General features: G+C 47.9%; 5 protein-coding genes across 7 annotated transcripts in view; 2 read left to right on the forward strand and 3 right to left on the reverse strand.

Annotated features, from left to right (window-relative positions):
* Nucleotides 1–26,879: 26,879 nt before the first annotated feature.
* On the reverse strand, nt 26,880–75,754 carry CFAP44 (cilia and flagella associated protein 44; the record flags this gene model as incomplete). Its single annotated transcript, XM_040421720.1, has 33 exons — nt 26,880–27,068; nt 31,412–31,546; nt 33,134–33,294; nt 33,385–33,586; nt 35,609–35,725; nt 35,964–36,094; nt 36,340–36,450; nt 49,310–49,505; nt 49,595–49,798; nt 51,176–51,667; nt 51,897–52,074; nt 56,599–56,761; nt 58,204–58,397; nt 58,778–58,908; nt 61,649–61,811; nt 62,179–62,234; nt 62,416–62,695; nt 62,830–62,978; nt 63,082–63,303; nt 64,274–64,426; nt 65,048–65,158; nt 66,678–66,887; nt 67,113–67,207; nt 70,997–71,096; nt 71,241–71,288; nt 72,690–72,845; nt 72,921–73,085; nt 73,164–73,278; nt 73,373–73,589; nt 73,673–73,775; nt 73,992–74,154; nt 75,367–75,496; nt 75,673–75,754. Coding segments are annotated over 33 exons (5,322 nt in total), but the record flags the coding sequence as incomplete, so codon positions are not given.
* A 1,520-nt stretch (nt 75,755–77,274) lies between these two features.
* Nucleotides 77,275–83,184, reverse strand: LOC120993154 (uncharacterized protein DDB_G0290685-like). The gene is made up of 5 exons (XM_040421721.1): nt 83,179–83,184; nt 82,978–83,122; nt 81,313–81,426; nt 77,360–79,788; nt 77,275–77,289 (listed from the first exon to the last, which is right to left on the reverse strand). Exons 1-5 carry the CDS (start codon nt 83,182–83,184, stop codon nt 77,275–77,277), a joined length of 2,709 nt encoding a protein of 902 aa, XP_040277655.1.
* An 85-nt stretch (nt 83,185–83,269) lies between these two features.
* Nucleotides 83,270–86,756, forward strand: LOC120994369 (cytochrome c oxidase copper chaperone). 2 transcript variants are annotated; one of them, XM_040422861.1, is made up of 4 exons: nt 83,270–83,336; nt 85,459–85,597; nt 86,266–86,377; nt 86,580–86,756. In XM_040422861.1, the coding sequence occupies exons 2-3, from the start codon at nt 85,479–85,481 to the stop codon at nt 86,348–86,350; spliced, it is 204 nt and encodes a 67-aa protein (XP_040278795.1). In that variant the 5' UTR covers nt 83,270–83,336; nt 85,459–85,478; the 3' UTR covers nt 86,351–86,377; nt 86,580–86,756. The 2 variants fall into 2 exon arrangements, with proteins under 2 accessions (XP_040278795.1, XP_040278796.1); XM_040422862.1 differs by lacking the exon at nt 83,270–83,336 and adding an exon at nt 85,259–85,283.
* Nucleotides 86,757–92,604: 5,848 nt separating this feature from the next.
* SPICE1 (spindle and centriole associated protein 1) lies at nt 92,605–112,656 on the reverse strand. 2 transcript variants are annotated; one of them, XM_040422865.1, is made up of 18 exons: nt 112,420–112,656; nt 110,904–110,999; nt 110,625–110,672; nt 109,934–110,068; nt 109,732–109,834; nt 109,491–109,612; nt 108,260–108,360; nt 107,424–107,554; nt 106,171–106,308; nt 105,796–106,043; nt 103,907–104,065; nt 103,373–103,508; nt 103,124–103,291; nt 99,402–99,733; nt 96,199–96,370; nt 95,900–95,993; nt 95,626–95,686; nt 92,605–92,704 (listed from the first exon to the last, which is right to left on the reverse strand). In XM_040422865.1, exons 2-18 carry the CDS (start codon nt 110,997–110,999, stop codon nt 92,651–92,653), a joined length of 2,298 nt encoding a protein of 765 aa, XP_040278799.1. In that variant the 5' UTR covers nt 112,420–112,656; the 3' UTR covers nt 92,605–92,650. The 2 variants fall into 2 exon arrangements, with proteins under 2 accessions (XP_040278799.1, XP_040278797.1); XM_040422863.1 differs by having other exon boundaries at nt 92,613–92,704; nt 95,593–95,686; nt 103,934–104,065.
* Nucleotides 112,657–136,244: 23,588 nt separating this feature from the next.
* The window catches only part of SIDT1 (SID1 transmembrane family member 1), an 86,784-nt gene continuing 78,849 nt past the window's right edge, over nt 136,245–144,179 (forward strand). Inside the window, exons 1-2 of the mRNA XM_040422866.1 lie at nt 136,245–136,354; nt 139,949–140,261. Of these exons, the coding sequence (XP_040278800.1) occupies nt 140,070–140,261 (192 nt within the window). The 5' untranslated portion in view covers nt 136,245–136,354; nt 139,949–140,069. The remainder of the gene's footprint in view (nt 136,355–139,948; nt 140,262–144,179) is intronic.

Here is a 144,179-nt window from a genome sequence, read left to right on the forward strand (position 1 = left end):
CTGAGATGCGGATCCCCAGAAACGTTATATCATGGGAGGCCCAGGTAAAAGAGGTGGTGAGCTTGAGGTTCTTGACTACAGAGGATTTGCAAGATACATTTAGAGCAAGAGACTTACTATAATTGATCTTGAAGTTAGAGACCCATCCAAACTCTTCAAATAGTGAATGGAGCCGTGGGAATGAAATCATAGGGTTAGTGCCATTAGATATAGCAAAAGCGGGTGAAAGAGTGCCGTTGACCTTGACTCTGGCAGAGGGGGACGAGTACAATTAAAAAAATGTCCGCGATAAACTGGTCAGGGAAGCCAAATTTCGACAGGGCCGCAGACATATAATGCCAGCTGACCCTGTCGAAGGCCTTCTCCGCATCGGTGCTGAGCAAATCTAGCGGAGTAGATGTGCTCCGTGCCCAATTCATAAGATGAAGAAGGCGGACGGTATTTTCGTTCCCCTGTCTGCCAGAGACAAACCCAACCTGCTCCCTATGGATGATGTCAGGGAGAATCCGCGGGATCCGCTGAGCTAAGATCTTAGCCCACCATTTTACATCCGTGTTGAGAAGGGATTTTGGGCGGTAACTGCCACAATTTAGGGGGTCCTTGTTCTCTTTATGAATTATAGTAATATGGGCCGAGAGCGATTGGTGAGGGAATTGGCCTCCGCTGAGAAGGTAGTTACACAGGGAGCGGAAGTTTGGCACTAGAATATCTTAAAAGGTTTTATAATAGTGTCACCGCCAGTTCTGTGAGAAGGTCTGTTAGACGTTCTTCTCTACCTCTTGCATGAGGTTCTTTGTTTTGGTTTTACTTTGTCATCTCCTTTCCTTCTCCCAGCTGTCACCTATTTACACTAATTGTCTCCCTTTATATTCCCTCCCATACTGCCTCACATTGCGGTTTATACTTCTTCCTGGATGAGTTGGTCACTGCTACTGCTGATTCCTCAGATAAGTCCTTTTCCTTTATTTGTGTTTCCTTGCTGGTTTGATTCTAGGTGACCCTGACTCCGTCCGTATTAAGTGCAGGGAGCCGGTGGTCGTGTCCCCTCACTATTATAGGGTTTTCAGGTGTCACACAGTATAAGGTACGTGGGCATGCAATCGTCTACCATAAAGACCTTTGCATGGGCATAGCAGTCAGGGAGAGCTCTAGGGGTTTTATAGGGCTCACCCATATGCTCCTTAGTTTGTGATCAAGCCAGTCGGATGTTTATTTATAAGTTCCAGCTTTCTGCAACACCATCCGTGACATTATAAACCACCATAACCGTCTTAAGCATGGATCCGGTTTCAGCCCTGATTGACCGCATGCAAGGTCTTTCGCTGGAGGTAGCAGATCTCCGTAAAACTGTGTCTCAGTTTCAGGTGACCGTTTCTGCTGGCGTTCATGGAGTTTGTTCCGAGCCTAAGATCTCGCTTCCGGATACGTTTTCCGGGGGTAGTGAGAATTTTGTTTGCTTTAGAGAGGCTTGCAAACTCCATTTTCGCCTACTTCCCCATTCCTCTGGTGATGAGGAGCAGAGGGTGGGGATCATCATCTCGCTGCTCAGGGATAACGCTTAGTCTTGGGCCTTTTCGCTGCCGGTGGGGGTACGGCCCCTCCGATCGGTGGATGAATTTTTTGTAGCCCTGGGGCAGATATATGATGCCCTGGATCGTATTGCTCTCGCTGAATCTAAACTGCGTCTTTTATGCCAGGGTAAACAGTCCGCAGAGATATATTGTTCAGAATTTCAGAGATGAGCAGCTGATACTGGTTGGAATGATGCTGCACTCCGAAGTCAATTTTGCCATGGTCTTTCGGAAGGATTGAAAGATGCATTTGCTTTTCATGAGAGACCAGCCTCGTTAGAATCTGCCATGTCTCTAGCTGTTCGTATTGACAGGCGTCTTAGAGAGAGAGAGGAGACTACTCCTTACTGTCATATTCAGTCCAAGGACAGTGGGGCTGTCTCATTCAGTGCGCAGGGGCCTCAGTCTCTCTCAATCTCCTCTGAGGAGGAGGCCATGCAGCTGGGTTTGCTTGCTTCTGATAGTAGAGGATTTAGCTCTCAGAGGAGGGTTTGTTTCTGTTGTGGGGATATAAATAATTTGGCTAATGTTTGCCCCTCTAGGAGATTCAGGGAGTTTTCTGAGGGTAATAAAGAAACAAAAAGAAAAAAAACCTCTAAAAACTTTTCATCTGTTACTATTGGCAAGGTTGATGCGGAAATTGAAGGTTTGCCGTTTACTTGTAGTTCCCGTTTTCTCCTACCTGCCAGGGTGGCGCTAGACAGCAAGAACATTGTTTGTGAGATTTTTGTAGATAGTGGAGCAGCTGCCAATCTCATTGATAAACAGTTTCCAGGTATGCACTTTGGAAAAGGATATACCTGTTTTTGCTATCGATTCCGCTCCACTTTCTCAAAGATCGTTAAAGGGCATAGTTCACAATATCCGTTTGACTGTGGGGGACGCTCATGTTGAGGATATGTCATGTTTCGTCCTAAGCGGATTACCTACTCCTCTAGTGTTGTGGCTACCCTGGCTCACTAAACATAACCCCACCATTGATTGGCAAGCAAGGCAAATAAATGGTTGGAGTGAGTTTTGCAGAGAGAATTGCCTCACGGTGTCTCTTTCAGAGGTTTCTACCAAGACTGTGCCATCTTTTCTCTCTGAATTTTTGGATGTGTTTTTCGAGAGTGGTGTCCAGGAGTTGCCCCCGCAACGGGAGTACGACTGCCCTATTAATCTCATCCCAGGCGCCAAACTGCCAAAATCACGTTTATACAATCTCTCCCAACCTGAAAGAGTCGCTATGCGTACTTATATCTCTGAGAGCCTGAGAAAGGGACACATCCGACCCTCGAAGTCACCTGTTGCCGCAGTTTTTTTTTTTGTTAAGAAAAAAGATGCTTCTTTAAGACCTTGTCTGGATTTCAGGGAGCTGAACCGTATCATGATTCGTGACCCTTATCCGCTTCCTCTGATCCCGGACCTGTTTAACCAAATTGTTGGGGCTAAGGTTTTTTCTAAGTTGGATTTAAGAGGGGCATACAACCTGGTCAGGGTCAGAGAAGGAGACGAATGGAAGACGGCCTTCAATACCCCTGAGGGTCATTTCGAGAATTTGGTTATGCCCTTTGGTTTGATGAATGCTCCGGCCGTCTTCCAACATTTTGTGAACAGCATTTTTTATCATTTAATGGGGAAATTTGTACTGTTGTATCTAGATGACTTTTAGATTTTTTCTCCTGATTTCAAGACTCATCGAGACCACCTACGTCAGGTCTTGCTGATTCTGCGGGAGAATAAATTGTACGCTAAACTGGAAAAATGTGTGTTTGCGGTTCCAGAGATTCAATTTCTTGGTTTTCTTCTCTCCGCTTCTGGTTTTTGCATGGACCCTGAGAAGGTCAGCGATGAGCGTCCTGAGAATCAGAAGGCGCTGATGCGGTTTTTGGGTTTTGACAATTATTACAGAAAGTTCATTTTGAATTATTCCTTTGTTGTTTAGCCACTCACTGATATGACTAAAAAGGGGGTAGATTTTTCTTCGTGGTCGGTAGATGCGCTTAAAGCATTTTCTACTATCAAAGAGAGTTTTGCTTCCGCTCCCATTTTGGTACAACCTGATGTCTCTCTACCGTTTATTGTTGAGGTGGACGCTTCTGAGGTGGGTGTGGGTGCGGTCTTGTCTCAGGGTCCCTCTCCTGCCAAATGGCGACCGTGTTCTCAAGGAAACTCTCCTCTGCAGAGAGAAATTACGATGTGGGAGATAGGGAGTTGTTGGCCATCAAATTAGCTTTTTAGGAATGGCGCCATTGGTTAGAGGGAGCCAGACACCCTATTACCGTGTTTACCGACCATAAGAATCGGCCAAGCGTCTGAACCCGAGACAGGCCAGATGGTCTTTGTTCTTTTCTAGGTTTAATTTTGTTGTTACGTTCCGCCCTGGGGTTAAAAATGTGAAGGCGGATGCCCTGTCACGTTGTTTTCCGAGAGGGGGGAACTTTGAAGACCCGGGTCCCATTTTGGCTGAAGGGGTGGTCGTCTCTGCTCTTTACCCTGATTTGGAGGCAGAGGTGCAGGCAGCCCAGGCAGAGGCTCCTGATCTTTGTCCTCCTGGGAGGTTGTTTGTGCCTCTCGCTTTACGACACAAAGTTTTTAAGGAGCACCACGATACTGTCCTTGCTGGGCACCCGGGGAGTAGAGCCACAGTGGATCTCATTGCTCGGAGATTCTGGTGGCCGGCTCTTCGTAAGACGGTTGAGGGTTTTGTGGCAGCCTGCGAGACCTGCGCTCGTGCCAAGATCCCTCATTCACGGCCATCGGGTTCTCTCCTCCCGTTACCCATTCCTTCCCGTCCTTGGACGCATCTGTCCATGGACTTCATTACGGACCTGCCTCGTTCCTCGGGGAAGACTGTGATTCTGGTAGTAGTGGACCATTTTAGCAAAATGGCGCATTTTATTCCCTTTCCTGGGTTACCCAATGCTAAGACGCTGGTGCAAGCGTTTGTTGATCACATTGTTAAATTGCATGGCATTCCTTCAGACATCGTTTCTGATAGGGGCACGCAATTTGTTTCCAGGAGGCCTTCTGTTCTCGCTTGGGGGTTCGGTTGTCGTTCTCTTCTGCTTTTCACCCGCAGTCGAATGGTCAGACCTAACGCGTCAATCAGAATCTGGAGACATATCTGCGCTGTTTAGTGGCGGAGAATCAGAAGGATTGGTGTTCTTTTTTGTCCCTTGCTGAGTTTGCTTTAAGCCCTTAAGGACCGGGCTCATTTTCACCTTAAGGACCAGGCCATTTTTTGCAAATCTGACCAGTGTCACTTTAAGTGCTCATAACTTTAAAACGCTTTGACTTACCCAGGCCGTTCTGAGATTGTTTTTTTGTCACATATTTTACTTCATGACACTGCTAAAATTGGGTCAAAAAAGTTAATTTTTTTGCATAAAAAAATACAATTTTTACCGTAAATTTTGAAAAATTAGCAAATTTCTAATTTTCAGTTTCTCTACCTCTGTAATACATAGTAATACCCCCAAAAATTGTGATGACTTTACATTCCCCATATGTCTACTTCATGTTTGTAGCATTTTGGGATTGATATTTTATTTTTTGGGGATGTTACAAGGCTTAGAAGTTTAGAAGCAAATTTTGAAATTTTCAGAAATCTTCAAAATCCCACTTTTTATGGACCAGTTCAGGTTTGAAGTCATATTGTGAGGCTTAGATAATAGAAACCTCCCAAAAATGACCCCATTCTAGAAACTACACCCCTCAAGGTATTCAAAACTGTTTTTTCAAACTTTATTAACCCTTTAGGTCTTCCACAAGAGTTAATGGCAGATGGAGAAACAATTTTGAAATTTATATTTTTTGGAAAATTTTTCAATATAATCAATTTTTTCCAGGAGCAAAACAAAGGTTAACTGCCAAACAACACTCAAAATGGGTTGCCCTGATTCTGTAGTTTGCAAAAACACCCCATATGTGGTCGTAAACTACTGTTTGGCCGAACGGTAGCACATAGAAGGAGGGGAACACCATATGGGTTTTGGAAGGCAGATTTGGCAGGACTGGTTTTGTTTATACCATGTCCCATTTGAAGCCCCCTGTTGCACCCCTAGAATAGAAATTTCAAAAAAGTGACTCCATCTAAGAAAGTACACCCCTCAAGGTATTCAAAACTGGGTTTACAAACTTTGTTAACCCTTTAGGTGTTCCACAAGAGTTAATGGCAGATGGAGAAACAATTTTGAAATTTCTATTTTTTGGAAAATTTTCCAATATAATCAATTTTTTCCAGGAGTAAAACAAGGGTTAACTGCCAAACAACACTCAAAATGGGTTGCCCTGATTCTGTAGCAAAAACACCCCATATGTGGTCGTAAACTACTATTTGGCTAAACGGCAGGACATAGAAGAAGGGGAACGTCATATGGTTTTTGGAAGGCAGATTTTGCTGGACTGGTTTATTGACACCATGTACCCTTTCAAGCCCCCTGATGCACCCCTAGAGTAGAAACTCCATAAAAGTGACCCCATCTAGGAAACTACGGGATAAGGTGGTTGTTGTTTTGGGACTATTTTTGGGGTAAATTTGATTTTTGGTTGCTCTATATTACTCTTTTTTGAGGCAATGTAACAAAAAATATTTATTCATAAATTGTTTCTACATTCACTAGTTGGTTTTGTGGAACACCTAAAGGGTTAACATAGTTTGTAAAGTAACTTTTGAATACCTTGAGGGGTGTAGTTTCTTAGATGGGGTCACTTTTTTGGAGTTTCTAGTCTAGGCTACATCAGGGGGGGCTTCTAATTGGACATGGTGTCAAAAAAAAAAACTGTCCATCAAAATCTGCCTTCCAGAAACCATATGGAGTTCCCTTCGTTCTATGCCCTGCCGTGCGGCTATATAGCCATTTACGACCACATATGGGGTGTTTCTGCAAACTACAGAATCAGGGCCATAAATATTTAGTTTTGTTTGGCTGTTAACCCTTGCTTTATCACCGGCAAAATGGATTCAAATTGAAATTTTGCCCAAAAATGGGTGTTTTGGCACAGTTTTTATTTTATATTTTTAACACCGTTCATCCGAGGCGTTTGGTCAAAACTTATTTTTATAGCGACGACTTTTACGCACGCGACGATGCCAAATATGTATGGCTCTCAGTCTTTGGAGACACTAAGCAGGCATCCTAAAACTGCGGCCCTCCAGATATTGTAAAACTACAATTCCCACCATGCCCTGCTGATGGCTGTAGGTTGTCTGGGCATGCTGGGAGTTATAGTTCTACAACATCTGGAGGGCCGCAGTTTGAGGATGCCTGCTCTAAAACTAATATTTTTTGGGGAAAGAAAAATTTTTCCGTGTCTCCAAAGTCTGAGAGCCATAGTGTTTTATGTTCTCTAGTGGACTGTTGAGGATTATAAAAATTTAGTACTCCATGGAAGTGTGATACTCCCTGAAGCAATCGATAATGCAGAGGCCCGGATGATCGGGGCAAGTGTCGCACTGAGTGGTGGTGTCCTTCCGTATCCCCCTCCTGCGACACACTCTGCACCTTTTTTGGGTTCGTCCCTTCATTCCAGTATAGGGGACCACACCTGGAAAGTGTTGGCCAGGGACGATCCAGGCGCCTACAATTCCCGAGGTACTCCGGCCTGCTCTTTCCCAGTCCGAAAAGATCAGGGCCTTGAGGACTGCCTCATAGAACTGGAGGAATGTCCCTGTGCTGCCAGCGCTTCGGGATAGTACAAAAGAGTTGTACATGGCAACCTGTACCAAGTAGACCGCAACTTTTTTGTACCATGCCCGGGTTTTGCGCATGGCGTTATATGGCTTGAGGGCTTGATCAGAGAGATCAACTCCTCCCATATACCGATTGTAGTCGACGATACAATCGGGCTTGAGGACCGTTGCCGCGGTACCTCGCACAGGGACAGGGGTGGTGCCGTTACCGTGGACAGCATAAGGACATCCCTCTTGTCCTTATACCTGACCAGCAACAGGTTTCCACTGGTAAGTGCACGGGTCTCACCCCTGGGGATAGGTACCTGGAGGGGGTAGGCAGGGAGGCCGCATTGATTTTTCCGCACGGTCCCACAAGCGAACGTGGATCTGGCGGCAAGGGACCTGAACAAGGGAATGCTGGTATAAAAGTTATCCACGTACAAGTGGTAACCATTATCCAGCAGTGGGTACATAAGGTCCCACACGAGTTTCCCGCTAACACCCAGAGTGGGGGGACATTCTGGTGGTTGAATCCGGGAATCTCGCCCCTCGTACACACGAAATTTGTAAGTGTACCCTGAGGCACTCTCACAAATTTTGTATAGCTTCACGCCATACCTCGCCCGCTTTGTGGGAATATATTGGCGGAAACTGAGTCTCCCCTTGAACGCAACGAGAGACTCATCAACCGCGACCTCCCTTCCAGGTACGTAGGCCTGCTGAAATGTGGCCCCAAAGTGATCGATGACCGGCCGTATCTTATACAGCCGGTCATAGGCAGGATCACCTCGGGGTGGACATGCTGCATTATCGGAATAATGCAGACATTTCCGGATGGCCTCAAACCGGTGACGTATCATGACCATACTGTACAGTGGGGTCTGGTAGGACGTCCCCACTCCAGTATTGCCTGACACTGGGTTTTTGGACTAGACCCATATGCAGCACGAGGCCCCAAAATGTCCTCATTTCGGCTGCACTGACCGGCGTCCAGCCACCGGGTCTAGCCAAAACTGAGCCTGGGTTTTGAGCGACGAACTGTTGGGCGTACAGATTCGTCTGCTCCACTATCAAATTCACCAGTGAGTTACTGAAAAAAAAACTAAAATAGTCTATTTCAGTAAACCCCACTGTGGGAATCTGGATTCCAGGATTGCCAGCAAAATCCGGAATCTCAGGCTCAAAGTCCACTGGGGGACACCAGCTAAGTTCATCGGCAGGGGGCTCCGGTGGACTTATTTGGTGGGCCGGGAAACCAGTACGAACCCCAGGGCGGCTCGTACTAGGGTGGCCACAGGATCCCTAGCATGTGGGGCCCCTGGCTCCGCCTGGCGGCGTCTCCGCCGCCTTGGTGGCTCATCGTCATCAGATGATGATGAGGAGGATGCGGATGATAAAAGGAATGTGGGGTCATCCTCATCCTCACTGGGGCTCTCAGAGTCGGAGGCAATCTGGGCGTATGCCTCCTCGGCCGAGAACATCCGGCGGGCCATGGGTGTGTGTGCGTGTAGGTGTGCGTGTGTGGCAAACTTTATTATATGTGCGTGTGTGTGGGGGCAACGGGTGTTCGCGTACTAAAAAGTCCAGGCAAAAAAATGGGCAAGTGTTAGGAAAAAAAAAAGTTAAAACTTGCTGATCAGCGGTCGGTGGGGTGGTGGGGTGGTGGGGCGGGCAATGCGCTAACAGTGGACGGACGCTAAAAAGTGCGGGCCAGTCAGCGCACGCAGAAAAAAAAAAGTGGTGGTGAGGGGGGGAGGCTGGTGGGGAGGGGGGGCTGGAGGGGGGGGGGCAAGTGGCAGGGGGGGTCTGGGTTAGGGTTAGATGGAAGTTTGGAATAAAAGTACTTTTTTTTTTTCTAACTCACTTTTCCCTTCTTTCCCTGCCTAACGGTGCCTCTCCCTCACTGACCCTAACCTACCTGGGTGGCGATGGGTGCAGGAGGGTGATGGATTCCGATTAGGGGGACACAGGAGCTGGTGCTGGATGATGCTGCACGGTCAGGGTGCTGGACAGGAAGAGGAGGGGAGAGAGGAGCGCAGGAAGTTTGAATCTCGCGCCTCTCTCCCCTGCACCAATCAGCACCCTGGACAGCGGCATTCAGCACCAGGGCCAGCACCGCCTCTCCAAATCCTCGGACTGCGATAGGTGGTGTATAATTACGCCACCGATCGCAGTCTTTTTCCGGTTCATCGGGTCACAGGACACCCGAATGGACCGGAAACGCAGAAAACCGCAGGTCTGAATTGACCTGCGGTTTTCTGCGATCGCCGATACGGGGGGGTCAAATGACCCCCCCCCTGCATTGTTACGGGATGCCGGCTGAATGATTTCAGCCGAAATCCCGTTCCGAATAACCCCTGCGGCGCCGGAGTTCCGATTTTAAGTCAGGACGTACCGGTACGTCCTCGGTCCTTAAGGACTCGGGAAATAGGGCGTACCGGTATGTCCTAGGTCCTTAATGGGTTAAATAACCGTCGCCAGGAGTCCTCTGATAAGTCACCATTTTTTGGTGCATATGGGTTTCATCTGCAGTTTGGGACATTCTCTGGAGAGGGGTCTTCTGGTTTACCTCATGAAGAGAGATTTTCCTCGTCTTTATCATTTATTTGGCAAAAGATTCAGGGTAATCTGAAGAGGATGAGTGAGAGATATAAGCGTGTGGCAGATAAGAGATGTGTGCCTGGTCCAGACCTGAATGTGGGTGATCTGGTGTGGTTGTCTACAAAGAATATCAAACTGAAGGTTCCCTCCTGGAAGTTGGGTCCTAAGTTTATTGGGCCTTACAAGATCTTGTCCGTCATTAATCCCGTTGCCTTCCGTCTTGATCTTCCTCAGACTTGGAAGATTCATAATGTTTTTCACAGGTCCCTATTAAAACCTTATGTCCAACCCACTGTACCCTCCTATTTGCCTCCTCATCCGATTGTTGTTGATGGTAATCTTGAATTTCAGGTCTCTAGGATTGTGGATTCTCACATTATCCGCGGTTCTCTCTAGTACCTCGTTCATTGGGAGGGTTATGGTCCTGAGGAGAGGATGTGGGTCCCAGTGGCGGACATTAAGGCCACTCGTCTCATCAGGGCTTTCCATAGGTCTCATCCTGAGAAGGTGGGCTCTGAGTGTCCGGAGTCCACCCATAGAGGGAGGGGTACTGTCACCGCCAGTTCTGTGAGAAGGTCTGTTAGACGTTCTTCTCTACCTCTTGCATGAGGTTCTTTGTTTTGGTTTCACTTTGTCATCTCCTTTCCTTCTTCCAGCTGTCACCTATTTACACTAATTGTCTCCCTTTATATTCCCTCCCATACTGCCTCACTTTGCGGTTTATACTTCTTCCTGGATGAGTTGGTCACTGCTTGTCATGGTCTTACCTGCTTGCTGCTCTCCTTCGTTTGACATGTGCTGGCGGCCATCTTGGTTTCTGGGTTTCTTGTAGCCTTCCACCCTGTGGCTCCTCCTTCCCCTGGGAGGAGCTGGATGCCTAGCTCATATATATAGGTCTGTGGCTTCAGTTCCTTGCTTGGTCCTCTTGTGTTCACATGCTTCTAAGACTGCTGCTGCTTCTGGTTCCTGATCCTGGTTTCGTCCGACTACCCTGCTGGTTCCTGATCCTGGTTTCGTCCGACTACCCTGCTGGTTCCTGATCCTGGCTTCGTCTGACTACCCTGCTGGTTCCTGATCCTGGCTTCGTCTGACTACCCTTCTGGTTCCTGACCTCTGGCTTCGCAAAGACTCTGCTTCGGTTTCGCCATCCGTTTGGACTTTTGCTTTACAGCTTTATTTTCAATAAAGCCTTCTTATTTTCACTTATCTCTTGTTGTACGTCTGGTTCATGGTTCCGTGACATTAGGACCAAGCCATGAATTCTGACGGTACAGGGCCATCCTCGCTACCCACGCTGGTTGCCAGACTTGATCAGCAGGATCACCTGTTGGGTCGGTTCGCTGTGGCGTTGCAAACCCTGCTTGAACGCACGGCTCATTTCGCTCCCGTTGCCGATGGGTCGGTTTTCGCTCCTGGGCTCGCTCCTACTGCCGCTCCATTTGTTGCGCCAGAGTCTACCCCGACACCTGTTGTTGCGCCTGCGGTGTTTCGGGGTATGACCGGTTCTGCCCCTCTTCCACAGCGCTTTGGGGGAGAGCCAACTCAGTGCCGAGGTTTCCTTAACCAGGTGGGCATTTATTTCGAGTTGCTGCCACATGCCTTTTCTACTGAGAGATCAAAGGTGGGCTTCTTGATCTCGCTGCTCTCGGACAAGGCCTTGGCCTGGGCCAGCCCTTTATGGGAGAACAACAATCCGGTGGTTGCCGAGTTTTCCGGTTTTGTTGCTTCTCTTCGGAAGGTATTCGATGTGCCGGCTCGTGCTGCCTCTGCTGCGAAGCTCCTTATGTCCATCAGACAGGGTTCACGATCCGTAGCTGAATACGCCATTGAGTTTCGTACCCTGGCAGCAGAGGTGGGCTGGAATAATGAGGCTCTGGTCGCTGCTTTCTCTCATGGTCTCTCGGATGCCTTGAAGGATGAGGTTGCAGCTAAGGACCTACCAGTTGAGCTCGAGTCTCTTATTTCTTTCCTGATTTTGATTGACACCAGACTCAGGGAGAGACCTTCCTTTAAGGAGAACCTGCGGAGGTCTTCTAACAGATTGGTGCCTACGTTTGCTGTCCCACCCGTGCCTCCCTCTCCTCCCACGCCTCCTGGGGATGACTTGTCTGGGGGTGAACCCATGCAGCTGGGGTTTGCTCGCCTGTCCGAGGGGGAGAGGGCACTCCGGAGACGCGAGGGCCGATGCATGTACTGTGGTCTCGGTGGGCATTTTCGGTTGGCATGTCCGAACCGTCCGGGAGACGCTCGTACCCTGAGATCCTGTCGGGGGCAGATCTTGGGTGGAGTCTCCTCGTCCCCGGTTTCCCGTGTTGACAAACCACTGATCACTGTTGTCCTCTCCTGGGTCGGGGGCTCGGTGACGACCCAGGCGTTGGTGGACTCTGGTGCTGGTGGTTTGTTCATTGATAGTGTGTTCGCTGCCGCCAATTCCATTCCTCTGCAGGCTCGAGGTTCCCCACTGGCTCTTGAGGCGATAGACGGCAGACCCCTTCTGCCGCCACACGTGACTCATGAGACCCTTCCAGTGGGGATAGCCATTGGTGCCGTTCACAGAGAGTCGGTCTGCCTCCAGGTTATTTCGTCTCCACACTACTCGGTGGTCTTGGGGTACCCCTGGCTCCAGAAGCATAATCCGACTTTCGATTGGAGATCGGTCGAGATCCTCTCGTGGTCACCGCAGTGTGGGGCTAGTTGCATCCATGGGTCTGTCAAGTTGCTGTGTACTTCCTCGGACTCTCTGTTGCCTCCTGAATACGAGGAGTACCGGGATGTATTCGATAAGGTGCGCGCGGTTGCCCTACCTCCGCACCGCCCATACGATTGTGCCATAGAGTTACAATCTGGTGCCGTTCCTCCTCGTGGCAAAGTCTATCCACTGTCGGTAGCGGAGAATGAGGCCATGGAGGAGTACGTGAGGGAGGCGCTTTCACGCGGACACATTCGCAAATCTTCGTCCCCGGCAGGGGCTGGATTTTTCTTTGTGAAAAAGAAGGGCGGTGAGTTGAGGCCTTGCATCGATTACAGGGGGCTCAATCGCATCACGATCAAGAACGCTTACCCGATACCCTTGATTTCCGAGCTGTTCGATCGCCTTAAAGGGGCCACGGTCTTTACCAAACTCGACCTGAGGGCGGCATATAACCTGGTAAGGATCAAGGCGGGCGATGAGTGGAAGACCGCGTTTAACACCAGGACCGGTCATTACGAATCCTTGGTTATGCCCTTTGGGTTGTGCAATGCGCCCGCAGTCTTTCAGGAATTCATCAACGATGTTTTCCGTGACCTGTTGCAGCAGTGTGTGGTAGTCTATTTGGATGACATCTTGGTATATTCTGAATCCATGGAGGCCCACATTCTGGATGTCAGACGAGTGTTGCAACGGTTACGAGAGAACAAGCTGTTCGGTAAGCTTGAGAAATGCGAATTTCACCGATCCCAGGTAACCTTCTTAGGTTACATCATTTCCGCTGAGGGGTTCTCCATGGATCCTGAGAAGGTTTCGGCTGTCTTACAGTGGCCCCAGCCCAGTGGTCTTCGTTCCCTGCAGCGCTTTTTGGGCTTCGCCAATTATTATCGGAAGTTCATCAGGGACTTTTCCATGCTGGCCAAGCCTCTCACGGATCTGACCAGGAAGGGCAGTAATTCCCAGGTCTGGCCGCTCGAGGCCATCCGAGCTTTTGAGGCCCTAAAGTCCGCCTTTGTGTCGGCTCCGATTCTGTCGCATCCCAACCCTGGGTTGCCCTTTGTCCTCGAGGTGGACGCGTCTGAGACGGGAGTAGGCGCCCTTCTGTCTCAGCGTAGAACACCAGAGGGTCCTCTGCTTCCTTGTGGGTTTTACTCCCGGAAACTGTCTTCCGCGGAGTGCAACTATCAGATTGGTGACAGGGAGTTATTGGCCATCGTGCAGGCCCTTAAAGAATGGAGGCACTTGCTCGAGGGTTCGGTGGTTCCGGTTCTCATCCTGACGGACCACAAGAATCTGACCTACCTTTCTGAGGCCAAGAGATTGACACCACGTCAGGCCAGATGGGCTCTGTTCTTGTCACGTTTTAATTACGTGGTCTCCTACCTACCCGGTTCCAAGAACATCAGGGCGGATGCCTTATCACGGCAGTACTCCGAGCTGTCCAGGGAGGAGTCGATTCCGACTTCGGTCATACCTCCGAATCAGATCCTGGCCGCCATTCGCACCAGCCTGACCTCTCCCCTGGGTGAGCAGATTTTGGCGGCTCAATCTGGTGCTCCCTCTGGGAGACCCAACGGCAGATGTTTTGTGCCTGAGGAGTTGCGCACTCGGTTGTTGCGAACTTACCATAACTCCAAGACCGCGGGGCATCCTGGAAAGAATCAGCTGTCCTGGGCTGTTTCACGTCTGTTCTGGTGGCCTTCCCTACGTTCCGACATCGCCGCATATGTAGCGGCATGCTCCGTTTGTGCCCAGAGTAAGTCCCCTCGGCACCTTCCGTTGGGCTTTCTGCAACCCATAGCCACCGGGGAGCGCCCATGGTCACACCTGGATGGATTTCATTGTGGACCTCCCTGCATCCCGAGGCCATACGGTCATTCTCATGATTGTGGATCGGTTTTCCAAAATGTGCCACTGTGTTCCTCTCAAGAAGTTACCCTCTGCACAAGAGTTGGCCACGATTTTTGCCAGGGAGGTCTTCCGGTTGCACGGTTTGCCTAAGGAGATTGTGTCGGATCGGGGGAGTCAGTTTGTGTCCAGGTTCTGGCGCGCCTTTTGCTCCCAGTTGGGGATTCATTTCTCCTTCTCCTCGGCCTACCACCCTCAGTCCAATGGGGCCGCAGAACGATCCAATCAGGCCTTGGAGCAATTCCTTCGTTGCTATGTCTCCGACCACCAAGACAATTGGGTTGACCTCCTGCCTTGGGCTGAGTTTGCCAGGAACACGGCGGTGAACTCTTGCTCTGGGACGTCTCCCTTCATGGCCAATTATGGGTTCCAACCTGCCGTGTTACCGGAGGTATTCTCTCCCCAGGATATTCCGGCTGTGGAGGATCACCTTTCCGTCCTACGTGCTTCTTGGGTACAGATCCAGAAGTCCCTTGAGGTCTCTGCGCAGCGCCAGAGACTCCAGGCTGATCGCAGACGAGCGCCTGCTCCTTCCTACCAGGTCGGAGACCGTGTATGGTTGTCCACCCGCAACCTCAACCTTCGAGTGCCCACTCCCAAGCTGGCGCCTCGCTTTGTTGGTCCCTTCCGAGTGCTTCGCAGGGTAAACCCGGTAGCCTATGCCCTTGCGCTTCCTCCTGGCATGCGGATCTCCAACGTGTTTCATGTCTCCCTGTTGAAGCCACTGGTGTGTAATCGTTTCACTTCCTCGGTTCCTCGGCCTCGTCCGGTCCAAGTGGGCAATCGTGAGGAATATGAGGTGAGCAATATCCTGGACTCACGCCTGGTCCGCGGTCGGTTGCAGTTTTTGGTCCATTGGCGTGGTTATGGTCCAGAGGAGCGTTCCTGGGTTCCCTCCGCAGATGTCCATGCTCCTGCCTTGCTCCGAGCCTTCCACGCACGCTTCCCTCAGAAACCGTTTTGTGCTCCGCGGAGGAGGGGCCCTTGAGGGGGAGGTACTGTCATGGTCTTACCTGCTTGCTGCTCTCCTTCGTTTGACATGTGCTGGCGGCCATCTTGGTTTCTGGGTTTCTTGTAGCCTTCCACCCTGTGGCTCCTCCTTCCCCTGGGAGGAGCTGGATGCCTAGCTCATATATATAGGAGGTCTGTGGCTTCAGTTCCTTGCTTGGTCCTCTTGTGTTCACATGCTTCTAAGACTGCTGCTGCTTCTGGTTCCTGATCCTGGCTTCGTCTGACTACCCTGCTGGTTCCTGATCCTGGCTTCGTCTGACTACCCTGCTGGTTCCTGATCCTGGCTTCGTCTGACTACCCTGCTGGTTCCTGATCCTGGCTTCGTCTGACTACCCTTCTGGTTCCTGACCTCTGGCTTCGCAAAGACTCTGCTCGGTTTCACCATCCGTTTGGACTTTTGCTTTACAGCTTTATTTTCAATAAAGCCTTCTTATTTTCACTTATCTCTTGTTGTACGTCTGGTTCATGGTTCCGTGACACTGCTACTGCTGATTCCTCAGATAAGTCCGTTTCCTTTATTTGTGTTTCCTTGCTGGTTTGATTCTAGGTGACCCTGACTCCGTCCGTATTAAGTGCAGGGAGCCGGTGGTCGTGTCCCCTCACTATTATAGGGTTTTCAGGTGTCACACAGTATAAGGTACGTGGGCATGCAATCGTCTACCATAAAGACCTTTGCATGGGCATAGCAGTCAGGGAGAGCTCTAGGGGTTTTATAGGACTCACCCATATGCTCCTTAGTTTGTGATCAAGCCAGTCGGATGTTTATTTATAAGTTCCAGCTTTCTGCAACACCATCTGTGACAAATAGGTGATGGAGAAACCGTCAGGTCCTGGGCTCTTCCCTGAGGGGATAGAGGCAAGAACTTTCAAAGCTTCAGAGTCTGTGATTGGGGCTACCAGATGAGTGGATTGAGCCGGGGTGACATCAGGGAGTTGTAGGGAGGAGAGAAATTTTCCCGTGGCTTCCATGAGGGTGTTAATTGACTGACCCGAGGGGGGTGGGAGGTTATAAAGCTCCGTATAGAAGGTGCTAAAGGCCATCGCTATGTCGGGGGTAGACTTGAGGTGAGCTCCTTTAGCATCCTTAATAGCATGGATAAAGGAGTCTGAGTATTGTTTTTTAACTAGTGCCGCCATAAGTTTATTTCCTTTGTCGCCATGTGCGTAGGATCTAAATTTAGAGTGGAGGAGAAGAGGTCACATTAAGTAGATTCTTAAGTTTAGCTCTTGCATCAATAAGTTCAGCTGCCAAATTAAGCGCTTGCGATCGTTTGTGTACAAGTTCAAGCGACTCAATTTGGAATAATAGGGTGGCAATAGCTTGGGAGCGCTGTTTTTTAATATGGGAACCAAGGGCGATAAGTTCACCACAGATTACCGCTTTATGAGTTTCCCAAACGATGGAAGGTGAAGGTGGGGCATGTCCGGCATTGTTCCGCTGGAAAAACTCGGTCAAGGAAGAGGTTAGCTTCTGGGAGTTGGTCTGATCTAAAATAAGGGTAACATTGAGGCGCCAATTCCATTCCCTTTTCGGAAGGGTAGTCAAGGAGATGTGCAGAAAAATTGGAGAGTGGTCCGACAGAGTGATATTACCTATTTTGGCGTGTAAGAGCAGCTGGCCATGGTCTGAGGACAGGAAGAAGTGATCCAATCTATGGTAGGAGGACTTGGCATGGGAGAAGAATGTATAGTCCCTACCTGAAGGGTTTAGAGTGCGCCACGTGTCGAAGACACCTAACTTTCTCAAGGCAAGTTTCAAGCGCCTCAAACGTATATGCGTAATGGCCGATTTCCCAGAGGAGGAGTCAAGACTCCTAATATGACGATACCATCTTTAAAAGAGGAAAGGGACGATAGGGTCTGAATTAGCCATGGGACCTGGCCTCTGTTTGGTGCGTACACATTAGCTAATGTAATTGGTGTGTCAGCAATGGTGCCCTTCACAAACAAATACCGACCCTCAGGGTCCGAAGAAGATGCAGATACTACAAAGGGGAGCTGCTTGTGAATGGCTATGCTGACACCCCTGCTAGCAGAGCTATGTGTACTGTGAAACCATTGCGAGAATTTTTTAGGAGGGAGGTTAGGTATCTTACCCGACCGGAAGTGGGTCTCTTGGAAGAATGCGATGGAGACTTTGTCTTTCTGTAATAGAGATAGGACCTGGGATCTCTTGCATGGCTCATTCAGACCTCTAACGTTGAAGGAAGATACTATAATAGAAGCCATCTTAAAACAGTGGGAAGGGATGGTGCGGGCAGTCGCCATGTAGACCAGTCGAGTGTGGAAGAGGGAGGGAAGGACACACAGAAGGGAAGGGAGTCAAAGACAATAGTAAAAGAATATCTGCAAATAAAGAAACAAAGAGTTAAATGTAGCAGCCAAAACAACAGTCTAGTAAATGGTGGCTCTACAGAGCGCCAGATGTTGAGATGATCCTTTCTCATAACGGCGGTCGACCGGGATCCATCAGGCGGGGGGTCTCGTAGAGCACTCGAGGGCCAGTAGAAGGCCATCAGGAGACAAGGATAGTGAACCTGAGTAGACGCTGGCTAAACCCCAGCTTCTGAGGTGGGGTGGGGTGGGGGGATATTAAACCATGGAACTATTACAATAACAAGGTCCCAAGGAGACCGCAAAAGATAGAGTCTCGCTCGCGCTGTATCGAGGGACGTCATCGGGATGTCATCAGTGGTCACAAGCAGGGTGACCGTGAGGCGACGTGCCCTGGAAGAGGGCTTCAAAGCTCAGAGGAAGTCACGAAAGTACCGTGTGCTCTCAACGATGTGGAGGAAGTCCAGACTTAGCAGAAGGCTGACGGTCCCGGCCGGGTCTGTCCCCTTTACCCGAGGAGACAAGGTTCCACTGATCCACCTTTGGAGGCGAGGGTATAGGATCCCCCTGGTCGGCAGGCATCCAGGACGGAATTTCCAAAGGCAAAATACCCAGGTGGTCCCAGGCAGCATGCAAGTCCTGAGGAGTGCGTATGGTGATTTGTCTCCCATTCTTCATGACAGCCAGGCCAAACAGATAGAGCCATCTGAACTGGGTGGCTGAGGCTTTAAGGGCTTCTAGTAGTGGGCGAAGAATTCTGCGTTTCGCCAACGTGGTAGGAGCTAAGTCCTGGAAGAACAAAATCGGCGTACCTTCAAATTCAAGGCGATCTGCTTCTCTTCCTGCTTTCAGCAGAGCAGCAGTGTCCACGTAGCTAAGAAGGCCACAAATGACATTTCTCGACGGTTCAGAAACTCTAGGCTTGGGTCTCAGAGCTCGATGGATGCGTTTGATTATTATTTTCGCAGCTCTATCAGGACCTAGGAGATTCACGAAAATTTCATTCGCGGTTTTTTCGAGTGCTTCTGATGTGAATGTTTCAGGCAGCCCTCGGATCCGAATATTCCGTCTGCGGCTGCGATTTTCTTGATCTTCGATGCAAAGAAGAGCATCATTGAGCAGATCTTTATGCGAACTGAGAGCCGCACAGGTTTTCTCCTCGTGGCGAATAATCGCGTCTTGCGAATTTTCCAGTGCCGCCACTCGATTACCTATGCTGCGAAGGTCTACCTTGATGTCAGTCAGATCTTGCTTCAAGGGAGCCAGAGCAGAGTCCAGGACTTCTCGAAGAGGCGTTTTTTTCGAAAACAGCATACCCCGTTTACGAGCCTTGTAATCGGAAGTGTCAGACTCGCTTCCCGCTTCCGAATATTCCTCTGCTTCAGAATGCTGAGGTGCCGTCGGCGCCATCTTGGGAGTTTCGGTAGCACGGCCCTTCAGCTGCTTCCTCAAGAATTGCTCCATGTCAGGCTGTTTGGAGCGGAACGGAGTAGGTTCTGCAGGGTCCTTTGTGCGGTCTCTCCCCACTTTGCCCATTTGTGCAGGTGAAAGGGTGCTTTAGATGGGGTTAATCGCCAGTTAGGTGGAGGAGCTCAGTGACAGGCAGCCATTCAGCTAAGCGGCCAAGCTCCGCCCCCCTAGTAGTTATATTCCTGTACATAGGAGCCGTATTATAGTAGTTATATTATTGTACATAGGAGGCAGTATTATAGTAGTTATATTCTTGTACATAGGAGCAGTATTATAGTAGTTATATTCTTGTACATAGGAGCCGTATTATAGTAGTTATATCCCTGTATATAGGAGGCAGTATTATAGTAGTTATATTCTTGTACATAGGAGCAGTATTATAGTAGTTATATTCTTGTACATAGGAGGCAGTATTATAGTAGTTATATTCTTGTACATAGGAGCAGTATTATAGTAGTTATATTCTTGTACATAGGAGCAGCATTATAGTAGTTATATTCTTGTACATAGGAGGCAGTATTATAGTAGTTATATTCTTGTACATAGGAGGCAGTATTATAGTAGTTATATTCTTGTACATAGGAGCAGTATTATAGTAGTTATATTCTTGTACATAGGAGCAGTATTATAGTAGTTATATTCTTGTACATAGGAGCAGTATTATAGTAGTTATATTCTTGTACATAGGAGGCAGTATTATAGTAGTTATATACTTGTACATAGGGGCAGTATTATAGTAGTTATATTCCTGTACATAGGAGCAGTATTATAGTAGTTATATTCTTGTACATAGGAGCAGTATTATAGTAGTTATATTCTTGTACATAGGAGCAGTATTATAGTAGTTATATTCTTGTACATAGGAGGCAGTATTATAGTAGTTATATTCCTGTACATAGGAGCAGTATTATAGTAGTTATATTCCTGTACATAGGAGCAGTATTATAGTAGTTATATTCTTGTACATAGGAGCAGTATTATAGTAGTTATATTCTTGTACATAGGAGGCAGTATTATAGTAGTTATATTCTTGTACATAGGAGCATTATTATAGTAGTTATATTCTTGCACATAGGAGCAGTATTATAGTAGTTATATTCTTGTACATAGGAGCAGTATTATAGTAGTTATATTCTTGTACATAGGAGCAGTATTATAGTAGTTATATTCTTGCACATAGGAGCAGTATTATAGTAGTTATATTCTTGTACATAGGAGCAGTATTATAGTAGTTATATTCTTGTACATAGGAGCAGTATTATAGTAGTTATATTCTTGTACATAGGAGGCAGTATTATAGTAGTTATATTCTTGTACATAGGAGCAGTATTATAGTAGTTATATTCTTGTACATAGGAGCAGCATTATAGTAGTTATATTCTTGTACATAGGAGGCAGTATTATAGTAGTTATATTCTTGTACATAGGAGGCAGTATTATAGTAGTTATATTCTTGTACATAGGAGCAGTATTATAGTAGTTATATTCTTGTACATAGGAGCAGTATTATAGTAGTTATATTCTTGTACATAGGAGCAGTATTATAGTAGTTATATTCTTGTACATAGGAGGCAGTATTATAGTAGTTATATACTTGTACATAGGGGCAGTATTATAGTAGTTATATTCCTGTACATAGGAGCAGTATTATAGTAGTTATATTCTTGTACATAGGAGCAGTATTATAGTAGTTATATTCTTGTACATAGGAGCAGTATTATAGTAGTTATATTCTTGTACATAGGAGGCAGTATTATAGTAGTTATATTCCTGTACATAGGAGCAGTATTATAGTAGTTATATTCCTGTACATAGGAGCAGTATTATAGTAGTTATATTCTTGTACATAGGAGCAGTATTATAGTAGTTATATTCTTGTACATAGGAGGCAGTATTATAGTAGTTATATTCTTGTACATAGGAGCATTATTATAGTAGTTATATTCTTGCACATAGGAGCAGTATTATAGTAGTTATATTCTTGTACATAGGAGCAGTATTATAGTAGTTATATTCTTGTACATAGGAGCAGTATTATAGTAGTTATATTCTTGCACATAGGAGCAGTATTATAGTAGTTATATTCTTGTACATAGGAGCAGTATTATAGTAGTTATATTCTTGTACATAGGAGGCAGTATTATAGTAGTTATATTCTTGTACATAGGAGCAGTATTATAGTAGTTATATTCTTGTACATAGGAGCAGTATTATAGTAGTTATATTCTTGTACATAGGAGCAGTATTATAGTAGTTATATTCTTGTACATAGGAGCAGTATTATAGTAGTTATATTCTTGTACATAGGAGCAGTATTATAGTAGTTATATTCTTGTACATAGGAGGCAGTATTATAGTAGTTATATTCTTGTACATAGGAGGCAGTATTATAGTAGTTATATCCCTGTACATAGGAGCAGTATTATAGTAGTTATATTCTTGTACATAGGAGCAGTATTATAGTAGTTATATTCTTGCACATAGGAGCAGTATTATAGTAGTTATATTCTTGTACATAGGAGCAGTATTATAGTAGTTATATTCTTGTACATAGGAGGCAGTATTATAGTAGTTATAGTCTTGTACATAGGAGCAGTATTATAGTAGTTATATTCTTGTACATAGGAGGCAGTATTATAGTAGTTATATACTTGTACATAGGAGCAGTATTATAGTAGTTATATTCTTGTACATAGGAGCAGTATTATAGTAGTTATATTCTTGTACATAGGAGGCAGTATTATAGTAGTTATATTCTTGTACATAGTAGGCAGTATTATAGTAGTTATATTCTTGTACATAGGAGGCAGTATTATAGTAGTTATATTCCTGTACATAGGAGCAGTATTATAGTAGTTATATTCTTGTACATAGGAGGCAGTATTATAGTAGTTATATTCTTGTACATAGGAGGCAGTATTATAGTAGTTATATTCCTGTACATAGGAGCAGTATTATAGTAGTTATATTCTTGTACATAGGAGCAGTATTATAGTAGTTATATTCTTGTACATAGGAGCAGTATTATAGTAGTTATATTCTTGTATATAGGAGGCAGTATTATAGTAGTTATATTCTTGTACATAGGAGGCAGTATTATAGTAGTTATATTCTTGTACATAGGAGGCAGTATTATAGTAGTTATATTCCTGTACATAGGAGCAGTATTATAGTAGTTATATTCTTGTACATAGGAGCAGTATTATAGTAGGTATATTCTTGTACATAGGAGCAGTATTATAGTAGTTATATTCTTGTACATAGGAGGCAGTATTATAGTAGTTATATTCTTGTACATAGGAGGCAGTATTATAGTAGTTATATTCCTGTACATAGGAGCAGTATTATAGTAGTTATATTCTTGTACATAGGAGGCAGTATTATAGTAGTTATATTCTTGTACATAGGAGGCAGTATTATAGTAGTTATATTCCTGTACATAGGAGCAGTATTATAGTAGTTATATTCTTGTACATAGGAGCAGTATTATAGTAGTTATATTCTTGTACATAGGAGCAGTATTATAGTAGTTATATTCTTGTACATAGGAGCAGTATTATAGTAGTTATATTCTTGTACATAGGAGGCGGTATTATAGTAGTTATATTCCTGTACATAGGAGCAGTATTATAGTAGTTATATTCTTGTACATAGGAGCAGTATTATAGTAGTTATATTCTTGTACATAGGAGCAGTATTATAGTAGTTATATTCTTGTACATAGGAGGCAGTATTATAGTAGTTATATTCTTGTACATAGGAGCAGTATTATAGTAGTTATATTCTTGTACATAGGAGGCAGTATTATAGTAGATATATTCTTGTACATAGGAGCAGTATTATAGTAGTTATATTTTTGTACATAGGAGCAGTATTATAGTAGTTATATTCCTGTACATAGGAGCAGTATTATAGTAGTTATATTCTTGTACATAGGAGGCAGTATTATAGTAGTTATATTCTTGTACATAGGAGGCAGTATTATAGTAGTTATATTCTTGTACATAGGAGCAGTATTATAGTAGTTATATTGTAGTACAGTATTATATGTTGATATGATATGAGACTTCTTTCCTCTGGGATGGTGACTATCGCTGATGTTGCAGGAACATGGCATCTTGTGTTTTTATATTGATGGATGTTGAGCGCTGGGCCATTATACGGGGTAAGAGATGTGATTATATGGAAACATTTTTGTTGGCTGAGGACGATCCCTGAAGAGTCTTGGGGGGGGGGGGGGCTCCACTTGAGTCGGTGTTTGCTCAGAGTATATTGAATCCAGCTTAGAGATGTAGTTAAGCAAACAGCTCTCCTGTAAAGGATCACTAATGTCCTGGAGGTCTCAGGATGGGGCCCCTCCTCACTCACTCCAATTGCAGGATGGGAGGGGGGGGGGTCACTGTGTGCAACAAAAGGGAACCACATGGGGCTTATTGTTATACCAAATACTCGACTTAACTCCTTCTACAGCTGGGGCAGGAGCGGAACCGCTGCACATATCAACATATGGAAACTATTCACATCACTTATTACACCACTGACCTCTGAGATCTGCAGAACATTGCTTCATGCCCTCTATCCCAACAGATCCATTGTGGTATATCCTGCAGATTATTACACCACTGACCTCTCTAGAGAACTGCAGAACATCGCCCTGTTCTCTCTACCTCCTGACAGATACATAGTGATAGATCCTGCAGATTATTACACCAATGACTTCTCTAGAGATCTGCAGAACATTTCTCCGTCCTCCCTATGTCCTTACACATACATAGTTATATATCCTGCAGATTATTACACCACTGACCTCTCTAGAGATCTGCAGAACATTGCTCTGTCTTCTCTACCTCCTGACAGATACATAGTGATAGATCCTGCAGATTATTACACCACTGACCTCTCTAGAGAACTGCAGAACATTTCTCCGTCCTCCCTATGTCCTTACACATACATAGTTATATATCCTGCAGATTATTACACCACTGACCTCTCTAGAGATCTGCAGAACATTGCTCTGTCTTCTCTACCTCCTGACAGATACATAGTGATATATCCTACAGATTATTACACCTCTGACCTCTCTAGAGATGTGCAGAACATTGCTCTGTCCTCTCCACCTCCTGACAGATACATAGTGATAGATCCTGCAGATTATTACACCTCTGACCTCTCTAGAGATCTGCAGAACATCGCTCTGTCCTCTCTACCTCCTGACAGATACATAGTGATATATCCTGCAGATTATTACACCTCTGACCTCTCTAGAGATCTGCAGAACATCGCTCTGTCCTCTCTACCTCCTGACAGATACATAGTGATATATCCTGCAGATTATTACACCTCTGACCTCTCTAGAGATCTGTAGAACATTGCTCTGTCCTCTCTGCCTCCTGACAGATACATAGTGATAGATCCTGCAGATTATTACACCTCTGACCTTTCTAGAGATCTGCAGAACATTGCTCTGTCCTCTCTACCTCCTGACAGATACATAGTGATATATCCTGCAGATTATTACACCACTGACCTCTCTAGAGATCTGCAGAACATTGCTCTGTCCTCTCTACCTCTTGACAGATAAATAGTGATATATCCTGCAGATTATTACTTGGTTGGTTATCTGCAGAACATTGCTCTGTCCTCTCTACCTCCTGACATACATAGTGATATATCCTGCAGATTATTACACCTCTGACCTCTCTAGAGATCTGCAGAACATTGCTATGTCCTCTCTACCTCCTTACAGATACATAGTGATATATCCTGCAGATTATTACACCTCTGACCTCTCTAGAGATCTGCAGAACATTGCTCTGTCCTCTCTACCTCCTTACAGGTGCATAGTGATATATCCTGCAGATTATTACACCACTGACTTTTCTAGAGATCTGCAGAACATTGCACTGTCCTCTCTACCTCCTTACAGGTGCATAGTGATATATCCTGCAGATTATTACACCTCTGGCCTCTCTAGAGATCTGCAGAACATCGCTCTGTCCTCACTACCTATTGACAGATAGATAGTGAGATATCCTGCAGATTATTACGTGGTTGCCTCTCTTAAGATCTGCAGCACATCGCTCTGTTGTTAGATTCCTCCTCCGGCCGGCACATCGCTCCTCTCCTCTAATGATGTGGCCATAACCTGGTCAGAGCACTCGTCCTCCTCACCGCAGTAACCTCAACCACAGCGCAAATTACCCACTCGCCCCACGTCCCACCATTGAAGCCTCCACTACAGAAATGCTCTGTTCTCCGGGCAGCGGATCTCCTGCGCGCAGAGCCCCCTACCTGCCGGCAGCAGAAGCCGTCCTCGTCACCAGGAAATCATCACCCAGCTTTCCCAGACTCCGGAATGACAAGTCTGTGCAGCAGCATGGGAGTGGGGATGAATCACTGGGCAGAGGTGTGATTCAGGAACCTAGGAGAACCAGGCGACAACCAATATGGCCGCCATTACCGCTCCCCCCCCCACTCGGCTTTCCCGGGCCCCTGAATGCGAAATCTGCAAAGGTATAAAGCAATATATGGAGCTTGTCCAGACTGAGTCTGCCATAAAAAAGAGCTGCAACTTTCTAACATACAAATCATTTTCAAGATCTCTGCTTGCCCTGAATGAATGGGAACATTCTTGCATTTACAGCCAGGGACTGAGAACCTATCCAGACCCAGTACTTTTCACAGCTGGGGGTTCAGTACAATGTATCCAGTCTAGACAATCCCCTTGGGCTTTAGACTGATACATTTTACCTGCACTGATACATTGGAACAAACTATCAGAAGCAGCACCAATCTATCTCTGGCGATGTTCCATAGACGTGCGCAGCCACGCAGGATCAGTGGTCCCACCGGCCAGACCACCACAATGGGGCCTATGTGGCACCCGGTCTCATCCCTATGGGGCACCCACATATCCATATATCAGTATATCCCTCAAAAAATGAGAATTATGGTAAATTGCTTAGTAGACAATGTAAAAAAAATGAACATAAACGTATTGGATTGTTTTTCACACGGTGACTCTATGGGTGACGGACGGGACTGTCTGGCATCTGTTTAAGGGCGCCTTCACATGGCGCAGATTTTGTTGCAGAAAATCGGTTTCTATTCGTCTGAACGAGGTCACTTCGGATCTATTCAAGCTCCATTCAGATGATTCAGACATTTTCTGCCACAAAATCTGCTGTGAGTGAATACGCCCTAATATATATACTTCCCGGAGTATACGTTAGACGCAGGCCATAGGACCGCGCCGCTGCAGAAAGGCTGGGGCGCCACCTGCTGTCTGACAGGCAGAATGACAGGTTGCACTAAATTCTCACCAACCGCGCATTTACAGCGATATCAGGACATCCGATCCCAATTAAAACCACAGATTTTTTTTATTAAATCCCTTTGCCGCCACGGCGCATATAGAAGTTCTTGGTGGTGAAAGGGTTAAAGCAGCTCCAAACCAAAGTTTCCCTTTCATTTTTGAGAGGGGGGGGTGCGCAACCCAAACATTTCCCTATGAGGAAAACAGCCACGACTTCTGATCGTTAATCCTGCGATCTGACCAGGAACCCACCGGACAGGACCTGAGTTTTCGGAGCACGTTCAGACATAAGGTGCAGACAGGTAGGTGCAGGCATCATGGTCAGACCAGGGCGCCTGCGCTGTGGGCAGCGGGTGAGTGCGCAGGAGGCAGAATGCTCCCTCCTTTCCTGCTGAGCAGTACAATCTCCTCTTTCAGGCTCTCAATCTCTTCGACTTGCATCTCGGCCAGCCCGAGGAGCTTCTGCCTCTCCTGGATGTCGGCTTTCCGCGGACCCTGGAATTCTTCGCCCTGAGCAGTGACATTAGAGAGTCCGATTTTAGGAGACATGATCATAACATAGCGGCGTAGAAGGTGCAAAGGTAGTCGATGCACCCAGGCCCTGGGACATGAGGGGGGGCCAAAGGCCACCAGTATTAGCCCCTTCTCGGAACCTTACATACAGTTGCAAGAAAAAGTATGTGAACCCTTTGGAATGATCTGGATTTCTGCACAAATTGGTCATAAAATGTGATCTGATCTTCATCTAAGTCACAACAATAGACAATCACAGTCTGCTTAACTAACAACACACAAAGAATTAAATGTTACCATGTTTTTATTGAACACACCATGTAAACATTCACAGTGCAGGTGGAAAAAGTATGTGAACCCCTAGACTATTGACATCTCCAAGAGCTAATTGGAGTGAGGTGTCAGCCAACTGGAGTCCAATCAATGAGATCAGATTGGAGGTGTTGGTTACAGCTGCCCTGCCCTATAAAAAACACACACCAGTTCTGGGTTTGCTTTTCACAAGAAGCATTGCCTGATGTGAATGATGCCTCACACAAAAGAGCTTTCAGAAGACCTACGATTAAGGCCTCATGCACACGAACGTTTTTTTTTACGGTCCGCAAAACAGGGTTCCGTTGGTCCGTGATCCGTGACCGTTTTTTCGTCCGTGGGTCTTCCTTGATTTTTGGAGGATCCACGTACATGAAAAAACAGTCGTTTTGGTGTCCGCCTGGCCGTGCGAAACCAAACGGATCCGTCCTGAATTACAATGCAAGTCAATGGGGACGGATCCGTTTGACGTTGACACAATATGGTGCAATTGCAAACGGATCCGTCCCCATTGACTTTCAATGTAAAGTCAGGAGTCCCTTTTATACCATCGGATCAGAGTTTTCTCCAATCCAATGGTATATTTTAACTTGAAGCGTCCCCATCACCATGGGAACGCCTCTATGTTAGAATATACTGTCGGTTATGAGTTAGATCGTGAAACTCAAATCCGACAGTATATTCTAACACAGAAGCGTTCCCATGGTGATGGGGACGCTTCAGGTTAGAATATACTGAGAACTGTGTACATGACTGCCCCCTGCTGCCAGGCAGCAGGGGGCAGACCCCCCCCCTGTTTTTAACTCATTGGTGGCCAGTGCGGCCGGCCCCCCCTCCCCCCCTGTAGTTAACTCTTTGTTGTCCAGTGCGGCCGGCCCCCCTCCCTCCCCTGTAGTTAACTCATTGGTGGCCAGTGGGCCCCCCCTCGCTCCCCTGTAGTTAACTCGTTGGTGGCCAGTGGGCCCTCCCCCCTCCTAATTAAAATCTCCCCCCCTATCATTGGTGGCAGCGGAGAGTACCGATCGGAGTCCCAGTTTAATTGCTGGGGCTCCGATCGGTAACCATGGCAACCAGGACGCTACTGCAGTCCCGGTTGCCATGGTTACTTAGCAATTTGTAGAAGCATTATACTTACCTGCGAGGCTGCGATGTCTGCTTCCGGCCGGGCGCTCCTCCTACTGGTAAGTGACAGGTCTGTGCGGTGCATTGCTTAATGATCTGTCACTTACCAGTAGGAGGAGCTCCCGGCCGGACACAGACAGCGCAGTCTCGCAGGTAAGTATAATGCTTCTACAAATTGCTAAGTAACCATGGCAACCGGGACTGCAGTAGCGTCCTGGTTGCCATGGTTACCGATCGGAGCCCCAGCGATTAAACTGGGACTCCGATCGGTACTCTCCGCTGCCACCAATGATAGGGGGGGAGATTTTAATTAGGAGGGGGAGGGAGGGGGGAGGGCCCACTGGCCACCAACGAGTTAACTACAGGGGAGGGGGGGCCGGCCGCACTGGACAACAAAGAGTTAACTACAGGGGAGGGAGGGGGGGCTGGCCGGACTGGACAATAAAGAGTTAACTACAGGGGAGGGAGGGGGGCCCACTGGCCATCAATGAGTTAACTACAGGGGAGGGGGGGCCGGCCGCACTGGACAACAAAGAGTTAACTACAGGGGAGGGAGGGGGGCCCACTGGCCATCAATGAGTTAACTACAGGGGAGGGGGGGGTGGCCGCACTGGCCACCAATGTGCTAACTACAGGGCGGGGGGGGGGCCTGCCCCCTGCTGCCTGGCAGCACCTGCCAGGCAGCAGGGGGCAGTCATGTACACAGTTCTCAGTATATTCTAACTAGAAGCGTCCCCATCACTATGGGAACGCCTCTGTGTTAGAATATACTGTCGGATTTGAGTTTTCACGAAGTGAAAACTCATCTCTGAAAAAGCTTTTATGCAGACGGATCTTCGGATCCGTCTGTATAAAAAGTAACCTACGGCCACGGATCACGGACGCGGATGCCAATCTTGTGTGCATCCGTGTTCTTTCACGGACCCATTGACTTGAATGGGTCCGTGAACCGTTGTCCGTCAAAAAAATAGGACAGGTCATATTTTTTTGACGGACAGGAAACACGGATCACGGATGCGGCTGCAAAACGGTGCATTTTCCGATTTTTCCACGGACCCATTGAAAGTCAATGGGTCCACGAAAAAAAAGGGAAAACTGCACAACGGCCACGAATGCACACAACGGTCGTGTGCATGAGGCCTAAGAATTGTTGACTTGCATAAAGCTGGAAAGGATTATAAAAGTATCTCCAAAAGCCTTGCTGTTCATCAGTCCACGGTAAGACAAATTGTCTATAAATGGAGAAAGTTCAGCACTGCTGCTACTCTCCCTAGGAGTGGCCGTCCTGTAAAGATGATTGCAAGAGCACAGCGCAGACTGCTCAATGAGGTGAAGAAGAATCCTAGAGTGTCAGCTAAAGACTTACAAAAGTCTCTGGCATATGCTAACATCCCTGTTAGTGAATCTACGATACGTAAAACACTAAACAAGAATGTATTTCATGGGAGGACACCACAGATGAAGCCACTGCTGTCCAAAAAAAACATTGCTGCACGTTTACAGTTTGCACAAGAGCACCTGGATGTTCCACAGCAGTACTGGCAAAATATTCTGTGGACAGATGAAACCAAAGTTGAGTTGTTTGGAAGAAACACACAACACTATGTGTGGAGAAATAGAGGCACAGCACACCAACATCAAAACCTCATCCCAACTGTGAAGTATGGTGGTGGGGGCATCATGGTTTGGGGCTGCTTTGCTGCGTCAGGGCCTGGACGGATTGCTATCATCGAAGGAAAAATAAATTCCCAAGTTTATCAAGACATTTTGCAGGAGAACTTAAGGCCATCTGTCCACCAGCTGAAGCTCAACAGAAGATGGGTGTTGCAACAGGACAATGACCCAAAGCATAGAAGTAAATCAACAACAGAATGGCTTAAAGGGAGTCTGTCGGCACATTTACCCCTTTTTAACAGTTCCCATAGCGCTGTAGCCGCAACACAGATGATTAAAACGGTACCTTTGAATGCTTTTGTGAACTTGTAAAACTGCCAAAAAACGAACTTTGACGCATATGTTAATGAGGGCTCGCAAGTGCCCAGGGGCGGCGTCCACCGCGTTGGTGCCCAGGCAGCTCTGCCTCTTCGGCTCTTATCCCCGCCCAGCCTCTTCCTCTGCCCGCCCATCTGTTTTCTCTCCCCCTCAGCGAGATCCCGCGCCTGCGTGCTGACTTCCTTGGCCGGGGCATGCGCACTGCGATGCCCATTGCTGGTACGGGATCGCAGTAGCTTATGCGCATGCGCCGGCTAACGGCGCAAAAACTGCAGAAAGGAGGCGGTCAATCGGCGCAGGAGAAGAGGAGGAAAGCTGAGCGAGCAGCTGTCACTGCAGACACAGAGAGCCAAGAGAGGTAAATTTATCTGTATGATCCGTTAGCCGGCGCATGCGCATAAGCTACTGCGATGCCGCGCCAGCAATGGGCATCGCAGTGTGCATGCCCCGGCCAAGGAAGTCAGCGCGCAGGCGCGGGATCTCACCAGACATCCCAAGAATATTGCTGAACTGAAACAGTTCTGTAAAGAGGAATGGTGAAGAATTACTCCTGACCGTTGTGCACGTCTGATCTGCAACTACAGGAAACGTTTGGTTGAAGTTATTGCTGCCAAAGGAGGTTCAACCAGTTATTAAATCCAAGGGTTCACATACTTTCTCCACCTGCACTGTAAATGTGTACATGGTGTGTTCAATAAAAACATGGCAACATTTAACTCTTTGTGTGTTATTCGTTTAAGCAGACGGTGATTGTCTATTGTTGTGACTTAGATGAAGATCAGATCACATTTTATGACCAATTTGTACAGAAATCCATATCATTCACATACTGTTTCTGTGCACACAGAGATTAGGGGAGTCTTCAGTTTGGGCAGGAGGAGAACCCAGAGGAGAAGGAGAGCTTTGGTTCTTACCACCACAGTTTGCCGGGCGTCCAGTTTGGCCTCTATGGTCTTCTTCTCCGTCAGCAGCTCGTTCAGCCTCTCCATCTTCTTCGTCTGCTCCCGTGTGATTTCCATCAGGCCTCGTTTGGTCTCCATGACTTGGATCTGAGCAGAAGAACACGGTGAGAAGATTCGCTGTGATATAGGAATTCATAACTTTCTGTGTGTACAATGCACCGCTGTGCTTCCGTATTTCAGTGTATTGTGACTCTACCATTAACCCATTACACCCAGAGGTAGAGCGCTAACGTGGCAGGTCTCGGGGCCTTGAGTAGGCCAGGACATTCCTGAGTCTAACCACTCAGGTGCCGCAGTTGCTATTGACTGTGGCATCTGAAGAGTTAGAGTTAAGTGGCTCGGAGTTATCAGTTGTGTTCCGCACCATACATTCCTCGTACACTTGTGGCGTGCATAGATACATCAAGGTGAACAAAGGGGTTAAATTAGGAAAAATTAGGAATTTGTCTCTAGTAACGACCTGACATTTAACCCCTTAAAGGGGTTCTTCAGGAATTAAAAAAATGAAAATACTAAAATATAATTTTATAATATATATATTCACCAATACCTTTCATTACTTAGGAGAAATAAAATGGCCGCCGTCCTATTACTACACACAAAACCTGTCCTAATCACACAGCAGGACAAGTTACTTCACCACGATGAGCCATAGTGCTGCCTCCTCCTCCTCTCTGCTTGTCAGGAATAATGATCCTGAATACAGGTGAATCTCTGTGGGAATGTAGATGATGAGGAGACATGAGAGGAGGATGGGGGTAATGAGAAGCAGCACATGTTTACAGTCTCCATTACCACAGTCTGTCCTGTGCGTCCTCTCTGTACTTCATGTCTCCTCATGAACTAAATTCCCCAGAGATTCAGCTAAAGTTCTTCTCATCTGCATTCAGGATCCTAATCCCTGACAAGTAGAGAGGAGGATGAGGCAGCTCTTTAGCTCAGTGTTGTAAAGTAACTTGTCCTCATGTGTGATCAGGACAGGTTTTGTGTGAACTAATGGGACGGCGGCCATTTTGTTTCCCCTGATTATTGCTCCACAGACAAAACGAGCCATTATAACTAATAAAAGGTATTTGAGAATAAATTTATAATAAAGTAATATTTAAGTATTTTCATTTTCTTAATTCCCGGAGAACCCCTTTAAGGACACAGTATTCTTTATTTTTATCTCTGCATTTCCAAAGCTAAAACGTTTCAATTTTTCGGTCAATGTAGCCATACGAGAGCTTGTCTTTTTGCAGGCGTTGACGTCTTTGTTGGCACCATTTTGGGGTACGTACTTGTTTTTAACTACTTTTTGTGCCTATTCTTATTTGCAAGGTGAGATTTAAAAAGATACAATGTCGACACGGTTTTTAGATAGTTTTGGTGTTCACTAGCTCCTATCTTGGTTGTATGTTACTGCTGACATCTGCTCCTGATGGTATGGGTCCATGTCACCCCCACGCCAAACAAATGTTGGCACTGCGAGGGAACTACCACCTGCGGTGTGGTGCATCATCAGGAATGAGACAATCAGTATTTAATATCTCTCTCCTCTTCCTGTGCTGAGATCTGATCCCTTGACCCAAAGACTGAGACTGGGTCCACACTAGATCTCTGTGACCACACCAAACGTGAGGGAAATCAGAAGAGGACAGGCTCGGGGCAGTGCAGCCTTGGGCTCGTCCTCACCTCCCACTGAGCGATCTCGCGGTCCATCTCCTCTTGCCTCTGTGCGGACTTCATCTTCAGCTCCTCCAGGCTGGTGTTCACAGACAGGGTCTGCAGAGCCTCCAGGTCGACCAGTCGGCCGAACTTCATCATCATCTGCTGGCGACACTTCTCCTCCAGACCTGGTGTAAAGTCACACCATATTATGCTCATATAAAACATAAGTCTGACCAGTCGGGGAAGCCCAAGGTGGCGGCTCGCTGGTTACTCACTCTGTATCTTGGCCTCCATCTCTTTCCTTTCTCGGATGAGTTGCTTGTGCTGCTCCTTGGCCTTTTTATACAGTTCTCGCTGCTCCACCTTCTCCATCTGTAGCTCCCTGATCCGATGCTGCAGACTCTCCAGGGAATTGTTGGTGAAGACGAGGGCCTGAGATAAGTCACTGGGAATCTCTCCATTAATGATGTAATCAACCTGCAGAAGGTAAATCACTGCTCACCCCAAATATATACTGTAGGTACAATCCACAGAGCACATATAGATTTACATAGGACACAGAGGCGGTGTGCAAGGAATACTATAGTGTCCAGCTGGTACGTGTAGTGCAGTGTCCAGCAGGTATGTGTGGTGTGGCGGTATCCAGAAAGTATATGTAGTGTCCAGCAGGTAAGTGTAGTGAGCTGTCCAGAGGGTACATGTAGTGTCCAACAGGTACGTGTAGTGTCCAGCAGGTACGTGTAGTGTCGTGTCCATTAGGTAAGTATAATGTCCAGCAGGTAAGTACAGTGTAGTGTCCAGCAGGTACGTGTAGTGTAGTGTCCATCAGGTAGGTGTAGTGCAGTGTCCAGCAGGTACGTGTAGTGTTCAGCCGGTACGTGTAGTGTAGGGTCCATCAGGTAAGTATAATGTCTAGCAGGTAAGTACTGTGTAGTGTCCAGCCGGTACGTGTAGTGTAGTGTCCAGCAGGTAAGTATAATGTCTAGCAGGTAAGTACTGTGTAGTGTCCAGCAGGTACGTGTAGTGTCCAGCAGGTACATGTAGTGTCCAGCAGGTACATGGAGTGTCCAGCAGGTACGTGTAGTGTGCAGCAGGTACGTGTAGTGTCCAGCAGGTACGTGTAGTGTCCAGCAGGTACGTGTAGTGTCCAGCAGGTAAGTATAGTGTCCAGCAGGTACGTGTAGTGTAGTGTCCAGCAGGTACATGTAGTGTCCAGCAGGTACGCGTAGTGTCCAGCAGGTACGCGTAGTGTAGTGTCCAGCAGGTACGTATAGTGTAGTGTCCGGCAGGTACGTGTAGTGTAGTGTCCGGCAGGTACGTGTAGTGTAGAGTCCGGAAGGTACGTGTAGTGCCCAGCAGGTACATGTAGTGCCCAGCAGGTAAATATAGTCTAGTGTCCAGCAGGTATGTGTAGTGTCGTGTCCAGCAGGTACGTGTAATATCCAGCAGGTGAGTGTGGGGTCCAGAAGGTGTGTGTAGTGTCCGGCAGGTACATGTACTGTCCAGCAGGTACGTGTAATGTCCAGCAGGTACGTGTAATGTCCAGCAGGTGAGTGTGGGGTCCGGCAGGTACGTGTACTGTCCAGCAGGTGTGTGTGGTGTCCGGCAGGTACGTGTACTGTCCAGCAGGTACGTGTAGTGTCCAGCAGGTGTGTGTAGTGTCCGACAGGTACGTGTACTGTCCAGCAGGTACGTGTAGTGTCCAGCAGGTGTGTGTAGTGTCCGACAGGTACGTGTACTGTCCAGCAGGTACGTGTAATGTCCAGCAGGTGAGTGTGGGGTCCGGCAGGTACGTGTACTGTCCAGCAGGTGTGTGTGGTGTCCGGCAGGTACGTGTACTGTCCAGCAGGTACGTGTACTGTCCAGCAGGTACGTGTAGTGTCCAGCAGGTGTGTGTAGTGTCCGGCAGGTACGTGTAGTGTCCAGCAGGTGTGTGTGGTGTCCAGCAGGTACGTGTACTGTCCAGCAGGTACGTGTACTGTCCAGCAGGTACGTGTACTGTCCAGCAGGTGTGTGTGGTGTCCAGCAGGTACGTGTACTGTCCAGCAGGTACGTGTGGTGTCCAGCAGGTGTGTGTGGTGTCCAGCAGGTACGTGTACTGTCCAGCAGGTACGTGTAGTGTCCAGCAGGTGCGTGTAGTGTCCGGCAGGTACGTGTACTGTCCAGCAGGTGTGTGTGGTGTCCGGCAGGTACGTGTACTGTCCAGCAGGTACGTGTACTGTCCAGCAGGTACGTGTAGTGTCCAGCAGGTACGTGTAGTGTCCAGCAGGTACGTGTACTGTCCAGCAGGTACGTGTACTGTCCAGCAGGTACATGGAGTGTCCAGCAGGTACGTGTAGTGTCCAGCAGGTACGTGTAGTGTCCAGCAGGTACGTGTAGTGTCCAGCAGGTACGTGTACTGTCCAGCAGGTACGTGTACTGTCCAGCAGGTACGTGTAGTGTCCAGCAGGTACGTGTACTGTCCAGCAGGTGTGTGTGGTGTCAATCTCTGTACATTACCTGGTGGAGCTTCAGAGGTACCACCACGTACAGCTGATTGAGCTTCTGCTGCTTCTCGCGCTGGAACGCTTCTAGTTCGGCCTCCGCTGTCTTCAGGTTCACTTCCACTATCTTAACCTGCCAGATGTAAAATCCATCACAGAAGGTCACTTCTTCCATCAGAACCAATGGCGCATTACATCAGACGAAACCTAATTATCTTGTACTGATCAAGAGTTCCATCATATCTTATCCTCAACTCACACCCAGAGCTGCAGCAAAACTGCTGGATGCTATTTGGAGTAAGTGTTCAGTAGTATCACCGTGCCCTCACAGAAAACAACAGGCCAACATCAGAAAACCTCCAAGGAGTCACCTTCTTGGCTAGCGCGTCAGATTCCTTCTTCAGGTTGTCCACCACCTTCTTCTCTTCCACCAGCGCCTCCTCAATGTCCAGTCTCTTCTCTCTCAGTTGCAGGACGTTGTCAAACAATTCGGGGTCACAGTCTGCGAGGGAATGAAAAAAAGGTGACAACCTTACCAGGTCCCACTGGATGATGTAGATCTCTGGTTGTCACCCAATGCTTGTCTGGGCTGTGGCTCATGGTGACAACTCACACGGGAGACTAGTTGTCACCACAGTGTCATCTCTAACCAATTTTCATTGGTTAGAGATGACAATTTTCTATGGAGTTTCATTCCAGGTATTGAACTCCTTGAAATGGTAAATGTACAAATCAGACAATACTCACTGTTCGGGCAAACAGAATCATCGAAAACACCTTCTTCAGACTCTGACTCCTCATCGTCACTTTCATATGTGGACTCCTCATCTGTATCTTCATCGCTGTCCTCATCTTCCTCTGGAAAATAAATAATGCTGAAATCCCGATCATGATCATTCCAGAAATACCATAAACCACCCTAAACCACCAGGGATACTAATCTGACCCTTAACTTACCCTAGACCACCAGTGATACTAATCTGATCCTTAACTTACCCTAGACCACCAGGGATACTAATCTGATCCTTAACTTATCCTAGACCACCAGGGATACTAATCTGACCCTTAACTTATCCTAGACCACCAGGGATACTAATCTGATCCTTAACTTACCCTAGACCACCAGGGATACTAATCTGACCCTTAACTTACCCTAGACCACCAGGGATACTAATCTGACCCTTAACTTATCCTAGACCACCAGGGATACTAATCTGACCCTTAACTTACCCTAGACCACCAGTGATACTAATCTGATCCTTAACTTACCCTAGACCACCAGGGATACTAATCTGACCCTTAACTTATCCTAGACCACCAGGGATACTAATCTGACCCTTAACTTACCCTAGACCACCAGTGATACTAATCTGATCCTTAACTTACCCTAGACCACCAGGGATACTAATGTGATCCTTAACTTACCCTAGACCACCAGGGATACTAATCTGATCCTTAACTTACCCTAGACCACCAGTGATACTAATCTGATCCTTAACTTACCCTAGACCACCAGGGATACTAATCTGATCCTTAACTTACCCTAGACCACCAGGGATACTAATCTGATCCTTAACTTACCCTAGACCACCAGGGATACTAATGTGATCTTTAACTTACCCTAGACCACCAGGGATACTAATCTGATCCTTAACTTACCCTAGACCACCAGGGATAATAATCTGACCCTTAACTTACCCTAGACCACCAGTGAAACTAATCTGATCCTTAACTTACCCTAGACCACCAGGGATACTAATCTGATCCTTAACTTACCCTAGACCACCAGGGATAATAATCTGACCCTTAACTTACCCTAGACCACCAGTGAAACTAATCTGATCCTTAACTTACCCTAGACCACCAGGGATACTAATCTGATCCTTAACTTACCCTAGACCACCAAGAATACTAATCTGATCCTTAACTTACCCTAGACCACCAAGGATACTAATCCAATCCTTAACTTACGCTAGACCACCAGGGATACTGCCTGTCTGTCGGACGCTTTCTTATTTGTGTCATCACGATGCTACCACCGTTATTGGCATCCAGACTTTTGGACACCACCAACGGCCTACCTATCTAGCCATGAACGAGCATGCAAGTATTACCGGCGGAAACTATCTGATACCACTTAACATTGTATATTGATGAGTGATATCCTTGATGTGGATCGGTAGTTATTATTGAGCTGATTAAACAGCTAATACTGTTATGCCATAGATGTCAGATTTATCTGTATCTTACATCTGATATGCATTTAAGGCATCATTTTTGGCCTGGTACAAACAAATAGGCATAGTCCTACTATAATAGACTGAGGACTATATACCTAAATATATGTTTTGGTATATCCCAGTCTGGCCATAGCCTGAAGCACGAGACACGTGAATGATTCTAGGTTTCTTCTATCAGTACTTAGATCATCTCCATTCATTTAATATCTCCTGCTACACTAACTGACTTGATCACCTTATTAAATTGATTGATCAGCGTTCTCTAGCTATTGGCCTATTTTATCATATGTTCCAATATTTCTCTGATTATCTTCAAAGAGAAAAATAGAAAAATAAAATAAATTTATATATGTATAGTAATATTTGTAATTCTCTATGGTGATAGGTACTCCTTGTCAAATATGTCCCCTGATGAGCCTGACACCAACCAGGCGAAACGCGTAGGTACGGTATTGGACATTTGACTTTTCTAATTCTATATTATTTTTCTTATATATCACATTTGTTATTAGGTTGTTGTCTGTCACTAATTTGGGGTATTTATATACATTTATTATTTTTCTTGTGTAGATTAGCCCAGGCATTCCTATAGGGTCCCTCGTTATATAGGTATCTACCCCGTGATAGGGGAAACCAGGGACACTAGGAGGCACGAGAAACGGGATCGCCCCTATCGGGGCGGCTATTCCGTATTTAGGCAGGGCTGCTTCATTAGGGCCAGAATTAGGGCTACTGCCCCCAATAGGTTTCACTAACATCTACTAACCAGATTGCAAATATCGTGCCAGGTAACACCAATCTGACCCTAGATTTTGATTTTCTTTTTCTTATTATTAATTATCTATAAATTATAAGGGTGTATTGACCTTTTTATACATAAATATTAAAAGTTATATTTTAGAATGATGGTATTGCTGTGAATTCGCTAGACCACCAGGGATACTAATCCAATCCTTAATTTACCCTAGACCACCAGGGATACTAATCTGATCCTTAACTTACCCTAGACCACCAGGGATATTAATCTGATTCTTAACTTACCCTAGACCACCAGGGATACTAATCTGATCCTTAAGAGGGTTTTCTGAGATTACTGATTGTAGAGGTCCAACATCCAGGACCCCTGTCAATCAGTTGTTTGAGAAGGCAGCGGTGCTCACAGTAGCGTCGCAGCCTTCTCGCAGTTTAGCCCAGGCCATGCGATGTCACATTCATCAGTCACATGGCCTAGGCCAGTGATGGCTAACCTCTGGCACTCCAGCTATGGCAAAACTATGACTCCCAGCAGGGCCGGCCCTGACTCCCAGCATGTTCCATTCATTTCCATGGAGTTCTGAGAAGAGCCAAGCAGGGGTGCATCTTGGGAGTGGTAGTTTTACCAGAGCTGGAGTGCCGGAGGATAGCCATCACAGGCCTAGGGGCAGCTCAGCCCCACTGAAGGCCAGTATACGATGTACAATGTGCTTGGTGAGCACAGGGAAGGCCGTGGCACTACTGTGAGCACCAGTGCCATCTTAAACAGCTATAGGGGGGTCCCGGGTGTCAGACCCCCACTGATCAGACACTGATGACTTATCCAGAGAATAGCTCATCAGTAAAAATATCTCAGAAAACCCCTTTTAACTTACCCTAGACCACCAGGGATATTAAACTGAATCCTGAAATCACTCTAGATATAAAACCAAATCTTCAACTCACTTTAGCCCACCAGTAACTCCTTAACTTACCCAAGACCACCAACGACAGTAAGCTAAATCCTTTACTCACCCTAGACCACCAGGGATATTAAACTGATTCCTTCAAGTGTAACTGTCGTTTTGGTTTATTTTTTTTGTAAGGATAAAGGTGTTATCTAGCTCTAACAGCATTGCTCCGCGGTGTCTGTCTTCAGTCTCTGTGTAACATACAGAGGATCCCAGCCTCGTTACTGCCTCAGTCCCACACTACGTACATGTGCCTCAATTATCACTGCCCGTCACCCTGGTTACACACGGGCGTCTTCAGACCGACGACAGACTCTCCTCGGCTTCGCGCAGTTACAGCTCTGCTAAGAAGACTCTTTATACTGAAATGTGAGTTACACTTTAACCCAATCTAGACCACCAGGGATATTAAACTGAATACAGAACTCACCCTAGACCACCAGGAACATAAAGCTACAGTGAAGGAGTGTGGACCCGTGTGTGGGGCCACCCTGCATTCATTTATATAAGAAGGGCCGAAAATAGCCGATCGTCGTGCTTGGTTATTTTTTCGGAAGTCCCATAGAAATGAATAAGAAGCGCGCCACGGAAGGGCAGCCACTGTTCTGTCCACTTCTGTAGGGCTGACGGAAATAGCCAAGACACATAGAAATGTATGGAGCGGCCGCGCATGTGGGGTCTGCTCCCCCTCACTTTGTGGGCTCCATATTAGATATATGTCACTAATGTCTAAGATGGGCCGACCCCTTTAAATTCACTGTATGACAACATTATTCATGAGTACTCTATGGTGGTATTAGCTATGTGTACAGTATGACAGTAGTACTGAATGGTGGTATTAGCTATGTGTACAGTATGACAGTAGTACTGAATGGTGGTATTAGCTATGTGTACAGTATGACAGTAGTACTGAATGGTGGTATTAGCTATGTGTACAGTATGATAGTAGTACTGAATGGTGGTATTAGCTATGTGTATAGTATGATAGTAGTACTCTATGGTGGTATTAGCTATGTGTACAGTATGAGAGTAGTACTGAATGGTGGTATTAGCTATGTGTACAGTATGATAGTAGTACTGCATGGTGGTATTAGCTATGTGTACAGTATGATAGTGGTACTGAATGGTGGTATTAGCTATGTGTACAGTATGAGAGTAGTACTGAATGGTGGTATTAGCTATGTGCACAGTATGACAGTAGTACTGAATGGTTGTATTAGCTATGTGTACAGTATGAGAGTGGTACTGAATGGTGGTATTAGCTATGTGTACAGTATGATAGTAGTACTGAATGGTTGTATTAGCTATGTGTACAGTATGATAGTAGTACTGAATGGTGGTATTAGCTATGTGTACAGTATGATAGTGGTACTGAATGGTGGTATTAGCTATGTGTACAGTATGATAGTGGTACTGAATGGTGGTATTAGCTATGTGTACAGTATGAGAGTAGTACTGAATGGTGGTATTAGCTATGTGTACAGTATGATAGTGGTACTGAATGGTGGTATTAGCTATGTGTACAGTATGATAGTGGTACTGAATGGTGGTATTAGCTATGTGTACAGTATGATAGTAGTACTGAATGGTGGTATTAGCTATGTGTACAGTATGATAGTAGTACTGCATGGTGGTATTAGCTATGTGTACAGTATGATAGTGGTACTGAATGGTGGTATTAGCTATGTGTACAGTATGAGAGTAGTACTGAATGGTGGTATTAGCTATGTGTACAGTATGACAGTAGTACTGAATGGTGGTATTAGCTATGTGTACAGTATGATAGTAGTACTGAATGGTTGTATTAGCTATGTGTACAGTATGAGAGTGGTACTGAATGGTGGTATTAGCTATGTGTACAGTATGATAGTAGTACTGAATGGTTGTATTAGCTATGTGTACAGTATGAGAGTAGTACTGAATGGTGGTATTAGCTATGTGTACAGTATGATAGTAGTACTGAATGGTGGTATTAGCTATGTGTACAGTATGACAGTAGTACTGAATGGTGGTATTAGCTATGTGTACAGTATGATAGTAGTACTGAATGGTGGTATTAGCTATGTGTACAGTATGATAGTAGTACTGCATGGTGGTATTAGCTATGTGTACAGTATGAAAGTAGAACTGAATGGTGGTATTAGCTATGTGTACAGTATGATGGTGGTATTAGCTATGTGTACAGTATGATAGTGGTACTGAATGGTGGTATTAGCTATGTGTACAGTATGAGAGTAGTACTGAATGGTGGTATTAGCTATGTGTACAGTATGACAGTAGTACTGAATGGTTGTATTAGCTATGTGTACAGTATGATAGTAGTACTGAATGGTGGTATTAGCTATGTGTACAGTATGATAGTAGTACTGAATGGTGGCAATAGTTATGTGTACAGTATGATAGTAGTACTGAATGGTGGTATTAGCTATGTGTACAGTATGATAGTAGTACTGCATGGTGGTATTAGCTATGTGTACAGTATGATAGTGGTACTGAATGGTGGTATTAGCTATGTGTACAGTATGAGAGTAGTACTGAATGGTGGTATTAGCTATGTGCACAGTATGATAGTAGGACTGAATGGTGGTATTAGCTATGTGTACAGTATGATAGTAGTACTGAATGGTGGTAATAGTTATGTGTACAGTATGATAGTAGTACTGCATGGTGGTATTAGCTATGTGTACAGTATGATAGTGGTACTGAATGGTGGTATTAGCTATGTGTACAGTATGATAGTAGTACTGAATGGTGGTATTAGCTATGTGTACAGTATGATAGTAGTACTGAATGGTTGTATTAGCTATGTGTACAGTATGATAGTAGTACTGAATGGTGGTATTAGCTATGTGTACAGTATGATAGTAGTACTGAATGGTGGCAATAGTTATGTGTACAGTATGAGAGTGGTACTGAATGGTGGTATTAGCTATGTGTACAGTATGATAGTAGTACTGAATGATGGTATTAGCTATGTGTACAGTATGATAGTAGTACTGAATAGTGGTATTAGCTATGTGTACAGTATGATAGTAGTACTGAATGGTTGTATTAGCTATGTGTACAGTATGATAGTAGTACTGAATGGTGGTATTAGCTATGTGTACAGTATGATAGTAGTACTGAATGGTTGTATTAGCTATGTGTACAGTATGATAGTAGTACTGAATGGTGGTATTAGCTATGTGTACAGTATGATAGTGGTACTGAATGGTGGTATTAGCTATGTGTACAGTATGATAGTGGTACTGAATGGTGGTATTAGCTATGTGTACAGTATGATAGTAGTACTGAATGGTGGTATTAGCTATGTGTACAGTATGATAGTAGTACTGCATGGTGGTATTAGCTATGTGTACAGTATGATAGTGGTACTGAATGGTGGTATTAGCTATGTGTACAGTATGAGAGTAGTACTGAATGGTGGTATTAGCTATGTGTACAGTATGACAGTAGTACTGAATGGTGGTATTAGCTATGTGTACAGTATGATAGTAGTACTGAATGGTGGTATTAGCTATGTGTACAGTATGATAGTAGTACTGAATGGTTGTATTAGCTATGTGTACAGTATGAGAGTGGTACTGAATGGTGGTATTAGCTATGTGTACAGTATGATAGTAGTACTGCATGGTGGTATTAGCTATGTGTACAGTATGAGAGTAGTACTGAATGGTGGTATTAGCTATGTGTACAGTATGATAGTAGTACTGAATAGTGGTATTAGCTATGTGTACAGTATGATAGTAGTACTGAATGGTGGTATTAGCTATGTGTACAGTATGACAGTAGTACTGAATGGTGGTATTAGCTATGTGTACAGTATGATAGTAGTACTGAATGGTGGTATTAGCTATGTGTACAGTATGATAGTAGTACTGCATGGTGGTATTAGCTATGTGTACAGTATGAAAGTAGAACTGAATGGTGGTATTAGCTATGTGTACAGTATGATGGTGGTATTAGCTATGTGTACAGTATGATAGTGGTACTGAATGGTGGTATTAGCTATGTGTACAGTATGAGAGTAGTACTGAATGGTGGTATTAGCTATGTGTACAGTATGATAGTAGTACTGAATGGTGGCAATAGTTATGTGTACAGTATGATAGTAGTACTGAATGGTGGTATTAGCTATGTGTACAGTATGATAGTAGTACTGAATGGTGGTATTAGCTATGTGTACAGTATGAGAGTAGTACTGAATGGTGGTATTAGCTATGTGTACAGTATGAGAGTAGTACTGAATGGTGGTATTAGCTATGTGTACAGTATGAGAGTAGTACTGAATAGTGGTATTAGCTATGTGTACAGTATGATAGTAGTACTGAATGGTGGTAATAGTTATGTGTACAGTATGATAGTAGTACTGAATAGTGGTATTAGCTATGTGTACAGTATGAGAGTAGTACTGAATGGTGGTATTAGCTATGTGTACAGTATGATAGTAGTACTGAATGGTGGTATTAGCTATGTGTACAGTATGATAGTAGTACTGAATGGTGGTATTAGCTATGTGTACAGTATGATAGTAGTACTGAATGATGGTATTAGTTATGTGTACAGTATGATAGTAGTACTGAATGGTGGTATTAGCTATGTGTACAGTATGATAGTAGTACTGAATGGTGGTATTAGCTATGTGTACAGTATGATAGTGGTACTGCATGGTGGTATTAGCTATGTGTACAGTATGACAGTAGTACTGAATGGTGGTATTAGCTATGTGTACAGTATGACAGTAGTACTGAATGGTTGTATTAGCTATGTGTACAGTATGATAGTAGTACTGAATGGTGGTATTAGCTATGTGTACAGTATGATAGTAGTACTGAATGGTGGTATTAGCTATGTGTACAGTATGATAGTAGTACTGAATAGTGGTATTAGCTATGTGTACAGTATGACAGTAGTACTGAATGGTGGTATTAGCTATGTGTACAGTATGATAGTAGTACTGAATGGTGGTATTAGCTATGTGTACAGTATGATAGTAGTACTAAATAGTGGTATTAGCTATGTGTACAGTATGATAGTAGTACTGAATGGTGGTAATAGTTATGTGTACAGTATGATAGTAGTACTGAATGGTGGTATTAGCTATGTGTACAGTATGATAGTAGTACTGAATGGTGGTATTAGCTATGTGTACAGTATGATAGTAGTACTGAATAGTGGTATTAGCTATGTGTACAGTATGACAGTAGTACTGAATAGTGGTATTAGTTATGTGTACAGTATGATAGTAGTACTGAATGGTGGTATTAGCTATGTGTACAGTATGATAGTAGTACTGAATGGTGGTATTAGCTATGTGTACAGTATGATAGTAGTACTGAATAGTGGTATTAGCTATGTGTACAGTATGACAGTAGTACTGAATGGTGGTATTAGCTATGTGTACAGTATGAGAGTAGTACTGAATAGTGGTATTAGCTATGTGTACAGTATGATAGTAGTACTGAATGGTGGTATTAGCTATGTGTACAGTATGAGAGTAGTACTGAATGGTGGTATGACAGCATTATTTATGAGTACTGTTTGGTAGTATAAGTAATGAGCATTATACAGCAGCATTATTCATAAGTATATGGTGGAATTAGTTATATGCATGTTATGACAACAATATTCATGAATACTGTATTGTGGCGTTCATTATGTGTGCAGTATGAGAGTGTTATTCGGAAGTACTGTATGGTGGTATTAGTTATGTGCACAGCATGATAGCATTACTCATGAGTATGAATTATTGGTACTAGTTGTGTGTAAGGTATGTAAAGTATGATAGCATTATTTGGTCTGAGTATTGTTTGTTGGTATTATTTTTGTACAGTATGGCAGTATGTACACTGTGTGATGTATGAAGCGTTACAGTATGGCAGTATGTACACTGTGTGATGTATGAAGCGTTACAGTATGGCAGTATGTACACTGTGTGATGTATGAAGCGTTACAGTATGGCAGTATGTACACTGTGTGATGTATGAAGCGTTACAGTATGGCAGTATGTACACTGTATGATGTATGAAGCGTTACAGTATGGCAGTATGTACACTGTGTGATGTATGAAGCGTTACAGTATGGCAGTATGTAGACTGTGTGATGTATGAAGCATTACAGTATGGCAGTATGTAGACTGTGTGATGTATGAAGCATTACAGTATGGCAGTATGTACACTGTGTGATGTATGAAGCATTACAGTATGGCAGTATGTACACTGTGTGATGTATGAAGCATTACAGTATGGCAGTATGTACACTGTGTGATGTATGAAGCGTTACAGTATGTCAGTATGTACACTGTGTGATGTATGAAGCGTTACAGTATGGCAGTATGTACACTGTGTGATGTATGAAGCATTACAGTATGGCAGTATGTAGACTGTGTGATGTATGAAGCGTTACAGTATGGCAGTATGTACACTGTGTGATGTATGAAGCATTACAGTATGGCAGTATGTACACTGTGTGACGTATGAAGCATTACAGTATGGCAGTATGTACACTGTGTGATGTATGAAGCGTTACAGTATGGCAGTATGTAGACTGTGTGATGTATGAAGCATTACAGTATGGCAGTATGTACACTGTGTGATGTATGAAGCGTTACAGTATGTCAGTATGTACACTGTGTGATGTATGAAGCGTTACAGTATGGCAGTATGTACACTGTGTGATGTATGAAGCGTTACAGTATGGCAGTATGTAGACTGTGTGATGTATGAAGCATTACAGTATGGCAGAATGTACACTGTGTGATGTATGAAGCGTTACAGTATGGCAGTATGTACACTGTGTGATGTATGAAGCGTTACAGTATGGCAGTATGTAGACTGTGTGATGTATGAAGCATTACAGTATGGCAGTATGTACACTGTGTGATGTATGAAGCGTTACAGTATGGCAGTATGTAGACTGTGTGATGTATGAAGCGTTACAGTATGGCAGTATGTACACTGTGTGATGTATGAAGCATTACAGTATGGCAGTATGTACACTGTGTGATGTATGAAGCGTTACAGTATGGCAGTATGTAGACTGTGTGATGTATGAAGCATTACAGTATGGCAGTATGTACACTGTGTGATGTATGAAGCGTTACAGTATGTCAGTATGTACACTGTGTGATGTATGAAGCGTTACAGTATGGCAGTATGTACACTGTGTGATGTATGAAGCGTTACAGTATGGCAGTATGTACACTGTGTGATGTATGAAGCGTTACAGTATGGCAGTATGTACACTGTGTGATGTATGAAGCATTACAGTATGGCAGTATGTAGACTGTGTGATGTATGAAGCATTACAGTATGGCAGTATGTGCACTGTGTGATGTATGAAGCGTTACAGTATGGCAGTATGTACACTGTGTGACGTATGAAGCATTACAGTATGGCAGTATGTACACTGTGTGATGTATGAAGCATTACAGTATGGCAGTATGTACACTGTGTGATGTATGAAGCATTACAGTATGGCAGTATGTAGACTGTGTGATGTATGAAGCATTACAGTATGGCAGTATGTACACTGTGTGATGTATGAAGCGTTACAGTATGGCAGTATGTACACTGTGTGATGTATGAAGCGTTACAGTATGGCAGTATGTACACTGTGTGATGTATGAAGCGTTACAGTATGGCAGTATGTACACTGTGTGATGTATGAAGCATTACAGTATGGCAGTATGTAGACTGTGTGATGTATGAAGCATTACAGTATGGCAGTATGTAGACTGTGTGATGTATGAAGCGTTACAGTATGGCAGTATGTACACTGTGTGATGTATGAAGCGTTACAGTATGGCAGTATGTACACTGTGTGATGTATGAAGCATTACAGTATGGCAGTATGTACACTGTGTGATGTATGAAGCATTACAGTATGGCAGTATGTACACTGTGTGATGTATGAAGCATTACAGTATGGCAGTATGTACACTGTGTGATGTATGAAGCGTTACAGTATGGCAGTATGTACACTGTGTGATGTATGAAGCATTACAGTATGGCAGTATGTAGACTGTGTGATGTATGAAGCGTTACAGTATGGCAGTATGTACACTGTGTGATGTATGAAGCGTTACAGTATGGCAGTATGTAGACTGTGTGATGTATAAAGCATTACAGTATGGCAGTATGTACACTGTGTGATGTATGAAGCATTACAGTATGGCAGTATGTAGACTGTGTGATGTATGAAGCATTACAGTATGGCAGTATGTACACTGTGTGATGTATGAAGCATTACAGTATGGCAGTATGTACACTGTGTGATGTATGAAGCATTACAGTATGGCAGTATGTACACTGTGTGATGTATGAAGCATTACAGTATGGCAGTATGTACACTGCGTGATGTATGAAGCATTACAGTATGGCAGTATGTACACTGTGTGATGTATGAAGCATTACAGTATGGCAGTATGTACACTGTGTGATGTATGAAGCATTACAGTATGGCAGTATGTACACGGTGTGATGTATGAAGCGTTACAGTATGGCAGTATGTACACTGTGTGATGTATGAAGCATTACAGTATGGCAGTATGTACACTGTGTGATGTATGAAGCGTTACAGTATGGCAGTATGTACACTGTGTGATGTATGAAGCATTACAGTATGGCAGTATGTACACTGTGTGATGTATGAAGCGTTACAGTATGGCAGTATGTACACTGTGTGATGTATGAAGCATTACAGTATGGCAGTATGTACACGGTGTGATGTATGAAGCGTTACAGTATGGCAGTATGTACACTGTGTGATGTATGAAGCATTACAGTATGGCAGTATGTACACTGTGTGATGTATGAAGCATTACAGTATGGCAGTATGTACACTGTGTGATGTATGAAGCATTACAGTATGGCAGTATGTACACTGTGTGATGTATGAAGCGTTACAGTATGGCAGTATGTACACTGTGTGATGTATGAAGCGTTACAGTATGGCAGTATGTACACTGTGTGATGTATGAAGCGTTACAGTATGGCAGTATGTAGACTGTGTGATGTATGAAGCGTTACAGTATGGCAGTATGTAGACTGTGTGATGTATGAAGCGTTACAGTATGGCAGTATGTACACTGTGTGATGTATGAAGCGTTACAGTATGGCAGTATGTACACTGTGTGTCACCATTGTGCTTTCCAGTGGTCCCGATCCTTTCCCAATCACATAAGGCTAGGTTCACACACGCATTGTTCTGCTAGGATAGTCTACCGAATTTCACCATATCTGGCGCAGCCACATACTGCTGTGCACCGCCAGGTCCCATTGACTCTTCAGCATAAATGCCAGCTGGTTACGAAGTACTGCCTATAGTATTTTTTGACCAGCTGTAAGCTGGCATTTATGCTGGAAAGCTGCCAGATCCCCGATAAGATCCCATTAAAGTCAATGGGTTCGGCGGTGCACAGCAGTATCATCAACAGATTACCAAAGTTCACAGGGGCGTAGCTAACGGCTCATGGGCCCTGGTGCAAGAGTTCAGCTTGGGGCCCCCCTTCCCTCAGTGCTTTGTGGCCAGGGGCCGGGGAGCACAAGGCCTTCGTGCTGCCCGAGGCAAACATTGAAACGGCGTCCCCTTGAGCCAGAGGTGTAACTTGACCAGCATGCACTTTCTATAATACTGGTGTCTTTGGGCCCCCTCAGGCTCCTGGGCCTGGTAGCGACTGCTACCTCTGCACCCCCTATAGCTACGCCCCATGTGAGTCGACCCTAAGAGGACACCATCTTTATTCACAGGAGGAGACACAAGCTGGACACCAACCTTCGTCTCCGTGCACTTCCTTCTTCTTTGCCCGCTTGATCTTCTTCTTAAATACTTTGGTGAGAAATGTGGCAAATTTGTTGCCCTCTCCCAGAGAGGTCTGGAAGGTGGCGTGCAAAGCCTTCTCCTTCTCCTGCAGCTTCAGGACCTCCTTTCTCTTGGCCTCCAACTGGAGCATAAAATCCTCAGACTTCCTCTACAGCGAAGGAGATAGAACAGTATCTCAGATGTCTGGATACGCACACGCCATGAACCTCCCTCTGGCCGTGACGCCCGTAGACATACCTTTATCTCATCCAGCTCCGCGATTCGGTCGCCGACTTTCTCCTGCAAGATGTCTTCTCGCTTCTCAAACTCCTTCAGCAGGAGAAGTTCCTCGAAAAGAGTGATGTGCCGCAGGTCAGCCATCTTCATCTGGACATCCAGCTCCAACTTCTTGTGCCGCACAATGCGGAGCTCAGCGTCAAAGTCGCGCGCCAGCTGGTTCATCTGGAACACAGGAGAAGGGAGGTTAAACTGAGGGTTTCCATCTGGACCGCGGCCCAATGAGGAAGTCCTAAAATGGGACTATTATGTATGCAAACTTAAACTGGAAGCGGCACTATATAGGCACCGTATCAACCAACACCTTGCGGCAGATAGATGCGGAGTGTCTTGGAATGGGAGCGCCGAGGCATCTGCTGAACCCTTCCTGCTCCTCCACATGGGAGGACTCACTGTAGCAGAAAGCACTTAGCATTTCTGCAGCAATCCCTAATTATCTGGAGTAAAGTGTCTGTAAATATGATTTTACATATAGAATAAATCACTGTGCACGTAGGTGACCTAACGCTTCTTTCAGAATTCTGTAGCTCTGGAGCTGAAATCGCCCGGCCTCCCCTGCTTGTTCAGTGCTTGCATACAGCTCGCTCTAGTGACTTGCAACCTACAACGTCTCATCTTTCTATCAGGATCTATACTTTATAGCTAAAGCAGGAGTTGTCTGAGATTTCGATACTGACGGCGTAACCTCAGAATGGGTCATCAATATCGGATTGGTGGGGGTCCGACTCCCGGCGCCCCTGCCAATCAGCCAATGATGTCACGTTCATGAGACCCGTACAGATCAGCATTGTGAACAGGCTTCAGCTCAAGCCGCAGTGGCTAGAATATAGGTATGTACTGTACCTGTAAGTCAGGGATGCGCAACCTGCGGCCCTCCAGCTGTTGTAAAACTACAACTCCCACAATGCCCTGCTGTACGTTGATCCGAGAATGCTGGGAGTTGTACTTTTGCAACAGCTGGAGGGCCGCAGGTTGAGCATGCCTGCTGTAAGTGGACTGCTGGGTTAAAGGGCGTCTGTCACCACTATATGGCCTTACACATGGTCCTGTAGGACACCTATACCTGACTCTAATGGTATCTTCGTTATTTTCTCCTACACAGGGAACGTCGCCCCGGGGCTCCTACACAGGGAACGTCGCCCCGGGGCTCCTACACAGGGAACGCCGCCCCGGGGCTCCTACACAGGGAACGCCGCCCCGGGGCACTTGCCAGTGCTCGTTTGCATATGGATTAAACAGCGTTTTTCCTGCTTGTGTAAGTCAAAAGAAAATAACGAAGGTACCGTTAGAGTCAGGTACAGGTGTGCTACAGGACCATGTAAGCGCTGTGTAAGGTCATATAGTGGTGACAGACTCCGTCTAAATATGGGCTCTTGCAATTACTCTCTGGTGTAAAAACCATTGGCGGATAAAAGTGACCTCCATGGGAGAGGAGTGGGCACAGTGCAATCTACTGAGGTGGTGGGTGCACTGCAGGTTACACTAGATCCAGTTCACACCATCACTCCTGTCATGTCTTCTTCTCCTCCGCCCGTCTGTTACCTGTTTGATGAGGTTGTCCTGCATGTATAGATTCCTAATTTCCTCCCTCTGCACGGCCTCTTTCTCCAGGTCAGACAGCTCCATCCTTTGCAGATGGCGTCTTTGGGAAGATGCGATGCGACACGATCTCGCGGTGCTTGTGGTAGATGGTCTAGATTGGGACTCTGATTGCTTCGCTGTGGTTTGCTGTTTTTCTCCGAAACCGAATCCACCAAAACCTCCTTCCTGCATTGCTGGTGGTGCCTGTACCCGGTTGTCTTGCTCCAGCTGGAACCTGCGAAGAGTCTCGCTGTCGTACTGGAATTTCTTCTCCGGCGTCTCGTCGGGGCGCAGTGAAGGCACTCTCGGGATGGGGAGGTGTTTGGATGAGTCCAGTGCTTCCTGGGTGACTCTTACCTCGCGTACAATATTCTTCATCTTCTCTATGGTTTCGAGCTTGAGATCACGGAGCGCCATGATGGAACGGTTCATGGATGACTTCTGCTCATGTATCTTTATAAAGAGACACAAGGCATGGATTTATGGAGGGTTCAATGCAAATTCAGTGCAGTATCTCCTGTACTGCAATCTATAACACATCAATAATCTGATGACAAGGATAAATCACTGACATACCAGCGTCAGGGGTCCTCAGCCCCCATTAGAACATATCATTAGCATGTCTGTCCTATAGATAAAGGGTCACCCCAGCTTTATAGGTTTTCTCCAAATACACACGTACCATGCTTTCTAACATTGCCAGTTCAGATCTCTTTCTTTCGGCATTTATCCGCAGGTGCTCGGGGACAGTGTAATCCTTTGCTGTTTTCAGTTTAAAGTCTCCCATGTTCTCCTTGGCATTTGTAATGGCCAAAACATCTGCTGGGTCCTCATAGTCCTCACTGGGCTTAGTTTTGTACCTGGGAACGAATGGCAGGAAGATTGGTATAATGCAAAGTATTAAGCATTATGTGCAGTGTTCCTGGATATGAAGTACTCAGCAGTGTGTGCAGTGCTCCTGGATATGAAGCACTCAGCAGTGTGTGCAGTGTTCCTGGATATGAAGTACTCAGCAGTGTGTGCAGTGTTCCCGGATATGAAGTACTCAGCAGCGTGTGCAGTGCTCCTGGATATGAAGTACTCAGCAGTGTGTGCAGTGCTCCTGGATATGAAGCACTCAGCAGTGTGTGCAGTGTTCCTGGATATGAAGTACTCAGCAGTGTGTGCAGTGCTCCTGGATATGAAGCACTCAGCAGTGTGTGCAGTGTTCCTGGATATGAAGCACTCAGCAGTGTGTGCAGTGTTCCTGGATATGAAGCACTCAGCAGTGTGTGCAGTGTTCCTGGATATGAAGTACTCAGCAGTGTGTGCAGTGCTCCTGGATATGAAGCACTCAGCAGTGTGTGCAGTGCTCCTGGATATGAAGCACTCAGCAGTGTTCCTGGATATGAAGCACTCAGCAGTGTTCCTGGATATGAAGTACTCAGCAGTGTGTGTAGTGTTCCTGGATATGAAGCACTCAGCAGTGTGTGCAGTGTTCCTGGATATGAAGCACTCAGCAGTGTGTGCAGTGTTCCTGGATATGAAGCACTCAGCAGTGTGTGCAGTGCTCCTGGATATGAAGTACTCAGCAGTGTGTGCAGTGTTCCTGGATATGAAGCACTCAGCAGTGTGTGCAGTGTTCCTGGATATGAAGCACTCAGCAGTGTGTGCAGTGCTCCTGGATATGAAGCACTCAGCAGTGAGTGCAGTGTTCCTGGATATGAAGCACTCAGCAGTGTGTGCAGTGCTCCTGGATATGAATCACTCAGCAGTGTTCCTGGATATGAAGCACTCAGCAGTGTGTGCAGTGTTCCTGGATATGAAGCACTCAGCAGTGTGTGCAGTGTTCCTGGATATGAAGCACTCAGCAGTGTGTGCAGTGTTCCTGGATATGAAGCACTCAGCAGTGTGTGCAGTGCTCCTGGATATGAAGTACTCAGCAGTGTGTGCAGTGCTCCTGGATATGAAGTACTCAGCAGTGTGTGCAGTGCTCCTGGATATGAAGTACTCAGCAGTGTGTGCAGTGTTCCTGGATATGAAGTACTCAGCAGTGTGTGCAGTGCTCCTGGATATGAAGCACTCAGCAGTGTGTGCAGTGTTCCTGGATATGAAGCACTCAGCAGTGTGTGCAGTGTTCCTGGATATGAAGCACTCAGCAGTGTGTGCAGTGTTCCTGGATATGAAGTACTCAGCAGTGTGTGCAGTGCTCCTGGATATGAAGTACTCAGCAGTGTGTGCAGTGCTCCTGGATATGAAGTACTCAGCAGTGTGTGCAGTGCTCCTGGATATGAAGCACTCAGCAGTGTGTGCAGTGCTCCTGGATATGAAGCACTCAGCAGTGTGTGCAGTGTTCCTGGATATGAAGCACTCAGCAGTGTGTGCAGTGCTCCTGGATATGAAGCACTCAGCAGTGTGTGCAGTGCTCCTGGATATGAAGCACTCAGCAGTGTGTGCAGTGTTCCTGGATATGAAGCACTCAGCAGTGTGTGCAGTGTTCCTGGATATGAAGCACTCAGCAGTGTGTGCAGTGTTCCTGGATATGAAGCACTCAGCAGTGTGTGCAGTGCTCCTGTATATGAAGCACTCAGCATTGTGTGCAGTGCTCCTGGATATGAAGTACTCAGCAGTGTGTGCAGTGTTCCTGGATATGAAGTACTCAGCAGTGTGTGCAGTGCTCCTGGATATGAAGCACTCAGCAGTGTGTGCAGTGTTCCTGGATATGAAGCACTCAGCAGTGTGTGCAGTGTTCCTGGATATGAAGTACTCAGCAGTGTGTGTAGTGCTCCTGGATATGAAGCACTCAGCAGTGTGTGTAGTGTTCCTGGATATGAAGCACTAAGCAGTGTGTGCAGGGGCTCCTGGATATGAAGTACTCAGCAGTGTGTGCAGTGCTCCTGGATATGAAGCACTCAGCAGTGTGTGTAGTGCTCCTGGATATGAAGTACTCAGCAGTGTGTGCAGTGTTCCTGGATATGAAGCACTCAGCAGTGTGTGTAGTGTTCCTGGATATGAAGCACTCAGCAGTGTGTGCAGTGATCCTGGATATGAAGCACTCAGCAGTGTGTGCAGTGATCCTGGATATGAAGCACTCAGCAGTGTGTGCAGTGCTCCTGGATGTGAAGCACTCAGCAGTGTGTGCAGGGCTCCTGGATATGAAGCACTCAGCAGTGTGTGCAGTGCTCCTGGATATGAAGCACTCAGCAGTGTGTGCAGTGTTCCTGGATATGAAGTACTCAGCAGTGTGTGCAGTGCTCCGGGATATGAAGCACTCAGCAGTGTGTGCAGTGCTCCTGGATATGAAGTACTCAGCAGTGTGTGCAGTGCTCCTGGATATGAAGCACTCAGCAGTGTGTGCAGTGCTCCTGGATATGAAGTACTCAGCAGTGTGTGCAGTGTTCCTGGATATGAAGTACTCAGCAGTGTGTGTAGTGCTCCTGGATATGAAGCACTCAGCAGTGTGTGCAGTGTTCCTGGATATGAAGTACTCAGCAGTGTGTGCAGTGCTCCTGGATATGAAGTACTCAGCAGTGTGTGCAGTGCTCCGGGATATGAAGTACTCAGCAGTGTGTGCAGTGTTCCTGGATATGAAGCACTCAGCAGTGTGTGCAGTGTTCCTGGATATGAAGCACTCAGCAGTGTGTGCAGTGCTCCTGGATATGAAGTACTCAGCAGTGTGTGTAGTGTTCCTGGATATGAAGCACTCAGCAGTGTGTGCAGTGATCCTGGATATGAAGTACTCAGCAGTGTGTGCAGTGTTCCTGGATATGAAGCACTCAGTAGTGTGTGCAGTGTTCCTGGATAGGAAGTACTCAGCAGTGTGTGCAGTGTTCCTGGATATGAAGTACTCAGCAGTGTGTGCAGTGTTCCTGGATATGAAGCACTCAGCAGTGTGTGCAGTGCTCCTGGATATGAAGCACTTAGCAGTGTGTGCAGTGTTCCTGGATATGAAGTACTCAGCAGTGTGTGCAGTGTTCCTGGATATGAAGCACTCAGCAGTGTGTGCAGTGTTCCTGGATATGAAGCACTCAGCAGTGTGTGCAGTGCTCCTGGATATGAAGTACTCAGCAGTGTGTGCAGTGTTCCTGGATATGAAGCACTCAGCAGTGTGTGCAGTGTTCCTGTATATGAAGTACTCAGCAGTGTGTGCAGTGTTCCTGGATATGAAGCACTCAGCAGTGTGTGCAGTGTTCCTGGATATGAAGTACTCAGCAGTGTGTGCAGTGTTCCTGGATATGAAGCACTCAGCAGTGTGTGCAGTGTTCCTGGATATGAAGCACTCAGCAGTGTGTGCAGTGCTCCTGGATATGAAGTACTCAGCAGTGTGTGCAGTGCTCCTGGATATGAAGTACTCAGCAGTGTGTGCAGTGCTCCTGGATATGAAGCACTCAGCAGTGTGTGCAGTGCTCCTGGATATGAAGTACTCAGCAGTGTGTGCAGTGTTCCTGGATATGAAGTACTCAGCAGTGTGTGTAGTGCTCCTGGATATGAAGCACTCAGCAGTGTGTGCAGTGTTCCTGGATATGAAGTACTCAGCAGTGTGTGCAGTGCTCCTGGATATGAAGTACTCAGCAGTGTGTGCAGTGCTCCGGGATATGAAGTACTCAGCAGTGTGTGCAGTGTTCCTGGATATGAAGCACTCAGCAGTGTGTGCAGTGTTCCTGGATATGAAGCACTCAGCAGTGTGTGCAGTGCTCCTGGATATGAAGTACTCAGCAGTGTGTGTAGTGTTCCTGGATATGAAGCACTCAGCAGTGTGTGCAGTGATCCTGGATATGAAGTACTCAGCAGTGTGTGCAGTGTTCCTGGATATGAAGCACTCAGTAGTGTGTGCAGTGTTCCTGGATAGGAAGTACTCAGCAGTGTGTGCAGTGTTCCTGGATATGAAGTACTCAGCAGTGTGTGCAGTGTTCCTGGATATGAAGCACTCAGCAGTGTGTGCAGTGCTCCTGGATATGAAGCACTTAGCAGTGTGTGCAGTGTTCCTGGATATGAAGTACTCAGCAGTGTGTGCAGTGTTCCTGGATATGAAGCACTCAGCAGTGTGTGCAGTGTTCCTGGATATGAAGCACTCAGCAGTGTGTGCAGTGCTCCTGGATATGAAGTACTCAGCAGTGTGTGCAGTGTTCCTGGATATGAAGCACTCAGCAGTGTGTGCAGTGTTCCTGTATATGAAGTACTCAGCAGTGTGTGCAGTGTTCCTGGATATGAAGCACTCAGCAGTGTGTGCAGTGTTCCTGGATATGAAGTACTCAGCAGTGTGTGCAGTGTTCCTGGATATGAAGCACTCAGCAGTGTGTGCAGTGTTCCTGGATATGAAGCACTCAGCAGTGTGTGCAGTGCTCCTGGATGTGAAGCACTCAGCAGTGTGTGCAGTGCTCATGGGTATTAGCTTTACAACTTACAGCTGGTCCCATTCCTGTTTCCTCTGTGAGATTTTGGATTTTGCCTTTTCTGCCTTCTCGATGATGTTCCTGATTCGTTCCATGCGTCCCTCCATGCGTCTTCCCGCCCAGTGTGGTCTGTGCTTCTGCGTCACAGCACTAAGGTCACCTCCTCCTGTAGTGGCTGCCGCAAGATATGACATAAGGAATGCTTGGTGACAGTAAAGGATGCAAACACTGTATAAAGCATTGTAGTCCCAGAAATAGTCCTATAGTCCTGCAGTAATCTCCTCTATGGTAACCTACCTGAGATCAGGTCATCCCCAGTAATCTCCTCTATGGTCACCTACCTGAGATCAGGTCATCCCCAGTAATCTCCTCTATGGTAACCTACCTGAGATCAGGTCATCCCCAGTAATCTCCTCTATGGTAACCTACCTGAGATCAGGTCATCCCCAGTAATCTCCTCTATGGTAACCTACCTGAGATCAGGTCATCCCCAGTAATCTCCTCTATGGTAACCTACCTGAGATCAGGTCATCCCCAGTAATCTCCTCTATGGTAACCTACCTGAGATCAGGTCATCCCCAGTAATCTCCTCTATGGTAACCTACCTGAGATCAGGTCATCCCCAGTAATCTCCTCTATGGTAACCTACCTGAGATCAGGTCACCCCCAGTAATCTCCTCTATGGTAACCTACCTGAGATCAGGTCATCCCCAGTAATCTCCTCTATGGTAACCTACCTGAGATCAGGTCATCCCCAGTAATCTCCTCTATGGTAACCTACCTGAGATCAGGTCATCCCCAGTAATCTCCTCTATGGTAACCTAACTGAGATCAGGTCATCCCCAGTCATCTCCTCTATGGTAACCTACCTGAGATCAGGTCATCCCCAGACCCCAGTAATCTCCTCTATGGTAACCTACCTGAGATCAGGTCATCCCCAGTAATCTCCTCTATGGTAACCTACCTGAGATCAGGTCATCCCCAGTAATCTCCTCTATGGTAACCTACCTGAGATCAGGTCACCCCCAGTAATCTCCTCTATGGTAACCTACCTGAGATCAGGTCATCCCCAGTAATCTCCTCTATGGTAACCTACCTGAGATCAGGTCATCCCCAGTAATCTCCTCTATGGTAACCTACCTGAGATCAGGTCATCCCCAGTCATCTCCTCTATGGTAACCTACCTGAGATCAGGTCATCCCCAGTAATCTCCTCTATGGTAACCTACCTGAGATCAGGTCATCCCCAGTAATCTCCTCTATGGTAACCTACCTGAGATCCGGTCATCCCCAGTAATCTCCTCTATGGTAACCTACCTGAGATCAGGTTATCCCCACTAATCACCCTTTACGGTGAGAGAGCAGATTATCCCCAGTTCTGCTCTGTGGTCACCTACCTGAGAGCAGATCATCTTCAGTAATCTCCTCTATGGTAACCTACCTGAGATCAGGTCACCCCCAGTAATCTCCTCTATGGTGACCTACCTGAGAGCAGATCAGACCTACATGGTACTCAGACTTCCTACATGGTAACCTACCTGTGTAGTCTTCTATAACCCCTTCCATCTTATCCTGCAGATGCCAGCTCCCCCACATACATGCTATGGATGGCACTTACCTGACTCTCGAGTCTCTTTCCCAACGCCAGGCTCTTTCTGATACAGATCGTAGCGCGTCATCCTCCTCTTCAAAATCATCCCCTTCACTTTAAAGTACTTCTCTGAGAGAGACAGGAGCCGGTATGTGGACACTTGGTGCTCGGTGTTGATTGCGCGGACGATCACCGTATCAAACTCCACCTTATCCCGGAATCTGGTCAGTAAATGTCCAAAGTTACACAATTATTTTTTTTATTCTCTCATTGATATCATAGGAAAAATGAAGTAACTTTTCGGTGGGTCTTGATTTAGATGTTTCCATAGCACCTCTCCAGACAATGTGTCTCCATGGTAACAAACTCTGTGTAGCATTCGTCGACCATTTCTGGTAGTTCCATACTCAGGAATGGAGCGGGGACCATGCTTGCGCGGTCCACTGTTTACGGCACTCCCATAGAAATCAATGAAGGGCGGCAGCGCATGTGCGGTATGCCCTCTGTTCTAGAGTTAGGTGTGGGTTCCAGAGGTGGGACCCACACCTATCTGACATGGGTGGCATATTAATGCTTGAGGTGAGACAAGCTTCACACGTACCGAGCCTGCAGCTTCTTCAGTCCGATGTTGTGCTTCTCCTGTTCCCAGGCCAGCTCCTTCAGCACGGTGCGGATCCTCTCCGACGTCTGACGTTCCATTTCTTCTCGGATCCTATGGTCCATCTCAAACTCCTGGGAGGAGGAACAATGCGTTGTAGACCTTTTAGAATTCCATCAAACCACAACATTTAGGTCATGTCTGTGTCCGACATCAGAGGACTGGGGGGGACCTGGTCCCACCTCAGAGACGTCAGCGACATGCAACCTTCTCGCTACAAGCACGTATACAGCGATCCATCGAGTATGACCTCCGGTTTTGTGGAAATGAAGCATAAACAAGAACCATGTAACTTCAAGATAGGCTTTCTGTGTTGGCTTGCTGTCAGTGAATGATAATAGCGCCAGGCTGGAACCATGTCCTAATCATGTCCAATTGGTCATTGCATTGAGTTTTATTGACAGTAAGCAGAGGTCTTACACGAAAGGAAGACCCTTTCAAGATTCTGATTCTGGATTATCAGATTGTGTGGACCGCTAAAGTTATGAAAAACTATAGACAATGGGGGCATAGCACTAGGATGTGCCCCCATTGTCTGATAGGTGCGGGTCCTACCTCTGGGACCCGCCCCTACAAGGAGAACAGAGCGGAGAGAGTTGAGGAGGGTGCACTGCGCATGCGCAGCCGCCCTCCATTCATTTCTATGGAGCTGCCAAAAATAGCCGAGCGCTGGCTATTTCCGTCGGCTCCATAGAAATTAATGGGAGCGGTGGCCGCGCATGCGCGGTGCACTCCCATTCCCTTTAATGGGAGAGTCCTCCGGCCACAACTCTCTCCGCTCCATTCTCCTTGTAGGTGCAGGTCTCAGAGGTAGGACCCGCACCTATCAGACAATGGGGGCACATCCTAGCTGTAGCTAGGATTCACTTTCAGTTTCCTGCCCTCGCCCTGTATCTAGGCAGCCTGGCAATGTGTTTTGTTGGCACTTCCCCTTGCACCCAGCACCTGGGGCACCCTGGCAATGTGTTTTGTTGGCACGTCCCCTTGCACCCAGCACCTGGGGCACCCTGGCAATGTGTTTTGTTGGCACTTCCCCTTGCACCCAGCACCTGGGGCGCCCTGGCAATGTGTTTTGTTGGCACTTCCCCTTGCACCCAGCACCTGGGGCACCCTGGCAATGTGTTTTGTTGGCACTTCCCCTTGCACCCAGCACCTGGGGCACCCTGGCAATGTGTTTTGTTGGCACTTCCCCTTGCACCCAGCACCTGGGGCAGCCTGGCAATGTGTTTTGTTGGCACGTCCCCTTGCACCCAGCACCTGGGGCAGCCTGGCAATGTGTTTTGTTGGCACTTCCCCTTGCACCCAGCACCTGGGGCGCCCTGGCAATGTGTTTTGTTGGCACTTCCCCTTGCACCCAGCACCTGGGGCACCCTGGCAATGTGTTTTGTTGGCACTTCCCCTTGCACCCAGCACCTGGGGCACCCTGGCAATGTGTTTTGTTGGCACGTCCCCTTGCACCCAGCACCTGGGGCACCCTGGCAATGTGTTTTTTTGGCACGTCCCCTTGCACCCAGCACCTGGGGCACCCTGGCAATGTGTTTTGTTGGCACTTCCCCTTGCACCCAGCACCTGGGGCGCCCTGGCAATGTGTTTTGTTGGCACTTTCCCTTGCACCCAGCACCTTGGGCACCCTGGCAATGTGTTTTGTTGGCACGTCCCCTTGCACCCAGCACCTTGGGCACCCTGGCAATGTGTTTTGTTGGCACTTCCCCTTGCACCCAGCACCTGGGGCACCCTGGCAATGTGTTTTGTTGGCACTTCCCCTTGCACCCAGCACCTGGGGCACCCTGGCAATGTGTTTTGTTGGCACGTCCCCTTGCACCCAGCACCTGGGGCAGCCTGGCAATGTGTTTTGTTGGCACTTCCCCTTGCACCCAGCACCTGGGGCACCCTGGCAATGTGTTTTGTTGGCACTTCCCCTTGCACCCAGCACCTGGGGCACCCTGGCAATGTGTTTTGTTGGCACGTCCCCTTGCACCCAGCACCTGGGGCACCCTGGCAATGTGTTTTTTTTGGCACGTCCCCTTGCACCCAGCACCTGGGGCACCCTGGCAATGTATTTTGTTGGCACTTCCCCTTGCACCCAGCACCTGGGGCACCCCGGCAATGTGTTTTGTTGGCACTTCCCCTTGCACCTAGCACCTGGGGCACCCTGGCAATGTGTTTTGTTGGCACGTCCCCTTGCACCCAGCACCTGGGGCACCCTGGCAATGTGTTTTGTTGACACGTCCCCTTGCACCCAGCACCTGGGGCACCCTGGCAATGTGTTTTTTTGGCACGTCCCCTTGCACCCAGCACCTGGGGCACCCTGGCAATGTATTTTGTTGGCACTTCCCCTTGCACCCAGCACCTGGGGCACCCTGGCAATGTGTTTTGTTGGCACGTCCCCTTGCACCCAGCACCTGGGGCACCCTGGCAATGTGTTTTGTTGGCACGTCCCCTTGCACCCAGCACCTGGGGCACCCTGGCAATGTGTTTTGTTGGCACGTCCCCTTGCACCCAGCACCTGGGGCACCCTGGCAATGTGTTTTGTTGGCACGTCCCCTTGCACCCAGCACCTGGGGCACCCTGGCAATGTGTTTTGTTGGCACGTCCCCTTGCACCCAGCACCTGGGGCACCCTGGCAATGTGTTTTGTTGGCACGTCCCCTTGCACCCAGCACCTGGGGCACCCTGGCATGCACCGTACAGTCTCTTCCTGCCTGTCTGGAGCTGAGCTTGTACATCAGCACAGGAGGTCTGGACCGTTGGGTGGTGGCGTGGGTAATAAACATATTGTGGGGCGACACGTGGAGGGGTGATCCTCGCTACGTACCACTCTGCTGAGCTGCATGTGATGCGGTAGCTCCACGTTCTTCCTCAGGAGCTGCCTGAACTCTTTCCTCAGCACCTCGAGCTCCCGTCTCCTGCCGGCCTTCTTACTTTCCGCTTGCTTCAGGAGAAGGTCGTGCTGTCGCTTCTGTTTAGCGTTCTCTATGCTAAAAGAAATCACGTGAATTCCGATACATCCAAGTCATCAATGTCTCTAATGGGGTTCCTCAGTATCTTGCACCTCCAAAAACTAATGAACGGGGTTTTTCTAATCAGCCAGTTGACCAATCAAACTGCAAGTTGTCCATTCATTACAATGGGGGAGTCAGCAGTCACAACCATCTTTTTGATAACCCAAGAACATTAGGTTTGTGGGGGGCATCAGAACCCAGTGGGTTTATGTGACTGCAGGCAATGATTCGTCCATGCCGACATCACGTACATGCAACGCGGCTGGATTTTGGAGGGGGATAACAATGCGTGTCATGATGGAGGGGTCTGCAATATTCTATAATCCATTGCATTGGACTGTACCTGTAAGCATCTGGGTCCTCAATATCCTCCGCAGGCTTCTCTTTATCCAGGCTGAGCTGCAATATAAAAAAGATCCGAGGCTCGGTGAGGACGTGCGATTTGTAAAATCCCCAGTAAATATGAGTCCCAAGCAATATGGCTGCCACCCAGCAGTCACAGGTGTAATAATAGGGTGCCAGGTTATGACCTGGAAAAGAAACAGAAACACTCGAAACATTCAAACGCAATGGCACCTACCCTAGGAGAAGGCACTTTAGCTTTCTTCACTTTCAGGTCTCGCTCAATGTCCTCCATGGAGAGGAGGCTGAAGGTGAAGATGTTGCCGTCAGCTCCACAGGTCGCGAGATACTGGTTATCAAAGCTGGAGCTGATGGCTTGGATGGCTCCATACTGGTTATCATGGACCCCAAGAGACCAGTAACTGCTCATGGAACCCAGTAAAGGATCGTTGGGCTGGAGAGGGTAGACCCGGACGGCTCCGTCCTGCATCCCACAGAACAACAGCTGCTTGTTGGAGCTATGGATAAGAAGGAAAGAACATCCTCGTTATTAGATAATTGGCGGGTCCTGCTGGTTCCATGGGGTTCCTCTGTGGTGAAACCCCCAGATTAGACAGCTTGATCTGTAGGGAAATAGGAAAAGGTTCTCTACCTGAAGTGGATTTTGTGGATGGGATTGTTGCTGGTGTCATTGATTGGCAGAGCGCGCACTGGTTCATCCTTCCTCAGTGCTGGATCCTCAGGTTGTCCATTGGTGTCGGAAAACGTACAGAGGTAAAGGAACCCTGAGTCGTAGCCGTCCTGATGGAGAGGAGGAAAGGAAGAACATATATGGGCATCAGTGTTCTGAATGGACGGGTGGCATATGGATGTGTGAGACTATATCCTGAAGGGTGACACATACCAGGGATAACCAGAATTTCCCAGGACTGGCATAGAAACCACACAGGATGGGACTGGGTTCTTCTGGAACATACAGCTCCGGCAGCTTCTCCTCTTCAGTACCTGGCTGCAGGTCGTCCTCTGACAGCTCCATTCCCCGCTCCTTCTGTTCCTGTATCCAGGCTTCCCGTTCCTTCTGTTTCTGCTCTTGGTTCTTCCGTATGCGTTCCAGCTGCTCCTCCCTCTGCAAAGCAATGATTATTAAAGGGGAATTCCCAATTTAGAAAGTGACGGCATATGGCAGGGATGCCCAACCCGCCGTTGCAAAACTACAACTCCCAGCATGCCTGAACAGCCTACAGCTATCAGCCTACAGCAAGGCATGATGGGAGTTGTAGTTTTACAACAGCTGGAGGGCCGCAGGTTGAGCATGCCTGGCATATGGCATTCACTATACAAGGCTCCCAATGATCCTGAGAATGAAGAAGGGGGGGAAAGCTGGTTTAGCGCCATATCCCTGTCACTGTTTGTCCTGCACATTCGCGCCCCGGTATCTGCTGTTCGGGGAACTGAAGCAAAGCTCCAGTCAAGTGAATGGGACTTTGCTTTGCGCTATGAAGGGGCGGACTGGGAACTTAAAGCGCCCTGGAAAAAATACTAAAAGTGACCCCATTTTGTAGTCGGGTCCAAACTGATGGAAGGTGAGCCAGCAATACCATATTGCAGCACATTATACCGCCCCAACAGAGCATCACAAAATACTGCCCCATGAGCACTAAATACACCCCCAAAAATGTCCACTCGCCGGCAGTGAGGAGGGCTCAGGTGGCCCCTGTAAGGTCTATGGCCAATCCACCCCTGGATGTAATGCTAAATGTGCTTCAGACCCTTCACGCCCAATACCAGTGGGGGGCCTGGATGTTGGATCCCTTTGAGGGACGACGACCTCTGTCACATGGTGTGTGAAACTCCATATTGCAATGTCCTCCAAATATTACCCTTAGAAGTCAATGTGACTGTAGCAAAGTTACGACTGTCTACTATATAGGCCTTCTACCGCGCTGGCCATGGTCATTTCATAAATATTCACAATCAAAGGCGCCAATACTTTTTAGGACTGTCCTAGGAGAAGTATAAATGGAGCCGGACAGACAGATGGGCTCCGCGGCCCGGATGTAATGTGCATGTTCCTGGGGCTCAGGGCTGTGCTTTACCTCCATCTTGGACTTGATGCTTCTGAACCTGAAGTAACTGAGAGGAAGATGGGAGATTTCATAACTGGTGACAGGATCCGATTTCTCAGCTGCAGGTGCCGCGATCTGGACGGCAAATCCATTCTCACAGAGAACGAGCAGCGTGCTCTGCTCCTGCAAAAAGATACCCGAAACTTACTGAGCAGTGAGGAAGCCTTAAAGGGCCCAACAGATTGCACATCCTGACATGTATGTGTGATATATCGGACGGCCATGTTTGGCTGGCGCGTCTCTCTTAGGGGTATTCCCATCTGGGACACTGGTGGCATATCGCCAGGATATTCCATCAATGTCGGATAGTTGCGGGTCCCACCTGCTATTTAGAGAACCAGACCCCCCCTAGAAGTGAAGGTCAGCATGCGCGGCGTGCTCTCCATTCATTGCTATGGAAATTCCAAATATAGCCAAGCGCTGGCTCGGCTATTTCTTGCGGAAATCCCATAGCGATGAATGTAGAGAGAAATGGCTGAGCCAGCGTTGGCCATTCTCATAGTGGTGAATGGAGGGTGGCTGTTTGTGCGTGGGTTCACTTTAGGGGGCCCGTTCTAGATCTAGGAGTGGGTTTCAGAGGTGGGACACTGACAGCATATCGTTAGTGATGGGATTACCCCTTCAAAGCAGCTCAGGCTTAAACTGCTATAGGATTGGGTTTGTACGGATCTCTACAGTGAGAACGAAGGGGCAGCCTCATGAGAGGGGACATCCCAATTCATGGCAGAATGTGCGGCTACTCACATGGGAGGGGGGAGACCAGTGTAACTCCCTGACGGGTCCTGGAAGACGTACAAATCCAATGGGTTCATAGGTGTCTCCGACGGCAAAGAAGAAGACGGTTCTGTCCATACTCTGCAAGGTAGTAAAGATAGTCATTTTTGTTATTACTGTCACATCTTCCTATTCACCCGGATCAGAGCGGCAGGAGGACTTATACTCCAGTCACACACTGAACTTACCTTCCTGTAAGATGGTGGACTTATACTCCAGTCACACACTGAACTTACCTTCCTGTAAGATGGTGGACTTATACTCCAGTCACACACAGAACTTACCTTCCTGTAAGATGGTGGACTTATACTCCAGTCACACACTGAACTTACCTTCCTGTAAGATGGTGGACTTATACTCCAGTCACACACTGAACTTACCTTCCTGTAATATGGTGGACTTATACTCCAGTCACACACTGAACTTACCTTCCTGTAAGATGGTGGACTTATACTCCAGTCACACACTGAACTTACCTTCCTGTAAGATGGTGGACTTATACTCCAGTCACACACTGAACTTACCTTCCTGTAAGATGGTGGACTTATACTCCAGTCACACACTGAACTTACCTTCCTGTAAGATGGTGGACTTATACTCCAGTCACACACTGAACTTACCTTCCTGTAAGATGGAGGACTTATACTCCAGTCACACACTGAACTTACCTTCCTGTAAGATGGAGGACTTATACTCCAGTCACACACTGAACTTACCTTCCTGTAAGATGGTGGACTTATACTCCAGTCACACACTGAACTTACCTTCCTGTAAGATGGTGGACTTATACTCCAGTCACACACGGAACTTACCTTCCTGTAAGATGGTGGACTTATACTCCAGTCACACACTGAACTTACCTTCCTGTAAGATGGTGGACTTATACTCCAGTCACACACTGAACTTACCTTCCTGTAAGATGGTGGACTTATACTCCAGTCACACACTGAACTTACCTTCCTGTAAGATGGTGGACTTATACTCCAGTCACACACTGAACTTACCTTCCTGTAAGATGGTGGACTTATACTCCAGTCACACACTGAACTTACCTTCCTGTAAGATGGTGGACTTATACTCCAGTCACACACTGAACTTACCTTCCTGTAAGATGGAGGACTTATACTCCAGTCACACACTGAACTTACCTTCCTGTAAGATGGTGGACTTATACTCCACTCACACACTGAACTCACCTTCCTGTAAGATGGTGGACTTATACTCCAGTCACACACAGAACTTACCTTCCTGTAAGATGGTGGACTTATACTCCAGTCACACACAGAACTTACCTTCCTGTAAGATGGTGGACTTATACTCCAGTCACACACTGAACTTACCTTCCTGTAAGATGGTGGACTTATACTCCAGTCACACACAGAACTTACCTTCCTGTAAGATGGTGGACTTATACTCCAGTCACACACAGAACTTACCTTCCTGTAAGATGGTGGACCTTACACCTGACCGCTTAGTGACTGTACAGATCCAGTCCTGATGGGGGGTACTGTGGGGGATGCGTTACTCAATATGCACACTAGAGCCGCCACATCGCCCACAATGCAGATAAACTGTTCGGTGCGTCGGTGCCAGATCTTACCCCAGTGGCGAGGATCTCTCCGTTGCGCTCGTATGCCAAAGCCGTGACGGGAGCGTTGTGCGGTTTGAAGGCTTGTCTCAGGTTTACCGCAGCATCGTTGGTGCCGCTTCGTCCCGTCATAAGCCTCCTGCCCGTGGCATTGTAAACCTCTAGGATACGGACAACTCCGTCTTCAAATCCCGCTGCAAACAAGCCGCCTTTAGGATTAACCTGCAGGACAGAGGAGAGTGGATCACGTCATCGTCTGCTGGACTTATCTGAGAGCAAGGGTTCACGATATTTATGTGTGAGAATTGTGGATTTTGGCTAACATTAAGGAGAGAGGGTCGAAACACCGCTGCGTGGGGGATCCCAGTGACTTGAGGGCCGAGAAACCGTTATTATCACTAAAATAACGTTGGATGAAAGGTAGTGTACCACGTAGAAGGAACTGACCATGCGAGGGGCCCACGTGAGTGCGGTGCCGCCTTGTTTAAACTTCATGTCCACCAGAGGAACCTTCCCCACAAAGTCATAGATCCTCAGCGATCCTGAAACAGAAAGCGCAGCTTCTGGAGGAAACAATGAACGGATTGCCCGGACGAAAATAACCCACCGGGGGGAAATTTAGGTTAAAAATGCACCTTTTGGCAGGATCAACCCTATTGGATCAAGCATGCTGTAGGGTTAATCCTGCAGACTTGTGCTCTTTTTTTTAAAATCTTTTTATTGTAATTTTTAAATACCGTACATATAAATAAAAGGTATAACAAATACAAGTCGTAAAGCAAAAAAAAAAATTAAAATAAGAACAAAAATATATATACAGTACAGACCAAAAGTTTGGACACACCTTCTCATTCAAAGAGTTTTCTTTATTTTCATGACTATGAAGGCATCAAAACTATGAATTAACACATGTGGAATTATATACATAACAAACAAGTGTGAAACAACTGAAAATATGTCATATTCTAGGTTCTTCAAAGTAGCCACCTTTTGCTTTGATTACTGCTTTGCACACTCTTGGCATTCTCTTGATGAGCTTCAAGAGGTAGTCCCCTGAAATGGTCTTCACTTCACAGGTGTGCCCTGTCAGGTTTAATAAGTGGGATTTCTTGCCTTATAAATGGGGTTGGGACCATCAGTGGCGTTGAGGAGAAGTCAGGTGGATACTCAGCTGATAGTCCTACTGAATAGACTGTTAGAATTTGTATTATGGCAAGAAAAAAGCAGCTAAGTAAAGAAAAACGAGTGGCCATCATTACTTTAAGAAATGAAGGTCAGTCAGTCAGCCGAAAAATTGGGAAAACTTTGAAAGTAAGGGCTATTTGACCATGAAGGAGAGTGATGGGGTGCTGCGCCAGATGACCTGGCCTCCACAGTCACCGGACCTGAACCCAATCGAGATGGTTTGGGGTGAGCTGGACCGCAGAGTGAAGGTAAAAGGGCCAACAAGTGCTAAGCATCTCTGAGAACTCCTTCAAGACTGTTGGAAGACCATTTCAGGGGACTACCTCTTGAAGCTCATCAAGAGAATGCCAAGAGTGTGCAAAGCAGTAATCAAAGCAAAAGGTGGCTACTTTGAAGAACCTAGAATATGACATATTTTCAGTTGTTTCACACTTGTTTGTTATGTATATAATTCCACATGTGTTAATTCATAGTTTTGATGCCTTCATAGTCATGAAAATAAAGAAAACTCTTTGAATGAGAAGGTGTGTCCAAACTTTTGGTCTGTACTGTATATATAAATATGACTTAACATTAATATTAAGACACAGGTGTAACATATGCGCACGCCCAACCATAGCAAAGAGATCAATAGTCCTAAGAGACACGTCGGTAACATGGAAAGAGATCTGAAAAATACACAAACTACCGTATCTCTCATCCAAACACATGTCGCTGCGGAACCATATAGAATTTACCCCTGGAAAAGACAGCGCACTATTCAAAGAATACAGAGAAAAGGGAATCCACACAGCGGGTCAACTAATGCATGAATCTGATAAAAAAAGAAATAAAAATGAAATATAACCTAAAAAAATAGCCAGCTCCGCACCTCCACACTAATATCCTCTCTTCTCCAATCTGGATGACGAAGCTACAGAAACAACATTTCATCTTTTATTGAAAACACCTCAAAATCATCCAAACTCAATCAATTTCAAACCTATAAAAAAAACTTACAACATTTCTATTCACATCCACATATCCAAAAACTTTTACAGACCTGGGCCCTTCAGCTTTCAGATCAAAGCATTAAAATAAAATAATATTAGAAGGACGGTCAAAAGTCCAAAAATGTACACACAGCGAAAGATGGACAGAAACCTTCTTCAAAATAATACAGGAAGGATATCTAGGATTCAACATCCCAAAAAGAATAACAAACCCCTCAAACACAGAGCCACAGCGCGGATCGTGGACGTGTAACCACCTTCCAAACCTCTGGCAAAACGTCCGACAATACATAGAAGCGCGCCGGAAAATAATGAGACCCCCAGAGCCGAAATCATATGGATTTCATTACAGAGAACAAGAAGGGAAAAATCAAACATCACGAATCCCACAAATAATCCACGCCGTAGTATTAGTAGCCACGGCGGACAACCCCCGCAACTGCAGAGGGGACATCCCAAATGAAATGCATGATGTGTATGGAGAGGAAACGTTAAGAAAAAAAAAACACATCATTTCTTTAAAACTTTTATTTATCCCGAAATAGAGATTCTGATGACTCCAATCCAACACACAGAACGGTACAATGTAGAAAAATAAAAAAACTCCCTAGGGAAATAAATGTAAAAAACATTTATAAAATACGTGCGCATGTGTTACACCTGTGTCTTAATATTAATGTTAAGTTATATATTTAGATATATTTTTTGTTTTACGACTTGTATTTGTTATACCTTTTATTGAAAATTACAATAAAAAGATTATTAAAAAAAACACATGCGCACGGATTTTATAAATGTTTTAAACATTTATTTCCCTAGGGAGTTTTTAAATTTTTCTACATTGTACCGTTCTGTGTGTTGGATTGGAGTCATCAGAATTTCTATTTTGTGAGGCTTCAATAAAAGTTTTCAATTTTTCTAAAGAAATGATGTTTTTTTTTCTTTGTTATATAACATTTCCTCTCCATACACATCGTGCATTTCATTTGGGATGTCCCCTCTGTAGTTGCGGGGGTTGTCCGCCGTGGCTACTAATACTACGGCGTGGATTATTTGTGGGATTCGTGATGTTTGATTTTTCCCGTCTTGTTCTCTGTAATGAAATCCATATGATTTCGGCTCTGGGGGTCTCATTATCTTCCGGCGCGCTTCTATGTATTGTCGGACGTTTTGCCAGAGGTTTGGAAGGCAGTTACACGTCCACAATCCGCGCCGTGGCTCTGTGTTTGAGGAGTTTGTTATTCTTTTTGGGATGTTGAATCCTAGATATCCTTCCTGTATTATTTTGAAGAAGGTTTCTGTCCATCTTTCGCTGTGTGTACATTTTTGGACTTTTGACCGTCCTTCTAATATTATTATTTTTTTGAATGCTTTGATCTGAAAGCTGAAGGGCCCAGGTCTGTAAAAGTTTTTGGATATGTGGATGTGAATAGAAATGTTGTAAGTTATTTTTATAGCTTTTGAGGTGTTTTCTTGGAGAAGAGAGGATATTTGTGCTATTTGTTAGGTTATGTTTCATTATCAGGTGCATAACTATTAGCAGCTACAGATAGTGGGACTCTCAGGGGAGTAACCCGGAGCTTCAGGCCCCCCCAGATATGCAGAATTATTTACAGCGGTGGTCTCTTTATATGCTGCAGAGGGACGTATTAACCCCTTCAAGGCCCTGAAGTCTCGGTTCAGCTATAATGCCTGCATCCTATTACAGAATTCACTGCAAATCCACATTCCTGAAGGAAGAAAGCTGTCTGGTAGTGTCTGCCCTGTAAGTCTTCTTCCCCCTGGAGGAAAGCTTCTATGCATACTTTTCCCAGCGAGCATTGCCTGTAAGACTCTCCCCAAGGAAAACCAGTCCCTTCCAGCAGCTGCTGCAAATCTGCAAGTGACCTGCTTCTCCAATGTGACGGTAACACCAGTTCCTGCTCATGTTGGTCATGGAAGAGTACTGGCGCCCCATTCCAAGTTCTGCTTTGGGGCCCCCTGGTTGCCTCTTACTCCCCCGTGGCGTACCATGCACTGGGTGCAGGTCAGCGGGGGAAAGGAACGCACTAGGTGACTAAAGCTAACTGTGGGCGACGGTGGGAACAGACCACTCACATACTGACCGTAATACCATCTATCCGGAAGCCTATGTGTGTGACAGCAGGAACTTACGGTCCAGGGACGTCGTGGCCATGAGGTATGTTGAAGGAGACACGTCCAGAGCGTTGATCTTGCCGGAGTGAAAGGAGAAGAGGCATTCTGGGTCTTGTGTCTAGAGAAACAAGAATGGCAGCCATTGGAATTGCAGCGCTGACCCTGCGCACCGGCCACGGTGTATACCACCTTGTATACTGGTCTGCAGTATGGCTCTATTATATAACTAATTGTAGGGATTACAGTAATGAATATAACTTACTATATTGGAAAAGGACAGATCCAGCCTCCATATCCCTCCACTGGCGTCCTGCAAACCAAAGGCAAGCACAGAAAATGAGAACAAATATTAACCGTCAAAAATGTCCACCAGAGACATACGGACCCGCGTTTATCAACTGCACGATGACTGCCATACAGCACCGTCCGAATTTTTTCACAGTACCTCACAAGCTGTGGTAGTCGGGCCCCATTGCTTACAGGGCCCCTGCGCTACTGCTAACACGTCTTGTGGAGTCATTAGGACCGCGGTCAACACCTGCACAGACTGAGTGTGCTTTTTCTGGGCACAGGGACTGATATGAGTGACTACAATATGCGTACAGGTCTGCAGAATATGTCGGCGCAATACAAACTACAGGAAATTAAAGAGAATCACATTCATTTCATGAAATGTAATTTCTTTCTTGTCCTCCCTAATCCCTTCCCACCATGGGACATACCCGTACACTGCTGCCATTGATGGCGTGGGTAAAAATCACTTGCAGGACACCTTGCTGTAACAGCTAGAATGGAGGAGAATGCCAAGCCGGGATGTTGTAACCCCTTAGATGCTGCGTTCAATGCTGTGCACTGCATCAAAGTGGTTAGTCAATCGTGGGCTGCCGTCCGGTCTTCATGGCAGCCGAGGCCTTATAGAGGCCCCCATGTCGGCCATTTTTGCCTGGGACCAGGAGCATAATATTACACAATACAGAAGCTGCGCATTCCTGCTGGGTGCTGTAGAAGCAATAGAGTGAGCCTTATGGCGAGACACAAAAAAAAAACATGCAAAGAGAAGATCAATAAAGTGTATGGAAATATAAGAATCTAAAGTAAAAAAAATGCTTTTTTATGTGAAAAAAATACTAAAAACTCATTTGGCATTAGAGCATCCATATCAACCTTAAAGGGGTATTCCCATCTCAGACAATGGTGGCATATTGCTAGGATGCTAGGATGGTTATTTTCGGCGGCCCCATAGAAATGAATGGAGGGCGGCTGCGCACGCGCAGTGCGCCCCTCCGTTCATTTCCCGGCTCTGTTCTCATTGTAGGTGGGACCCGCACCTATCAGACAATGGGGGCATATCCTAGCGACATGCCGCCATTGTCTGAAATGGGAAAACCCCTTTAACTGTAAGCATATAAAAAACAATGAGGTTGTGATCACGGCTGTTTAAAGGGGTTGTCCACTCTTTTTATATTGATGGCCTATCCCCAGGATAGACCATCAATATCTGATCTGCGAGGTTGCAACACCTCACACATCCACCGATCCACTGCACAATGGACGTGTAGTTCCAGCTCCATCCTGTGGACAGGCCATCGATATAAAAGGAATGAACAACCTCTTTAATCGATGCTACAGCGACCCAGTATCACGCAGCCAGGTTGGCCAATCGATGTGGTGTCAGGGCAGAAGCAACAAGTGTAGCATGAGCCTGGCCTACCTGAGCAAACCACACTGGGGCGTCACCCTCCATGGTCTTCACCATATACCGCAGGTTTACGTTCTTCCCAACCAGAAGCTCATTCATGGGCTCCATCTCCAAAAGGCCGGTGTCATCCACAGAGTCTGCAGTGTCTACTGTCTCGAAATCCCAAACCTGAAGGAAAGAGATATGAAGCGGAAATATACGTAGACGTCCCCCATTATAGTCAGATATATATCTTAAACTTACCCTGACAAAACCATCAGCACCAATGGTGATAAGTTCTCCTTCATCCAGGACGAACTGGTTAATGGGTCCGGTATGACACACTCTTCGTCCTCTTCTACATATCTCCACCTTGATGAGACCGCCTTCCCAGAGAAGCATGTTGCCCCATTCTGACCCCGATATCACCTGCAGTAAAAATGTGGCCTCCTTACTAGTGCCCATTGCGGTGCCCAATAGTGTAATGTCAAAGGTTCTCTAATCTACCTTTCCATCCGGCAACTCGACATATCCTTCTATGTCTGTTAGGGCAGTCTTTCCAAATCTTCCTAGTTCTCCTTGCAATTTCAAACCGGTGAATGTGCGGGCCATCTTCCAGAATCTACACAAGGACCAAGGTAGACACCAGTCACTATTGCAGATGTTCTATATGACTTGTGGAGATGCAATATAAAGAAGGTCAAGTTGTGCGTCACCTGATGTGCCCCGTCCCGCAGGTAGTAAGCTGCTCCTCATTTTCTGGTGAGAAGGTGACTTGAAACACATCTTGGGAAAATGCCTTGGACCTCAGCATAATCTTTTCCTGCTTCCAGTCCCAGATAGTCAGCATATAATCAGGGCTGCTGCCCACACTGGCAAGAAGTGTTCCAGACAGATTGAAGTCTATGAAGGCATAGGCTTCCTCTGTGCCCCCTGAACGAGAGAGAAACAAGATCACTGACTCTGAAGGGTCAAGTGTATTGATTTTTAGGATTAAACCTTAGCGTAGGTCTCACCTCTGAGGATCCGATAGGGTTTCAGAGATGGGAATTCATACAGGATAATATTCGGTTTGTGTCCCTTTTCTGCTACTGCAAAATAGCTCCTGCTTGGATGGACCTAGAGGTGAAGTAGAGCTTAACATCTGAACAGAATCCTAAGTGTGTGACACCGGGAACCTACAGCCAGGGATGCAGTTTCCTATTTACTTTGCATTTGTTACATTTCAGCATTCAGTTCGTGCCCATGGCGGTACCTACAAAGTGCTGTGAAAACTCTACATTATCCCTATAATCGCCTATGACGACAGAAAAGAAAAAGCACAGAAAAACTCACCGCGACAGCTCCAATCCCCTGACCACTGCTGCTCCTCAGATATTGTTGCTCTTGAGTCTTAAGTCCTAGGATGATGACCATGGCCCCAGCTACATATAGCAAAGTCTGGTCATCCAGCAAGTGAAGATTTGCCCGTTTAGTACAGTCATAGCCAAAAGAATGCCTGAGAAATATTAAGGAACCAGCAACTAATCCACTGCTCTAGTACTCCCTGGTGGTTGGGTGAAAGTGTTTTTCTTATCATCTATGGTGCTTTGGATGTTTTTCTGATTTTTCTCTACAGTTTCCATCCCTTTACCCACCTGATGATTTATATGGAATCTGTCACCACATACCTCCACAGAAATCCAAATGAAATGTCAGCTGTGTGCTCGTCTTCTCACTGAAACGCTGTTTCCCCATCCCAATAGGTGTCTGCGTTCCAGAAAAAGTCATGCAAAAGACCTGCCTGGTACAACGAGAGGGGCACTTCTGCATCTTGTTGCACCGAAAGCTCCTTGAGCTGTAGGCGGTGACAGGGCCAGGCGGGGGAGATGTAATCGTGCCTGGCCTCACGTTCTCCTGTGTGAACCGTCGCTTCGGGAACCAGCAGAGACCTGATGCTTCCAAGATGCTTGACAAAGGCTATCACTAAGCCGAAACGTTGCATCTGGAATAAAATTCCGCCTTTTGGACGTGCTGTCTCCATTTTTTTATTTTTTGGACATCTATGAGTTGTTATTTTTGGGGGGCTTTTTACCACCTCCCTTGGAGACGAGCACCCGCAGCATTATTACTAAGGAGTGCTGTTCACCCGTGTTTTTGCTGATGCTTCCAAGGACAGGAGTCGTCTTGAAATCTAAGTATTATGCGGCCCTTGAAAGCATCAGCGCTATGCTGCACTTGACCCAATTCCTGAAGTGCTAAAACACGCATGAGAAGGCAGGGTTGGAATACATTACATCTCTCCTGCCAGGGCCTGTCACACAAAGCCGGGATGGGGGGAGGTCCCCAATTAAAAGGAAGAAGAGCCTTTGGTGCAATCAGGTGCAACGGTAACGCCCTCGTTTCACCAAGCAAGCCATTTGTATATAATAAAACATGAATTTCTCTGGAGGTATCAGGATGGAGGAAACAGCATTTCAAACAACAGACAAGCGCACATCTGACATTTCATTTGGATCACTATGGAGGTATGCGGTGACAGATTCCCTTCAGAATGAATTATTCCACATATATTTTAAAGTAATGTTCTACGTTCTATCATTCCTAAATTTTTGGCCCTCTGTCGGTGCCCATTGCGGTGCCTAAAAAGTGTTCAGTTTGAATTTATAGATAATTCCTATTATTTCTTATGAGCATGGCCCGAGGATTTTAGATACTGGAAGAAGGATACAGAAGGTGAAGCACTCTGCTAGGGATCCCGGAGTCAGGAGAGATGTATGGCTGCGAGCAGATACTGTCATAGTCATAGAAAAAGTCATCTGGGATCTTCTCGGCCTCTTCCACTTCTTCTACATCACCTTCTACAAAAGAAGATTCCATAGCATGACTGTCAAAGATAAGCGTCTCAAGGGCACCTGGTACTCCTTATCCTCTTCTCTATCATAATAATATGCTGACCGTGCAGCATCCAATAAGGGATTTGGTATAATACCCAATAGCTGGGTGGAGTTATAGGAAACGCTGTCTCTGTACTGACCCTCCGTGGATGACTCTGCTGCAGGATGTGGGGCCTCAGCAGCAGCACCTTCTGTGCTCTCATCTGAAGGGCTGGCCAGAAATGGCCATTATGCAAAATCTAATCCTACACTGTTATACAAGAACGTGAAACATTTTATACAGATTTTACCTTCCGTGGCCTCAGCTGGACGCACATCAGTGGATCCCGTCTCCGGTTCTTCATCTCTTATGTCTTCTGGTGGTGGGATCTCTCTTACTGAAACCCCTTCACCCCCTGCTTCAGTATGTTCTCCCACTGCACTGACTTCTGCAGGCAGGTTAATAAAAACGGCAAAGTACAGGTGTCATAAATGTGTATCCATATCCATAGAGCAATACAACAGCGCCCTCCACAGACAGCTAATGTGTAGACAAATATTGTGTGAATCTCCGCTTTTGTCATAATTTCCTTGTTTGGCTGTATCGCGGCTAGGGCTTTGATTTGCCATTACAGAGCTCCAAATCTTCTGCATTGCCATATGATGAAATTCCAGCAGCCACAACTAGAGGGAGCTCAGGAGTGACATTTGTGAGGTCAGTATGCAAGATGCTGCTGAGCTCCCCCTAGTGGTGGCTGCAGGCTACCTGAATTGTACTATTCATCTATATGTCTGCAGAGGATTTGTTATTAGAAACACCACGGATGAGTGCGCACCTGAACATTATACTGTCCAAATGAATCTAAAGGAATCAGGAAACAGGCCGAGGTCAGGGCAGGCAGAGTACATGCAAATCTGTCAAATTAGTCTGAGGTCAGGGCAGGCAGCAAAGGGTCAATATGGTAAACAGGCTAAGGTCAGGAAGTGGAGGGTCAGAATCGGTAAACTGGCAGAGGTCAGTACACAAGCAGACAAGCAGAACAGCACACCTTAACTTGGTACTAGAACGTTAGAAAACCTAAAGCTCAGACTCCCCTAGGGGAAGAGAATAGAGAAGGACAGCGCCCCCTGTGTGTGAACAGTTTTTCGGAGAGTGCCCCTAATTGTCAGGGATCGTAACTCACCAGATCAGGTTGTGCACGCCAGGCACAACGCTGGGAAGCCTATGTAGAATAGCTTGTGTGGTAACGAAGCAGCTCCCTTCTGCCGCGGGCATCCAGAATAGGTCCCGATGATCAGAGATAAGTTTAGGGAAAAAATGGCAGTACGACCGGGGCGCTAAGATGTAACCACACTTTATTATAGTATAAAAGATCACAGCCTGAAGAAGCCGGCGTCGGTGAAACGCGTAGCTAAGACCCGATGACTTTGTTTATGTCTAGTTTTATACTAAAATAAAATGTGGTTAAATCTTAGCGCCCCGGTAGTACTGCCATTTTCTTCCCTAAACTTATCTCCACTAGGCGAAGGTGCCTTAAATAACCTGAAGTGTCCAGCCATTGCCGGTGGTAAACTAGAATCTGCACTGACCCTTTCAAATCCAGAGAGGAGAGTGACAGGGAAGGGCCTCCAGCATAACAGACACCTACCTTTCATATTTTCTGGAGGAGCTGGATCATTTGGGTCATCAAACGTGTCCACAGAGCTTGTGGCAGATTTTTCAGTGGATTCCACTGCAGCATCAGTTCCGTCCTCCTCAGCTTTTACTCCATCCTCCACTTTAATTCCATCTTCCTCAGCTTTAACCTCATCCTCCCCTGCTTTATCTCCGTCCTCCTCTGCTTTAACCTCGTCCTCCCCTGCTTTATCTCCGTCCTCCTCTGCTTTAACCTCGTCCTCCCCTGCTTTATCTCCATCCTCCCCTGCTTTAGCTCCGTCCTCCCCTGCTTTAGCTCCGTCCTCCCCTGCTTTAACCTCATCCTCCCCTGCTTTATCTCTGTCCTTCTCTGCTTTAACCTCGTCCTCCTCTGCTTTAGCTCCGTCCTCCCTTACTTTAGCTCCGTCCTCCCCTGCTTTATCTCCATCCTCCTCTGCTTTAGCTCTGTCCTCCTCTGCTTTAGCTCCGCCCTCCTCTGCTTTATCTCCATCCTCCCCTGCTTTAGCTCCGTCCTCCTCTGCTCTAGCTCCGTCCTCCTCTGCTTTATCTCCGTCCTCCCTTGCTTTAGCTCTGTCCTCCCCTGCTTTATCCCCATCCTCCTCTGCTTTATCTCCATCCTCCTCTGCTTTAGCTCCGTCCTTCTCTGTTTTAGCTCCGTCCTCCCCTGCTTTAGCTCCGTCCTCCCCTGCTTTAGCTCCGTCCTCCCCTGCTTTAGCTCCGTCCTCCTCTGCTTTATCTCCATCCTCCTCTGCTTTAGCTCCGTCCTCCTCTGCTTTATCTCCGTCCTCCTCTGCTTTAGCTCCGTCCTCCTCTGCTTTACCTCCGTCCTCCCCTGCTTTAGCTCCGTCCTCCCCTGCTTTATCTCCGTCCTCCCTTGCTTTAGCTCCGTCCTCCCCTGCTTTATCTCCATCCTCCTCTGCTTTAGCTCCGTCCTCCTCTGCTTTAGCTCCGTCCTTCTCTGTTTTAGCTCCGTCCTCCCCTGCTTTAGCTCCGTCCTCCCCTGCTTTAGCTCCGTCCTCCCCTGCTTTAGCTCCGTCCTCCTCTGCTTTATCTCCATCCTCCTCTGCTTTATCTCCGTCCTCCCCTGCTTTAGCTCTGTCCTCCCCTGCTTTATATCCGTCCTCCCCTGCTTTAGCTCCGTCCTCCCCTGCTTTAGCTCCGTCCTCCTCTGCTTTAGCTCCGTCCTCCCTTGCTTTAGCTCCGTCCTCCTCTGCTTTAGCTCCGTTCTCCTCTGCTTTAGCTCCGTCCTCCCTTACTTTAGCTCCGTCCTCCCCTGCTTTATCTCCATCCTCCTCTGCTTTAGCTTCGTCCTCCTCTGCTTTAGCTCCGTCCTCCCTTACTTTAGCTCCGTCCTCCCCTGCTTTATCTCCATCCTCCTCTGCTTTAGCTCTGTCCTCCTCTGCTTTAGCTCCGTCCTTCTCTGTTTTAGCTCCGTCCTCCCCTGCTTTAGCTCCGTCCTCCCCTGCTTTAGCTCCGTCCTCCCCTGCTTTAGCTCCGTCCTCCCCTGCTTTAGCTCCGTCCTCCTCTGCTTTATCTCCATCCTCCTCTGCTTTATCTCCGTCCTCCCCTGCTTTAGCTCTGTCCTCCCCTGCTTTATATCCGTCCTCCCCTGCTTTAGCTCCGTCCTCCCCTGCTTTAGCTCCGTCCTCCTCTGCTTTAGCCCTGTCCTCCCCTGCTTTAGCTCCGTCCTCCTCTGCTTTAGCTCCGTTCTCCTCTGCTTTAGCTCCGTCCTCCTCTGCTTTAGCTCCGTCCTCCCTTACTTTAGCTCCGTCCTCCCCTGCTTTATCTCCATCCTCCTCTGATTTAGCTCTGTCCTCCTCTGCTTTAGCTCCGTCCTTCTCTGTTTTAGCTCCGTCCTCCCCTGCTTTAGCTCCGTCCTCCCCTGCTTTAGCTCCGTCCTCCCCTGCTTTAGCTCCGTCCTCCCCTGCTTTAGCTCCGTCCTCCTCTGCTTTATCTCCATCCTCCTCTGCTTTATCTCCGTCCTCCCCTGCTTTAGCTCTGTCCTCCCCTGCTTTATATCCGTCCTCCCCTGCTTTAGCTCCGTCCTCCCCTGCTTTAGCTCCGTCCTCCTCTGCTTTAGCTCCGTCCTCCCTTGCTTTAGCTCCGTCCTCCTCTGCTTTAGCTCCGTTCTCCTCTGCTTTAGCTCCGTCCTCCCCTGCTTTAGCTCCGTCCTCCTCTGCTTTAGCTCCGTCCTCACCTGCTTTATCTCCGTCCTCCTCTGCTTTAGCTCCGTCCTCCTCTGCTTTAGCTTCGTCCTCCTCTGCTTTATCTCCATCCTCCTCTGCTTTATCTCCATCCTCCTCTGCTTTAGCTCCGTCCTCCTCTGCTTTATCTCCATCCTCCTCTGCTTTAGCTCCGTCATCCCCACCTTTTCCTCCACCAATAATTCTAGGTGAGGTATCAGCTCCTGTGCTGTGCTGCTCATCCTTAGAGATCTGGTCATTGGGGGGTTCAGGTAATATGGGGCGCTCGTCTGTGGCAGAGGCTGAGTTATTATCGGTGACATCCTCTAGGACAGTATCCTGGGTAGAGGGATCCGGTCCATCCCTCTCTGGTAAATGCGTGGACGTCGTAATCATGTTCTCATGTTCTGCACGTGGATCATCAAGTACTGGTTCAGCTGAGAAATACAAAGACCACATGATCAATGAGCACCCCAAGAGTTACTATCCTGTACCCCAAGTGTCAGTGTCATTATCCTGTACCCCAAGTGTCAGTGTCATTATCCTGTACCCCAAGTGTTAGTGTCATTATCCTGTACCCCAAGTGTCAGTGTCATTATCCTGTACCCCAAGTGTCAGCGTCATCAACCTGTACCCCAAGTGTCAGTGTCATTATCCTGTACCCCAAGTGTCAGTGTCATTATCCTGTACCCCAAGTGTCAGTGTCATTACCCTGTACCCCAAGTGTCAGCGTCATTGTCCTGTACCCCAAGTGTCAGCGTCATTATCCTGTACCCCAAGTGTCAGCGTCATCATCCTGTACCCCAAGTGTCAGTGTCATTCTCCTGTACCCCGAGTGTCAGCGTCATTATCCTGTACCCCGAGTGTCAGCGTCATTATCCTGTACCCCAAGTGTCAGTGTCATTATCCTGTACCCCAAGTGTCAGTGTCATTATCCTGTACCCCGAGTGTCAGTGTCATTATCCTGTACCCCAAGTGTCAGTGTCATTATCCTGTACCCCGAGTGTCAGCGTCATTATCCTGTACCCCAAGTGTCAGCGTCATTATCCTGTACCCCAAGTGTCAGTGTCATTATCCTGTACCCCAAGTGTCAGTGTCATTATCCTGTACCCCAAGTGTCAGTGTCATTATCCTGTACCCCAAGTGTCAGTGTCATTATCCTGTACCCCGAGTGTTAATGTGTCATTATCCTGTACCCCGAGTGTCAGCGTCATTATCCTGTACCCCAAGTGTCAGCGTCATCATCCTGTACCCCAAGTGTCAGTGTCATTCTCCTGTACCCCGAGTGTCAGCGTCATTATCCTGTACCCCGAGTGTCAGCGTCATTATCCTGTACCCCAAGTGTCAGTGTCATTATCCTGTACCCCAAGTGTCAGTGTCATTATCCTGTACCCCAAGTGTCAGTGTCATTATCCTGTACCCCAAGTGTCAGTGTCATTATCCTGTACCCCGAGTGTCAGCGTCATTATCCTGTACCCCAAGTGTCAGCGTCATTATCCTGTACCCCAAGTGTCAGTGTCATTATCCTGTACCCCAAGTGTCAGTGTCATTATCCTGTACCCCAAGTGTCAGTGTCATTATCCTGTACCCCAAGTGTCAGTGTCATTATCCTGTACCCCGAGTGTTAATGTGTCATTATCCTGTACCCCAAGTGTCAGTGTCATTATCCTGTACCCCAAGTGTCAGTGTCATTATCCTGTACCCCAAGTGTCAGTGTCATTATCCTGTACCCCAAGTGTCAGCGTCATTATCCTGTACCCCAAGTGTCAGTGTCCTTATCCTGTACCCCGAGTGTCAGTGTCCTGTGCCCAGTCTGGGAATAACTATATAAGCAGTTTCCTGCAGGGCGGGGAGGTGCGGGCACACGTGTCTCCTGTGAATGGCGTATCTCATCCTGATGTCTTTGTTCCCTGCATATTTTGGTGATATTTCTTCACGCTGATATTCGGTATAATACTCACCGCTCGTCCCCTGGTCACCCGCCGTCGGTCCTGTGTTCTCGTCATTTACGGCTCGCTCTGATCGCTCGCTCTCCAGACCTGTCCGTCCCTCCTGGTCTTCAGCGGCGTCCATATCTAAGTACGGAGAGAGTAAGATGGCTGCTGTACTGGCTACACGTTTCAGGAATAAGGCCTCTTTCACACTTGCGTTGTCCGGATCCGGCGTGTACTCCACTTGCCGGAATTACACGCCGGATCCGGAAAAACGCAAGTGTACTGAAAGCATTTGAAGACGTCTTCCAAATGCGTTCAGTGTTACTATGGCACCCAGGACGCTATTAAAGTCCTGGTTGCCATAGTAGGAGCGGGGGAGCGGTATACTTACAGTCCGTGCGGCTCCCGGGGCGCTCCAGAATGACGTCAGAGCGCCCCATGCGCATGGATGACGTGATCCATGTGATCACATGATCCATGCGCTTGGGGCGCCCTGACGTCACTCTGAAGCGCCCGGGGAGCCGCACGGACGGTAAGTACACTGCTCCCCCGCTCCCCACTACACTTACCATGGCTGTCAGGACTTTAGCGTCCCGGCAGCCATGGTAACCACTCTGAAAAAGCTAAATGTCGGCTCCGGCAATGCGCCGAAACGACGTTTAGCTTAAGGCCGGATCCGGATCAATGCCTTTCAATGGGCATTAATTCCGGATCCGGCCTTGCGGCAAGTGTTCCGGATTTTTGGCCGGAGCAAAAAGCGCAGCATGCTGCGGTATTTTCTCCGGCCAAAAAACGTTCCGTACCGGAACTGAAGACATCCTGATGCATCCTGAACGGATTTCTCTCCATTCAGAATGCATTAGGATAAAACTGATCAGGATTCTTCCGGCATAGAGCCCCGACGACGGAACTCTATGCCGGAAGACAAGAACGCAAGTGTGAAAGAGCCCTAAGCTACTTGAGAAACCTTGGCACGGTGCTCGGGCTCAGCCAGGTCCTCACGTAGGACATGTTGGCTAATCTCTCAATTTTAACACCAGTTTGAGGCTTAGTAAGACCGCAGAGTGCGCCGGTCTGTTATTGTTATATTATTTTTACTGTTTATCACATCCACACATTTGCTATCCTGTGTAGGATGTCCATTGTGGTACTTGTGGTCCGCTGCGGGCATCCTCCATTGTATGCATATTTGCTGGGGATCGCCGTTAGCAGCGGACCACCAGTGCAGGATCTGCCCCCCGGTATAGATGCACCACTGCACATGGGGTTCAGCACTTCCTGCTTTTTATTACCGCCCCAACCTGTAGCTAATAAGTTCCCCTTCCTCACATCATGCAGACGAAGGTCTAAATGAAGGGGATACATTCCCGAAACGCGTAAACCATAAATGATTTAATGGAGCGATCATCTGCAGCTGTAACAAAAAAACGGTGCGGGTTTTTAATAACCGTTGATGTCCATTCATGACGGGTAAAGCCGCAGTGCGTGCGTCCATAACTTCACTACGTCCGCCATTTCAAGGTCGCCACCAGAAGCTGCGTTCCGTTACATGGCGAGTTTTATGGGGAAATAATGACTTACTGGACATGAAAACCGCGTCACAATCAGTAGTATCGGACCGGACAAGGAGCAGCTAAAAACAACATACATGTTACATACATGGAGCTGGAGTGCAGCTTCTGCCCACTTTACCTGGCCCCTCTGCGTCCTCAGTGTCCGCCATCTTTGTTGCCACGGTTGCTAGGATATCAGGCACCCGGCGTCTCCTAATCACCTTGGCAATACTACCACGTGACCGAGAGAGGCGCAGGCCGCCTAACCACGCCCCTAAGCATTCCTAATATCGGACGGCTGATTAATCAGGGGGCGGGGCGGTCCTAGAAGTATACTTACAGGCATTTGCCGCTAGAGGTCACTGTGGAAATACCGCGCGGCTAGAATATCCGCTCAACACTACATTTCCCGGCATTCGTAGCGAGTGGCCTGCGGTTCCCAGCATTCCCGGCTGCGCCTGCGCAGTAGAGCTGTGTCCTGGTTGTCTTGTGTAACACGTGAGTAGCAGAGCTCCCGGGATACGCATTATTATATGTGCTGTTATTATATGGGGGAGGGGGAGGGGGCGGGTGATACACTGCGGGGGTAGTCACCGACATTGAGAGGGGGGAGTTATAACCATATATATAGAGCCAACTGTCAATTAACCCCTTAGTGACCTCCTGGTTAGGGAGTCTGTCATCAAAGTTTCACCTTTTTAACCCTTCCAATAGCTTTCTAGCAGCCTTACAGTTAATGAAAACGTTACCTTTATGAGCAATCCTGGACTTATAAAACCGGCAAAAAACCGCAAGTGCCCGGGGGTGGCGTTACCCTCGTAGGTGCCCAGCTAGCTCAGCCTTATCGTCGCTTCCCCCCGCTGACCGCCCATCTACTTAATTCTTGTTTCGCCGAGATCCCGCGCCTGCGCACTCAGTCCGTTAGCCGGCGCATGCGCATTAATTACTGTGATGCCGTACCAGGAATGGGCATCGCAGTGCGCATACGCCGGCCGACGGACTGAGTGCGCAGGCGCGGGATCTCGGCGAAACAAGAAGTAAGTAGATGGGCGGTCAGAGGGAAGCGACGATAAGGCTGCGCTAGCTGGGCACCTACGAGGGTGACGCCGCCCCTGGGCACTTGCCAGCCCTCATTTGCATCTGCTACTAAGTTGAGGACACGAGACACAATATTAGGGCTCATGCACACAAACGTTTTTTTGCGTTCAGTATGCGTTACTTATACGGAACCATTCATTTTAATGGGTCCGCCCAAAAAAAAAACGGAAGACATACGGCATGTACTCTGTATGTCTTCCGTATCCGTTCCATTTTTGCGGAACCATCTATTGAAAATGTTATGCCCAGCCCAATTTTTCCTATGTAATTACTGTATACTGTATATGCCGTACGGAAAAACGGAACTGAACCGGAAACACTACTGAAACAAAAAACTGATCCGTTAAAAACAGCCCGCAAAACACTGAAAACGCAAAACACTGAATACGCCATAGGCTCCATTCACACGTCCGCAATTCTGTTCCGCATTTTGCGGAACGGAATTGGGGTATAGTGTCGGCGATGTGCGGTCTGCAAAATGCGGAACGCACATTGCCGGTGACAGTGTCTCGCGGATCCGCAAAACACACACGGACGTGTGAATGGACCCTCAGGCAGGGGTTCTAATGTTATGGCTATGAATAAGGCTTCTTTGACACGACCGTATGGCTTTTTCAGTATTTTGCAGTCCGTTTTTCATGGATCCGTTGTTCCGTTTTTTTGTTTCCGCATGGCATATACAGTATACAGTAATTGCATAGAAAAAATTGGGCTGGGCATAAAATTTTCAAAGGATGTTTCCGCAAAAACGGAACGGATACGGAAGACATACGGAGTACATTCCGTATGTGTTATTTATTTATTTTTTTTATTTTTTTGCGGAACCATTGAAATGAATGGTTCCGTATACGGAACGCAAAACACGACCCGCAAACGAAAAAACAAAACTAAAAAACGTCGCGTGAAAGAGGCCTAAAGCCTCATTATAGTATAATGAGAGATTCTGCAACTTCTGGATATACTTCTCAATATCTCTGCTTGTTGACAGTGAATTGGAATGATCTTGTTTGGTTTTTTGGCTTCATGTGACCCGAGCGGCTGCGCTGTACACTGCACTGACGGCGAGCTGCCTGTAGAAGGGCAACACCTGATTTATGAGGACAGTCACGAGGGTCGGGCCAAAAAGCATGTGACCTCTGGAGTAACGGGGGAGGGGGGAGTCAGGCCGACGAGGCATTGGAGGCGCAGGTTTTAGTCGGCCACTTCCTCGTGTGATGGGAGTAGTCCAGTCACACAGGGTTTGCGCACAGTACAACTTCCCCTATTACATGAGATGCTGGCAGCACGGGAAGCTCTGAACGCAGCAAACAGTCCTCCCCCCGGAGTCGTTACAGTGTATCAGTGCAGGTACAATCAGCAGCCACAGGATTGGATACAATTGTAACAACCCTTCAGCAGTGAGACGTTCTGTACCCTCCGGGCCTGTGTGATGTGATGACGTCGGTGCAGTTCCCTCTTCTCACCACTAGGGTTGTTTGCCGCCTGTTTTATATGTGTTGACTTTGCGCTGTTTTTCTCGTAGTCTCCGCGCACAGTCCCGTCATGTCCACTTTGGCCGCTGCGAGCTGTGATTCGCCCCCTGCGAGTGCAGAGACGCAGGAGAAGAAGCCGTTAAAGCCGTGCTGTGCCTGTCCGGAGACCAAGAAAGTGCGGGACGCCTGGTGAGTGTGCGGCGGGAGGCCCCCTCTGCCATAATACACCCGCAAGGTCCGATCGCCACGGGGCTCCTTTAGTAAGACATTGTATGAGCACTGGAAAACCCGGGAGCGGTTGTGCTTCTTTGGGTGCAGTGCACCAGCCGGGCGCATTAGTCTATGGGCGCTCAATGAGAGTGGTCATGTCCGCCACCCTTTAAAGGGGTTCTCCAGGACTTGTCCTCAGGATAGGTCATCGGTATCTGATTGGTTGGGTCTGACTCCCGGCACCCCCACCGATCAGCTGTTTGAGAGGCTCCGGTGAGCGCCGCCCATTGGATAGTGGCCATGCTTGGTACTGCAGGCAAGGCCCATTCACTGAGGTGCACCTAGGCTGTGGTGAAACTACAACTCCCAACATGCTCCATTCATTCCTATGGAGTTCCAAGAACAGCCAAGCACGTGTGCATCTTGGGAGTTGTAGTTTTACCACAGCTGGCGTGCCGAAGGTTAGCCATGTGACCGATGGACGTGACGTCATTGGACTAGGAAGAGCCGCAACGTCTTCAAACAGCTGATCGGCGGTGATGCCGTAAAGAATCGGCGCCGCTCCGAAAGGAAACTCCGCTGCTGCTCCCCTCCCCCGCAGGCGACAAGCACCAGTGTAGTAATAAATGGTTTTTTATTCTCCCCAGCATCATCGAGAAGGGAGAGGAGCACTGCCAGGATCTGATCGAGGCCCACAAAGAGTGCATGAGGGCCCTCGGCTTCAGAGTGTGACCCCGTCTGGGAGGTCTGGAGTGTATGGTAAGGCAGCGTTCACACACCGCACTGATTCCGCATGCCGTGGAGAACACGACACGTATTTCCGCAGCGGAAACGTGGAGCTGATCTACAGATTTCTGCTGTGGAAATGTCCGATTTGAAGCGGCGTTACACAGAGTGACCAGCAGGGGCAGCGTACATATCACATATATGCCATCAGTAACGCCATGCCGCCTTCTTTCAGGGTGTGTTGTGTGTGCTGCTTGGAGACCTTAACTTATTTCTTGGTGTGAGGCTGTCGCTGGAGACCCCGGAGGAGGAAGAGGGATGCGGATTTCGGGGACACGTTGATCAGATCTTCCTGCTGGTTTAATCATTAAAGTTTATTTTTGGAATCTAATAAAAATGCTGTGAGACTCTCCATCGTCTGCACCCTGCGGGGTCGTCCACATCGCTCCTGGACTTGGGCTACTTTCACACTTGCGTTATTCTTTTCCGGTATTGAGTTCCGTCCTAGGGGCTCAATACCGGAAAGGAACTGATCAGTTTTATCCTAATGCATTCTGAATGGAGAGCGATCCGATCAGGATGCATCAGTTCAGTCTTTTTGACTTTTTCAGGACGGAGATAATACGGCAGCATGCTACGGTTTTATCTCCAGCCAAAATTCCGGAACACATGCCGGATCCGGCCCGAGTGTTCCCATTGCAGTCTGTGCATGCTCATGTGCCGAATCCGGATGACACTGGAGAGCCGGATCCAGCATTTCAATGCATTTGTCATACAGGTCAGTCTGACAAATGCCATCAGTTTGCATGCGTTTTGACGGATCCGGCAGGCAGTTCCGGCGACGGATTCCTCTGCCGCAAGTGTGAAAGTACCCTTACTCAATCCTTTATTATACTCCAGTCACATCCAAAGCTGCAGTCGCAGTTCTGCAGATTTCCTCTTGGCAGAGAAAGGTGAGATCCTTCAGTCTGAGCTTACTCTGTAGACATATCGGGCGTCATACGAGCACTTCCACCCGGCTCCATCATAAGAGTCTGTCGAGCTGCAGCAGCCGCCATGCTTGGTGCGTTTTTCATTTTCCAAGATCTCTGCTTGCTGTACTACAGTCTAGTGTGAAAAATCACGATGTGTCAGAAGTCTGATGTGCATGCCTTATACCACACCTATTGAGGGTTTCAGGGTGCTGCCATGCTCAGTATTTTTGGGGGCCTTTTTAAAAAAAATTAAAATTAAGGCTACTTTCACACTAGCGTTCGGGTGTCCGCTCGTGCGCACCGTTTGAAGGGGCTCACGAGCGGCCCCGAACGCATCCGTCTGGCCCCAATGCATTCTCAGTGGAGGCGGATCCGCTGAGAATGCATCCGCCTGCCAGCGTTCAGCCTCCGCTCCGCTCAGTGAGCGGACACCTGAACGCTGCTTGCAGCGTTCGGGTGTCCGCCTGGCCGTGCGGAGGCGAGCGGATCCGTCCACGCTTACAATGTAAGTCAATGGGGACGGATCCGCTTGAAGATGACACCATATGGCTCAATCTTCAAGCGGATCCGTTCCCCATTGACTTTCAATGTAAAGTCTGAACGGATCCGCTCAGGCAACTTTCACACTTAGAAAATTTTCTAAGTTTTAATGCAGACGCATCCGTTCTGAACGGATGCGAACGTCTGCATTATCGGAGCGGATCCGTCTGATGAAACATCAGACGGATCCGCTCCGAACGCAAGTGTGAAAGTAGCCTTATTGGTAAAAAAAAAAACTTAATTCTGACTTTTTTTTATTGGGTGGGGTTTTTAAGTCACATGTTTTACTTGTGGATTTTATCCCCGTAGAGAAATTTAAGGGGAAAACACCACAACCAGAGGATGCAGCGATTTAAAAATAACGCCTAGGGACCAAAACCGACCACTGTGTTCATAGCGCCTTTTATACACTGCTCAAAAAAATAAAGGGAACACTTACACAACACAATGTAACTCCAAGTCAATCACACTTCTGTGAAATCAAACTGTCCACTTAGGAAGCAACACTGAGTGACAGTTAATTTCACATGCTGTTGTGCAAATGGGATAGACAACAGGTGGAAATTATAGGCAATTAGCAAGACACCCCCAATAAAGGAGTGGTTCTGCAGGTGGTGACCACAGACCACTTTTCAGTTCCTATGCTTCCTGGCTGATGTTTTGGTCACTTTTGAATGCTAGCGGTGCTTTCACTCTAGTGGTAGCATGAGACGGAGTCTACAACCCACACAAGTGGCTCAGGTAGTGCAGCTTATCCAGGATGGCACATCAATGCGAGCTGTGGCAAGAAGGTTTGCTGTGTCTGTCAGCGTAGTGTCCAGAGCATGGAGGCGCTACCAGGAGACAGGCCAGTACATCAGGAGACGTGGAGAAGGCCGTAGGAGGGCAACAACCCAGCAGCAGGACCGCTACCGCCGCCTTTGTGCAAGGAGGAACAGGAGGAGCACTGCCAGAGCCCTGCAAAATGACCTCCAGCAGGCCACAAATGTGCATGTGTCTGCTCAAACGGTCAGAAACAGACTCCATGAGGGTGATATGAGGGCCCGACGTCCACAGGTGGGGGTTGTGCTTACAGCCCAACACCGTGCAGGACGTTTGGCATTTGCCAGAGAACACCAAGATCGGCAAATTCACCACTGGCGCCCTGTGCTCTTCACAGATGAAAGCAGGTTCACACTGAGCACATGTGACAGACGTGACAGAGTCTGGAGACGCCGTGGAGAACGTTCTGCTGCCTGCAACATCCTCCAGCATGACCGGTTTGGCATTGGGTCAGTAATGGTGTGGGGTGGCATTTCTTTGGAGGGCCGCACAGCCCTCCATGTGCTCGCCAGAGGTAGCCTGACTGCCCTTAGGTACCGAGATGAGATCCTCAGACCCCTTGTGAGACCATATGCTGGTGCGGTTGGCCCTGGGTTCCTCCTAATGCAAGACAATGATAGACCTCATGTGGCTGGAGTGTGTCAGCAGTTCCTGCAAGATGAAGGCATTGATGCTATGGACTGGCCCGCCCGTTCCCCAGACCTGAATCCAATTGAGCACATCTGGGACATCATGTCTCGCTCTATCCACCAACGTCACGTTGCACCACAGACTGTCCAGGAGTTGGCAGATGCTTTAGTCCAGGTCTGGGAGGAGATCCCTCAGGAGACCATCCGCCACCTCATCAGGAGCATGCACAGGCGTTGTAGGGAGGTCCTACAGGCACGTGGAGGCCACACACACTACTGAGCCTCATTTTGACTTGTTTTAAGGACATTACATCAAAGTTGGATCAGCCTGTAGTGTGTTTTTCCAATTTAATTTTGAGTGTGACTCCAAATCCAGACCTCCATGGGTTGAAAAATTTGATTTCCATTTTTAAATTTTTGTGTGATTTTGTTGTCAGCACATTCAACTATGTAAAGAACAAAGTATTTCAGAAGAATATTTAATTAATTCAGATCTAGGATGTGTTATTTTTGTGTTCCCTTTATTTTTTTGGAGCAGTGTAGTTTCATATTGGACAATATGTAACATCAGGCGGCAGCATTTCTTGGTTTATAAAACGTCATATGAGCCTGTTTCCACACTCTAAGCCCCCCCACCACCACCACCTTTAGTCTAAGGCCTAGTCCACACGAACGTTTTTTTTTTTGCGAGTGTACGGGCCGTTTTTTTGTGTTCCGTATACGGAACCATTCATTTCAATGGTTACGCATTAAAAACGGAATGTGTTCCGTATGCATTCCGTTTCCATATTTCCATTCCGTTGAAGGATAGAACATGTCCTATTATTGCCCGCAAATCACGTTCCGTGGCTCCATTCAAGTCAATGGCTCCGCAAAAAAAACGGAATACATACGGAAATGCATCCGTATGTCTTCCATATCCATTCCGTTTTTTGCGGAACCATCTATTGAAAATGTTATGCCCAGCCCAATTTTTTCTATGTAATTACTGTATATGCCACACGGAAAAACGGAACAGAAACACAACGGAAATCAACAACGGATCAGTGAAAAACGGACCGCAAAACACAGAAAAAGACATAGGCCTAGTTCACACGACCATAACACTCACCTGCTTCATTTGCAATCCTTACAGGGGCAACCTGGGAATGGAATGGAGCTAAAAATCATTTGTTCAATTGCTCTTTATTAAAAATGTTGAGCTTCTTCCTCTGTGCAGCCTTGAGATTCTCTAGGAGCAGGATCTGTATTTTTACTGTGTCCTGTCAGGCAGCTCAGCTGACGGCTCCTGATCTCAATAGAGCTTTTTTTTTTTTTTTTTTAACTCGCTTTATTGAACAAATACAATATAAACAATGTAAGTAACTATCAGATACATAACTTGTCTGAGTCACTACACGATACGTGACCTGTAGGAGTCCTAGCACTACAAGGACGTGGGTATTGGAGAATATTGAGCCCCTAATCTTGGGGGTACGCCCCCCTCCATGCTGAGAAAACAACGTTCTCAGAAACAAGGGCTTTGGTGCCATGAAGGGGGTCTCCCGCATAAATATTCTGGTATAATGGGGATACGTAACCTCATTTAACAATCCAGCGCTCCTGTCATTTAAGGAAATTAAAGAGTCGACACGCCATTAAGTGGCATTTATCATGTAGAGGAAATTACTACAAGGCACTTACTAATGTACTGTGATTCTCCATATTGCCTCCATTCACATTATACCCGGCTCATATCCAGGGGTACGACCACCCTGTAATCCAACAGCAGTGGTGGTCGTGCTTGCACGTTATAGGAAAAAGCAGCGGCGTCTGTGGGGGGGGGGGGGGGGTTACACATGGGCACACATCCGCAGCAGCTCCGTCCTTCATATCGGCAGGAACCCCTGGATATGAGCAGGGTATAATGTGATGGAAAAACGAATCCCACCAACAAAGGAAGCAATATGGAGAATCACAACACATTAGGAAGCGCATTGTATAAGCTTTCTCTACATGATCAATGCCATTTGCTGGAGTGACAACCCCTTTAAGGTCCAGTTTGGTAAATTAAATCTTCAAACTAGCTTTTCAAAAATTGAAGAACTTTTGGGACCTTCTGACCTAACTAAGCCTCTTACACAGACACATTCAGTTCTACAGACCCTGGGATAAAGCTTATGTAAAAATAGGTCAGAGATATCCCGGACTTATCTTCTGAGGAACTGGAGAGAAGTGGCCCGATGTTGGATTTCGGCTACACGGCAATCCTTGGGTGCGACAGATCGCCATCTAGCCGATCCCTTATTATGGATCAGCGATGAGCGCTCGTGACTTTCCTATTCCGTCCAGATTCTTTAATAGGATGTAATACACCCCTGACTTAGGGCTCATTCAGATGACCGTATGAATGGATCCGCATACGTTCCACAACTTTGCAGACCCATTCATTTACCGGTCTGCAAAAGATGAGGACAGCACACTATGTGCTGTCCGCATCCGTAGTTCTGTTCCGCAGCCCTGCAAGAAAGATAGAGCATGTCCGATTCTTGCCTGCAATCACGGACAAGAATAGGCATTTCTATCATAGGGCCGGCCATGTGCGGACAGTCCGTAAGATGCGGAATGCACACGACCAGTATTCGTGTTTTGCGGATCTGCAATTTCCGGACTACAAAACACAGCCGTCTGAATGAGCCCCTAGGCCAGTTGTACACTAGCAGTGCCTGCCGGACCTCTGCGCACCTCGCCATTGCTGGAGGTTTGAAAGGCTCCGTCCAGCACCATGAGCGGAGATCCGGGTGCATGCCGCCAAATATGCTGAGAATTTGCCAGAAGAATAGTGTTTTTTTTACCGGTCGATTCTCTGCATATTTGCCGGAATTAGGCTGGATCTCCGCCCGGTCCCCATTATAGTGAATGGTGCCGGACGGAGCCTTTCACACTTCCAGCCATGCTGCACCGCAGAGCGATCTGGCAGGGTGTTCCCCTTAGCCTTATGCTTCCAGTGTCAGGCGATGGCTGGTACCTCCCGTCACTGAAGCAGGGGCGCACAATCTTTTTTTGGTCTGGGGTCTGAGATTTGTGAGAGGTTGTTTAGACTGATACAGAGTAACAATCCCTCAGCTGTGAAACCTGTACTCTGCTTGCTCTAGGGAACAACGCTCTAGGGAACAACGCTCCACATTGCTGGGGCCACCCCCCTCGCGGCCTGTACATCGCTATCCGCGGCCTCGCACTTCACCTAATGGATCGTACAATAAACAGACGACAAAAGAAAAATAATCTGATTTTATTAGGAAATTTTATTATAAATTACATATAAACATGAGACCCCCGACCGCGCTGATCTGGTGGAGGCGTTACAAGACGTGGGTGGAAAGTGCGAACCAGCCCTCCTCCTTGTCCTTCCTGACCTGCAGGAGAGAGGGAGAGCAGTCAGAAGCTGTGTGTATCTCAGAGACCACCCGTGCCCCTGCTCTGGGGTCTCCACATCACCCTTGTCCATGAGTTGATGCTCCCCTGAATGAGTACCAGACATGGCCACAACAGGCGCTATTCATTTGTCCTCCGAACCCCCGGCAGACACATCTCTCAGTTCTTCTAGTAAGGCTACGTGCAAACGACCGTGCCGTGTTTAGCAGTCCGCAAATTGGGGATCTGCAAAACACGGATGTCGTCTGTGTGCGTTCCACAATTTGCAGAACGGAATGGGCTGCCTGTTATAGAAATGCCTATTCTTGCCCGCAAAATGGACGAGAATAGGACATGTTCTATTTTTTTTTTGCAGGGACACAGAACGGATGCGGACAGCACAGGGAGTGGCGTCCATATCGCTGAAGTGAATGGGTCCGCATCCGACCAACATAAAATGCGGATCGGATGCGGACCCAAACAACGGTCGTGTGCATCAGGCCTTACTCTTCTAGAATTGAATCCAGCATGCTGGGAGTTTTCGTTTAACCCTTTCACTACCAGCGCTGTACATGTACTGCGCTGGAGCGATAGGCAAACATGTGCAGCGGGCATCATGGCGATAACGCCAATCGCGGTCATTAAAGCCTTTAGATGCTGTGATCAAGTGAGATCGTGGCACCTAAATGGTCATCCTCTGTGGCCAGTGAGGAGGCCGGTAATTGAAGAGGCGGATAGCATTCAAACTGCAATTCTTATTTCGGCCACCAGACAATAGACAGTAATAAATAAATTTTAAAAATACATGATTGTTCAAAAAAAATAAAATAGATTTTCTAGACTCAAATACGAGCTTCAAAATCATTACAATAGTGTAAAAAAAAAAAATGTTTTAAAAATTATATAAACGTTTAAAATCACCCCCATTTCCGTATAATAATAAAAAAAAAATACCTAAATAACCAATACGGCGAATTGAGTAACGGAAAAAAGGGTCAGAATGGCCAATTTGCCATTTTTTCATTGCTTCTCTTACCCCAAAAAATGAAAATAATATGTGATCAAAAAGTCACACACACTCCAAAATGGTATCAATAAAAACTACAGATTGTCCCGCAATAAATAAGCCCCCACACAGCTCAGTAGATATAACTATAAAAAAAAGTTATGGGGGTCAGAATATGGTGATGTAAAAATATATATATATATTTTTTTAAAAGTTTACATTTATTTTTGCACTAGACATAAAAAACCTATACATATGGGGTATCGTTGTAATCGTACTGACCCAGGGAATGAAGGGCATGGGTCTGTTTTGCCGCAAACAGAACGCCGTAGGAACAAAACTCGTAAAACAGTGGAGGAATTGCGTTTTTTTTCTTCCAATTCCACCTCATTTGGAAAAAATTTTTTACCGCTTCCCACTACATTGTACGCCATATTAAATGGTGGCATTAGAAAGTACAAAATAAGTCCTCATACAGCTATGTGAACGGAAATATGAAAAAGTTATGGCTTAAGTAAGATAGGGAGGAAAAATAGAAACGAAAAAACCTCTGGTACCCTAAGGGTTAAATGTGGTTTCCCAGGATTTTCACATTGATGGGCTATCCTCACGAAATCCATGGGGATCGGACGCCCGGCACACCCGCCTATCAGCTGTTTGTGACAGTGGTGAGCGCCGCGGCCTCCTCGCAGCTTACGCAGCACAGCGCCATCCACTAGATAGTGGCGGTTCTTGGTATCACAGCTCAGCCCTTTTCACTTGAATGGGGAGGAGCTGCATTCAGGCCATGTGACCGATGAAAGTGATATCACATGGTCTAGGAAAAGGCCTAAAAGCTCACAGGGCGCCACAGCCTCTTAGTCGGACCCCCGCCAATCTGATATTGATGACTTAGGCTACTTTCACACCAGCGTTTCTATTTTCCGGTATTGAGATCCGTCATAGGGTCTCAAAACCGAAAAAAAAAAACGCTTCCGTTTTGTCCCCATTTATTGTCAATAGGGACAAAACGTAACTGAACAGAGCGCTCCAAAATGCATTCCGTTCCGTTCTCATACCGGAGAGCAGCGTGCTGCGGTTTGCTGTCAGTCATGGAATGTGGAGCAAGACGGATCCGGCATGACCCCCAATGCAAGTCAATGGGGACGGATCCAATTTCTCTGCCACAATAGAAAACGGATCCGTCTTGCCTATGTTACAAATAATACAACCGGATCCGTTCATAACAGATGCAGATGGTTGCATTATCAGTAACGGAAGCGTTTTTGCTGAGCCCTGCCGGATCCAGTAAAAAACTAGGATATGCCCCTATTGTCTGATAGGGGCGGGTCCCACCTCTGGGACCCGCACCTACAAGTAGAACGGAGCGGAGAAAGTTGAGGAGGGCGCACTGCGCATGTGCAGCTGCCCTCCATTCATTTCAAGCGCTGTCTCGGCTATTTACGTCGGGCCCATAGAAATGAATAGGAGCGGTGGTTGCGCATGCGCGGTGCGCTCCCATTCACTTCAATGGGAGAGGTAGGGAGTTGCGCCTGGTGGTGGACAGACCCCGGCTCGGTTCTCCTTGTAGGTGTGGGTCCCAGAGGTAGGACCCGCACCTATCAGACAATGGGGGCACATCCTATTGATATGCCCCCATTGTCTAAGATGGGATAACTCCCAACCAATGAGGTGCAAGGCCCAGAGATCCAACTGCTGGCCAGCCCGCCTGTGTATATAACATCAGCATCCAAGTGACCGGCGTGGAGAAGCAAAGATGGCTGCTGCTGGGACACCGAGTACCCCAGCCCCCCCACCCGCAGTTTCCCCTTTATGTCATACTGTGACTACCAAACAGTTGACCAAGTTGGAACCAACCACCCTCATCATCCTCACTGGAAATACCCCGACCGCTGGGACTGAAGCATCTCTTCCTACCTTGACCCGTTGTCTAGATGAGCCGCTCACCGAAGAATTGGACCTCTGAGAGGCGCTTGACCTAAAGACATGTGAGCGTTAGCCATCTCCTTCACACAATGCCACCAAACAACTGGAGTCCCACATAGGACTACATACACAGAAACGTAATGGCGCCCGCCATGACACCCTCATATACTCTCCGTCTGCTGCAGGGCAGCGTCTCCCAGACTGCAGAGGTTTACTCCAAAAATCAGTAGAGACCTAAATGGATGACAGTACGGCGCGCCCTCACCTGCGCCCGCTGCCTGGAGAAGGGGTCTCCTCGATGGAAGAGTCGGTAAACTGCGGCATCGGGAGTACAGCATCAATCAGCCGCGCTCTTCTTCCTGGAAACACAAGGTGGGGTAAGTCTATTAGGACACTTATCAATGGACTGGTACTACAACTCTCATTATACTGTCTTGCGCAGGGGGTACACAAACACACCAGTCCAGGAACTATTTGGGGGGGGGGGGGGGGTATTTTGGAATCCAATGAACATGCACAAAAGTCAATTGCTATGCAGAAGAGGCTGCCAGGTGGAGATGGTACCTGGCTCCTCCAGCTGTGGCGTGATGGGAGAGATGGCGGGCGACACCACCAGGCTCTGTTTCTGCTGCTCGATAAGTCTCAGGAGTTTATCCCGGGCCTCTGCGCTCTGCCGGTTCAGCTCTGCAATCCTCATGTCTAGAGTCATTGGACTTTGTGCAGGCGGCGCCTCCTGCTGGAGAGATACAGGGCACACATCAGGCCATGCAATGAACTATCATAACAGAACAGCATCTAGTCTCTTTACATGATGTGATTTCTACTCCGCCATCATCAGAAACCTGCCGTCTCCTCCGCCTGCTGTCAACGGGAACGTTCACGGTTTACTTGTGGCAACTGCACCGTAACAGGTCGTGCACCTATGTGTCCTTCATATGAACAGGACACTGGTAGTAAAGAAGGTTTCAATTCACTGACAGCAAACAGAAATCTTGAAAATTAGTGAGGAATTGAAACAGACATCATAAAAGGAAAAGTGAATAATTTTTCTCTCTATGGAGAAGACTCCATTGGTCTTTATAAATGACTTTACCATCACAAGGCAAGATAGCCATTCTCAAGGGATTTCGGCCTTAGAAGCAGAGAAGTGTTGTGGACGTTTGCATGAGATGACGCCTCTATTCTTTCCTGTAATAAGTTGCACTGAGCATGCGAGAGCACCGCGGCGCTGGGACTCATCCTGGCAAATCCTAAATAGAAGTGTCATGGACGTTTGCATGAGATGACGCCTCTGTTCTCTCCAGTAATCTGCGCTGTACTGAGCGTGTTAGGACAGTGCTGCACTGTACTGAGCACGTGAGGGCGCCGCGACGCTGCAATAAGCACGTGAGGGCGCCGCGACGCTGCAATAAGCACGTGAGGGCGCCGCGACGCTGCAATGAGCACAAGAGGGCGCCGCGACGCTGCAATGAGCACAAGAGGGCGCCGCGACGCTGCAATGAGCACGTGAGGGCGCCGCGACGCTGCAATGAGCACGTGAGGGCGCCGCGACGCTGCAATGAGCACGTGAGGGCGCCGCGACGCTGCAATGAGCACGTGAGGGCGCCGCGACGCTGCAATGAGCACGTGAGGGCGCCGCGACGCTGCAATGAGCACGTGAGGGCGCCGCGACGCTGCAATGAGCACGTGAGGGCGCCGCGACGCTGCAATGAGCACGTGAGGGCGCCGCGACAATGAGCACGTGAGGGCGCCGCGACGCTGCAATGAGCACGTGAGGGCGCCGCGACGCTGCAATGAGCACGTGAGGGCGCCGCGACGCTGCAATGAGCACGTGAGGGCGCCGCGACGCTGCAATGAGCACGTGAGGGCGCCGCGACGCTGCAATGAGCACGTGAGGGCGCCGCGACGCTGCAATGAGCACGTGAGGGCGCCGCGACGCTGCAATGAGCACGTGAGGGCGCCGCGACGCTGCAATGAGCACGTGAGGGCGCCGCGACGCTGCAATGAGCACGTGAGGGCGCCGCGACGCTGCAATGAGCACGTGAGGGCGCCGCGACGCTGCAATGAGCACGTGAGGGCGCCGCGACGCTGCAATGAGCACGTGAGGGCGCCGCGACGCTGCAATGAGCACGTGAGGGCGCCGCGACGCTGCAATGAGCACGTGAGGGCGCCGCGACGCTGCAATGAGCACGTGAGGGCGCCGCGACGCTGCAATGAGCACGTGAGGGCGCCGCGACGCTGCAATGAGCACGTGAGGGCGCCGCGACGCTGCAATGAGCACGTGAGGGCGCCGCGACGCTGCAATGAGCACGTGAGGGCGCCGCGACGCTGCAATGAGCACGTGAGGGCGCCGCGACGCTGCAATGAGCACGTGAGGGCGCCGCGACGCTGCAATGAGCACGTGAGGGCGCCGCGACGCTGCAATGAGCACGTGAGGGCGCCGCGACGCTGCAATGAGCACGTGAGGGCGCCGCGACGCTGCAATGAGCACGTGAGGGCGCCGCGACGCTGCAATGAGCACGTGAGGGCGCCGCGACGCTGCAATGAGCACGTGAGGGCGCCGCGACGCTGCAATGAGCACGTGAGGGCGCCGCGACGCTGCAATGAGCACGTGAGGGCGCCGCGACGCTGCAATGAGCACGTGAGGGCGCCGCGACGCTGCAATGAGCACGTGAGGGCGCCGCGACGCTGCAATGAGCACGTGAGGGCGCCGCGACGCTGCAATGAGCACGTGAGGGCGCCGCGACGCTGCAATGAGCACGTGAGGGCGCCGCGACGCTGCAATGAGCACGTGAGGGCGCCGCGACGCTGCAATGAGCACGTGAGGGCGCCGCGACGCTGCAATGAGCACGTGAGGGCGCCGCGACGCTGCAATGAGCACGTGAGGGCGCCGCGACGCTGCAATGAGCACGTGAGGGCGCCGCGACGCTGCAATGAGCACGTGAGGGCGCCGCGACGCTGCAATGAGCACGTGAGGGCGCCGCGACGCTGCAATGAGCACGTGAGGGCGCCGCGACGCTGCAATGAGCACGTGAGGGCGCCGCGACGCTGCAATGAGCACGTGAGGGCGCCGCGACGCTGCAATGAGCACGTGAGGGCGCCGCGACGCTGCAATGAGCACGTGAGGGCGCCGCGACGCTGCAATGAGCACGTGAGGGCGCCGCGACGCTGCAATGAGCACGTGAGGGCGCCGCGACGCTGCAATGAGCACGTGAGGGCGCCGCGACGCTGCAATGAGCACGTGAGGGCGCCGCGACGCTGCAATGAGCACGTGAGGGCGCCGCGACGCTGCAATGAGCACGTGAGGGCGCCGCGACGCTGTAATGAGCATGAGAGAGCACTGCGGCGCTGTACTGAGCATGTGAGGGCACTGCGGAGCTGGGACCCAGTTGTCCTGGCAAATCCTTATTTGCATTTTTGTCCATAGAGTGAAATAATTTCATGTAGATATAACAATCCCCTCTTTATATATCTTGTGCTGATTCTATCATGTCTCAAGTCACATCCAGAGCTGCATTCACAATTCAGTTTCTTAGTTCTGCCCTTACGTCTCCCGGATGGTACAGAATCTGTTTTGCTGATTTGCATTCTGGGTGTTGTAGTCTCTACACCACAGTGTATGGCTAACTAACAGCACGTGGCACTCAGCAGAATTGTGAATGCAGCTCTGGATGTGAATGAAGCATAAAATAAGAAGAAACTCAGGATCAGTACGAGGTAAGTAAGGCATCATCAGTGTATTATAATCATACAGATCGGCAACTCACCTTATCCTCTGCCGTCACATGTGAAGCGTCCGTGGAGTCGCCAGCTCCGCCCGTCTTATACCGGAGTTGCTCCAGCTGAGCCTTCAGTGCGTTGTTCTGACAGGTCAGCTCAGCCATGCGGGTTACAATACCATTGGCATCGGCCGTGGTGGCGTTAGCCCCGTCATTCCCCGGCTGGTCAGTGCGGTGGTGACCAACAAGTGCGTCTCCCCGTGGTAAACTCTGAGCGCGGGACGGTGACGTCCTCTGTGCGGCCGGAACAGGGTCATGGGCCAGAGAGGGTAGGTCTATACCGGATGGTGACGACACAGTGTCATGGCGGCTGAGGAGCGCTGCAATAAAGAAGGAAGGGCATCTGAAGAAATGTGTCGTATTAAAGGGTTGTCCTACTATAACTCAGGTGATGTGTATCTGATGTGTGGGGGTCTGACCGCTGAGAGCCCCGCGATCACAGGAACGGGTAAAGTGACGGTCACGCACACACACTGTCACTTGTTGTGGAGACAGCGGAGCGCTCGCTCGTCTTCGGCAGTCCCATAGAGGTGAATGCAGTGATGGCTGCTCGAATCCCCTGCCATATGGCGGTCCTGCAGTGGAGGAGGCGCCGGGGGCTCCCATTCTATCAGTAAGAGCAGTACCTGTCCTCTGCCTTCTCATTACTCTGTGCGCCTCCTTCTAGACCGGTCCTCTGCCTTCTCATTACTCTGTGCGCCTCCTTCTAGACCGGTCCTCTGCCTTCTCATTACTCTGTGCTCCTCCTTCTAGACCGGTCCTCTGCCTTCTCATTACTCTGTGCTCCTCCTTCTAGACCGGTCCTCTGCCTTCTCATTACTCTGTGCTCCTCCTTCTAGACCCGTCCTCTGCCTTCTACATTACTCTGTGCGCCTCCTTCTAGACCTGTCCTCTGCCTTCTACATTACTCTGTGCGCCTCCTTCTAGACCTGTCCTCTGCCTTCTACATTACTCTGTGCGCCTCCTTCTAGACCTGTCCTCTGCCTTCTACATTACTCTGTGCTCCTCCTTCTAGACCGGTCCTCTGCCTTCTACATTACTCTGTGCTCCTCCTTCTAGACCGGTCGTCTGCCTTCTACAATACTCTGTGCTCCTCCTTCTAGACCGGTCCTCTGCCTTCTCATTACTCTGTGCTCCTCCTTCTAGACCGGTCCTCTGCCTTCTCATTACTCTGTGTGCGCCTCCTTCTAGACCTGTCCTCTGCCTTCTACATTACTCTGTGCTCCTCCTTCTAGACCTGTCCTCTGCCTTCTACATTACTCTGTGCTCCTCCTTCTAGACCTGTCCTCTGCCTTCTACATTACTCTGTGCTCCTCCTTCTAGACCTGTCCTCTGCCTTCTCATTACTCTGTGCTCCTCCTTCTAGACCTGTCCTCTGCCTTCTCATTACTCTGTGCTCCTCCTTCTAGACCTGTCCTCTGCGCTCCTCCTTCTAGACCTGTCCTCTGCCTTCTCATTACTCTGTGCTCCTCCTTCTAGACCTGTCCTCTGCCTTCTACATTACTCTGTGCTCCTCCTTCTAGACCTGTCCTCTGCCTTCTTCATTACTGTTCTCTTCCTTTTTGACCTCTCCTCTGCCTTCTACATTACTTTCTTCTCTTCCTTCTTGAGCTGGCCCTCTCTAACAGAACCTTCAGTGTTTCCCTTTCATAAATCATCTCCTCATCCTGCCCCCTCTCTGTTGGTGTCCCTCAAGGTTCTGCCCTGGGTCCCCTACTTTTCTCATTCATGCATTTGGCCTGTGACAGCTCATAGAGTCTCATGGCTTCCAATACCACCTCTATGTTGACGACACTCAAATCTACCTCTCTGGCCCAGAATTCCAGCGTGTCAGCTAGATCTTCATTCTTCTCCTCCCACTCCTTAATAATCAATATGGAGAAAACATAAGTTCTCATCTTTCCCCCATATCACTTAGACCCCCTATCTGACCTGTCCACTATAGTTAATAAACCCTCACCTCCACCTGCCGCTTGTAACTCAAGAACATCTCATATATTCGCTCCATCCTCACCCCAGAGTCAACTAAATGCCAGTGCATGCCCTCGTCCCCTCCATACATCTCTGACCTAATCTCCGGATACCTCCTCACATATAATCTCCAGTCCACAACCTGTCCCCTCCATACATCTCTGACCTAATCTCCTGATACCTCCTCACATGTAATCTCCAGTCCACAGCCTGTCCTCTCCATACATCTCTGACCTAGTCTCCTGATACCTCCTCACATGTAATCTCCAGTCCACAGCCTGTCCTCTCCATACATCTCTGACCTAGTCTCCTGATACCTCCCCACATATAATCTCCAGTCCACAACCTGTCCTCTCCATACATCTCTGACCTAATCTCCTGATACCTCCTCACATGTCATCTCCAGTCCACAACCTGTCCCCTCCATACATCTCTGACCTAATCTCCTGATACGTCCTCACATGTAATCTCCAGTCCACAGCCTGTCCTCTCCATACATCTCTGACCTAATCTCCTGATACCTCCTCACATGTCATCTCCAGTCCACAGCCTGTCCTCTCCATACATCTCTGACCTAGTCTCCTGATACCTCCCCACATATAATCTCCAGTCCACAACCTGTCCTCTCCATACATCTCTGACCTAATCTCCTGATACCTCCTCACATGTCATCTCCAGTCCACAACCTGTCCCCTCCATACATCTCTGACCTAATCTCCTGATACGTCCTCACATGTAATCTCCAGTCCACAGCCTGTCCCCTCCATACATCTCTGACCTAATCTCCCGATACCTCCCCACATATAATCTCCAGTCCACAACCTGTCCTCTCCATACATCTCTGACCTAGTCTCCTGATACCTCCCCACATGTAATCTCCAGTCCACAACCTGTCCTCTCCATACATCTCTGACCTAGTCTCCTGATACCTCCCCACATATAATCTCCAGTCCACAACCTGTCCTCTCCATACATCTCTGACCTAGTCTCCTGATACCTCCTCACATGTAATCTCCAGTCCACAGCCTGTCCTCTCCATACATCTCTGACCTAGTCTCCTGATACCTCCTCACATGTAATCTCCAGTCCACAGCCTGTCCTCTCCATACATCTCTGACCTAGTCTCCTGATACCTCCCCACATATAATCTCCAGTCCACAACCTGTCCTCTCCATACATCTCTGACCTAATCTCCTGATACCTCCTCACATGTCATCTCCAGTCCACAACCTGTCCCCTCCATACATCTCTGACCTAATCTCCTGATACCTCCTCACATGTAATCTCCAGTCCACAGCCTGTCCTCTCCATACATCTCTGACCTAATCTCCTGATACCTCCCCACATGTCATCTCCAGTCCACAGCCTGTCCCCTCCATACATCTCTGACCTAATCTCCCGATACCTCCCCACATATAATCTCCAGTCCACAACCTGTCCTCTCCATACATCTCTGACCTAATCTCCTGATACCTCCTCACATGTAATCTTCGATCCTCACAAGACCTCCATCTTTGTTCTCCTGTTGTCTGTTCCTCGCACAATCGTCTACAAGTTCTCATGTGCCTCTTCCATACTCTTGAAATTGCTGCCCCAGCATCAAATTCCCCCCCGCCCTCCTGTCATGCTCATTGTACTTGTATGTTTTACATTACATATGTGAACCCCCTTTTAGATGTACAGCGCCCAGGGATTAATGGCGCTGAAATTATTTTAATATTATAGCTGAAGCCACTTACCTGCAGACCGGTCCCTGAAATCCGCTCGCGTTTCCTGTCTGGGAGGAGACAACATGACAGCGGGCTGAAAGTCCAGCAGAGGAGCGGCCTCCCTGAACGACGCCGTCATCTGTGTAGTGGCATCATGACCAGTGAGGGGCGCTCCAGGCCTGTCCACATTGGGCGAGCCTGTGAGGAGACAGAGGTATATTTCCCTACTCCCAATTTACCACTCAGGACCTAAGGAAAGCTGGAAGAGCGTTAACTCACCCTGTTCTGTCATGAAACCCACCGCGTGGGCAGAGCCGGCTGGGGCTTTCACCTGTTCTGTGTTGGCCACGGGAAGACTCATGGTGGCATCTCCAGGAGATGACTGCGAGCGGTCGGACATGAGGCAGTGACTTCCCTGGGGAAGAGAGAAGCAGTAATTGCACACTGATGACATCATAATCCACAGCCACGTACTGCTGCAACCGATCCAGCCACTACTGTGTGAATCATGTGAGACCTCGCTGCTCTCCACCTGTAAGGCCTGCAACTTGCGGTCCAGACGCCCCTTGTCACATGACCGATTCCCCAATGACTGGCTGCAGCAATCGGGGCTCCGCTGCTCAAATAAATGTGGCTGATCTGCAGTACCACCTGCGGCCACAAAGACCAGGGGGGTGCTGTGTACTGCAGTGATCCAGCAAGCAGAGCAGCCCGTCCATACTCCCCTCCCCCCACACCAGGGATGTCCACAGTGACAGTGGGCCACCCATGCACTATATACGGAGACTGTGAGAGCAGCGCAGAGATTCACACATGTCTATAGACGTGATCAGACGTTACCGGGGACAAGGAGCTGCCATCTTTTATAGCGAGAATTTCGGCGGTCAGGGCGTCTATCAGCAGCCGCTGTTCACTGAGCTCGTCTTTCAGCCGCTGCCTCTCCAGAGACTCCTGGCGCAGCCGGCGGTCGCTCTGTAATCAGTAAAAGAGGTCGTCACTGACGGATCTCCCCAACCTCCAACGTATGATGCACTCCTGTTACTGAAGAAACACCAGCCGGCTCATCTGCTCCCCCCCCCCTCTTACCTCCTTCAGGTATGACACCAGCCGGCTCATCTGCCCCCCCCCCTCCCCTTACCACCTCCAGGTATGACACCAGCCGCCTCATCTGCCCCCCCCCCCTCCCCTTACCACCTCCAGGTATGACACCAGCCGCCTCATCTGCCCCCCCCCCTCCCCACCTCCAGGTATGACACCAGCCGGCTCATCTGCCCCCCCCCCTCCCCTTACCTCCTTTAGGTATGACACCAGCCGGCTCATCTGCCCCCCCCCCACCTCCTTCAGGTATGACACCAGCCGCCTCATCTGCCCCCCCCCCTCCCCACCTCCAGGTATGACACCAGCCGGCTCATCTCCCCCCCCCCCTCCCCTTACCTCCTTTAGGTATGACACCAGCCGGCTCATCTGCCCCCCCCCCCACCTCCTTCAGGTATGACACCAGCCGGCTCATCTGCCCCCCCCCCCCTCCCCTCCTTCAGGTATGACACCAGCCGGCTCATCTGCCCCCCCCCCTCCCCTTACCTCCTTCAGGTATGACACCAGCCGGCTCATCTGCCCCCCCCCCCCCCACCTCCTTCAGGTATGACACCAGCCGTCTCATCTGCCCCCCCCCCCCCTTTCAGGTATGACACCAGCCGGCTCATCTGCCCCCCTTTCAGGTATGACACCAGCCGGCTCATCTGCCCCCCCCCCCCCCCTTCAGGTATGACACCAGCCGGCTCATCTGCCCCCCCCTCCCCTCCCCACCTCCAGGTATGACACCAGCCGGCTCATCTGCCCCCCCCTTACCTCCTTCAGGTATGACACCAGCCGGCTCATCTGCCCCCCCCCTTCAGGTATGACACCAGCCGGCTCATCTGCCCCCCCCCCTCCCCTTACCTCCTTCAGGTATGACACCAGCCGGCTCATCTGCCCCCCCCCCTCACCTCTTTCAGGTATGACACCAGCCGGCTCATCTCCCCCCCCCTTACCTCCTTCAGGTATGACACCAGCCGGCTCATCTGCCCCCCCCCCCTCCCCTTACCTCCATCAGGTATGACACCAGCCGGCTCATCTGCCCCCCCCCCCCCACCTCCTTCAGGTATGACACCAGCCGTCTCATCTGCCCCCCCCCCCTTTCAGGTATGACACCAGCCGGCTCATCTGCCCCCCTTTCAGGTATGACACCAGCCGGCTCATCTGCCCCCCTTTCAGGTATGACACCAGCCGGCTCATCTGCCCCCCCCCCCTCCCCTTACCTCCTTCAGGTATGACACTAGCCGGCTCATCTGCCCCCCCCCCCCCCTTCAGGTATGACACCAGCCGGCTCATCTGCCCCACCTCCTTCAGGTATGACACCAGCCGTCTCATCTGCCCCCCCCCCCTTTCAGGTATGACACCAGCCGGCTCATCTGCCCCCCTTTCAGGTATGACACCAGCCGGCTCATCTGACCCCCCCCTTTCAGGTATGACAACAGCCGTCTCATCTGCCCCCCCCCTTTCAGGTATGACACCAGCCGTCTCATCTGCCCCCCCCCTTTCAGGTATGACACCAGCCGTCTCATCTGCCCCCCCCCCCCTTTCAGGTATGACACCAGCCGTCTCATCTGCCCCCCCCCCCCCTTTCAGGTATGACACCAGCCGGCTCATCTGCCCCCCCTTACCTCCTTCAGGTATGACACCAGCCGCCTTATCGAGCTGATCAGGGTCAGAGTGAAGCCGCTCAGCCCCTGAGGCTGCGGCACGGAGGACACTGCCCGGCCGGTCTCCCTCTCGTAGGTCTCCAGCTCTCTCTCCACCTCCTGGATCATCTGGTTCAGGACATCCAGGCCGGACTGGCTGCAGCCTGACAGCTCGCACGAAGAGGCGCCTCTCTGACTGCCGGAGACGTGGGGTGGTCTCTTCTTCTTTCCTGAAGCAGGACAGGGAAGACCCCATTAAACATGTAGTAGTTTCCATTTCTATTGCTCTATGGTGTTGTATGGGTTCGCACAGCGGGGGGCGCTATTGTATACCGGAGGGTTCAGCATGGCACCTACCTTTACTCTGGAGCTTGCGGTGGTTCGGGGGCTGCGGGTTTAATACGCGGCCGATGACACAACTGGCTTCCGGTTCCTCTTGTTCCTCCTCAGTAAGACGGGTCTTCAGCTTGTTCACAGCTGCGGTGGCGTTCAGTGCTGCGGAGAGATGCGGCACATAAATACCGGAGCAGGGCAAGGCTGTAGAAAGTCACGGCACTCTCGAGAGCATTGCAGTCACATGATCGGGAGTCCCGGAACTACCATGGCGCCCTCCACCACATGACATGTGATAGGCCGTCCAGCTAGTACCCCAAGGTCCTGAACCCACACTGGTAGGTTATGCAAGGCCCTGTTAAGCAGACGGCGAGATCCAATATGGGAACATAATAGGATAAATAGATGCCGCTCACCCCACACATAATGAGGGCCCAGATTGTACAAATATTAACCCATAAAACAGCGAGGCAGGAACCAGTCTATAGCAGATATCCTATATACAACATATTGCTACTGCGGCAATGGTTGTATCCCTCGCTGGTCTGTACATTGTCCGCGAAGATCCGACTACAGATCTCGGACCTCAGTATGGCTCAGTTCTTATCTTACTGATAGTAGGGTTCACACAGCTAGACAGTTAACCCATTGTGAAAGAACGGCTCAATATTTCTAATAAAGACCAACTGAAAAAAATTATTTTTAGCCCAAAATGCAATCATAAAAAATAATTTAAAAAAATTGTCCATAGCCTTGAAAGAGGACCTTTCACGGGTCCGGACATTATAATATAACGAATGGATTCTATGAGGCATACTTATGGCGTATTTCAGCGCTCACTATTCTCTGTACGCGCTGCTCCGTTCGCCCGCTGTGCCCCCGTTCACTTTTCCGGCCTGATATGTAAACTCATACTGTCGGTACAGGGAGGAGGAGACGGCGGTGCTTCTCAATGGGCGTCTCGCTCACCTTCTCCCTGGTGGTGATGCTCTCCGTTGCGACTGGGCATCTCACAGCCGGGGAGACGGAGACGCCCATTGAGAAGCACCGCCGTCTCCTCCTCCCTGTACCGACAGTATGAGTTTACATGTCAGGCCGGAAAAGTGAACGGGGGCACAGCGGGCGAACGGCGCAGCGCGTGCAGAGAATAGTGAGCGCTGAAATACGCCACAGAATCCATTCGTTATATTATAATGTCCGGACCCCTGAAAGGTCTTCTTTAAGGTCTTTTTAGACCTGGTCGTTAAAGGGGTTAATAAAGAGGATGATGTTCCTACCGATCCCGCCATTCGGGGGGTGACCGGCTCCTTTGGGTGTTACAAGCGGGTTCTGCGCCCCCAGCACTTTGTCTCTGGACCACTCTTCAGCCGCGAGACGAGAACTTTCTTCATTCAATATCCGGCGAACCCTGGAAGAGGATCAAAAATCAGAAGCGTCTTCAGCAGAGACGGCCCAGCCCCTCCCCCACTGAGCGGCTATCCTGGGGGGTGACTGGAGAAGGACCCGTCATCCACACAATAGGATACAACATGTCTGATATGACCGAGGGGACGATCACGAATATCGGGGGTTGAGCATGCCCACTGCGGCCCTATTCATCCTCTATGGGAAAGCCGAGTACAGCACTCGCCCATAGAGATGTACTGAGGGGCAGTGAGCATGCTCGACGCCGGGGGTGGTCTCAGCAGCCGGACCCCCAAACAATCAGAGACATAACACTGGCCCTCTGCGTCGGGGAGAAGTCTAAATCCTAACGCGCCCTCCATGTCTTAACGAGCGCTTCTGCACAGAATGACGTATCAGACGCTCTTATTGGTGGGGTCTGGGGGCCAATCACCGACACAGAAGCCCCCCCCGCTGAGCCCGGAGCCCCTTCATGAGAGATCGGCCCTCCCGGAGCGGTGACCGGGTCAGTATTTTACATCAGCATTTGTAAGCCAAAAGAGGGACGGTACGACGGCAGGGCGAGCGCCTCTCCTGGGGGTCGGCTCCCAATGACGGACCTGAACACTGCTGTGTGAACGGGGGCATAACGGGGGCATCCCTCCATAGCGCTACTCGCCAGGCTGTGCGGGCGCCCGCATGCAGGGCAGTACAGATGGGGAGGACTCACTTGTCTGTGTGAAGGGCGGGCTGGAAGCTGATGGAGACGTCTACATCATCATCATCATCATCGGAGTCCTCGGACTGGATCCCCTCCACTTCATTTAGAGCCTAAAATCACAAGACGCCATCCGTAAAACCAGCAGATAAATATCGCCGTGCAGTGGGGGGTTGTCACGGTCCCGCCCCCATCACCGCCATTTAATATAGGTGGGGGGTTGTCACGGTCCCGCCCCCATCACCCCGTACGATAGCCATTTAATATAGGTGGGGGGGCGGTTGTCACGGTCCCACCCCCATCACCGCCATTTAATATAGGTGGGGGGTTGTCACGGTCCTGCCCCCATCACCCCGTACAATAGCCATTTAATATAGGTGGGGGGTTGTCACGGTCCCGCCCCCATCACCGCCATTTAATATAGGTGGGGGGTTGTCACGGTCCCGCCCCCATCACCGCCATTTAATATAGGTGGGGGGTTGTCACGGTCCCGCCCCCATCACCGCCATTTAATATAGGTGGGGGGTTGTCATGGTCCCGCCCCCATCACCGCCATTTAATATAGGTGGGGGGTTGTCACGGTCCCGCCCCCATCACCGCCATTTAATATAGGTGGGGGGTTGTCACGGTCCCGCCCCCATCACCGCCATTTAATATAGGTGGGGGGTTGTCACGGTCCCGCCCCCATCACCGCCATTTAATATAGGTGGGGGTTGTCACGGTCCCGCCCCCATCACCGCCATTTAATATAGGTGGGGGGTTGTCACGGTCCCGCCCCCATCACCCCGTACGATAGCCATTTAATATAGGTGGGGGGTTGTCACGGTCCCGCCCCCATCACCGCCATTTAATATAGGTGGGGGTTGTCACGGTCCCGCCCCCATCACCGCCATTTAATATAGGTGGGGGGTTGTCACGGTCCCGCCCCTATCACCGCCATTTAATATAGGTGGGGGGTTGTCACGGTCCCGCCCCCATCACCGCCATTTAATATAGGTGGGGGGTTGTCACGGTCCCGCCCCCATCACCGCCATTTAATATAGGTGGGGGTTAACACGGTCCCGCCCCCATCACCGCCATTTAATATAGGTAGGGGGTTGTCACGGTCCCGCCCCCATCACCGCCATTTAATATAGGTGGGGGGTTGTCACGGTCCCGCCCCCATCACCGCCATTTAATATAGGTGGGGGGTTGTCACGGTCCCGCCCCTGCTTCTTCAGGGCACAGTCCCTGTTCTGATTACCTGAGAGTCCATGATGCTCTCGCTGAGGATGGACAGGCGGGTACGGGGGTCCTTCTTTTGCGCTATGGGGCCACGTGAGGTTTCCAGGTCACAGGATGGAGCCATGGTCACATTTGGGAAACCTGGGGGGGGGGGGGGGGGGGGGGGGGGGGGGAAGAGAAGAAAAAAAACTCAGACATGGAGGATGGCGAGGAGCAGGACAAGGAGCACGTGATCAGGTGGGTATAGCGGTCACCAGTACCGGTGTGCCTGCGGGGGGCGTCCCCAAAGAGATCCTTCACTACAGCCATGGCCCTGTCCGAGCGCTGCAGGACGTCCGTCATCTGGTACTGGTCCGAGAGAATCTGCCGGAACAGACACAAACCCCGCTCAGAGACCGCCCTGGTGTAAAGGGAAACCCCACATCACCCTCCAGCCGGGGGCTGTTACCAGCCTTTACTCACTTCCATCATTAGAGCCAGCCGCCTGTCCTCTAAGGGGTCCGGAGTGCCGCCATTTTGCCTCCTCCACTCTCTCTTCTTCAGTTCCCATTGGGCCAGGCTCTGGTTCTTCGATTTGTGGATCTCATGGCGATGCGCCTGCAGCAGACGACACAAACATGAAGGCGCGCCCCGCTGACCCCCAAGCACAGCGCGCCATAGTGAATCCAGGATAAACTGGATCTGTACCTGCATTAAAGGGGTACTCCGGCTAGAAGACTTTATCCCCTATTCTGGCCTGACTGCTGGGACCCCCCGAATCACGAGAACAGGGCGGAGCACGCACACTGCCACCCCACGCTGGACTCCACTACCTCCGACAGTCCCGGAAAGCCACTCCAGTCGGAGGCACTTGGGACCCCCAGTTCTCATGATCAGCAGGGACCCCCCATAAATCCCCCCTTAGAAGATAAGAGTTTGTTTATGGGAAATCCCCTTAATGAAGCTTAATCGTTTTTTTATGAAAAGCTCAGAGACTTTCTCGCCATTTTAAGGATCTCTGATTGCTGTCAGTGACTGAAAACGTTCTTATTTATACACTGATATTGACAAGCAGATGGTGTCCTGCTGATACCGGCGCGGGGTTTGTTACAGTGTACCTGCGCTGTGCACTCGGGTCAGCTGACAGGCAGAGAGCGCCCGCGCCAGCACTCACCAGCTCCTCGGGGGTCGCACGATGAACACCGAGATCATGGATCGAACTCTGAAAAGCAACAGAGAACCCGATAAGACCCCCGGCCGTCACACAGCCGTCCGCCATCTTGTATCCCGTGTCCAGATGTATAGCGTACAATTCTCCGACTGAACGGGAGCCCAGACTCAGGTCACCGACACACAAGATGGAGGCGGCCGCAGCGGGCGCTAAGAAATGCATCATCTGTCGCTGTGGGAGGAGCCAAGTGAGGTCACTGGCGGCTGCGGGCGTCATACTCACATCCCAGGCCTGGTGCGCTCTGGACTTCTTCCTGCCGCCCGCGGCTTTCTTTACTCCAGAGCGTCCGCTGACAGAACGAGGGTGTCGGACGGACATCTAGAGAGAAGAGGTGAACCATGAAAGGCTGTACACCCCCCAAATGACCCGGCAGTGACCCCCCTGAACACGCACCCCCCAAATGACCCGGCAGTGACCCCCCTGAACACGCACCCCCCAAATGACCCGGCAGTGACCCCCCTGAACACGCACCCCCCAAATGACCCGGCAGTGACCCCCCTGAACACGCACCCCCCAAATGACCCGGCAGTGACCCCCCTGAACACGCACCCCCCAAATGACCCGGCAGTGACCCCCCTGAACACGCACCCCCCAAATGACCCGGCAGTGACCCCCCTGAACACGCACCCCCCAAATGACCCGGCAGTGACCCCCCTGAACACGCACCCCCCAAATCACCCGGCAGTGACCCCCCTGAACACGCACCCCCCATCACCAGGCAGTGACACCCCTGAACACGCACCCCCCAAATCACCCGGCAGTGACCCCCCTGAACACGCACCCCCCAAATCACCCGGCAGTGACCCCCCTGAACACGCACCCCCCATCACCAGGCAGTGACCCCCCCCCTGATCCCGCACCCCCCATCACCAGGCAGTGACCCCCCCCCTGATCCCGCAGTGACCCCCCCCCTGATCCCGCACCCCCCATCACCAGGCAGTGACCCCCCCTGATCCCGCACCCCCCGGCAGTGACCCCCCCTGATCCCGCACCCCCCCATCAGCAGGCAGTGACCCCCCCTGATCCCGCACCCCCCCATCAGCAGGCAGTGACCCCCCCTGATCCCGCACCCCTCATCACCCAGTAGTGACCCCCCCTGATCCCGCACCCCCCAAATCACCCCGCAGTGACCCCCCCTGATCCCGCACCCCCCAAATCACCCCGCAGTGACCCCCCCTGATCCCGCACCCCTCATCACCCGGCAGTGACCACCCCTGATCCCGCACCCCTCATCACCCGGCAGTGACCCCCCTGATCCCGCACCCCCCATCACCCAGCAGTGACACCCCCTGATCCCGCACCCCCCCATCACCCAGCAGTGACACCCCCTGATCCCGCACACCTCATCACCCGGCAGTGACACCCCCTGATCCCGCACCCCTCATCACCCGGCAGTGACCCCCCACCTGATCCCGCACCCCTCATCACCCGGCAGTGACCCCCCCCTGATCCCGCACCCCTCATCACCCGGCAGTGACTCCCCCTGATCCCGCACCCCTCATCACCCGGCAGTGACCCCCCTGATCCCGCACCCCTCATCACCCGGCAGTGACTCCCCAGTCCCCCTGATCCCGCACCCCTCATCACCCGGCAGTGACACCCCCTGATCCCGCACCCCCCATCACCCGGCAGTGACACCCCCTGATCCCGCACCCCTCATCACCCGGCAGTGACACCCCCTGATCCCGCACCCCTCATCACCCGGCAGTGACACCCCCTGATCCCGCACCCTCATTACCTCTACAAGCTGCAGAATCCGACCTGGATTGAACGTTACCGCCGCTGCGGCCTCCAATCGGCGCCGGAGATGCGGATTCTACGTCACTTCCGTTTCCGTTCCTATGACAACCGTCCAACAACCTAAGCTGACAGTTATGTGGCCTTGGGGAGCGGTTGATGAGGGTGAGGGGCCGCAGACCAGTGTAACCTGCGGGTGTCTGCGCCGCACACTGCGCATAGCCCGCTGTTATAGCGCCCCCGGCGGCCGCCTGTCCGCATCCCGCAGAAGAGGTGACGCAGCTGAGAAAATACGCATCCGTTTGTATAGAGTTGGCCCCATACACTGCCAGCCACACAGACCTCATACACTGCCAGCCACACAGACCTCATACACTGCCAGCCACACAGACCTCATACACTGCCAGCCACACAGACCTCATACACTGCCAGCCACACATACCTCATACACTGCCAGCCACACAGACCTCATACACTGCCAGCCACACAGACCTCATACACTGCCAGCCACACAGACCTCATACACTGCCAGCCACACAGACCTCATACACTGCCAGCCACACAGACCTCATACACTGCCAGCCACACAGACCTCATACACTGCCAGCCACACATACCTCATACACTGCCAGCCACACAGACCTCATACACTGCCAGCCACACAGACCTCATACACTGCCAGCCACACAGACCTCATACACTGCCAGCCACACATACCCCATACACTGCCAGCCACACAGACCTCATACACTGCCAGCCACACATACCTCATACAGTGCCAGCCACACAGACCCCATACACTGCCAGCCACACAGACCTCATACACTGCCAGCCACACATACCTCATACACTGCCAGCCACACAGACCTCATACACTGCCAGCCACACAGACCTCATACACTGCCAGCCACACAGACCTCATACACTGCCAGCCACACAGACCTCATACACTGCCAGCCACACAGACCTCATACACTGCCAGCCACACAGACCTCATACACTGCCAGCCACACAGACCTCATACACTGCCAGCCACACAGACCTCATACACTGCCAGCCACACAGACCTCATACACTGCCAGCCACACATACCTCATACACTGCCAGCCACACAGACCTCATACACTGCCAGCCACACAGACCCCATACACTGCCAGCCACACAGACCTCATACACTGCCAGCCACACATACCTCATACACTGCCAGCCACACAGACCTCATACACTGCCAGCCGCACATACCTCATACAGTGCCAGCCGCACAGACCTCATACACTGCCAGCCGCACAGACCTCATACACTGCCAGCCACACAGACCTCATACACTGCCAGCCACACAGACCTCATACACTGCCAGCCACACAGACCTCATACACTGCCAGCCACACATACCTCATACACTGCCAGCCACACATACCTCATACACTGCCAGCCACACAGACCTCATACACTGCCAGCCACACAGACCCCATACACTGCCAGCCACACAGACCTCATACACTGCCAGCCACACAGACCTCATACACTGCCAGCCACACATACCTCATACAGTGCCAGCCGCACAGACCTCATACACTGCCAGCCGCACAGACCTCATACACTGCCAGCCGCACAGACCTCATACACTGCCAGCCACACAGACCCCATACACTGCCAGCCACAAATACCTCATACACTGCCAGCCACACAGACCCCATACAGTGCCAGCCACACAGACCTCATACAGTGCCAGCCACACAGACCTCATACACTGCCAGCCACACAGACCTCATACACTGCCAGCCACACAGACCTCATACACTGCCAGCCACACAGACCTCATACACTGCCAGCCACACAGACCTCATACACTGCCAGCCACACAGACCTCATACACTGCCAGCCACACAGACCTCATACACTGCCAGCCACACAGACCTCATACACTGCCAGCCACACATACCCCATACAGTGCCAGCCACACAGACCTCATACAGTGCCAGCCGCACATACCTTATACAGTGCCAGCCACACTTACCCCATACACTGCCAGCCACACATACCCCATACACTGCCAGCCACACATACCCCATATTCTTTATTGAAGAGATTTTCTTCCTGTTAGTGAATTGAAACATGCACCCTGCATGGAAAGAATCTGAAAACTTTGCCTCGCGCGCTTAGATTAGTGCGTTACAATGTGTCAGTGTATTTATTGTCTGTGTATGTAGCTATACAATGTATCCTCTGCGAGTGGAACACTGTAGCCACATAAGACTGGGTCTGTACGGGGCGTCCACGATGCCACAACCTCGCCGACCAATGGAGATCAATAAACGCACAAATTCGGCAGTAGTACCACTGAATCTGCTAATTTGCGCAGCCATTAACCACCATAGGCGGGTGCGGTTGTGTCCGCCTTGTGAAGACCCAGTCTAAATCTGACCGTTGTCCTGGACTTCAGTTTGATTCCTCTAAACTACACTGCTACACTGTAACAAACCGATGAGGTGTATGAGCAGGACAAGAATGTTTCTATTGATTAACTGCAAGCAGAGATATTGAAAGTGACGAGTAGACTGGCAAAGACAAAGGGGTCAATTTTTCTTCCTTCTTACGAATTAGTTTTCGCTTAATTTTACCGCGTTTTTAATGCCATTGTAACTAACTTTACTTGCAGCTGGTGTTTTTACACCGCCCTCGCCATTTAAAAAAAAGGCATGGGTGTGTTCATCGCCCCCAGAACATTTAGCGTCTTTTATGCTGCCAGGTGCCTGATGTATAGTAGACTCCCAGAAGAAGAGTCTGTGACCCCTCAAGCGCTGTGGTCAATTGTGACTACGCCATCTAAGCGGTTATTTACTGGGAGCGCTGCGCTTATGGGGACCAATCGGGCCTCCCCGCACCGGGATCTAGAGAGCCGTTCAGTAACAGCCTGGGGCCTTCTAAATGCAGTGATGTTCCTCTCAATCCCGACCTGTGGCACTGATTGTCCCATAGACTGCAATGATAAATCATTGCAGTCTATGGGAAAATAGATCAGATGGAGACCACAAATAAGAGTAAAAAATTGATAAAAATGTTAATTCTCCCCTCATAGGGGATCATAGGCATCGCCGTGTCATAAAATGCTTGAGCTATTAAAATCTAAAAGCATTTGTCCCGTACGGTGAACAGCGTAACAGAAAAAAAATGGCTAATCTGACATTTTATCGTCACTTTCCCTCCCCCAAAATGAGATCAAAAAGTTATACACACCCCAAAGTTATACCAATAAAAATTACAGATTGCAAAATATGAGACCGCACACAGCTCTGTAGACGTAACTAAGAAAAGATACGGGAATCAGAATATGGCGATGCAAAGAAAATATGTTTTTCCAGTTATTTTTTTAAAGGGTCACTAAATATTCTAAAAACTTTTGGTGTGTGATAGAGACGTATCAATAGTTTACATCAGTTGGGGTCTGAGCGCTAAGATTCCCATCGAGAACAGCACAAGCTCTCTCTCATAGACGTCTCTGGGCCCATCTCAACTGTGTCGTCTGCAGCGAGGAGAGAGAGCGCAGTATACGTGCACTTCTCTGCTCTCCTTCTAGAGATCTTTGGGGGTCTCAGGGCTCAGAACCCCATTTATCTTAACCTTTGATATAGCGCTATGACATATCTACCTTTTTTTTAAAGTTAGTAACTCTTTAACAAATAAAAACTAGAGACCCCTCTATTCCCTCCAGACTTCGTCTCCTGTCCCCTCCAGATCCCGCAGTCCCCTCCAAAGCTCTCCATACTGCTCTGTTCCCAGCCAGCTGCTCTGTCGTCTCCTCTGTCCCTCTCTATACTCTTCTATCTCCTTCAGACTTCTCTTCAGGTACCTCTGTCCTCGTCCAGACTCCTCTGTCCTCCTCCAGACTCCTCTGTCCTCCTCCAGACTCCTCTGTCCTCCTCCAGACTCCTCTGTCCTCCTCCAGACTCCTCTGTCCTCCTCCAGACTCCTCTGTCCTCCTCCAGACTCCTCTGCCCCTCTCTATACTCCTTTGTCCTCTTCCTTACCCTCTGCCCCTCTCTATACTCTGTCCCTCTCTAAACGCCTCTGTCCATCTCTATACTCCTCTGTCCTCTTCCATATCCTCTGTCCATCTCCATACTCCTCTGTCCTCTTCCATACTCCTCTGTCCTCTTCCATACTCCTCTGTCCATCTCTATACTCCTCTGTCCATCTCTATACTCCTCTGTCCATCTCTATACTCCTCTGTCCTCTTCCATACTCCTCTGTCCTCTTCCATACTCCTCTGTCCATCTCTATACTGTCACGAGGGTGTCGAGGACCACGCCTGACTCCGTTATACCCGGGGTCAGGAAGTCGCAGCGGTTGGCTGCACGCTCTATTTAAGATAGGGCTGTTTTCCTTATGGTAGCTTTCTGGGTTTGCTTAGCAAACCCTTTTGGCTCACTCAGGGATCCGTAGCTCCTTCTCCTCAGCTGTTCCTTGTCCAGCACTCCCAGACCTCCTTATATTTCTCTCTCACACTTCTCTGGTTGCCAGAGATAGAGCTTCCTGCCTGGACATCTATTCTGACCTTCTGGAGCTGTGTTGCTGCGTTCGCTGGTAGTTGGTCCAGTACGCTACCCTCCAGATCCCTGTTGGACCTTTTTGGTTTATTGTGGTCGCCCACCTGGGTGTATGTGTTTGTATGTTTTGTCTGTCCTCTCCCTGGTGTTTCCCTCTTAGTGATAGTGGTGTGGACTAGCGATCCCACCGGCCTGTTCACTATCCAGGGCTCATATTAGGGAAAGCCAGGGTTTAGGCACGCGATCGCCGCACGGGTGAGGAACCCGTCTAGGGACGTCAGGGCAGTCAGGTGTCAGCCGCAAGGTGAGTTAGGGGTCACCACCTTTCCCTCTCCCTTGGGGAGGGCTTTCCCTGTTTTCCTCCCTGTGCGTGTCGCCGGTCATTACATATACTCCTCTGTCCTCCTCCATACTCCTCTGTCCTCTTCCATACTCCTCTGTCCATCTCTATACTCCTCTGTCCTCCTCCATACTGATCTGTCCATCTCTATACTCCTCTGTCCTCCTCTATACTCATCTGTCCCTCTCTATACTCCTCTTCCATACCCTCTGTCCTCTTCCATACTCCTCTGTCCTCTTCCATACTCCTCTGTCCTCTTCCATACTCCTCTGTCCATCTCTATACTCCTCTGTCCCTCTCGATACTCCTCTGTCCTCTTCCATACTCCTCTGTCCTCTTCCATACTCCTCTGTCCTCTTCCATACTCCTCTGTCCTCCTCCATACTCATCTGTCCATCTCTATACTCCTCTGTCCTCCTCCATACTCATCTGTCCATCTCTATACTCCTCTGTCCGCCTCCATACTCATCTGTCCATCTCTATACTCCTCTGTCCCTCTCTATACTCCTCTGTCCCTCTCTATACTCCTCTGTCCCTCTCTATACTCCTCTGTCCTTCTCTATACTCCTCTGTCCTTCTCTATACTCCTCTGTCCTTCTCTATACTCCTCTGTCCTTCTCCATACTCCTCTGTCCTTCTCCATACTCCTCTGTCCTCCTCCATACTCCTCTGTCCCTCTCTATATCTCTCTGTCCTCCTCCAGACTCCTCTGTCTTCTCCAGATACCTCTGTCCTCTCCAGATTCTGTTTTTCTCCTGACATCACTGTTCCCTCCAGACTCCTATGTCCCTCTCTATACTCCTATGTCCCTCTCTATACTCCTATGTCCCTCTCTATACTCCTATGTCCCTCTCCATACTCCTCTGTCCTCTTCCATACTCCTCTGTCCTCTTCCATACTCCTCTGTCCTCTTCCATACCCCTCTGTCCTCTTCCATACCCCTCTGTCCTCTTCCATACTCCTCTGTCCACCTCCATACTCCTCTGTCCTCTTCCATACTCCTCTGTCCTCTTCCATACTCCTCTGTCCCTCTCTATACTCCTCGGTCCTCTTCCATAATCCTCTGTCCATCTCTATACTCTTCTGTCCTCCTCCATACTCATCTGTCCATCTCTATACTCCTCTGTCCTCCTCCATACTCATCTGTCCCTCTCTATACTCCTCTGTCCCTCTCTATACTCCTCTTTCCTCTTCCATACTCCTCTGTCATCCTCCATACTCATCTGTCCTCTTCCATACTTCTCTGTCCATCTCTATACTCATCTGTCCATCTCTATACTCCTCTGTCCTCCTCCATACTCATCTGTCCACTGTCCATCTCTATACTCATCTGTCCATCTCTTTACTCCTCTGTCCCTCTCTATACTCCTCTGTCCCTCTCTATACTCCTCTGTCCCTCTCTATACTCCTCTGTCCTTCTCTATACTTGTCACGGCTGTATGTGAGCAACAAGAGCATACACAGTAAATAGAGCTACTGACCGGACCCAAACTAGGGAGGATAAAGGGTGACCCTCTACGGGTGGCTTTAATGTCCGACACCGGAACCCACATCCTCTCCTCAGGACCATAACCCTTCCAATGAACGAGGTACTGAAGAGAACCGCGGACAATGCGAGAGTCCACAATTCTGGAAACCTCAAACTCCAGATTGCCATCAACCAAAATCGGAGGAGGAGGCAAAGAGGAGGGTACCGTGGGCTGGACATATGGTTTTAAGAGAGATCTGTGAAATACATTATGTATCTTCCAAACCCATGGAAGATCAAGACGGAAGGCAACAGGATTGATGACTGACAAGATTTTATAAGGCCCAATAAACTTGGGACCCAATTTCCAGGAGGGAACCTTCAGTTTAATATTTCTTGTAGACAACCACACCAGATCACCCACATTCAGGTCCGGACCAGGCACACGTCTCTTATCAGCCACACGCTTATACTTCTCACTCATCTTTCTAAGATTACTCTGAATCTTTTGCCAAATGGTAGACAAAGACGAGGAAAATCTCTCCTCCTCAGGTAAACCAGAAAGAGCCCCTCCCGAGAATGTCCCAAACTGCGGATGGAACCCATATGCACCAAAGAATGGTGACTTATCAGAAGATTCCTGACGGTTGTTCAGAGCAAACTCAGCAAGAGGGAGAAATGAACACCAATCCTCCTGGTTCTCTGCCACAAAACAGCGCAAATATGTCTCCAGATTCTGATTGAGGCGCTCAGTCTGACCATTCGACTGCGGGTGAAAAGCAGAAGAGAAGGACAGCCAAACCCCCAGGCGAGAACAGAAAGCATTCCAGAACCTGGACACAAACTGCGTGCCTCTATCGGAAACAATATCAGAGGGAATGCCATGCAATTTAACAATATGGTCGACAAAAGCTTGCGCCAACGTTTTAGCATTGGGTAAACCAGGGAAACGTACGAAATGAGCCATCTTGCTAAAACGGTCCACCACCACCAGGATCACCGACTTCCCTGAGGAACGAGGAAGATCCGTGATAAAGTCCATGGACAGGTGTGTCCAAGGACGGGAAGGTATGGGTAACGGGAGAAGGGAACTTGAAGGCCGTGAACGAGGGACCTTAGCGCGAGCGCACGTCTCACAAGCAGCCACAAAACCCTCCACCGACTTACGAAGAGCCGGCCACCAAAATCTCTGAGCAATGAGATCTACCGTGGCTCTACTCCCGGGGTGACCAGCAAGAACAGTATCATGATGCTCCTTGAAGAGTTTGTGACGTAGCTCAGGAGGCACAAACAACTTCCCAGAAGGACAACGGGCAGGTGCCTCAGTCTAGGCAGCCTGGACCTCGGCCTCCAAATCAGAATATAGAGCAGAAACAACTACCCCCTCCGCCAAAATGGGACCCGGGTCCTCGGAGTTTCCTCCTCCCGGAAAACAGCGAGAGAGAGCATCAGCCTTCACATTTTTGATCCCAGGGCGGAATGTAACAACAAAATTGATTTCATTCGCCTGGCCGACTCCAAGTATGCCAGATTCTTATGGTCGGTAAAAACGGTGATAGGGTGCCTGGCCCCCTCCAACCAATGGCGCCATTCCTCGAAAGCCAACTTGATGGCCAACAACTCCCTATCTCCCACATCATAGTTTTTCTCTGCCGGGGAGAGTTTTTTAGAGAAAAAGGCACAGGGTCGCCATTTGGCATGAGAAGGGCCCTGGGACAAAACCGCACCCACACCCACCTCGGAAGCATCCACCTCAACAATAAAAGCTAAGGAAACATCGGGATGCACCAAGACGGGAGCAGACGCAAAACTCTCTTTAATCTTAGAAAAAGCTGCAAGCGCCTCCTCCGACCAAGAGGAAAAATCTGCCCCCTTTTTTGTCATGTCAGTGAGGGGTTTGACAACAGAGGAATAATTCAAAATGAACTTTCTGTAATAGTTCGCAAAACCCAGAAAGCGCATCACTGCCTTCTGATTCTCAGGAAGCTCCCACTCAAGTACAGCACGGACCTTCTCCGGATCCATGCGAAAACCAGAAGCAGAGAGGAGAAAACCCAGAAATTGAATCTCCGATACCATAAAAAGACATTTCTCCAGCTTGGCGTACAATTTATTTTCCCGCAGAATCTGCAGAACCTGAAGAAGATGATCCTGATGGGTCTGAACATCAGGGGAAAAAATCAAAATATCATCAAGATACACCAATACAAATTTCCCCATTAAATGGTAGAAAATACTATTAACAAAATGCTGAAAGACGGCCGGAGCATTCATCAGGCCGAAAGGCATAACGAGATTCTCGAAATGCCCGTTAGGGGTATTAAAGGCCGTTTTCCATTCATCCCCCTCTCCGACCCTGACCAGGTTGTACGCGCCTCTCAAATCCAATTTGGAAAAAACCTTGGCCCCAACAATTTGGTTGAAGAGGTCCGGGATCAGAGGAAGGGGATAGGGATCGCGAATCGTGATACGGTTCAGCTCCCTAAAATCTAGGCAAGGTCTCAGAGAGCCATCTTTTTTTTTTAACAAAAAAAAACCCCGCGGCAACAGGTGATTTTGAGGGACGAATATGCCCCTTATCGAGACTCTCGGAGATATAGGTTCGCATTGCGATTCTTTCCGGTTGTGAGAGATTGTAGAGGCGTGCTTTTGGCAGCTTGGCGCCGGGAATGAGGTTAATGGGACAGTCAAACTCCCGGTGAGGAGGTAGCTCCTGAACACCGCTCTCGGAAAACACGTCCGAGAAATCAGAGAGAAATGATGGCACAGTTTTAGTAGACACCGCTGCAAAAGTCGCTGTGAGACAATTCTCTCTACAAAAGTCATTCCACTCATTTATTTGCCTTCCTTGCCAATCAATAGTGGGGTTATGTCTAGTGAGCCAGGGTAACCCCAAAACTAGAGGAGAAGGCAATCCGTTAAGGACAAAACAAGATATATCCTCCACATGAGTGTCACCTACCGCTAACCGGATATTGTGAACAATGCCCTTCAGGGATCTCTGTGAGAGTGGAGCAGAGTCAATAGCAAAAACAGGTATATCCTTTTCTAATGTGCAAACCTGAAAACCATGCATGGCTACAAATTGAGTGTCAATAAGATTGACGGCCGCTCCACTATCGACAAAAATCTCACAAGAAATGACTTTGCTCTCTAGCGCCACCCTGGCAGACAGGAGGAAACGGGAACTGCAGGTCAGAGGAAAAGCATCAATTCCTACATCAACTTTGCCCAAAGTAGCAGATGAAGCAGAATTTGATGATTTACCTTTTGAGGTTTTTCTCTTATTATCGCTCTTAGTACAGTTCAAGAATCTCCTAGACGGACAAACATTTGCCAAATGACCTATGCCCCCACAACAAAAACACACCATACTCTGAGGACTAAATCCTCTTTTATCAGGGGCAAGTCGACCTAGCTGCATGGGCTCCTCCTCAGAGGGGAGCGAAACAGGATGAGGCCCCTGCACACTGAATGAGTCCGCACCACTGCCCCTAGACTGACAATGGCTGGACAAAGAGGTCTCGTTTTTTTCTCTTAGACGCCTGTCAAGGCGTACCGCCAATGACATGGCAGACTCTAAGGACGTTGGTCTCTCATGGAAAGCAAACGCATCTTTCAATCTCTCTGAGAGACCATGACAGAACTGACTCCGGAGTGCAGCATCATTCCAACCTGAATCAGCTGCCCATCTCCGAAATTCAGAACAATAAAGCTCCGCAGACAGTTTGTTCTGGCATAAAAAACGTAAGTTAGATTCGGCCAGAGCAACACGATCCGGGTCATCATATATCTGCCCCAGGGCCACAAAAAATCTTTCCACGGATCGAAGGGAGGGATCCCCTGATGGCAGCGAAAAAGCCCAAGTCTAAGCATTACCCCTGAGCAGGGAGATGACAATCCTCACCCTCTGCTCCTCATTACCAGAGGAGTGGGGACACAAGCAAAAATGGAGTTTGCATGCCTCTCTGAAGCGAACAAAATTCTCACTGCCCCCGGAGAACGTTTCCGGAAGTGAGACCTTTGGCTCGCAACAGACTCCATGGGCCGGAGCAGAGCCCAATGCTTGAAGCTGAGTCATAGATTGACGGAGATCCGCTACCTCCAAAGAAAGACCCTGCATGCGGTCAACCAGGCCAGAAAGCGGATCCATGTCAAAAAGGACGGTTTTGGTGGATTATAATGTCACGGCTGTATGTGAGCAACAAGAGCACAGTAAATAGAGCTACTGACCGGACCCAAACTAGGGAGGATAAAGGGTGACCCCTGTCAGACCCTCAAAGCTCTCCCTATGCTGCTAAAGCACATGCCCGGATCCAAATGGTGGAACGAGGCATGCCCGCGTACCTAAGACTGATGACCACTGTAACCCCTACAATAGTGGAAGGGGCACGGCCACCGGTGCCCTGCTCAGTATATGGAGGGAACCGTGGTCGCCTCGGATCCGGTCAGAAAACAAACAGATACACTACAATGTCTGCACACTTAGCTGAAGGGGCTGCAGCAGCAGAGAAGACGGATCCAAAGACAGCTGGCAATATCCGGAGTACTTGCTGCAGCAGAACACAGGTCCAGTGAAATGATAGCTTACAAGTGAAGATACTCAAGCAAGAGCTACAACTCAAATGAGAAATATAATCCACACCCTACAAAAGGAGGAGGGGTGATTTAAAGGCAGGGAAATCAAACGCAGGAGGAACAGCTGGGAGGAAGGAAACAGAAAGTAAAAACCTCATCACAGGGGCGGAGAAACAGAGCAGTGAGAACTCCTCCAAGCTCTAGTAGTGACATCATCACAGGGGTGGAGAAACAGAGCTGTGAGAACGTCTCAAAGCTCTGGTAGTGACAATACTCCTCTGTCCTCCTCCATACTCCTCTGTACTCCTCCATACTCCTCTGTCCCACTCTATATCTCTCTGTCCTCCTCCAGACTCCTCTGTCTTCTCCAGATACCTCTGTCCTCTCCAGATTCTGTTCTTCTCCTGACATCACTGTTCCCTCCAGACTCCTATGTCCCTCTCTATACTCCTATGTCCCTCTCTATACTCCTCTGTCCTCTTCCATACTCCTCTGTCCTCTTCCATACTCCTCTGTCCATCTCTATACTCCTCTGTCCTCCTCCATACTCATCTGTCCATCTCTATACTCCTCTGTCCTCCTCCATACTCCTCTGTCCCTCTCTATATCTCTCTGTCCTCCTCCAGACTCCTCTGTCTTCTCCAGATACCTCTGTCCTCTCCAGATTCTGTTCTTCTCCTGACATCACTGTTCCCTCCAGACTCCTATGTCCCTCTCTATACTCCTATGTCCCTCTCTATACTCCTCTGTCCTCTTCCATACCCCTCTGTCCTCTTCCATACCCCTCTGTCCTCTTCCATACCCCTCTGTCCTCTTCCATACTTCTCTGTCCTCTTCCATACACCTCTGTCCCTCTCTATACTCCTCTGTCCTCTTCCATAATCCTCTGTCCATCTCTATACTCTTCTGTCCTCCTCCATACTCATCTGTCCATCTCTATACTCCTCTGTCCTCCTCCATACTCATCTGTCCCTCTCTATACTCCTCTGTCCCTCTCTATACTTCTCTGTCCCTCTCTATACTCCTCTTTCCTCTTCCATACTCCTCTGTCCTCCTCCATACTCCTCTGTCCTCTTCCATACTCCTCTGTCCATCTCTATACTCCTCTGTCCATCTCTATACTCCTCTGTCCTCCTCCATACCCATCTGTCCATCTATATACTCCTCTGTCCCTCTCGATACTCCTCTGTCCTCTTCCATACTCCTCTGTCCCTCTCTATACTCCTCTGTCCCTCTCTATACTCCTCTGTCCTCTTCCATACTCCTCTGTCCTTCTCCATACTCCTCCGTCCTCCTCCATACTCCTCCGTCCTCCTCCATATTCCTCTGTCCTCCTCCATACTCCTCTGTCCTCCTCCATACTCCTCTGTCCCTCTCTATATCTCTCTGTCCTCCTCCAGACTCTTCTGCTCCTTCTAGACTCCTCTGTCCTCTCCAGATTCTGTTCTAGTCCTGACATCACTGTTTTCTCCAGACTCCTATGTCCCTCTCTATACTCTGTCCTCTTCCATACTCCTCTGTCCTCTTCCATACTCCTCTGTCCTCTTCCATACTCCTCTGTCCTCTTCCATACTCCTCTGTCCTCTTCCATACTCCTCTGTCCTCTTCCATACTCCTCTGTCCTCTTCCAAACTCCTCTGTCCTCTTCCATACTCCTCTGTCCTCCTCCATACTCCCCTGTCCCTCTCTATATCTCTCTGTCCTCCTCCAGACTCTTCTGCTCCTTCTAGACTCCTCTGTCCTTTTTCAGATACCTCTGTCCTCTCCAGATTCTGTTCTTCTCCTGACATCACTGTTCGCTCTAGACTCCTATGTCCCTCTCTATACTCCTGTGTCCTCCTCCATACTCCTCTGTCCTCTTCCATACTCCCCTGCCCTTCTCTATACCAATCTGTCCCCTCCAGACTCCTATGTCCCTCTCTATACTCCTCTGTCCTCTTCCATACTCCTCTGTCCTCTTCCATACCACTCTGTCCTCTTCCATACTCTCCTGTCCCTCTCTATACCAATCTGTCCCCTCCAGACTCCAGCAGTGTACCTCCATAGAATAAATAAATTGAACATGTTAAATTCCAACTGCCCTTTGAGTCTCTCCCCTGACATTTGACATCAGAAAGAGTGTGGACATCTTCATCCATACTAGATGTCGGCTGGTCCTCCTGAAATTGGCAGATTTGGTAGACAATCATCTATTTTGTATGAGCACTATGAGAGGTGCAATGTGGACTGTCCCTTTAAGCCCCACTCCCACTGACTCTAGGTTATTATTAGTTATAATATGTGTGTAATCAGGGCTAATAATACATTACAATTACCAGGTCCCTTCCTTCATGTAACATGAGCCGCCATGATTGTTGTTATCAATCTCACACACAAAGAAGTCGCTGTGAGCGGTCGCCGGGTTATTGAGTGAGGACAATGGGCGACTATCCTGAGTAAACAACCACCATAGTGCAGAATCACGGAGATCCCAGAACGGAGGTCCCCGCCATGTTGTTGTAACATTTCCCTAAAAGATCAAATATTAAAATTATCAGCACAAGGAAAAGTCAAGACGCCTTCCAGGGCCGAGATCCAGAATCAGACCATAGATACAGACAGCTGTAATGTATCTAGGCCTATCATGTGTGATACTGTCTGCTGAGCTGTGTATCTAATCCTATCCTGTGTGATACTGTCTGCTGAGCTGTGTATCTAAGCCTATCCTGTGTGATACTGTCTGCTGAGCTGTGTATCTAATCCTATCCTGTGTGATACTGTCTGCTGAGCTGTGTATCTAATCCTATCCTGTGTGATACTGTATGCTGAGCTGTGTATCTAATCCTATCCTATGTGATACTGTCTGCTGAGCTGTGTATCTAATCCTATACTGTGTGATACAGTCTGCTGAGCTGTGTATCTAATCCTATCATGTGTGATACTGTCTGCTGAGCTGTGTATCTAATCCTATCCTGTGTGATACTGTCTGCTGAGCTGTGTATCTAAGCCTATCCTGTGTGATACTGTCTGCTGAGCTGTGTATCTAATCCTATCCTGTGTGATACTGTATGCTGAGCTGTTTATCTAATCCTATCCTGTGTGATACTGTATGCTGAGCTGTGTATCTAATCCTATCCTATGTGATACTGTCTGCTGAGCTGTGTATCTAATCCTATACTGTGTGATACAGTCTGCTGAGCTGTGTATCTAATCCTATCATGTGTGATACTGTCTGCTGAGCTGTGTATCTAATCCTATCCTGTGTGATACTGTCTGCTGAGCTGTGTATCTAAGCCTATCCTGTGTGATACTGTCTGCTGAGCTGTGTATCTAATCCTATCCTGTGTGATACTGTATGCTGAGCTGTTTATCTAATCCTATCCTGTGTGATACTGTCTGCTGAGCTGTGTATCTAATCCTCTCCTGTGTGATACTGTCTGCTGAGCTGTGTATCTAATCCTATCCTGTGTGATACTGTCTGCTGAGCTGTTTATCTAATCCTATCCTGTGTGATACTGTCTGCTGAGCTGTGTATCTAATCCTATCCTGTGTGATACTGTCTGCTGAGCTGTGTATCTAATCCTATCCTGTGTGATACTGTCTGCTGAGCTGTGTATCTAATCCTATCATGTGTGATACTGTCTGCTGAGCTGTGTATCTAATCCTATCATGTGTGATACTGTCTGCTGAGCTGTGTATCTAATCCTACCCTGTGTGATACAGTCTGCTGAGCTGTGTATCTAATCCTATCATGTGTGATACAGTCTGCTGAGCTGTGTATCTAATCCTATTCTGTGTGATACTGTCTGCTGAGCTGTGTATCTAATCCGATCCTGTGTGATACTGTCGGCTGAGCTGTGTATCTAATCCGATCCTGTGTGGTACTGTCTGCTGAGCTGTGTATCTAATCCTATTATGTGTGATACAGTCTGCTGAGCTGTGTATCTAATCCTATTATGTGTGATATTCCGTCATCAGTGTTATTATATCGCTGTTATTTTCCTCTCTTATCCTATAGATAACAATGCACCATAAGTATCCACCGCTCTACAGCACGCCGTCCCTCACTTCACAGCTGCACCGATAAGAGCGCTGGGGTTAGGACAGGATCACAGCAAACAAGGTCATGTCATGAATCTGATCTACAGCAAAAGGGCCCCACAGAAGGAAGTCAGGAGGGTATATAAGGTGTGATAGGCTGTCTGTACACATATCCCTCGGTGGGTATATAAGGTGTGTGATAGGCTGTCCGCACACATATCCCTCGTTGGGTATATAACGGGTGTGATAGGCTGTCTACACACATATTCCTCGGTGGGTATATAAGGTGTGTGATAGGCTGTCTGCACACATATCCCTCGGTGGGTATATATGGTGTGTGATAGGCTGTCCGCACACATATCCCTCGGTGGGTATATATGGTGTGTGATAGGCTGTCCGCACACATATCCCTCGTTGGGTATATAACGGGTGTGATAGGCTGTCTACACACATATTCCTCGGTGAGTATATAAGGTGTGTGATAGGCTGTCTGCACACATATCCTTCGGTGGGTATATAAGGTGTGTGATAGGCTGTCTGCACACATGTCCCTCGGTGGGTATATAAGGTGTGTGATAGGCTGTCTGCACACATATCCCTCGGTGGGTATATAAGGTGTGTGATAGGCTGTCTGTACACATATCCCTTGGTAATTATATAAGGTGTGATAGGCTGTCTGCACACATATCCCTCGGTGGGTATATAAGGTGTGATAGGCTGTCTGCACACATATCCCTCGGTGGGTATATAAGGTGTGATAGGCTGTCTGCACACATATCCCTTGGTGGGTATATAAGATATGTGATAGGCTGTCTGCACACATATCCCTCGTTGGGTATATAACGGGTGTGATAGGCTGTCCGCACACATATCCCTCGTTGGGAATATAACGGGTGTGATAGGCTGTCTACACACATATTCCTCGGTGGGTATATAAGAAGTGTTATAAGCTGTCTGCACACATGTCCCTCGGTGGGTATATAAGGTGTGTGATAGGCTGTCTGCACACATATCCCTCGGTGGGTATATAAGAGGTGTGATAGGCTGTCTGCACACATATCCCTCGGTGGGTATATAAGGTGTGTGATAGGCTGTCTGCACACATATCCCTCGGTGGGTATATAAGGTGTGTGATAGGCTGTCTGCACACATATCCCTCGGTGGGTATATAAGGTGTGATAGGCTGTCCGCACACATATCCCTCGTTGGGTATATAACGGGTGTGATAGGTTGTCTACACACATATTCCTCGGTGGGTATATAAGGTATGTGATAGGCTGTCTGCACACATATCCCTCGGTGGGTATATAAGGTGTGTGATAGGCTGTCCGCACACATATCCCTCGGTGGGTATATAAGAGGTGTGATAGGCTGTCTGCACACATATCCCTCGGTGGGTATATAAGAGGTGTGATAGGCTGTCTGCACACATATCCCTCGGTGGGTATATAAGGTGTGTAATAAGCTGTCTGCAAACATATCCCTTGGTGGGTATATAAGAGGTGTGATAGGCTGTCTGCACACATATCCCTCGGTGGGTATATAAGGTGTGATAGGCTGTCTGCACACATATCCCTCGGTGGGTATATAAGGTGTGATAGGCTGTCTGCACACATATCCCTCGTTGGGTATATAACGGGTGTGATAGGTTGTCTACACACATATTCCTCGGTGGGTATATAAGGTGTGTGATAGGCTGTCTGCACACATATCCCTCGGTGGGTATATAAGGTGTGTGATAGGCTGTCCGCACACATATCCCTCGGTGGGTATATAAGAGGTGTGATAGGCTGTCTGCACACATATCCCTCGGTGGGTATATAAAGTGTGATAGGCTGTCTGCACACATATCCCTCGGTGGGTATATAAGGTGTGATAGGCTGTCTGCACACATATCCCTCGGTGGGTATATAAGGTGTGATAGGCTGTCTGCACACATATCCCTTGGTTGGTATATAAGGTGTGTGATAGGCTGTCTGCACACATATCCCTCGGTGGGTATATAAGGTGTGATAGGGTGTCTGCACACATATCCCTCGTGGGTATATAAGGTGTGATAAGCTGTCTGCACACATATCCCTTGGTGGGTATATAAGAGGTGTGATAGGCTGTCTGCACACATATCCCTCGGTGGGTATATAAGGTGTGATAGGCTGTCTGCACACATATCCCTCGGTGGGTATTTAAGGTGTGATAGGCTGTCTGCACACATATCCCTCGGTGGGTATATAAGGTGTGATAGGCTGTCTGCACACATATCCCTTGGTTGGTATATAAGGTGTGTGATAGGCTGTCTGCACACATATCCCTCGGTGGGTATATAAGGTGTGATAGGCTGTCTGCACACATATCCCTCGTGGGTATATAAGGTGTGATAAGCTGTCTGCACACATATCCCTTGGTGGGTATATAAGGTGTGATAGGCTGTCTGCACACATATCCCTCGGTGGGTATATAAGGTGTGATAGGCTGTCTGCACACATATCCCTTGGTGGTTATATAAGGTGTGATAGGCTGTCTGCACACATATCTCTCGGGGGTATATAAGGTGTGATAGGCTGTCTGCACACATATCCCTCGATGGGTATATAAGGTGTGATAGGCTGTCTGCAAACATATCCCTCGGTGGGTATATAAGGTGTGATAGGCTGTCTGCACACATATCCCTCGGTGGGTATATAAGGTGTGATAGGCTGTCTGCAAACATATCCCTCGGTGGGTATATAAGGTGTGATAGGCTGTCTGTACACATATCCCTCGGTGGGTATATAAGGTGTGATAGGCTGTCTGCACACATATCCCTCCGTGGGTATATAAGATGTGTGATAGGCTGTCTGCACACATATGCCTCGGTGGGTATATAAGGTGTGTGATAGGCTGTCTGCACACATATCCCTCGTGGGTATATAAGGTGTGTGATAGGCTGTCTGCACACATATCCCTCGGTGGGTATATAAGGTGTGATAGGCTGTCTGCACACATATCCCTCGTTGGGTATATAACGGGTGTGATAGGCTGTCCGCACACATATCCCTCGTTGGGTATATAACGGGTGTGATAGGCTGTCTGTACACATATCCCTCGGTGGGTATATAAGATGTGTGATAGGCTGTCTGCACACATATCCCTCGTGGGTATATAAGGGGTGATAGGCTGTCTGCACACATATCCCTCGGTGGGTATATAAGGGGTGTGATAGGCTGTCTGCACACATATCCCTCGGTGGGTATATAAGGTGTAATAGGCTGTCTGCACACATATCCCTCGGTGGGTATATAAGGTGTGATAGGCTGTCTGCAAACATATCCCTCGGTGGGTATATAAGGTGTGATAGGCTGTCTGCACACATATCCCTCAGTGGGTATATAAGATGTGTGATAGGCTGTCTGCACACATATCCCTCGGTGGGTATATAAGGTGTAATAGGCTGTCTGCACACATATCCCTCGGTGGGTATATAAGGTGTGATAGGCTGTCTGCAAACATATCCCTCGGTGGGTATATAAGGTGTGATAGGCTGTCTGCACACATATCCCTCGGTGGGTATATAAGGTGTGATAGGCTGTCTGCACACATATCCCTCGGTGGGTATATAAGGTGTGTGATAGGCTGTCTGCACACATATCCCTCGGTGGGTATATAAGGTGTGTGATAGGCTGTCTGCACACATATCCCTCAATGGGTATATAAGATGTGTGATATGCTGTCTGTTCACATATCCCTTGGTGGGTATATAAGGGGTGTGATCTCACCTTTCATTTTTAACAGCTCCTTTGGAAAATGAAAGGTGGAATCTGATTGGTTGCTGTGGGTAACTAATCCAGTTTTACTTTACACCAGTTTGATAAATGAACCCATTATGTCTACTGGGGTCACCATTTTTTCAGCAGTATAGTACCTGGGACATTGGGGAGCACAGTATTGGGGGTGGCAGCAGGATGGGGAGGATGATGGAAAAATTGAGAAATCTAATGTGTCTGTATTACAAACTCTGTAGAGATAAGATGCGGCTGAAAGCATTTGTCATGGTGGTCTGAGTCAGACGCAGGAGAAGAGGAAAGAGAAGGTCTACATGACAGGAGATGTCACTGGATGTAAGAGGTATGTGGTTCTGTATTCTCCTCCATGTCTTTTATATTATAATCATATCTATTATAAATTTGGCAAATTTGTAACAGCCCAGATAACAGTGATAACTTTCTGTGTACGGATAACGTAGTAGATGTTCCCTGCAGTCCTATGTAACACCACAGATAACACAATAATTCACTGTGTTATGTATTATAGTAGTTATATTCCTGTACATAGGAAGCAGTATTATAGTAGTTATATTCTTGTATATAGGAGGCAGTTTTATAGTAGTTATATTCTTGTACATAGGAGCAGTATTATAGTAGTTATATTCTTGTACATAGGAGGCAGTATTATAGTAGTTATATTCTTGTACATAGGAAGCAGTATTATAGTATTTATATTCTTGTACATAGGAGGCAGTATTATAGTAGTTATATTCTTGTACATAGGAGCAGTATTATAGTAGTTATATTCTTGTACATAGGAGCAGTATTATAGTAGTTATATTCTTGTACATAGGAGGCAGTATTATAGTAGTTATATTCTTGTACATAGGAGCAGTATTATAGTAGTTATATTCTTGTACATAGGAGCAGTATTATAGTAGTTATATTCTTGTACATAGGAGCAGTATTATAGTAGTTATATTCTTGTACATAGGAGCAGTATTATAGTAGTTATATTCTTGTACATAGGAGCAGTATTATAGTAGTTATATTCTTGTACATAGGAGGCAGTATTATAGTAGTTATATTCTTGTACATAGATGCAGTATTATAGTACTTATATTCTTGTACATAGGAGCAGTATTATAGTAGTTATATTCTTGTACATAGGAGGCAGTATTATAGTAGATATATTCTTGTACATAGGAGGCAGTATTATATTAGTTATATTCTTGAAAATAACAGCAGTATTATAGTAGTTATATTCTTGTACATAGGAGCAGTATTATAGTAGTTATATTCTTGTACATAGGAGGCAGTTTTATAGTAGTTATATTCTTGTACATAGGAAGCAGTATTATAGTATTTATATTCTTGTACATAGGAGGCAGTATTATAGTAGTTATATTCTTGTACATAGGAGCAGTATTATAGTAGTTATATTCTTGTACATAGGAGCAGTATTATAGTAGTTATATTCTTGTACATAGGAGGCAGTATTATAGTAGTTATATTCTTGTACATAGGAGCAGTATTATAGTAGTTATATTCTTGTACATAGGAGCAGTATTATAGTAGTTATATTCTTGTACATAGGAGCAGTATTATAGTAGTTATATTCTTGTACATAGGAGCAGTATTATAGTAGTTATATTCTTGTACATAGGAGCAGTATTATAGTAGTTATATTCTTGTACATAGGAGGCAGTATTATAGTAGTTATATTCTTGTACATAGATGCAGTATTATAGTACTTATATTCTTGTACATAGGAGCAGTATTATAGTAGTTATATTCTTGTACATAGGAGGCAGTATTATAGTAGATATATTCTTGTACATAGGAGGCAGTATTATATTAGTTATATTCTTGAAAATAACAGCAGTATTATAGTAGTTATATTCTTGTACATAGGAGCAGTATTATAGTAGTTATATTCTTGTACATAGGAGCAGTATTATAGTAGTTATATTCTTGTACATAGGAGCAGTATTATAGTAGTTATATTCTTGTACATAGGAGCAGTATTATAGTAGTTATATTCTTGTACATAGGAGCAGTATTATAGTAGTTATATTCATGTACATAGGAGGCAGTATTATAGTAGTTATATTCTTGTACATAGGAGCAGTATTATAGTAGGTATATTCTTGTACATAGGAGCAGTATTATAGTAGTTATATTCTTGTACATAGGAGGCAGTATTATAGTAGGTATATTCTTGTACATAGGAGCAGTATTATAGTAGATATATTATTGCACATAGGAGGCAGTATTATAGTAGTTATATTCTTGTACATAGGAGCAGTATTATAGTAGTTATATTCTTGTACATAGGAGCAGTATTATAGTAGTTATATTCTTGTACATAGGAGCAGTATTATAGTAGTTATATTCTTGTACATAGGAGGCAGTATTATAGTAGTTATATTTTTGTACATAGTAGCAGTATTATAGTAGTTATATTCCTGTACATAGGAGCAGTATTATAGTAGTTATATTCTTGTACATAGGAGCAGTATTATAGTAGATATATTCTTGTACATAGGAGCAGTATTATAGTAGTTATATTCTTGTATATAGGAGCAGTATTATAGTAGTTATATTCTTGTACATAGGAGCAGTATTATAGTAGTTATATTCTTGTACATAGGAGGCAGTATTATAGTAGTTATATTCTTGTACATAGGAGGCAGTATTATAGTAGTTATATTCTTGTACATAGGAGGCAGTATTATAGTAGGTATATTCTTGTACATAGGAGCAGTATTATAGTAGTTATATTCTTGTACATAGGAGGCAGTATTATAGTAGTTATATTATTGCACATAGGAGGCAGTATTATAGTAGTTATATTCTTGTACATAGGAGCAGTATTATAGTAGTTATATTCCTGTACATAGGAGCAGTATTATAGTAGTTATATTCTTGTACATAGGAGCAGTATTATAGTAGATATATTCTTGTACATAGGAGCAGTATTATAGTAGTTATATTCTTGTATATAGGAGCAGTATTATAGTAGTTATATTCTTGTACATAGGAGCAGTATTATAGTAGTTATATTCTTGTACATAGGAGCAGTATTATAGTAGTTATATTCCTGTACATAGGAGCAGTATTATAGTAGTTATATTTTTGTACATTGGAGCAGTATTATAGTAGTTATATTCTTGTACATAGGAGCAGTATTATAGTAGTTATATTCTTGTATATAGGAGCAGTATTATAGTAGTTATATTCTTGTACATAGGAGCAGTATTATAGTAGTTATATTCTTGTACATAGGAGCAGTATTATAGTAGTTATATTCTTGTACATAGGAGGCAGTATTATAGTAGTTATATTCTTGTACATAGGAGCAGTATTATAGTAGTTATATTCTTATACATAGGAGCAGTATTATAGTAGTTATATTCTTGTACATAGGAGGCAGTATTATAGTAGTTATATTCTTGTACATAGGAGCAGTATTATAGTAGTTATATTCTTGTACATAGGAGCAGTATTATAGTAGTTATATTCTTGTACATAGGAGCAGTATTATAGTAGTTATATTCTTGTACATAGGAGCAGTATTATAGTAGTTATATTCTTGTACATAGGAGCAGTATTATAGTAGATATATTCTTGTACATAGGAGCAGTATTATAGTAGTTATATTCTTGTATATAGGAGCAGTATTATAGTAGTTATATTCTTGTACATAGGAGCAGTATTATAGTAGTTATATTCTTGTACATAGGAGCAGTATTATAGTAGTTATATTCCTGTACATAGGAGCAGTATTATAGTAGTTATATTTTTGTACATTGGAGCAGTATTATAGTAGTTATATTCTTGTACATAGGAGCAGTATTATAGTAGTTATATTCTTGTATATAGGAGCAGTATTATAGTAGTTATATTCTTGTACATAGGAGCAGTATTATAGTAGTTATATTCTTGTACATAGGAGCAGTATTATAGTAGTTATATTCTTGTACATAGGAGGCAGTATTATAGTAGTTATATTCTTGTACATAGGAGCAGTATTATAGTAGTTATATTCTTATACATAGGAGCAGTATTATAGTAGTTATATTCTTGTACATAGGAGGCAGTATTATAGTAGTTATATTCTTGTACATAGGAGCAGTATTATAGTAGTTATATTCTTGTACATAGGAGCAGTATTATAGTAGTTATATTCTTGTACATAGGAGCAGTATTATAGTAGTTATATTCTTGTACATAGGAGCAGTATTATAGTAGTTATATTCCTGTACATAGGAGCAGTATTATAGTAGTTATATTCTTGTACATAGGAGCAGTATTATAGTAGTTATATTCTTGTATATAGGAGCAGTATTATAGTAGTTATATTCTTGTACATAGGAGCAGTATTATAGTAGTTATATTCTTGTACATAGGAGCAGTATTATAGTAGTTATATTCTTGTACATAGGAGCAGTATTATAGTAGTTATATTCTTGTACATAGGAGCAGTATTATAGTAGTTATATTCTTGTACATAGGAGCAGTATTATAGTAGTTATATTCTTGTATATAGGAGCAGTATTATAGTAGTTATATTCTTGTACATAGGAGCAGTATTATAGTAGTTATATTCTTGTACATAGGAGCAGTATTATAGTAGTTATATTCTTGTACATAGGAGCAGTATTATAGTAGTTATATTCTTGTACATAGGAGGCAGTATTATAGTAGTTATATTCTTGTACATAGGAGGCAGTATTATAGTAGTTATATTCTTGTACATAGGAGGCAGTATTATAGTAGTTATATTCTTGTACATAGGAGCAGTATTATAGTAGTTATATTCTTGTACATATTGGGCCGAGTTAAAAAAAAAATTTGGGTACAAAAGGAGACAGCATTATCCTTGTTATACGGTATTATTGTTCTTCGGGAGCTGTGGTGCTTCACTTCTATATATGAGTGTTGTGACATGTTTCATCCCATTTTCCATCAGCAGGTGGCGCTAGAGTCATTGCTCTGATTTCTATGCGCCTTACACCTTTAAAATCAGATTGTGAGAACAATGTAGAAGATGAGGCTTCTGTGATTGGTCAGCTGTCTTCCCTTGGGACACAAGCAGCCAATCAGAGGGTGGCAGGGGAGGGATCCTGGCTGCGCCCTGTGCCTGCTGCCTTGGTTGTGGCATCCTGGGCTCAGGGGATGGGAGGTTGGAGGTGAGTGGATCAGCAGCACTGCACCCGGCGGAGAACATACCCAGCCAGGTAAGTCAGTGCCCCTCCGGGCATATGCAGCAGGCAGGAATCCCCTCCATTTACTGATTACTGTGTGGTAATGAATGCTCTAGTACTGAGGACCCACATCCCGGTACTAGGTATGTGTACGTATGATACCATGGGATGATGTGTAATATCTGTATGATAAAAAAAAACTATCCAGAAAAGCCAAACCACACAAAATATAATTACTGATAATTTTATTGTATCACATGATAAAATAGTTTACAAACATGTAAGGAAAAAGATGGCGGCATCACTGGTGAGGAGACTGACAGGCCGCGGTATATGAAGGATCACACAAATAACGTATATAAGCATAAAGTGCATAACTCCCATCTTCCCCCTCGGCTGCTGCTCATACCAGGCTGTAAACGACTTCATCATGGGATACAATAAAATTATTAGTAATTAGATTCACTGCAGTCTGGATTTTTTGATAGGTTTCTGCAATTGTTTGATTATGTAGCCAAAGCCACTTGTTACATTTCTGTTACATTGTGGCCCCAATACATAATTTACATGGACGACAAACATGAAGTCCCCAATACAGTCCTTGATGATTGTGTATACTGGTGTAAGTGTGATGACACGGGATGATAGGTGTGTGATATATATATATATAGGTTACCAGAAAATGAAAGTGAGTGGAGACTGACACGGTATATACACTACTCATGGTGCTCGGCCACTGATCACACAAGGTGGGGGCCCCTTTGTTTTGGGTTCTACAGCAGGATATTTGTGGAGATCTCATGAATACTATGTGGCATCTCCCTTTGCTGCCATAAGGCTGCCCCTCCGGCATGGTGACAGTCATACAGATGCTGGATATCCTCCTGTGGTGGCGGTAATACAGATGCTGGATATCCTCCTGTGGTGGCGGTCATCCAGGTGCTGGATATCCTCCTGTGGTGGCGGTCATACATGTGCTGGATATCCTCCTGTGGTGGCGGTCATCCAGATGCTGGATATCCTCCTGTGGTGGCGGTAATACAGATGCTGGATATCCTCCTGTGGTAGCGGTCATACAGATGCTGGATATCCTCCTGTGGTAGAAATCATACAGATGCTGGATATCCTCCTGTGGTAGAAATCATACAGATGCTGGATATCCTCCTGTAGTGGAGGTCATACAGATGCTGGATATCCTCCTGTGGTAGAAATCATACAGATGCTGGATATCCTCCTGTGGTGGCGGTCATACATGTGCTGGATATCCTCCTGTGGTAGAAATCATACATGTGCTGGATATCCTCCTGTGGTGGCGGTCATACAGATGCTGGATATCCTCCTGTGGTGGCGGTCATACATGTGCTGGATATCCTCCTGCGGTGGCGGTCATACATGTGCTGGATATCCTCCTGTGGTAGAAATCATACAGATGCTGGATATCCTCCTGTGGTGGTGGTCATACAGATGCTGGATATCCTCCTGTGGTGGCGGTCATACAGATGCTGGATATCCTCCTGTGGTGGCGGTCATACAGATGCTGGATATCCTCCTGTGGTGGCGGTCACACATGTGCTGGATATCCTCCTGTGGTGGCGGTCATACAGAAGCTGGATATCCTCCTGTGGTGGCGGTCATACATGTGCTGGATATCCTCCTGTGGTAGAAATCATACAGATGCAGGATATCCTCCTGTGGTGGCGGTCATACATGTGCTGGATATCCTCCTGTGGTGGCCGTCATACAGATGCTGGATATCCTCCTGTGGTGGCGGTCATACAGATGCTGGATATCCTCCTGTGGTGGCGGTCATACATGTGCTGGATATCCTCCTGTGGTGGCGGTCATACATGTGCTGGATATCCTCCTGTGGTAGAAATCATACAGATGCAGGATATACTCCTGTGGTGGCGGTCATACATGTGCTGGATATCCTCCTGTGGTGGCCGTCATACAGATGCTGGATATCCTCCTGCGGTGGCGGTCATACATGTGCTGGATATCCTCCTGTGGTGGCGGTCATACAGATGCTGGATATCCTCCTGTGGTGGCGGTCATACAGATGCTGGATATCCTCCTGTGGTGGCGGTCATACATGTGCTGGATATCCTCCTGTGGTGGCGGTCATACATGTGCTGGATATCCTCCTGTGGTAGAAATCATACAGATGCAGGATATCCTCCTGTGGTGGCAGTCATACAGATGCTGGATATCCTCCTGTGGTGGTGGTCATACAGATGCTGGGTATCCTCCTGTGGTAGAAATCATACAGATGCTGGATATCCTCCTGTAGTGGCGGTCATACAGCTGTTGGATATCCACTTGTGGTGGCGGTCATATAACTGCTGGATATCCTCCTGTAGTGGAGGTCATACAGATGCTGGATATCCTCCTGTGGTAGAAATCATACAGATGCAGGATATCCTCCTGTGGTGGCGGTCATACATGTGCTGGATATCCTCCTGTGGTGGCGGTCATACAGATGCTGGATATCCTCCTGTGGTGGCGGTCCTACAGATGCTGGATATCCTCCTGTTGTGGCGGTCATACATGTGCTGGATATCCTCCTGTGGTGGAGGTCATACACATGCTGGATATCCTCCTGTGGTGGCGGTCATACAGATGCTGGATATCCTCCTGTGGTGGCGGTCATACAGAAGCTGGATATCCTCCTGTGGTAGAAATCATACAGATGCTGGATATCCTCCTGTAGTGGCGGTCATACAGATGCTGGATATCCTCCTGTGGTAGAAATCATACAGATGCTGGATATCCTCCTGTGGTGGCGGTCATATAACTGCTGGATATTCTCCTGTGGTAGAAATCATACAGATGCTGGATATCCTCCTGTGCTAGTATATATCTGACTGCAACCACAAGAGGATATCCAGCATCTGTATGACTACCCCACAGGAGGATATCCATGCCAGAGGGGCAGCCTGTATGGCAGGGGAGATGCCACCCAGATGGAGGTATATGACCTCCACATATACTCTGCTGCAGAACCCAAAGGGGGCTCCACCTTGTGTGATCAGTGACCGAGCACCAGAAGCAGTTTATACCGGTCATCTCCGCTCAGTCCTTCAGTTTACAGGGTGATCTTTATTCTTTTTTTGTTTTTTGGGATAGATAGTGAGATGATAGATATATATGTGATAGATAGACAGATAGATAGATAGATAGATAGATAGAAGGATAGATAAGATAGATAATAGATAGATAGATAGATAGGAGATAGATAGATAATAGATAGATAGATAGATAGATAGATAGATAGATAGATAGATGATAGATAGATAGATAGATAGATAGATAGATGATAGATATATATGTGATAGATAGATAGAAGATTAGATAAATAGATAGATATGAGATAGATAGATAATAAATAGATAGATAGATAGATAGATAGATAGATAATAGATAGATAGATAGATAATAGATAGATAGATAGATAATAGATAGATAGATAGATAGATAGATAGATAGATAATAGATAGATAGATAGATAGATAGATAGATGATAGATATATATTAGATAGATATAAGATAGATAGAAGAGATAGATGTTAGATAATTAGACAGAGGATATCTTTGGAGTGGTCTCACTGTTTCCCCCCTCTTTTGTAGACATGTATTGACCCACAGCGCCTGTATGGACCTATAGATTTGTCTCTGTTGGGTTGTTCCACTCCATGAAGAGGGCCTCTGGCTGATCTGGTCGTCTCTGTGGATCAGGCTCCTCGGGAGGATGGCCTCTGCAGTATTACCCGTGCGGATCTGTCTGGGGTTCTTCGTTTTTCTAATACTCGCACAACTCGCCGATGCGGTGAGCCGACCGACGGACATTAAACCAGCGGAGATCGGCAATATCTACACTGGGAGTATAGACAAGAACATCGAGGAGGTCTACGCCTTCAATTACACCAGCACGCCCGGCAAGGTAGGCAGCTGAACATCCAATGCTCCACTCCCACCCAGAGCTGCATTCTTAATTCTGCAGGTTGCCACTGGCGTTCATTAAGCAATGCTTTTGTGCACCATTACAGAGGAGAGACTTCCAGTAGAATTGTGAATGCAGCTTTGGGTGTGACTGGAGTAGAAAGCATTGCAGAATAAAAATTTCACCAAGGAAGGGATTTGCACTTCTTTTGTCTTCTACTGCACGCCTTGTGTGTCAGTCTTCACTGTAGCACTTAAATTCTGTTCTCTGTGCTGCACTTGATTTCTTACTTCTCTGGCTTCAGGTAATTCTTGTTTCGCAGATTTCTTGGGGCTAGAGAAGTAATGTCCCCAGCATCCTCTCAGGGTGTAAATGAGATTTTTCCCATTTGTAGACTGGGCGCCTTCTGCGCCTTACTACTCATATACAGCACAGAGGATTTCAGGAGACGGTTGTGCTATAGCCATCACTGCAGCTGTGTGGAGAGCAGGTCCCCATTCCGCCTAGCCATCGGCCACCAGGCAGTGAATGAAGAGGCGATGTCACATATTCGGCGCACAGTTCCGTCCTCGTTCCGTAGATTTCTGGGGTCTCTGTCTTTACATCCAGGGCATTTTGTTATTAACCCTCCAGCCGGCCGCCTTCACGGCATCTGCTCCTTGCAATCAATAACATCTCGTTATTGGAGAGGGGTCCGGGATTGCCGCCAGGAACAAGATGGATTGTGCTGCGCTGTGGTAGTGACAGGCGGCACACAGCACTCCCGCTGATCACACAGGTGTAGCAGAGCTGAATTTGCCACTGAACCCTGTATGGTGGTGATAGGTTACTGAGTAAAGCTTCATTCACACATCAGTTATTTACCACGGTCCGTGGGTCCGTTTTTTTAGCACGGATGCACACTCTATTTTGTCCGTGTTCACAGATCCGTCACGCCCATTATAGTCTGTGGGTCCGTAAAAACCACGGATGCCATGCATCCATGTTTCACGGATCATTAGGAAGAGATACTTAAAAAAAATTTTTTTTAGCTGTGCGGATGACGCATGGACAGCAAAAAACAGACACACGTACCAAACACGGATCCTTCACGGATGCATCACTGAACGCCTTCTCACGGATTTGAGCTCGGACGTGTGAATGAGGCTTTAAAGGGATTATTCACAAATATGCTGTTCATGGTCTACCCTTAGGGTAGGGTATCCCGGATAAACCCTTGGAGTCAATGGAGCGGAGCAGCAGTATCGCACACAGCCTGTGGACAGACACGGTGCTGTGTTTGGAAGAAGGCAGCCATGTTTTCTAATCCGGGCCTACCCCTTTAATATTACATAGTGATTTGTATTGCGGATGAGAAGTCGCCGCGCTCTGTCAGGAGGCGTAAAGCGTGTTTGTTCCGTGTTCTGGTATGTTGTGTGTCTTGTAGACATCTCATGCCGCACCCCACATACTTCATTCATGTCATTCCTCCTCTGTCACTGCTGCACTGTAAGGGGATGTTCACACTCGGTGGATACGTTGCAGTTTTTCTGCTGCAGTGTATTATCGGACCAGGAAATCTGCAGCATAAAGTGACCTGCTGGACGAATCTGCTGCGACCACCATATGACTTGTATTCCTATATACTGTGACCGTCATGTGACCCCTGTATTCCTATATACTGTGACCGTCATGTGACCCCTGTATTCCTATATACTGTGACGGTCATGTGACCCCTGTATTCCTATATACTGTGACTGTCATGTGACCCCTGTATTCCTATATACTGTGATGGTCATGTGACCCCTGTATTCCTATATACTGTGACTGTCATGTGACCCCTGTATTCCTATATACTGTGACCGTCATGTGACTCCTGTATGTGACCCCTATATACTGTGACGGTCATGTGACCCCTGTATTCCTATATACTGTGACCGTCATGTGACTCCTGTATTCCTATATACTGTGACTGTCATGTGACCCCTGTATTCCTATATACTGTGACCGTCATGTGACCCCTGTATTCCTATATACTGTGACTGTCATGTGACCCCTGTATTCCTATATACTGTGACCGTCATGTGACCCCTGTATTCCTATATACTGTGACCGTCATGTGACCCCTGTATTCCTATATACTGTGACCGTCATGTGACCCCTGTATTCCTATATACTGTGACGGTCATGTGACCCCTGTATTCCTATATACTGTGACTGTCATGTGACCCCTGTATTCCTATATACTGTGATGGTCATGTGACCCCTGTATTCCTATATACTGTGACGGTCATGTGACCCCTGTATTCCTATATACTGTGACTGTCATGTGACCCCTGTATTCCTATATACTGTGACTGTCATGTGACCCCTGTATTCCTATATACTGTGACTGTCATGTGACCCCTGTATTCCTATATACTGTGACCGTCATGTGACCCCTGTATTCCTATATACTGTGACTGTCATGTGACCCCTGTATTCCTATATACTGTGACTGTCATGTGACCCCTGTATTCCTATATACTGTAATGGTCATGTGACCCCTGTATTTCTATATACTGTGATGGTCATGTGACCCCTGTATTCCTATATACTGTGACTGTCATGTGACCCCTGTATTCCTATATACTGTGACGGTCATGTGACCCCTGTATTCCTATATACTGTGACTGTCATGTGACCCCTGTATTCCTATATACTGTAATGGTCATGTGACCCCTGTATTTCTATATACTGTGATGGTCATGTGACCCCTGTATTCCTATATACTGTGACTGTCATGTGACCCCTGTATGTGACCCCTGTATTCCTATATACTGTTCTGGTCATGTGACCCCTGTATGTGACCCCTATATACTGTGACCGTCATGTGACCCCTGTATTCCTATATACTGTTCTGGTCATGTGACCCCTGTATGTGACCCCTATATACTGTGACCGTCATGTGACCCTGTATTCCTATATACTGTGACTGTCATGTGACCCCTGTATTCCTATATACTGTGACCGTCATGTGACCCCTGTATTCCTATATACTGTGATGGTCATGTGACCCCTGTATTCCTATATACTGTGACCGTCATGTGACCCCTGTATTCCTATATACTGTTATGGTCATGTGACCCCTGTATGTGACCCCTATATACTGTGACCGTCATGTGACCCCTGTATTCCTATATACTGTGACCGTCATGTGACCCTGTATTCCTATATACTGTGACTGTCATGTGACCCCTGTATTCCTATATACTGTGACTGTCATGTGACCCCTGTATTCCTATATACTGTGATGGTCATGTGACCCCTGTATTCCTATATACTGTGACCGTCATGTGACTCCTGTATTCCTATATACTGTGACTGTCATGTGACTCCTGTATTCCTATATACTGTGATGGTCATGTGACCCCTGTATTCCTATATACTGTGACCGTCATGTGACCCCTGTATTCCTATATACTGTGACCGTCATGTGACCCCTGTATTCCTATATACTGTGATGGTCATGTGACCCCTGTATTCCTATATACTGTGACCGTCATGTGACCCCTGTATTCCTATATACTGTGACCGTCATGTGACCCCTGTATTCCTATATACTGTGACGGACATGTGACCCCTGTATTCCTATATACTGTGATGGTCATGTGACCCCTGTATTCCTATATACTGTGACGGTCATGTGACCCCTGTATTCCTATATACTGTGACTGTCATGTGACCCCTGTATTCCTATATACTGTGATGGTCATGTGACCCCTGTATTCCTATATACTGTTATGGTCATGTGACCCCTGTATTCCTATATACTGTGACGGACATGTGACCCCTGTATTCCTATATACTGTGATGGTCATGTGACCCCTGTATTCCTATATACTGTGACTGTCATGTGACCCCTGTATTCCTATATACTGTGATGGTCATGTGACCCCT

This window comes from Bufo bufo, chromosome 3 (assembly GCF_905171765.1).
Source record: "Bufo bufo chromosome 3, aBufBuf1.1, whole genome shotgun sequence".
NCBI lineage: Eukaryota > Metazoa > Chordata > Amphibia > Anura > Bufonidae > Bufo > Bufo bufo.

Excerpts from the sequence above, each read along its gene's own strand:
- LOC120993154 (XM_040421721.1), bottom strand. Across the intron at positions 81,427-82,977 it reads TGAGGACGCAGAGGGGCCAG|ATATGGACGCCGCTGAAGAC; the intron begins GTAAAGTGGGCA and ends CTCCGTACTTAG. Across the intron at positions 79,789-81,312 it reads GGGTGACCAGGGGACGAGCG|CTGAACCAGTACTTGATGAT; the intron begins GTGAGTATTATA and ends TGTATTTCTCAG.
- LOC120994369 (XM_040422861.1), top strand. The coding sequence starts at position 85,479 with ATGTCCACTTTGGCCGCTGCGAGCTGTGATTCGCCCCCTGCGAGTGCA. Across the intron at positions 85,598-86,265 it reads AAGAAAGTGCGGGACGCCTG|CATCATCGAGAAGGGAGAGG; the intron begins GTGAGTGTGCGG and ends TATTCTCCCCAG.
- SPICE1 (XM_040422863.1), bottom strand. The coding sequence starts at position 110,999 with ATGTCCGTCCGACACCCTCGTTCTGTCAGCGGACGCTCTGGAGTAAAG. Across the intron at positions 110,673-110,903 it reads GAGCGCACCAGGCCTGGGAT|AGTTCGATCCATGATCTCGG; the intron begins GTGAGTATGACG and ends GTTGCTTTTCAG. Across the intron at positions 92,705-95,592 it reads CTTCAGTCCCAGCGGTCGGG|GTCAGGAAGGACAAGGAGGA; the intron begins GTATTTCCAGTG and ends TCTCTCCTGCAG.